We start from the raw sequence: 131,968 nt of genomic DNA on the forward strand, positions 1-131,968 counted from the left end.
GGTCTTCCACAAACCCATGCGCGAGTGTCTAGGATAACGGCTCCCTATTCCATCTGAGCTCCTATTTTCATCTCATCCCTTCACCTAATTACTATGAACATGAATAATATCTCACAACGTACCTGAACCAAACTTTAGAATGTTCTAAAATAATTATTCAAGCTATTGTCACACTTTCTCATTGGAAGAAATGGTGTTAAATTCTTCGGTGATCGTTTTTTTCCATTTAAAACAAACTCACTTTTCAATTTAGGACACATTTTCGTCTCAAGATTAACAGTTCGTCATGTTTCTGAATATCTACTAAGCGATTCGTATCAAAACATGATCACTGTTTCGCACAATTACACTACTATTGAATTCTGGATGACTTCATAATTAGTAATGTTCACTTGCCACTTGTTCAATTAACGATTAAAAACTTCAAAAATTACCCGACATGCAATAAAAGTCTTCAAGAATATGAGATGAAAGTTCCTCACTTAGTTCACTTGATTGCGCTTTGCTTTCATCTCATTTAATTGCGCAATGTTGCCAAGTTTTCTCATAATATTACAAAAAAAATTGTTTTACTTCTTAAAATTATCATCAACAAGTATTTTTTTGGTATCCGTGACATTAGTTTATTTATATTGTTGATATTTATATTTCAATAAATCTGTTTCGGGTTCGAATATTACCAGAAAAAGCGTGTTAAATACTAATGAAATTACCATTGTGCCAAATCTAGTTGCCCTGGTTTCTTTCCGCTATACGTCACCATAACACTGTTAAGTGTGTGTGTGTACCATCGACTGTGCACAGAGATGACAATTTTTTTAAACACACACACACACACACACACACCATGCAATGAAATGCAATTATGACTCGAAATTGCTCCGATAATATATATCGTTACATTATTTTGGATAAAAAAAATTATTTCAGACCTAAGATGTTCGTTCAAAATTTCTCAATTTTTTTCATTCTGAATTTAAAATTTAATTAAAATAACCTGCATATGGTTATGGTCAGACTATATTGGCATGATTTTTATCTACTTAGCTTTAAACCTGGGGCATCGGAAAGTCATCCGCATATGTGAACACTAGTTTCAACAATTTAGTTTTATTGTCATTGACAAAGAATGCGAAATTCAACCGAAAAATATTGAAAATGACGAACTACGATTTTTATTAGACGGAAATTATACGATGCCCAATTTTGGCAAACTCTCTCTAACACATCGGCCGGTATTTCACGAATAATGCCTCCGGCCCATAATCTACATCAAACAGTGACTTTTTTGGGATGCATTGGTAGCTCTTACTATGCTTCTGGCTGGTCTTCACTCTAGATGCGACAATTTTGCTTGTTGACGTATCCATTTAACCAGAAATGAGCCTTGTCGCTGAACACAATTTTTCGATAAAAAAGTGCATTTTCCTCTAACTTTTCCAGCGTCCATTCCTGATTAAATTATAGACCAAATTACGATTCATGATTAAATTGTGGATCAAACTGAACAAGTTTGACAATGACATAAGACACGATTCACTCGTGATCTGCCAAAAACAGTGTTTCCAAAAAGATACCAGCAAAAATAACCCCTTATAACTGTTAAAAACAGTTTTGGGTCTAATAAACTGCGAAAACCAAGAAAAAAAACCGAAATATTGGAACTGTACGAGTGCGAAGCATTGTCTGAATGTTCGTTCTTTATATCATTGAATTCAATGTAGAATTTCAAAAGGTCCCCCCAAAAATAAAAACAACAGCATGCTCAGATTATATTTTATAACAATTTTGTTGCACACCCTGGCTAGTTCTGAACTTTAAAAAAGTCTTCCAATCACGTACTTTTTCAGACACCTTCAAAATAAAGATATCTCTGGTGAAGTATTTCGCTGTGTCTAACGAGCGCATTTCAGAAGACATCGACTCACCGCGAGGAATTGCCCTGATTGACAACACATCACGTTATCCTTCCAGGTAGTGTTTTTTTTTGCGCCAATAAATTGATCTTACGGTACAGTTTTTCCTCGTACCAACAATTGTACTCACCGGGGAATCTTTTTTCTTAACTATCTTGTAGGTGAATCTGGCTAGGCCGGTACTAATCAATAAAAGCATGTGCCATTATGGGGAACGATAAAAGTGGTTTCAAATCTGTAATGTAAATAATCAACGCGTAAGTGCTTCTCAGCACTGTAGTTACCACTGGAACAGTTCTGCTATCATTCGGTTGAAATTTGAATTTCATGGGCTCTCGTATCAAATACTCTTCGAATTCGACTTATTGTCTGTTTGCACATGGTTGGTGAAAAAGAGAGAACAACCACTTGTAGATTCCGAACGGGTACGCACACCCCATCTATCTATCGTGTATGTATAGCTGAATCCAGACGTTCATCCATGCATCCCCCTCTAATCTTCTGAAAGGACAGACAATATGGGTTCCACATAAAAAGGAGAAAAGAAGGAGCTTGGACATGCTTAACGATACATAGCATTAGAATCAGCACCATGAAACATAAGCACATAAATTTTCATCACATTTCTCCAATTACGGTAAGCGATAGAACCTATATGTATGTACACATGGCAGAAGGAAGCACGTCTATGACAATGACTGAATGACTAGCTAAAGTGATCTTGGAGCCAACAAGTTGTTAATGATAATGGAGTCGACAATGTGGCAACCAGTCCATGCAGGAATGCGGTGAACAATTGGGGTCCACTCATTTTATGATGTTAAGAAATACTGTTGAAATCGTATCGCGTGCTTGCAATAAACAAATTGCCAATTTTAACATACGTTACTATTTATTATTGAAAAAACAGATACGCATCAGATTATGTTCCAAACGATGGAATATGTTCATGAACAATAAATCAGTCGCTGCGTAAGCAATTATACAACATTTTCGAGCGCTTTCGTGTTCACTTGGAAGTTGTATGTCCTGGAAACGGAAAATAGAAAATAGATACGCATTAAGTATTTTTTCCACCAAAATTACATTTTCAATGATTTCGTTTGTTCCCACAGTCGTGCTAACACTTGGAAGGTTTATCGATATTCAATTATTTTGTGTCATTATAGCGTGATTTCGCCGAACAGAGTTTTCGTTCAGAAAGTATCGTTTAATTTTCAAATATGATAAAACGACTGTAAATGCGATGTAGTATTCCATTCGAGTCTAGTGGTTTCCTTAATTAGAACGACTGTTTTACTACGCTTTGGTTACTAATTTTGTTTTTTTTTTAATTTTACCTTTTTTTTGAAACTATTAATTCAATATATTTTCATTTACAATTCATATGAAAGTTTTAACATAAAGTGGCATTGAATGAAATTAGTGGTGTTTGTGATGTGTTTTTTAAAATAATATTGTGTGTTTGGTGTATTTATCTGTCTATCGAACTTGCTTTTCCGAACTTTTTTCGATTATTCCTGATTTCAAGCGAAATGATATGAAGCGCTCCATATTCTTCATTCTAATCTCCTCGCAATGGAACATGTGTTTTGGTAATATTTCCACTATGTTCAATATTGTGTTATAGTTGCGAGAAATAATTTCCATCACCATGTAATAACTGAAAAGAGCTTTCGTTACAAAATGAAAATGAATGTGAATTTTGTGGCCTTCGATTTTGCAACTATAGTCATTGCGGTATCCTTTGCTTTGTCCCGAGTTGGCGGTTCATTGCATAGGGCACTGGTCTTACAAACCAGTTGTCGTATGTTCGAGCCCCGACCTGGAAGGATTCGTAGTGTCGTGTACACTCTGAATCGTCTGCGAAGTCTGTTGAAACAGAAGGTCAAATTCCACTACAGGAATGTAATACCAAGGCTTTGGTATCCTTTGCTGTAATACGCATACGTCTCCACATAACTCGGTCGATGGCTGCTTTTCGCCAGCCGTATGCTTTGTAGATCTCCCTGCACTTGATCGATCCATCTTGCTCTTTGCGCTACTCTTCTTCTTGTCTCAGCCGGATTAGATTCAAATATCATTTTTACCAAACTGTCATCCGACATCCTAATGACATGCGTACGATAGGTGGTTCCTCTAGTAGCTGTTGCAATTCGTGGTTAATACGCCGTCTCCACATTCCATCTTCCGTCTGCACTCCACCATAAATTAGATAGTCCGCAGCACCTTTCAGCGCGTTGGTCCTCTGCCTACATAGTACAGGTTTCGTGGCCATAGAGAACAACCGATCCATTGAGCGTTTTGAAGATGATCAATTTCGTGCGGTGGCGTACTTTACTCGATTAAAGGGTTTTTTTTTAGTTCAAAGTACGCACGATTTCCTCCCAAAATCGCCAGTGAGCCCGAATACACGAACTCGTCAACCATTGTCACCGTCTATCAATATTCGTGGTGGGAGGCGTAGTGTGTCTTCTTCAGAGCCTCTCATGTATTTTGTTTTCTACACATTTATAACTAGTCCGATACACCTAGCTTCAGCTTTCAGTCGGATCTATGTTCCAGTCATCTTCTCAAGGTTACGTGTCACAATATCAACATCGTCAGCGAAGCTGAAAAGCTCTACGGACTTTTGCAAGATTATACCATTCGTGTCGATCGTCGCTCTTCGAATACACCTTTCAAAACAACATTAAACAAGAGACAAGAGAGACCACCACCTTGCCGTAACTCTCTCAGGGATTCGAAGAGACTCGAGAGCGCCTCAAATACTCGGACGTAACACATCACTCTGATCATTGTTACTTTGACCAATTGCGTCAATTTATCCAGAAAATCGCATTTGTACATAATCTGCCATAGCTGTTCGCAATCGATTGCGTCGTATGTCGTTTTGAAGTAAATGATTAGGTGATGTGTTGGTACGTTGTATTCACGACACTTCTGGAGTACTTGTCGCGAATATGTGATCCGTAGTGGGGCAGGTCACAGTGAATCCCGTTTGCTGTGGCCTTAGCTATTGGTGATAGACGTTGGAAAATGATTTGCTAGAGTACCTTGTAGACGGCGTTCAGCAATGTGATTGTGCAGTTGTTGCAACAGTCAAGCTTATCACCTTAGCTGGGACAGACCACATACCTTACATCCATTCCTGCAGTAGAATCTTAGAAATCATCCAGTGCCTCTTCTCCATATTTGAGCAGCTTGCCTGGCAGTTGGTCATTGCCCGCGGTTTAGTTGTTCCTCAGCTTACTGATCTCCTCACTTATCTCCGATAGATCAGGTGCTGGAAATCTGTCGTCAGCTGATTCCTGTGTCTTTCTCTGTATCTTGCACTGTTTAGATGCTCGCCTAAATACTGCTTTCATCCGTCGATCTCCTCACATTCGTTCGTGAGAAGTTTACCACTGGTATATTTGCACATTCCGGCCTGTGACGTGTGGCCTCTACGTGAGCGGTTCACCTTCTCATAGAATTTCCATGTATCATATACGTGGTACAGCTGTTCCATCGACTCGCGATCTTGGTCTTCCTGGTGGCGATTTTTCCTTTGAAAATCCGAGTTGTGTTGTTCCGTGCCTGTCTGGCATTCGCCGTCAAACCAGTAATTCCTTTGATTCGATAACCTCGTACCTAGTACGGTTGCGGCAGTGCGACTTATGACCCTCATAATCATGGTTACGGACGAGTCTGATGAGTCGTCTCCCTTCCGTAAAGCAGATGAAGTATCAAGCTGTTGAGATGTAGCCAAGAGATTCTTCTCTTAAACCAAACAATAATCACATTCTCAAATTGAATGGCTTGGAATTGACATGGTCTGATCAAGCAAAATACTTAGGTTTAACGTATAACAAAAACCACACTTTCAAGGATCACATTGAAGGAATCCAGGCAAAGTGTAATAAATATATTAAATGTTTATATCCTCTTATAAACAGAAATTCTAAGCTCTGTCTAAAAAACAAATTATTAATTTATAAACAAATTTTCAGACCAGCCATGCTTTATGCAGTACCAATTTGGTCAAGTTGTTGTTCCACCAGGAAGAAAACGCTTCAAAGGATTCAGAATAAAATTCTGAAAATGATTTTGAAGCGTCCTCCCTGGTTTAGTACAAATGAGTTACACAGACTCACAAATATAGAACCATTAGGTTTAGAATTTTCCCTACACAAAAATCACAGAATTGCGGAAGCAAATGATGTCTTCATGGTAATAACCAAATCATGTATATAATAGGGCTGAAAAGTCACCACTTGTGGCTGAACACCCAATTTAAATCTTAATAATTTAATTTTAACTCATATTCCAATGAATAGTTATTAAAAAAAGCTGTTGAGATGTTCAATATGAGTTGGTATGAAAACAGTTTTCAATGCAATTTCTTATGCAATTCGCTAAGACCATAGCCTCGACACGCAAAGCAACAAATAATTTGTTCTAAAATATTTTGATACTGATAAACTTGTAGTGTAGCTGGAAATCTCTTTTGGATTTCTTACGATCAATTGACCCTGGGCGCTAAAAATCAATAGCGAAGTGTGATCCAAACCCACAGATAAAACTATTTTGTGAATTTACATATTTTTCATGGTTTAACATTGCAGATGGTTTTCAATTGAATTTTCGATTCAACAGAAGTCTATTTCATAGTACTATTGATTTACAAGTCGTGTAAAGTTCATTATTTATTTCTGTGCAGAAGGTCCTAAACGGAAGTTATCACCAAGAGTTTTTTTGGATACCAACTAACCAGCTTTACAAATTCGAGAAATTTATGAACCAATTTCAAGGAATTCCCTCCTCTTTACACTATCCCTTAAGATGAAGCAATCTTGAAATTGAAAATTTTACTCTACTCATACTGTAACAGATCGGCTGAAAAGTTCGTATCGTTTCTATGAGTGGGCGCCACTAGAATTAAATCCATACCATTTTCAGTTAGTACCAACCTTCAAAAGATACGTGTATAAATTTGACAGCTGTCTGATTATTAGTTTGTGCGATATTGCATTTTGAGTGAAGCTACTTTTGTTATTGTGAAAAAAATGGAATTTCGTGTGTTGATGAAACACTACTTTTTGATGAAAAAAAGTGTCGCCGATACCAAAAAATGGCTTGATGAGTGTTATCCAGACTCTGCACCGGGCGAAGCAACAATTCGTTAGTGGTTTGCAAAATTTCGTACTGGTCATATGAGCACCGAAGACGATGAACGCAGTGGACGTCCAAAAGAGGCTGTTACCGATGAAAACGTGAAAAAAATCCACAAAATGATTTTCAATGACCGTAAAGTGAAGTTGATCGAGATTGCTGACACCCTAAAGATATCAAAGAAACGTGTTGGACATATTATTCACGAATATTTGGATATGAGAAAGCTTTGTGCAAAATGGGTGCCGCGTGAGCTCACAATCGATCAAAAACAACAACGAAAAACCATGCTGAAATTGAACTAATTGGGCTTCGAATTGCTCCCTCATCCACTGTATTCTCCAGATTTGGCCCCCAGTGACTTTTTCCTGTTCTCAGACCTCAAGAGAATGTTCGCTGGTAAAAAATTTAGAAGCAATGAAGAGGTAATCGCTGAAACTGAGGCCTATTTTGAGGCAAAGGACAAATCGTACTATAAAAATGGTATCGAAAAGTTGGAAGATCGCTATAATCGCTGTATCGCCTCTGATGGCAATTATGTTGAATAATAAAAACGAATTTTGGCAAAAAAATGTGTGTTTCTATTAAACGATACGAACTTTTAAGCCGAACTGTTAGTCTCTAAACCGGAAGTTGGATTCCAAAAAAAAATCATTATTTCAAAATCAAACTTTTTACACTTGGAAGTATATATATTAAACTACTTAAATTTTTTGCCTTTCTCATATAGAATGGTTACGCAGATGGTGGTGAGCTCACTTCGTCCGCGTCCCTTGTCGTTATATTTTTCAAATAGCGATTCGTCTGCAATGCTATCATTTTTTTCATCAGTTCCTGTATCATTGCCAATTTAAATTGTGTTGTAATTTGATTATCAGGTGCATAATGTATGTCGTATGGACGTGAAAGGTATGACATTGTAAGGGAGCATCTTTTATTCCCCGGAATACGAGTAAGTGACACTGCTTACATATCCGCCTAATCTTTTCTGTTCGCTTTTCGGTAACAGCTATAGTTAGGTGACGAATGGATGAATCATATCGGGGCTACTGTAAGTCTACCCGCATCCACTGGCAAGTCCTCGAACTGATGGTGGCTTCACTTCACATCACACTCATATAGAGGTTATCCAATCACTTTACAAAAACCGACTAGTAAAAATTGGCTCGGAGCGCCAACTGTTATATACCATTCGACTCAGTTCATCGAACTAAGCAATGTCAATGTTAGGCGGTTTTTACGCGGATTTTTTAAGTTACGCGGTTTTTACGCTAATTTTTCTCGAATTGGTAGCAATTATCAGTAGGAAGCCAAACATCAAACAGTATCACACTCTGTATCGAATTGGTTTTATTTGTTTATTTGTATAAAAAGCATCATCTGACATATTAAACTATAACATATAACTTAAAGCTAATTATTCACAATGTGGAATCGGTTAAGCTGTCGCTGGCGAAACACAAAAGGTGACACATTAAAATCAAAAAGATGAAAAAAATCGTTGAACTGCATGCAGACTATTCGAAAAGGTTCGTGCTGTCCATATACTCTGTTCCTTGGATCTAGGAACAGAATGCTCCGCTAGCGAAGTGTTCTTTCAGGTGTGTAGATATTGAGTTGCATAAGTAAAGTGGGGCTATCAATGTCCCTTAAAAGTAGTTTAGCAGCGAAAGTTGCTTGAGCGGTTATACGTCGTAACTCCAACGGCTCGATATTCAAGAGGCGGCACCGATCTTCGTATGGCGGTAAATTAATAGGGACTCGCCACGGTAGCAAACGCAGAGCGTACCGAACAAATCTTCTTTGAACAGCCTCAATCCTGGCGATCCAGTGAGCATGGTACTAAACCATACTAAAGCGTTTGACTCTAATATTGAACGTACAAGTGAACAATTTAGATATTATCTTAGAGATAACGGGTCCCGAAACTCTTTGGCAACCTAAATGATAAAACCAAGTTGACGGTTAGCTTTGGCTAAAATATTGTCATAGTGCAGTCTAAAGGTAATTTCACGATCCAATGTGACATTTCTCGATACTCAAGCACAAGAAATTTTTTTAACATCAACGAATTTTTCTATCATTTGTTGTAGTTCAAAGCAGTCCTCGTGATTCTTGATGACTTTCTGACTTTTTGCATCATCTGCATAAAACAATCTGCAATCCGGTGGTAACACCAGGGAAAGGTCGTTTATGAAGATCAAAAACAGTAACGGACCAAGATTGCTTCCTTGCGGAACTCCAGACTGATTCGAGAATATATCTGAAGTTGAAGATCCAATTTTTACTCGAACTGAACGGTTTGTCAAGTACGATTTGAACCAGTCTACGCTCGTCGAAGAGATACCCTGTCGTTTCGGTTCAGACAGAAGTATTCCGTGATCCACTCGATCGAATGCAGTCTTAAGATCCATATACGCTGCATCGATTTGCAAACCAGAGGCCATGTTCTGAACACACTTTGAGATGAATAACATAAGGTTCGATGATACCGAGCGTTTTGTGTAAAAACCATGCTGCTCGTAATCTATATAGCCTTTACAGCTAGCAAATAGTAGATCATTCACGATTATTTCAAATAGCTTAGAGAAAGCACACAAAGACGTAATTCCACGGTAGTTAGAAATATTGCATTTATCGTCTTTTTTGTAAATTGGGAATAAATAAGAAAATTTCCATCGTAAAGGAAACTCACTTCGCAGAGTAGAAAAGTTAAATAGGCTAGCTTACGGTGCTACAATGAAACATTTCTACCAAGGAGGGCTTACAAGTCAGTTGTCGTATGTTCGAGCCTCGACCTGGAAGGATTCTTAGTGTCAATAGGATCGTAGTACCAGTCACGCAATGGTTATGTAAACTATGAGTCTGTTCCACGAAAAGAATGGAATAAAAAAGGCTTGGCTTATAGACCATAGAGAGGTGTCTAAAGAATAAAACGCCGTGTGGTTCATGTTGATAAGTGAATTCGTCATCTAACACTCGATGTGGATAGACGAATAACCTACTACGATTTTGTTTTATCTTTGATTTTGTTTTATCTTTTATTCGCAGCTGTCTACCTACCCAAGCTATGGGTAAAACGCACCATAGATCCGAGAAGGATCTCAAGGATGCTAAGCGTCTGAAGCCAAGTGATGTACAAATAAACGACCGTTTGCTGAGTAACAACCAATACGCTGATCTGCCAGTTGATGTCGAAGAGGAACTGTAGAAAAAGGAAAAATGCTGATCTGCCAGTTGATGTCGAAGAGGAACTGTAGAAGAAGGAAAAAAGGGCTTCCCACCAAGTCTTCGCTCGGATTTCAACACGCTGATCAGCAAAAGACTGCAGGCAGCAATCCGTTTATGTACTGAAGGCTACAAAATAACTGTTCCGGCTTTGAACCACTACAAAGCAGTGGAATTGTACCTGAAGCAGACAAAAGCGGAATACTTCACACATGATATTGCCGCCAACAAACCTATGATGGTTGTACTTCGAGGACTACCCGACATGATGGAAGCCGAACTAAAGCAGGCACTGTCGGATGCTGGACTAAAGCCTGTGATGGTGTTTAAAACACAATACGGACAAAAAGTATCGAGATCAACTGTACCTGGTTCATCTGGATAGGGGGTCCATCACCATGAGTCAACTAAAAACGATAAAATCCTTATTCCATATAATCATCGAATGGCAAAAGTATAAACCGGTACATCGGGATGTCACACAGTGCACGAACTGTTTGAACTACGGCCATGGAGCGAGGAATTGCCACATGAAAAGTCGGTGCGAGAAATGTGCCGAATCACATAATACCAACGATTGCCTACTAGATGACATCGCTGTAAAATGTGTGAACTGTGATGTCGAGCATCCATATACTAGCAAATCGTGTCCCAAACGTGCTGAGTTCACAAAAATTCGACAACAGGCAACTAGTATTCCACAGAAGAATGAAAATAATTTCCCGCGGCTCCCACCAAATTTGTCGCCACTTCCTCACAGCAATCCAAAAGATTTAGCCGCTAGATCACAAAAAGATTCTTCCTCCAAAATCCCTCCTGGGTGGGCAATAATCAACCACAAGCAAAGGATGACTCTGGTGACTTATTCTCAGTTGAACAACTGATCGTCATTTTTGAAACAATGACAACAAAACTACGAAACTGCAGAACGCGGTTGGATCAAATCAACGCCTTAGGCAAATTCACCATCGAATATGCAATATAATGAGTTGGTTGTAGTAAATTGGAATGTTTGCTCACTCAGGAGTAAAACTGCTGAATTATCCGACTTTCTTCAAGAGAAGAATGCCGATATTGCTATTTTACTGAAACTCATCTTAAACCTGAAATTTCTATTTTTATTTCCAATTACAGGATTCACAGGTTCGACAGTACAACTACCAGAGGAGGGGGAGTTGCCATTGCCATTAAACGATCCATTCAGCACAGACTTCTGTCAGCCTTTAAATTGCAACTTATAGAAGCCATCGGAATTGAGATTACAACGACGATGGGACCCATCTTCATCATTGCAGCGTATTGCCCCAAACAATCCAATCTTCGAGATGGTACGTGTGCATCATTGAAGCGAGATCTGGCTATGCTCACTCGACGACAGAACAAATTCATCATTGCTGGGGACCTGAACGCACGGCATGAGCTGTGGGGAAACAAAAGACAGAATCGAAACGGATTCGTACTTGCCGAAGATTACGAAGCTGGACAGTACAACATGCTCGCTCCGGATCAACCAACGCGACTTTCCAGATCGGGAGTTCATTCCATTTTGGATATATTCATCAGCAACAGCGCCATTGACAGCTCTCCGGTTGTCTTCAACGAGCTCTCTTCTGACCACTTTCCAGTAATATTGACGTTGGGATCTTCACCAGAAACAGTGCCTATTCAACCTCGGAGGAACTATTATCGCACCGACTGGGTCCAATTTCAACAAATCGCCGACCAACTTATTAATATCGATTTGTCACTAGATTCCCCGATGGAAATCGATGCGGCCCTATCTTCCTTCCAGCATTCAATCACAGTCGCTCGTGATAGGACGGTTCCAGTACAACATATACCGAGTTTCTTTCAAATTGACAGTGTCACCAAGAAACTCATCCGACTTCGAAATATCTACCGGAGGCAGTATCAACGAACTGGCATCCTAGATAGGAAGACTTCTTATAACAACTTAACTAGGATAATCCAGAAAAAGATATCTGTGCTTCGCAACAGGAACCTCCAGCAAAAGCTTCAAGAAATTCTGCCACATTCTAAGTCCTTCTGGTCCATAACGAAGGTGCTTACGAAAAAACCGAAGCCTTTTCCTCCTCTGATGTCAGCCAAGGACGCAGCTGAAGGAATACCTTTAATCACACCAGTAGAGAAGGCAAATGCGTTAGGCCAGCAATTTCTGTGTTCTCACTATTTAGGACTCAACATTGTTAGTTCACATGAAAGAGCCGTTGCTGATAGCGTAGCTGAGGTTGACCAATCAGACTGCTTGATTCCTGAGGAAAGTAGAGTCACTGCGAATGAGCTGATGGCTATTGTGAAAAAATCCAAAAATATGAAGACCCCCGGTTTCGACAACACATTCAACATTGAGCTGAAACATTTGAGTATTCGCTCATTTGTTTTCTTAGCTAAAATTATTAACAGGTGCTGGGAGCTTGGTTACTTCCATTCAAAGTGGAAGTTAGCTAAAGTTATCCCAGTTTTGAAACCGGGGGAAGATCCTTCCTTTTCCAAAAGCTATCGGCCCATCAGCTTACTCTCTACTAGAGATGGTCGGGTATAGAAATTCTTATACCCGAACCCGACCCGTACCCGAGTGATCAGCAAAAAAATTACCCGGTCCCGACCCGTACCCGAGAAAAATTAAAAAAAATTACCCTTACCCGACCCGTACCCGATTAAAAATTACCTGTACCCGTACTCAACCCGAATGAGTAGTAAAAATTTTACCAAAATTCAGGATGGAAAAAATAAAATGTTTTAGATAGCGAGCCGTACCAGGCTTTAGTTGGTAAGTAAAATACATTAAAATGCTTGTTTACATTTAAACATATAAATACACTGTGAAGCATGAATAGATTTCCAATGTCTTTGGTACTTTATACTCATTTACTAATGTCGACAAAAGGGAGTAATATCTACTAAACTTTTTCGAAAAGCATATTTACCCAAAATGTCGTAATACCCGTTGTATTCAATTTTGGGTACGAGTGAACACGGTGAAAAATCACGCATTGAGATTTTCACTTGTGGTCCAGTGAAAAGAAACGAAAATTAACTGGCAATATTACCCAACTTGTTGTGCCATCAATCGGTTTCATTTCAAGTGAGATTACACCATCCAGAAGTGATGAATAAGAATAACTTCTATGCAGATTTTCTGAAATAAATGTTCATGTTTTTATGGTTAGAATCCTAATGATTTACATGAAAATTTTGAAAATCTCCAACAAATATTTAAAGTAACAGTTTTCTGGTATCTGAATGTATTTTAACATTTTATATATGAATCAAATAATTTTTACTGGATTGTGCATTAAACAGCTTTAAAATGGCAGTCCATTAAAACCTACGTGGAAAGGAGGGTCTGACCGTAACATCTTATACCGTTTTCGTTTATTGATCAGAGTCGCCCAAACAACGTTTGATATGTTTGTTTTAGCAACCTGAGGTTGCTCTAGATCGGACTTCAATCGCGTAGTTTCGCTCTGAAAATTTTCTCGGGTCGCACCAAGCATCCATGCAAGTTTGTTTATTTTTTCTTTTTTTTCATGAGTTGTTGTTTAGGGCGCGTACCACGTGTTCGTTTTACTCGGAGTCAGAGTCGAGTCGAGTCTTATTAAATATGTTATAAAAAAGTAGGGTGGAAAATAATTACATAACTTTTCACGTAACTATGATTGATCGTTTTTTTTAAATGAAGAAAAGAAATGTTTTTTTCTGGAAAAATATGCCAATTGTCAGGTCTGGTCCTAGGCGCGAATATCAAAACCCCTTGAATCAAATTGTTTATTTTTCGGAAGAACTGCTTTGCAATAAAAAATTCTCGTCAACATGTTAACATATTTATGTGAAATACAAATGGTCGGGTAATCGATCAGAAAAAAAATTTTACCCGTACCAGACCTATACCCGAATGAGCAGTAAATTTTTTTACCCGTCCCGACCCGTACCCGAGTGAGCAGCAAATTTTTTTACCCGAACCAGACATCCCACCTCTTCCGGGTGGTGGTGTTCTGTCACAATTTGCTGATGATACTGCCATTCTTTACAAAGGTCGTGTCATTAATGCTCTGAAGAATAAACTACAGACATGTCTGGACGCTCCAACTGAATATTTTACAAGCTGGAAAATTGTGATCACTCAGGTCATCTTGTTTCCACATTCAAGATCTCCAAAACTTGTTCCATCAGACGAATGCCGAATACGATTCGGTGATGAGGTCATTTAATGGTCCGACAAAGTTATCTATCTAGGACTCACCTTTGACAGACATCTGATATTCAGGTCACATGTTGACAAAATCGTTCAAAAATGCAGCATACTCATTAGATCTCTGTATCCGCTGATTTGTAGAACATCTAAACTGTGCCTGAAGAATCAGATGGCTGTCTATAAACAAATCATCTACCCCGCAATTGAATACGCAGTCCCTGTTTGGCGGGGCTGTGCACGAACACACAAACTTAGGCTTCAGCACATTCAAAGTAAGATCTTAAAGATGATTCTAAAACTATCCCCTTGGATAAGGACTAGTGAAGTACATGAAATGGCCTCCCTGGATATACTAGACCAAAAATTCGAACAATACTGCACGAAATTTGAAGAGAGGTGCTCAATCTCTGAAATACAAATAATTCAAAATTTGTACGTATTAGGTTAGGGATAGTTATAAGTAGGTAGATATTTTATAAATAATTAACATAAATATTATGATTAAACATTAGTATGTAAAACAAGAGTAACTAAAACACCTATTATTAATAACGAATCGTATGAACAACAAATATGAAAGGCCAAAGGATCAAACACTTGTACTGTGAAATGTTGATGTAATACACAAAAATAAGATTAATAAACAGATATTTATGCAAAAAAAATGTTGATAAGTGTAATAGTTTTGGAATACGAGTGACACCCAGTTCGAAAAAAACGTGATTTCGAAAGGGAGCCGCCAAGGCTCTCGAATGGCCGGATTTTCGGTGGCGCGGAACTAGTTCCATATCATGTCCAAGAGTATTTTCTTGCAATTTATGGGAACATAATTTTCCTTCAACTGGCCTGTTTTTGTCGTTAACTAAACATGGACCCGTTCTCATAATTTGCAAGCGGAGTTGAGAGTTTCATTACTTTTCGTCTATTTTGAGTCAATGAAAATGACTTTTATTAGCACACCTTAGTTTCTTGTCACAATTCACAACATTTCTATTTTCGGAATAAGCTCTGATAGAAGCGATCATTTGTTCGTCCGAAATTTGAGCATATATTCCATTGTGGAAAATTTTCTGAAGTATTTCGTTTACCTAGTAATGGTTTTTCATCATAACGAGTTCCGTGATTTTTTGACTTACGGGACAGATGTCACGAATCATTACCAAAAATAATCAAAGCCTTTTTCACTACGCACAAGACCGATTCATACCACGATTTAGCAATGAGTGATTATTATAATGATTATGACGATGATGGCGATGATGATGGTGATGATGATGATGATGATGATGATGTGGGAACATTAAATGGTATATAGCGACTGGATGGAGTTAAAAAACCGACGTGACAATGGAATTCTAGCTTGAGATCTAACATCACCACTTGTTGGAGTCGCATCCATTTTCCTCGCATTGCTTAGCACAATGATTCCTGCAATCTCTCTTCCTTAAAAGTTCGTATGAACCGATTGTACATTAAATGGATTCTGTTCGTAATCCGGAGCTACCGGAAGGTTGATGCCAGAACGATCTGTGAGTTCATCTGAAAAGAAACAAGATTTACTGTGGCGAGTCCAATCTCGGACATTGGAGTATTAGATGCCTTTAAACTTCATATACAACGAAACGGTGAATAATAAATGTGCGCTGTCCCATTTTCGGTATCGACACGGTTGTGTGGCTCATGAATTTTCGCGACTCCAGCTGCCGTCATCACGTGAAAGCGAATTCAGAATTTTCTTCTTCGGGACTCCTTCGTTGTCTGCTCGGCCACAGTTGAACGAACAGGAGCGAGATGACTATACATGCTCGAATGGGGTGAATTTTCTCTTGTTATCCCTAAAGAGGCTGGAATTTCCCGCTATGCCAGGAGTGTAGTTCAGTACGAGACCAGATCTCGTCGTGGTAGGCTGTTTGTCTAACAGCAGACTCTTGCGGAACCAAATTGGTATCTGGAAAAAGGCACTTCTTAGCCTTCTCCTGCATTGAGACTCGTGAGTGAGTGAAAGTGTGTGTGTGGGTGCGAGGTGGTTGTGGCTTTGGTTGTGTGTGGCTTTTAAGCGCAACAGTCGTTTCAGACAGGATTCTCGAGTGTCGTCTTCGAGTGGCCAAACGATTTTACATTTGCAGTAAAGGATCTGAAGTCAGTGCTTGCTAAGAAGTTGAAGTAGGCGGTCTAGTCCGAAACCTGCGGAGCAGGTTGCAGTGTTGGGCTAAAAGGTACCCTTAGTGAATTAGTGATTCTATTGATGTGGAACAGTGGAACTTTCAGCGTTGTAAAATTAGAACGTTAGTGAATTCTAGCTTGTGAAATCGAACAATGGTACCGCATAAGGCCGTCGGGTGATAAATTTGATGAATGTGCGGGAAAAGCCGCCGGGTCTGCTCTGGACGGAAAACGATTGATTCAAATGGGTCTCCCGATTCCCATTTCGGATCGGTTATCAGATGTTTAGTGGATTCAAAATTGCTTTTTCCATCCAAACACTTTGGCAGGCGTTCGGTTGGTGTGCGAAAATAACGCGGGGGTGTAATCTACTGTATATAACTAGCTATAACATTGCACAAACAGCGGTGGGGTTCTGATTTTGAGGCTGTGTGGTTTGTATTACTGGCAAACAGTGGCTATTTCCTTCACGGACTCTTGCTCGATGCACGTTTGTTCGTTGTTTTTTTCGTTTGTTTGTTTGGCAATATTTGTTTATTTTTCATCTTAGATTAATTTTTAAACGTCTTTTGATAGAACTGGAAGTCAGTGAAACTAAGTAGACTTTACTCATCAGTTGACCTTTCGCTATCGCGTTCCGAGCTTGATTATGACAATTTGATAAACAAACTCGGTAACTGCCAATAGAAAATATCAACTCACAATAAAACAATTTTCATTACCCGAAAAAGTATTTACCTAACCAGAATTCAATTTATTCAATCGCAGAAAATTTTTGGCTTCTTTAATTCTTTTCAAACGAAATTGATTGTTTTTTAATTGTTTCACACAGCGATTTTAAGATAGTTTGCGCCCAATTTCCATAATTACAGGTTGATGATTGTTTAAATTTTCAAACCGTCAAATAAGTTGCGAATTCTGATTCCGAAAGCACCGGAAATAATGGTCAGAAGACCTCAGAATGGAGTTCGAAGTTGCAAATAGCGATTCTTATATAGCTTTCGCTTGAGGAACCTCGAAGAAACCTGGAGAAGATTTTTTTAACAGTTTTGATGAAACTTAGCTGGGTTTTCACTGAACAGTGTGAGATTTAATTGCGTTTAACCTATGCAGGTCGTTGCTGACTTCAAGAAAACGGTTTGACAGAAATTCGTACTAAGTTCGGAATCAAACGGAAACAATATAAATATCACCTGTTGAATTCCGTTTTTCCAACGTAGATATATGAAAAGAGCTAACACAGTTTTAGATTTTCTTACAAATTGTTCTCTCAGATACTGTAAATGTAAAGGTTGAAATTAATAATTTTGAATGTGATCAGAAAAACTTAGTCTCGATTATTTTTACTAACAAAATACTGCAAAAACAGGAAATTAAATAAACGAACAGATTTTGGGTATCCTACATTATTTGAAAAATGATCAAATGGAATCAATGTTAGCAGTTCTTCATAAAATTTTATTCTAGAACATTATGTTGTATTCGCAAGCAAATGTTGCAATGTATATTCAAACTATTAACGTACTACAAACTCAATTGGGTTAGTTTTCATATTCTTTACTATTTTTAATTTTAATGCATAACTTCGGATGAAGTGAAATTAATTACTTTCTTGTACTCGGAGATTTTTTTCGTTCACAACAAGTTGTATATGAATATTTTTTTCAGCAACCCGACCAACCTTAACAAAGTCAAGATTTAACGAAGTTTGAGACGTTTATAGTTTTAAATATTATCAATTCATGTCTACATAACAATATTGCCATTCTGTGTGACAGGTGATGAAACTTAATATAAAACTCTTCTACATTTATTGGGTCTACAAGTATATTTTGAGGCTTATTTACGAAATTATGATTTCAGAATATTTCCAAATTGATTCGAAATATCCCCCAAATTATCTCAAAAAGCAGCAAAATTACTTAAAAAACCTTTCCGGGAAATCCTAAAACAAAAAAATTGACTTCAATTTGTTTCAAACTCGTTTCTGAAAAAAATATAACAAAATTTTTTCTCAATTATCTTAAAACCGTTTCGAAATGGCTTTGAAATAAATTGTTTATGAAGTGTTTCAAATGTTTTTTTTCTAAATTCCTAATTCAAAATATTTCAACATTTTCTTCAAACTGTCTTCAACCTATCCCACATTTTTATAATATTAACTCAAAACTCTCTGCAAATTTGTTTCAAAACTGTTTACATTAACTCTTAACTCTCTTCAAATTTGCTTCAAAACTGTTCAAGAATTATCTTCGATTCAAAAGAGTCTCGAAACTTAAAAGTAAAACGTTGTCACAATAATCTTTTAATTTTTTTTTGTTTCAGAAATTTCTCAAAATTGTCCCGAAGTTGTTTCAAAACTATTCAAACTAATTGTTACAAAATAGTGTCTTCCAAAATTATGTCAAAACGTCTTAAAATGAGTTATTTAAGTTATTTTTTCCAAAATTGATTCAAAGCTGTCTCAGCATTGCTTCAAATATAACTTTTTCGGAAAACTTTTTTTGCTCTAATTTGAAAAGAAACAACTAAAAGTTATTGAATGTTGTACAGAGCACATGAGAAATCACACAAATTTTTAGATTTAGAAGCTCGAAAACAGCAGTTTAGCAATGCAAATTGAAGAGCGTGAAAGAATATGGGGCTGTATCGCTGGTGTAGGTAAAACTTTGAAACGTTCGCAATGCGCGGTCGTGCATTATCGTTGAAAAAAATGTTTTTGTCGTGCTTATCGCTAGTTTCCTGTCGTTTCTGATGAAATACTAGGCTTAAAAGCAGTAAAGTGTATTGGGGGACATTTTTGAGATAGTTTTAAAATGGTTTTGAAACAATTTGGAGACATTTCCGAGACAATATTGTGGTTTTTTAAAAACTAATTTGGAACGGTTTTGAGAATGATAATTTTACTTAACTCAGTGATTGGGGAAATTGAATTTACCTCTGTTTTCAACCTTCCAGGTCTTTTGCCAGGGATTTTTGGGATAATGGAGTTGCGGATTTGTAACAATATTGAGATAATTGTGAAACATTTTTGAAACATGCTTCTTGAACCAATTTCGTGATAGATAGTTGTAATTTCATTTAATTCCAATTTTAACCTCCTTGGTCTTCCACTGAGGAATTTAGATGTCGATTAGAAACAGTTTGATATAAAAGAGAAACATTTTCTAAGTGATTTTGAAACTGTTATGAAACAGTTTGAAGACAATTTTAATGCAACTTACACAAATTTGGAATAACTTGAGATAATTGAAGGAAATTTTTGAAAGTCATTTTAGAACCATTTTGAAAATGATCCGGTAGAATATTATTGATGGCTTTTCGAGCCAAAATCGTCTTTTGAATCCAAGGGTAATGAACATATCTTTATTAGCTTTCTAATACCTTCGTTCCTGTACCCAAAAACGTTAAAATTATCGTAGGTACAAATATTTTAGATTATGACGAATTACTATGAATCCAACCGAACGCCAGCATATTAAATTTGTTTAGTTAGTTTGTATGAATTAATTTTCCATTCAGGAATAAAACTCAGTTTGAACAATTTTATAACAACTCAACCGGCTATAATGGAGTGACATAACATCAGTATTGTTCCGGTAGATAGAGATCGCCATTCCGTCACGAGAACAAAGTCGTGTAAGTATGACATAAATTACTACTACCAATTTCTTTTGAGTATTTGAAACAATACGAATATTTTTTCCAATTTTTTTATTATCCAAATATTATAAACTATAACTAATGCATGAGAGAGCAATCTTGACACCTTTCCACTTTTAACGCAGGTCGGTTGCTAGTCTGTCAGTTGTAGGTGGGGAAACTGATAGTAGCGAAAACAAGACAATTAAATAAAAACTCTAAAAACATCCTACCGACGATCGATGGGATAAGATAATGGATAGATAGCTGGTACGGTTGAAGTGTAAAGTAAAGAACATTCAAGAAGGAACATTGAATATATCTAATATGATTCTCGAACAGAAGATTGTTGGGAGAAAAATTTTCATAGCCGTTGTATCTTAACCCTTAGATGAATAAATTCATTGACAAAAACTGAACCCTTCTGAAAGTGTTCAGTGCGCGTAGGGTGGTTGATAAGTGTATCAAAGATAAGTGGTGATGTATTCGAGCTTTATTCGGTACTACCGTGGTGGTGTAGTAATATTATTAATAAAAGCAGCAAGTGCTGTGATTAATAATAGTTATAATGACAATAAAAACATTATTATTAATATCACAAAGCATGGTATGCAGCTGATTTAATAATATTAGTCAATTTAGCTTGACTAATGTACGCAGAAGTAACAGGAGCGCAGACTATCGCTACCGGAATTCGAACGCGCCATTCAAACGCTGCGCCTACTGTGTGCTCGAGACATGCAGACAATGCTGCGCTCCTGTTACTTCTATAAATCAAATTCATGTTAAATAGCGTTTTTTCGTTTTTATAATCTAAATAGTGCAGTGTAATCAACCAGCTGGTATTAAACCTAAGCCTTTTATCGCTATAATCACTGTTTGGTTTATGGTTATTGTAGTTCATATTGACCACCATACGTGCATCGAAAATATTGCAGTTATTATTTCTCAGTAGCGGATCAGTTGCGAATTCATTCAGCAGAGATTTTTTTTATTGATTAAAATGTAGTCATTAAATCTTGCGCGAATCACTTTGGTGTCGAACTGAAGCGTAGGAGAAATTCAGAATCGAAATATCAGCGGAGACTCCTCTCCCTTTGGATTATTTCTTTAGGGATATTTCTGTGGGTGAAAATTTGTTATCAGGATTCGCTGACACAAAAAATTACTTGTGAACTTCGAGGTTCAAAAATTCAACAATTTGGATGCACGTTTCATGAATTAAAATTTCGGACGTAAATTTTTCAGTCACTGAGTTTTTTAGAACATGTCTTGAACTGATTTTTTCACGAGTGATAATGAAATGAGCTTTTTCTAATCAGTTTTTTTTCTAAAGTTTTCAACGAGTGATAATGAAATGAACTATTTTTGATCACTCATCGTGATTTTCTCAACACTCTGGAGGAGGTTGTAACATAGGCTCGAGTCTTTTCTGTGGATACTAATTTTTTCGTAAATTTTCTTTTTTGTCTCATTCATCTAGTTCTTCTCTTTTGATAGCAATGATAAAATAGAATGATGATGTTGTGTTGATGACGACTTTTACGTCAAAACGCAAACGCAAAATGTATCATTAAAATTTCTTGTTTTCATATTGGTTTGCCAACTGATTACTAAAGATTTCAGGTAAATAATACCAATTAAAATCGTTTCGATACTTCTGGTCCTTTGATTCGATTGATCATAAGGTTTAAAATCGGCTGCAAAAAATCCAGTGTCGAATCTTCCAACTGGAGTGTTGGAAGCTTTGACAACTGACGGAATCCAGTCAGGATTCAGCCGGCCCCAGAATTGGTAGGCAAAGCGACGAACACTCATTGACAGCAGTACGCTTGCCAAACAAGATATTTTTAAGCATATTTGGTTCTACTACTTGGAATGAAAAGTCCCGGGCTTCTGACAGAAAAGACGTGAATAGTTTCGAACCGTGCATATTTTTGTTAAGCACAAGCCTCTAGATGGCCCAATACCAAATTTCATGACAATTACTAGTGTTTGAATAGCAGCTTATCGTGTCAGACAATTATTTTTTTGTTCCAATTATAGAGGCTTTACCATTAATGTCATTCGCCTCTTCGGGCCAGAAAAACTTTCTGACCTTATGTGCGGGGTTGGGAATCGAACCCAGACGAGCTGCGTGAAAGGAATCGACTTACCTATACCCGTCCCCACTGACTATTATCCATTTCCAAACCTGAAAAGGGAAAGAATTTTTCGTCGAATGCTGAGGTCAGCACAACACCGCTCTTGAAAGATACAGTGTGTTTTATAACTCTTTTTTTGTTCGTTTTACGATCCGAATAGAATTGAACATAATTTGATCCCAAACCAGGTTCAAATTGATTTACAGAAAAAAAATATTTTGGATTTTCATTGATAACTTTGTACATGTATATCCCAACTTCTAGTAATCCCGCAACTTCTAGTAGAAAGTGTTTTATGAGGTCGAATCGCGTCTGCAACAGTTGATTTTACCAGTTGTAGAGATTTTGTAATGAGGGTTTACCTTTTAAAATCAGCACGCACTGAAATTGCTCAAAAATTTGATCGGTTGGGTAAAACAAATCTAAATTTTGCGTAGACATAGTTAAATGTGTATTGTTTACACTCTGAGAGTTGATTTCATGAGGTGCATAAGGATTTTGAAAATTGCAACGAGAGAACAGTGCATGCGCGAAAAAAATTTGCACGGGTATTTTGAGAAATAGAACCTGTCACATGGCGCCATCGAAAAATAGTTGGAAATCGCGAACTCCACATTATCTGGAATCATAAAATGATTCGAAGAACGTCTAAATGTAGATCAGAAGCGATGATTCGAAAAAAATCTGTTAGATCAACCTTAGAACGATCTCAAACGCGAGGTTGGGGCTATTAACCGAACGTCTCTCTTTAAGATGTAGTTGGAAAATTACCTGCAAGCAAGATTCAAAATTCCATAACTTGAGCTGGACTACGTACGTTTGAGGTTCAAAAGTCCCCAAGCTAACGATGAGGAACAGGTTACGGTTGAGGGTTTACGACCTGAAGTTGACGAATCCACACTGCTGCGTAATGAATGACGTGACATATTTGAAGGCGGACTCCAGTAAACCTGTATGTAATTGCCAAAGATACGAGTGATGTTTCCGAGAGCCTCCGGACATAGAAGATGTCGAAGTTCTCAATTAGCATGCGATTTGTGCTCACGGAAAGCGGGATATATATCGGGTACAGGAAAAATATGTTTGTCAGGTTTGGGTAGGGTACGGGTGCCGATTTTTTCATTTTCAACGGGTACGGTTTGGGTTCGGGTTAAAAAATTTGGCAGGGTTTCAAGACATTTTTGGGTATGGGTAAAAATTTGTATTTTATTATCGGGTATGAGTCGGGTTCGGGTTGAGAAGGAAAATTAATCGGGGGTACGGGTAAAAGTTTTTTCATTTTCGATCGGATACGGGTCGGGCTCGAGTTTGAAAAAAATGCTTTCCCGACCATCGCTAATGGACAGGTGTATTCGGAAGAGTGTCTTCAAAAGCGGCGTCTCTCTTTCATGAAGGCTCGCGACGATTCGATGTTAGTTTGGACGAATTTGGTATCATGCCACTACACGAACGACTTGCTAGAGCGGTATAAGGCGAATGATGTCGATTTCGTGTTGAAAGATCTGAACCCACAAACACTCCCGTACTGGGTCATTACCCAAATAGCAATTTAAACTTGTCAAAAAAAATGTCACGGTCATTTTTAATGGATTTTTGAAATAAATGTAAAAATCATTCATACTTGCCCGTTGAACCAACTCAAAAATCGGAAAGGATTGAGTTCTACATAGGTTTTTAACTGACTGTTCATATGAGCTGTTCAATTTCCGGTTTCCACTTAACCAATATTACTGCTGTGAAACATACAAACAAGAAACTTGTTGCACTTCATACAAGCAAAGTTCGCCTTTTCAATCGTACATTCATTGCGAAAAGTGTTAGAAATACAATACTACCTCGATCGAAAAATTCCCGGAATCACCACCGTGTGGCGCTCTCAGTAACCCGATCCGATTTTTTTAGGTTGCCACATCTGTCATTTATATTCTATCAAATTTTCAGCTTGATACCTAAACATTTGTAAAGGTGGATTTTCTGCAAACGAATTTAGATGAAACTAGAGTTACAAGTTAGAAAAAAATTGATAATAAAATTCGTTTGTGTGTCTGTTCTGTGTCTCAATTTGTTATCTGAAGTTGATTGTGTTTTTTTTACCTAAAAACTTAAACAAAAAATTTTACCTCTCGATCACACTCGAATGTCCCACTGTGATTGGGTTCATCTATAAGACATTCTACGAAATTTTAGCTACTGAGTGAATTAATTCTGTCCCGTTCAAAAAGAAAAAGATCGAACAATATGGATAGCCAAACATATTGGGATTAAACATAAATTCTGTGATTAAGCTTATCACTCAAAACCAACAATTTACTATTGATTGTTTCCCTGTTATTACAGACCGAAAAACACACTCTCACACAGATACTGTTTTTATTTTTCAAGTTGGATATGTTGATATATTAGCCTTTAGGGCCTTCGGAATGTATCTTGAAAGATAGAATTTAAACCTTGCGTATCTTAGAAAGGCAAACCCAACCTGCATCGTCTGGAGTACCTTTTTTGTGTACTCAGCGGTCGAATTCCATCTCGGTGTCCATATTCTTGCAATTTCATCAAGTAAACGTGTTTAAATATCTTCTGAAAAATGTTTACTCATCACTCCTGGGTCACATTTTCGCTCACGGATGACCTCGACTCGACCAAAGGCTGTTGACCAAACCCACCTTCTCGTTTCCACGTGACTGAGTTTATCGTCTGTTGCTTTGTTCTAACAGCGCTTCAATTGGTTAGACAACCGGTTACCGAAGAAAGTAAAGAATATCAGATCATCTTTTGGTGAAACCGGTTATGAGTTCTGGGCCCCAGACAGCGTCCCGTTTACGTGTTGGAAAACACGTCCATCAACCGTTCGCGCCAGGTTGCAAACCTTCAACATTTTAAAACAGACAGTGCAAGTTAAAACTGTGAATCCTTGTTATCAGGTGATTGAATGAATGTAACTCAATGAAAATGTTGAAATTTGCGAGAAGCCTATTGTTCCCAAATGTGGAATGAACGTCTACGCGATTTGATTAGATACTTGCACTAGGCTTATGTTGGATACATTGATTAAGTTGTATACAGCTTTTTTCTTTCCAGCATGCGAAAAGAATCTTTCTATGTAATAATGCGTGCAACTATGCATCGCCTCCGATTCTATGTGATAATCGGAACGATGAGAGATGGAGGTGTAATAACCTTGTCAATGACTTTGCGGCCTCTGCCCATTTGTAGTTGCAACATCAGCTGTTTCATTGCCAACTAACCGGTGGAAATTGTAATTGGCAGCTAGTATGTTTTCATCGGCACATTTTTTTTAACTTCAATCATCAATATTGTTTTTCCTCAACAACATTTGTTTTAGCAGTAAGGATGTAATTTGACATTGTCAAAACAAAGTCGATAGAATAGATAGTGCCGACAGATACCTTGTCAGGTTTCTAGCATAACAAACATTATTCGTTATTGGCAAGCTTGTTCGTATTAATCGAGATTATGCATTTAGCCTTTGTAAATCATCGGCTAGTTTTTCGTTATCAGTTATGCATTATAGAGGACAGGCGTTCACAGATGGACAACATAAAGGCACTTATTCATTTCTTCGATTTTCAATACTTTCAACCTTCCGGTCGGTCGCGTACTAGAAGTAACGAGGCTTCACGTCTGCCTACGATCGAAGGGTAGTTGGTTCACTGTTAGCATCTGTTAGAGTCCATCACTTGAAAATCCGTTTAGAAAAGGCTGTAATCATAAAACAACACGGGAAAGGCTGTGTTCGCAAAACAACTAAAATATAAGTTGTTTTTCTGAATTTGGTTGGTTAAAATTTGGTACAACTGTTCGAATATTGTTTTTTTTCTAAACTTTCATTTACAAAGCGAGCAATGACATATCCCACAAATGGGTAATGAAACGATATAATTGAGTAATGACATACACCCCAACCGGAAAAAGAAACGTTTCAATGGGGTATCATTGCTACAACTGAGCACTCCAGCAAAAATGTCTCAGTTGTTTTAACCAACCTTTCACTTATTCGAACTCAAAGGCCTGTTGCCATAAATAATTTTTTGATGTGTCCCTCTTTTAAATATGTCGCGATGGAATTGAATACAATTTTCATGTGGGTGACTAGAATTTGAAGTTACTGCTGGATTTTTCAGAAAGTGTTGTTGAACCAAGATTTTTGTTTTCTCTAATTTAACACCGAAACAATTTTCAAAAAATCGAAAAAAATCCGTTAAATAGCTAGAAAATACTTTTAGCAAAGTTATAGAATTAGTTCCGAGGATACACGCTACCTAGAAGTTGGGAGATAAAAATGGGGAGAGGGTGCGCGCCCTGGCCCGATTAGTCGCGAATTAAAAATTTATTCGTTTTTTTCTCGAAACCACGTTTTTTTTTTCAACGTATTCCGAAACTATTGCACGTGTCATCATGTACCAAATGACATTTTACTCGATAGATGCTTCTCCACGGTCAGAACTACAACCAAAAATATTCATTATTATTAAAAACGTTATTAACAATTAAAACTGCAAAAAATGGATCGAAGATGGGAAAATGGCCGCCATTTTGTTTTTTTTCGATGAAGATTTTCCATTCTAGTTTCCTGCCCATACTCGCATATCTGTCCCATATCGTTTTTCCTCAATTTTGAGTTAGCTTGAGAAATGAAATCTAACCTCAATATACTATCAGAAATTGCAATAAAAGTTGAGGGTTTGTTCAGTAAAATGTGGAAAAAATATCAATTTATGTCTGTAGTCGACACACACACTCACCAACAAATGGAGTGAGTTTGAGCAGCTGTTTTCAGAGCTGTTATTTTGGAAAAATAAAAAGAATAAAATATTTTTATGAGGCCTAATATATGTACTTTTATCTGTGTAAGGTATACTTTTGAAATATTCTTTGAACAACAAGTGGAATTTAAAAAAAAACACTTTTTTAAAAAAAAACACTTTTTTTTAAAAAAAAAACCTGGCTTTAAATGGTAGTGAAATACACCGTTTGAGCAATGTAGTTTTGCTTGTGAAACTGCTTATAGTTTTAACATTTATCTCACGGATGATATAGAAATGCAACGTTAGATTCTTTTTCCCGAGCTGAAATTATTCAGTAAAATTTCTACATTTTCTTCTTGTCCATCAACCGCAAAATGATTCGCTGAAAGAGCTTATCTAATTTGCTATATCAACTATAATACCGACAAACCCAATGTTGGAGATACACTTTCAAGAAAATTCAAATACTATCAATATTTTTAATTGTATTGACATGAACTGCCCAACGCCGTTCTCGCAAATGAAATCAAAAATTTATATTGCAGACATATTAATTTCAATTTAAATTCTCAAATTTTTTTGGGTTCCGAAATTACAGGGTGAATAGTGTTTAAAATACTATACCGTCTCTTAAAGTGGTAAAACAAAACACGTATGTTCATTTTAAAACTGATCTCAAAGCTGTTCCAACCGGTAGTAATAGTCTGTAGACGTCCATATAAACCGATTCTGTCAATACTGGTCAGTGCTGTAAAACTTCATTCAATTCAATTGAAATCGAATGTGTGCACACACTGACGATCACTCTACTGCAGTAAACTTCACATTCTAACATACAACCTTCGCTGTCGCACCGAATATGCATGATCCCGTCCTCAATTCGTTTCTTTTTCTAGCGAAGCTCAATTTAAGCACCGTCGGTTTATCTCTTGAAGTAACAAAATATCTCCTACAATTGAATGCAAGAGCGGCCTTCGAGTGAAGTTCATGTAAACATTCGAATAGAATTCAAGATAATGAATGGAAAATAAACCAGTAGTGATAACTGAAATATAAATTACAAAATAAACATATATTAATTGTTCATGCTATCAGTTTTCATTTTTAATATTTCGAAACACATCTCAATACATTTCAAAATTATGAATTTTTAGTCGAAATTATGAATTTTTACTGACTGGTGATAATTGAAAACTCAGATGAGAACCGCCACCCTCTATTTATCATTATGGTCGGAGAGAGTTTTGGTTATCGAGTTGATGTTTATGACTATTCATTCGCACTTGCTCACTGCCCACAGTGAAGACAATGAAACAGGTAAACTACTACTACAAAATGAGCAAGCAGAACTTCAAGTGACTAGGTACTGTTATAAAATTCTGGGAGCTTCGGCAACAAAAGTAAAATGACTAAGAAGGGATATGCTGACAGTCAACGGTCATTAAATTCATTTTCATCTAATAATATTCGATTGAAATAAAGTTTTGCCGCATTGACACTGGCATCCGGTTTCCGATCCCGGAAACACCGGAAATAGTGGTCACGTACTTCAAAACGGAACTTTCTAACTTTTCTCAGAGATGGCATTACCGAGTTTTTTATAAACCTAGGTTCAAATGAAAGATCTCACGGTTGCATATGAAATTCGCGATATTCGTCCTGATCCGACTTCCGGTTCCGGATTTACGTGATGATAAGTGTTTAAAATTTCAAGCCGTCGTTAATCGCGGGATGATGGCAAATATGGGAAAATTCTTTTAAATCGGGATCAAAACTGATCCTAATTGTAGGCCAAGTAATACCGTTTTCGTTTATTGATCAGAGCAGCCCGAAAGTATAGTCATATGAACCGACTTCGGTTACACCATTTGGTAGTTCTTATTTTCGGAAGTACCGGAAATAGTGGTCGAACACTACAAAAAGTACCGGACTTCGTTTTCTCAAAAATGACTGAACCAAAGTTCACAAACTTAGCCAAAATTGTAGGTATTGTAGCCTGTTGAATTTTATATGAATCCGACTATTGGTTCCGGAACTACAAGTGATGTTCCAACTTCACTGTTTCTGTTCAATGAACAGTTTTTTTTAACGAATCCCACAGTACTATTTATGATAATAATGAGTATTTTTGTCACATCTTCCGATAGGGATAACTGTCATTCTGTTCATCCAACTGTCAAAGTCAATTGTGATGGTGTGTTCAGTAATCTTTGACAATTCTTAATGGATAGATTTACAGCAGAATAACCCTTCCACAGTGTAGATAATAATTTCGAGAACACTAGTTCAATTCGTGAAACGCACAGAAAATTGCGTAACGTTTTGGCGTTTATGGACGAAACACCGAACGAACTATCAGTCGAGAGATGGATATATTTCGAACGGATTATAACTTACTGAACCTTGAGCAATCGTCTGGTGCTTTTCACAATTGAACCTCTGTCCGTCGATAACATGAAAAATTGTGCGAAAATACCTTGGTCTACATCCAGACAAGATCCAGTTGGTTCAGGAAATGGAACCACTTGACCATCATAAGAGTCGAACACTCGCTCGGTGGATATTGGATGAGGTGATCGAAGATTCGCTGTTTATCGCAAAATTGTGTTCACTATCGAGACGCATTTTGGGCTTCATGGAATGGCGAACAACAAGCAAAGTTCACGAGACACCATTGTACCCATAAAAGTGTATTGTTTGGTGCAAAATTCACGTTGGTGGCTTCGTCGGTCCTCATTCTTTAAAAAAATGAGATGGTGAATGACAATATCTTTCAAATAACACCAAATTTTGGGCCAAAATTTACATGTTTGGGGGTTTTATTTAGAAAAAAGTTGTGACACTCTAAAGAACACCCTTTATAAGTAATATTAGAAAGCCGGAATTACACAATTGATACAGCAGATGTTTTTTTGCAATAGTTCCATTGATTAAATATAAATTTATACTGCTTTTCAAACTTGTTATTACATTTGAAGTTAATATAAATAGTAGAGTTGGTCAAGAAGGCTTTTTACAAACCAAACGTGCAACAGGATATATTTATAGATTCGGTTGATTCTAATGTTTCCAGTTTTGACTTATTTTTTCACTATTTAAACAATGTTTTCGTGATAAACGTGGTATTAACAACAATCTTACATCTTTTTCCTTTCGTTTCGTGAAAGTCCTACGTCCTACGTCAAAACTTAGCCGGTTCTTCCAATACACCAACCGCTACTACCCGCTCGGCCTTTTGGCTACCTGGGCAGCCAGCGTTTAGTCAGCCGTCTGGCAGCCATGCCCATGCGGGTATGGGAACGTAGCATGGATCAGGCTACCCGTAAAAAACTAGCAAGCCATGCCCCGTCCACAGCGGTAGTTGGTGAACAGTTTGAATTCAAAAACCGGATAAAAACATTTGTTTTTGGAAGAACCGGTTAGGGTTTTGTCCGGTTATTGCTTTCAAAGTTGTTTTTGTCCGGGGTTTACAAAAAAAAAAAGAAAATTTCAAACGATTTTTGCATTGCAAAATCCGAAATTTCCTACTTAAGTTGCATTTACCCGATTTTGGATTCCAACCGTTCAAATCATATTAAACTTTGCATTTTAATGCACAATCGCAATGATTTAGTATCTGCAGCTTCAGTTTTTGTAAAAAATTGTTTTTAGGTTAATTAAGTTAAGGAACTAGATAGGGGATAGTGTTCGGTTACCTTCTGACTAAGTGCACATTATGCGGACAAATATACATAAATGGAAAGCTAAAGTCTCTAGCTAACTACTGATTAAGAAACTATGTTGATTCATTTGATCGAAAAAACTTTATTATCAATTTAGTGAAGTGATAAATTTTGGGTTACCGGTATCCCAAAAAATTTCGCTGAAAATGGAAGAATATAATTAAAAACTGCCAATATTCAAAGAAAAAAAACTGAATGCTTTCTTTTCGGAAGCGTTTTGGGCAAAAGTCTTCATTATCTGATGGTGATTTCGCTTTGGCTCAGGCCGATGATTTGGATGCTGGCGTCTTTGGTGTTGATTTGGTCGGTCTTCCACCGGCTTCGCGGGATTAAATACGTTATTGCAATCGAATTCATTGGCTTCTTATCGACTAAGCAACGTTTAATGGCATTAATCAGCGCATCAGCGCTTGACTTGGACGGTTTGTTTGGAGTCGTCATGGCTAACAGAATCAGAGAGCCAAAGTTTTTACCTAACATATATAACAGATGTATCGAAGCTGTGTGCCAGGTTATAAAATAAGTTTAGATAGAAAAACAAAAAAGTTCGCGTCAATTTTCAAAAGTCAGTTATTTCTGACGAATGTCTGCTAAAAATCGAAATTTCAAAAGTATGTAAAAAGTCTTTAGAAGAAAAATGGTTTGCAGGTTAACTAAGAAATTTGATAATTTACAGACAAATTTGCAGACTTGGCATCTCTGCATATCTCTTGTCTTTTTCACGATTTGTCGAAAAAAATGGGGTTCCGGTAACCGAAATCGGTAGACAGACTTTGGTTGCAAAAAATTTCATAGCATCCGGTTTAAATCACGAAATAAATCGATTTCACCTCATAAATATTCAATCCACTCACCTTTTCGATTGATGTTCTTCAATTTATGATACTATAAAAAATCAGAAAAAACTTTTGTGCTGATTTTCACGCAATTAAAATTTATTTTGAGCGCAGCAAAAATATAAGAATCTGTTCGCTTTGGTATTCGGCACCAAAAGAACGTGCTGCTATTACTATTATTTATGTCAAAAGTTACGGTGGGGTGCCAGCAACCGAACACCTTACCCTAGACTCATGTTTCACTCATGGAACATATGCACTAACGTTGAACTCAAATGATTGCATTGCTGTAAGTTTCTGATTCATAAACTAACAATCAGCTTTCGGAATATGGAAATCTACCTGTACCCACCGACCCACCGTGATGCCATAATGCCGTTAGTGCGATACCTGCTCGAATGTTTCGAGAACGAGAGAGTAAATGATAAGAGTCAAAAGACGGAAACAGATTGGCAGGAGTAAAACGATACTAACAACGAAATAGCTAGAAATAAAGAAACATCCGAAAGATAAACACCATGCGGTTGATGTTGAACGAGATGAGCTCCGGTCAGTCTACGGTTGTGATTAGGAAGGTAAACATCTGATTTCGTTACCCGGCTCGGTGATCTCGCGTGTCAGGTCTAAAAACTGATTCAGAAAGTCGCGTTCGCGGAAATACGGGATTTTTTTTGATTCACTAGTGTTTGGTTTGAATAGATAATTTGTTTATGTGCTGAGATCGAATACTATTTGACAAAAGATTACTTGAAACAGGTTAGGCTTCTGATTCGAAATTGATACATTTTGGACTGTGGTGTAATTTTAAAGTTGCTGTAAATGTTTTTGTCAATAAAAAATATATTTGTGCTTATATTGCTGTTGAGTGAATTAAAAAAATATTTTAAAGTTATCATAAATATTCAAAAGCTGCTATGACCGTTGATATTGGATTGGATTTCTTAGTGCGCTTCTTCTAAGAGATAATCTTAGCGCATGCAATTATCTCTGAATAGTGCTGCTCATCAGGAAAACATGCTTTCCGGAGAATTGTACATGAATTAGCTCCTCATTTGCAAGACAGGCAATTTATCTGACTTAACTGGAAAAGTGATTTAGAGCACGATATCATCAAAGCTATTATCGTGTTGAGCAAACATGTACAAGAAAATAGATGAATATTGTTATGTAGTTACGAATCAGTATTTATGAAATATGATTGAAATCCTTGTGCTATTTGACTGCAGTGCTGAATTTTCAGCAATTCCAAATAAATGTTTCAAGCAGAAAATTCAAGATCTCGTCTTGAAAACTTATAGGAGCATTCGGGGAAGAAAAAAATCTATTTCATTTTTTGACAGCCGTCAATGCATTACCTAAAAGGGTAATTGATAATAAGTACGTCCGTGTACAACTGCAGTCGTCTTTTTGACGAAGATTCCACATTTTTCAAGACCATTTGTACAGTGATATTTTATCTTAAACTATAAATGACCTATTTCTATAAAAATCGTGAATAATCAAATTATTTAGTTCTGGTACTCCAACTAATAATGTAATGTAGATAAATTCGTCTTGCCTTCAGAAACTGGATTGCATTTGATTTCGTGTTTTATGAAATTGTACTGTTCATGGTGTAATAGTATTGTAATAGTGCAATAGTATGCTATACGGAAACCCAATGCGACCTTGCAATATCAAAATCTTTTTATTGAATATGGGAAGACCTATGATGAAAAGTATCTTGATCTTGATGGTAGCTAGATAGCAAAGCGTTTGAGGTTTGCTTTGACATATATCACTTTCATTTTCTGTCCTTCTGAAACATCGTTCCGTTTCTCTTTACAACCGGTTAGCTAAAGATGCTCCGGCTAACCAAGTTCTGATTAAAACCAGGAAATATTTTCCGACCGTCAGAATGGAACCGGTTTCACATTAATCAGTTTTCGATTTCATCGTTGAATTTGTACCACGTGTTTTACACAGCAGTCTGTCAACCATAGTAGTTTGCGCCAAAAAAATGCTCTCGTAGGTTGTGGATCATGTGTTATGATTTGAAAAACTGCAATATTTTTACAATTGTTGGGTTGGAAAACTGTTTTGCACAAAAGTGCACATATTCTTGAAACAGGAAACGATTGATGATAAATTTAAAGAAATTGAACTTTTGTGTCATGTAAAGTTGCACTATTATTCGTCGCCCCTGTGAACGACCATCGTAGGTTAAAGCCGGGGTTGAATAAGCATTCTAATAATAATGCAATATTTTAAAACCAAGATAATGTTATGCCACATTCATATATATATATATATATATATATATATATATATATATATATATATATATATATATATATATATATATATATATATATATATATATATATATATATATATATATATATATATATATATATATATATATATATATATATATATATATATATATATATATATATATTATATCATATTCATATTTTTTTTGCAAATTTTTTTTTATTCACCAACATAATCACCTTTTAGGGTGATAAAATGGTTTCAACGTTTTTCCAATTTTTCAATACCATGTCTTTCGCTTCAAAATAAGCTTCAGTTTCAGCGATGACCTCCTCAAATCTTTTTCCCTGGAGCATTTTTTTAAGATCAGCAAAGAGCCAGTAGTCACTGGGGCCTAAATTTGGCGAGTATGGGGGGTGGGGAAGCAGATCAAAGCCCAATTCGTTCAATTTCGCCATTTTTTTCATCGATTTGTGGCAGGGTGCATTGTCTTGATGAAAAAGGATTTTTTTTCTCTGCATGAGCGGTCGTTTTTTGCGATTTCCTCCTTCAAACGCACCAGTAAGTCAATATAATAATCACTGTTGATCGATTTACCTTTTTCGAGGTAGTCAATGAAAATCACGCCATGCGTATTTCAAAAAAACTGACGCCATGACTTTGCCAGCTGACTGCTGCGTTTTCGGACGCTTCGGACGGCTTTCGCCAGCTGTGCGCCACTCAGATGATTGCCGCTTCGACTCTGGAGTGTAGTGATGTATCCATGTTTCGTCTATGGTCACGTAACGACTCAAGAAATCTTTTTTGTTGCGAGTAAATAGCGATAAACTGCTTTCTGAATCATCAACTCGTTGCTGTTTTTGTTCCATCGAAAGCAATCGCGGCACCCACTTGGAAAAAACCTTTTTCATGCTCAATTTTTCATGAAGGATAGTAAATACACTTCCATATGATATCTGTGTCATCTCAGCAATCTCACGGAGCTTCACTTTACGATCTTTCATTATAATTTTTGTCACTTCACTACATTTTCCGGTGTAACGGCTTCCACAGGTCTACCCGAGCGTTCCGCGTCACTTGTGTCGGTACGACCACGTTTAAACTCGGCGAACCACCGACAAATCGTTGCTTTTTGATGGACAAGAGTCCGGATAACATTTTTCAATCCATTGTTTCGCTTGCACGGTGTTTCCACCCATTAAAAAACAATGTATTATCAAAACACGAAACTCGGTTTTTTCCATTTTTTTATACAAACTACAAAACGACTCTACTCCAACCTCGATAACTAAGCTGTTTCTGGTCGGATCGATTTAAAATTTTGACCCGTTTCAAGCAAAGATTAGTACTCTAGAAAGACGTGGTTACTGGTTTACTACGAGCGCCATCTCTGCTTTAGTCTCGGGACTTATTGATCCATGTGTTAGAAGTAATGGTTCTTACCTCATATTATTCATATGCTCACTGTAGATTTCATCAAAACAGTTTACTTTGATTCTGAAAAGACCTACAAATAAAAATAGTTTGGGAATTAGTATCGATGAATGTTTACATTTTTGTATACGACAAAGAGACCATTCATTAGAATCAAAGTTTATGAAAATCGATTAAGTCATCTATGCGAAAAAAGTGAGTTCTATATTAAAGATGTTGACCGTATTTTACGGTACTTCCGGAGCCGGGTAATGAAAATCGATAGAACGAAACTTGGTTCGTTCAGCCATCGACAAACATATACTAAAAATTGGAACGAATCTAGAATTTTCTATAGAATCATAAAATTTTCCATTTCATTCTAAGCTAGTGGAAATCGGTTGAGCATTCCTTATGGTATCAAAGTCAGTTCAATTTTAGAGTTTTTGGTAAAAAGTTCCGGAAATTTGATATCAATTTTTTTTAAAATATTTCATGTGTTATTAAAATGCTTTACACCGCACCTTGGGCCAGAAAATTTCTCTAGCCCAAAAAAGCAAATGATCTCAGGGTTAGTCGATATGAAAAAACCTGTTTTAATCCACCTAGTGGTGTAATGATTTAATGGGTAATATAATATTTGGTTATGTATTATTTGGACAAATGTTATCTGTTGATACAAAAGATCTCAGCTCCAGCGGGCTTTTCCCTTGCACCTAAATAAATAAATAAATAAATGATGCCTTTCTCATATTACTCATAATACCATAAATTTTTCTGTGAAATTCGTAAAAACAACTGTTCATTGAATGGAAATATCAAAGTTTGTTCGGACTTAATCTAATAAAATTTACAATTACTGTTTACCCTGTAGTTCTGGAACCAAAAGTCGTATCCCCAACAAATTTAGGAATCCCGTTTGAAACTTTAAGGCTGTTACTTTGAACCTGTAAGTTTGTGAAACTCGATTTGGCCATCTTAAAGAAAAATGAGTGAGGACCTGTGAGTGACTGAGATGACCAGAATAGCCGAAGTTGGTTTGTTTTCCAGCAACAAATATTACCATAGCATGAATCAGCAGCATAAAACATGTAGTAGGATTATTATTATTACTGTTATAATTGACATAACTACACCACCGGCACTGCACTACCGGCTGTAAAAATTTCATTTATTTCGAAGCTTGAATTGCTGATATATGTGATTTTTGTCAAATGTATTTCAATTCATTAACATTCTTTTATTTTTTCGGTCGCACTTATTATGAAATAACTAGAATTTTGATCAACCTCAGCACCGTCTTTTTTTTATAGCGTGCATCGTTTATTTTGTGATTTCTTCTTCCACCTTTCCACCACGTACCTGTGTTGTACAAATTGTCATTCTATATGGCGGTTTGAAAACTTTGACACTCATCGCCTTGTAACTCCGGAACCGGATGAAATTTCACAGTAGATTTAAAGACAATATGAACTTAAATTTAAATCAAACTTTGTGAACATAGATTCAAGCATCACTGGGAAATCGAAGCGAGTTCTATTTTTTGAGTTTTTTTTCACTATTTTCGGTGCTTCCGGAACAGGAAAATAGGGGACTAGTAGTGCCGAGTTAAGTTTTTATGGTCACAAACTAAAAAGTTCTGCAAAGTAGAAGAATTTATCAGTCATTTTTATGGGATTTATACCTGACCATCGTTCATGAAGAAATACTCACTACAATACCGGAAGTCGGATCCGAATAAAATGTTCTAGAAACCGTCTTAAAAAAGAATGGTAGGTTCCTTTGGATTCCACTATGAAAAAAACTATTTCGTTATGATATTAACGTAATAGTGAACGACCATATACCGGTATTTCAAAACGCTTGCCTTGGTCGTGATTCAATGACGAACTTGGATTGTTTTTGTATATATTTCTAAACTTTCCGCAACGTCTAATTTCCATGGGTTGGAAAATTGTCTTGAAATTTTTATGTCATTTGTAGAAATTTCATGATCATCGATAAATACATGTTCTGTTACCTTCGATTTGCAATGTTATGGTAAACCCTTCCTGAGTTCTTTAGAAGCTTTCGCCATTTGAACGATGTGCTATTTAAACCGAGTTTGCAAAGTCCTTTTCGTGTGTCCAATATATTTTTTCTCGCAATGAGAACACGAGGTTAGATATATTTCGGATTTTCTCAAATTTTCTGTATGATCTTTTGTCGATCCTAATATAGTTTTCAATTGATAGTTCTAACTATTGAAAACCAAATCCAAACCAAACTTTTCCAGTTTGGGTTTGAGCGGATGTGCAATATCTGGGTTGAAATCTACTGAAATTCTCTTTAAAATTTTTTGTTGGTTTGGTCATTGTCGTAAGTGATTGTTTTTTCAATAATCTTAATTTTTCATCGACGATTGTTGGAATTGATCGCTCTGGATAACCATTGAGCTTTCCAATATCGAAGATGATTTTTTTCTCTTTAATTGCAGCATCCTGTCTGAGGGGCAAGGTGAGCATTATATGAATCATATGATGGAAAAAAGGTGTTCTAGAAATTCTAAGGAAACTATAAGACCTTTCATTTGAATCTTAGTTTGTGAAAATCGGTTGAGATGTTTTCGATAAAATTGAGTTCGCATTTTTTCTCCATTTTTCACATATTACCTTGGAACTCCGGCACCGGAAGTCGAATCCAAATGAATTCAATAGCAGACTATGGCACCATAAGACCTTTTATTTGAATCTAAGTTTGTGAAAATCGAAGTCGGACCCAGCGGAAATTCAGGAACTTTTTATAAAACCATAAGATCCTTCATTTGAATTTAAGTTTGTGAAAACCTTTTGGAAAATTGAGTCGAATGGTAAATGACACTGAGTCCTCTTGGTGTCGATTCAAAATTCGATTTTCACAATGATTGAAAGAGAAAGGCAAAAATATGTTCATTCTAAATAAAACTCGTGATACGACACTTTTTGCGAAGGTCTCCCAATTCTTTTTGTAAAAATTTGTCACAATATTTAAAACCGTCTGCCCCCTTAAAGCGTAACATATTTTGTGCAGTACATCGAAAAAAAAACATCTTCAAACAGTCGGTATGCTCGACTAATTGGAACATTTTTCAAAGCAACTCAATTTTGGGAAGCGTTTCAAGAGCATCGAATAAGCTCTGATAAAAATGCGGAATAGCAGTGAAAAAGTACGTATTGAAAATTTCATTGGGACAATATTGCAGTTCTTTTATTTGCAGAAACTTTCTTCTTAAAGTAACAAACTCATGATATCTGAAACGTGGAACCGCCCCTTCTGCCGATGATAGTTTGCCTTAACCCCCAGTCATCATCACTTATCTAATTTACATCTATTTCATCAATTTCCAATCGGTTTCATGTTGATAATGATATGTTTTGAAATTCCACGCAATGTGTTTCGATGACAAAACATTTTGAATGAACAATTAACGTACATAATTTCAACTGCCTTCAAACTTCTGCTAATGGGACCGAATTCCATTGTTTATCTATCTTTCATTAAAAACGCAACTTCCATGAGCAGTAGGTAAGTGCATCGTTTTTAATTAGTAGCTTGCCCACAATGTAATAATTATCTCATTCCGCATCGTTTATCGTACAGTATCACAACACGATCGAAATTTCTTTCATTGGTTCGCATACTCCGTCCATTCCGTTCTCGTATTTACCGCACATCTGAGAATATCTCTGAAGTAACCATGATCTTGAGGTTTTGTGCTCTATGATGTCGGGTGAAGTGGGGACATCATCATCATTATCTAGACATGTGAGCACAAAGCTTACATCTTTGCGTGGATTCTATCTATTAAACTGAACTACTCTCAATGATCATTCATTAATAGATTGTGTAATAAATCAAGTGAATTAATTAATTTAAAAGATAAGCTGGATGTAAAAATCGAGTACTGAAATATTGGCTACCGTTAATCCTTAACTTCAACACCATCGAACCACGTTCAACTGTCCCGTCATGCTTTGTTCATCAAGAATTTTCAAACAAATGAATTTACCCAATGTTGATCAAGACAATTTTGTCCTCATTCCCCTATGTGTCTGTACTGAACACTGCAGGCATTTTCCGCTGCTAGTGTGCACGTTTATCATACTTGACGATGTACGAGAGAGCATATGCGGTTTAGCTCAGAGTAAGCGGTTGCATCTAGTGTATTAGTCAAGTTCATTATCACTAGTTTATCGTTCGTTAGTAAACGCATATTCAATTAAAATTTGAGTGAGCCGCACGGTTGAACATCTTATTAGTAAATATTTTACCTTACGACCGAAGTCATCATCTTACAGCACATGCATTGGTCATTTTGTGTACGACACTCGGCGTTCTTGCTGTCGATAAGGTAATGGATTAATTTTTGCACGTTCTCAAAGGCATTTTGGGAATTTTCATCCAAGCAAACGTGCTCGCTGGAGTAAAATGAATCGATATCGATCGCATTTTCATTTCATTATCAATGATCTTTAACGTGACACTAGTGAGTTTAAATACTACTAGAAGAAACTTTCTCATGAGTTTTAAACTCGAATTCGTCTGTTCGTTCGGTTTTGTATTATTAATGATTGAGAGTGCAGCGAATGTTGTGACTGAGTGTTAAAGTTTAAAACTGACCTAACGAATAACAATTCAAAATGTAAATCAAGTGGTTTTGTGTGATAATGTTACAGATTTTGATAAAATAACTGCATTGGTAATTCCTTCGTAGTGTTCTCTTTTGTAATGTGATTAAATCAGAAGCCTAGTGGAAGGTATTAATTAAGAATAAATTCATATACAAACCTATCCCTAACATGAGAACTTGATTGTTACGTGCAATAATGAGATCGTGTCTAATTATATAAGTAAGTGAATATGTATTAATTTGAAAACATTTGCGTATGTTCATCAATTATACTGAACAGAGTGATTACATGAAAAACAATTTTATACCGAGAATATATCATTCAAGAAGTATACCTACCACTTCTGTAAAATTACTAACATTGTAATATGATATTGAACGGTAGATGCCTGAACATTTATTTTAAGGCGCCTAATAATTGAAATTATTTAATTTTACGTGCACTGTTCATGCTTTCTTTCAATTCCATGTTACTGTACATCATTCATGACACGATTATAGAAACATATATCGAATACTACTTATAATATTTTTGTTTCGAATTGAACATTCTAGCAGAGATGGTTTTCTGAAATGTAAAAGAATTCATTTCTCATCATTTTATTCAGATTTCAGATTTCTCATCATTTTATTCAGATTTTGGCAACACTAACGTCAGCAACTTACTTATCACGCTTGAATTCCAATTATTCTATTCCTGATTTTAGATACACAGATCGCGTGCTTAGGTATAGCGTTTTTCTTAATTTTATACATAGATTTTACCTAGTTCATTTTCATAGTTATTTTCAATTGCTAATCACTAGTAACTAGTGTAGAAACCAACGAATCGGTATCAATGTTTTCATTGTGGTCTAATATTTCCAGTAGTTTTAAGAACTACACGGATAAAAATTTATTGCCGGTACTACAATGAAAACCGGTTTGATTTCAACTAGTGGTGTAATGATGCCTTTCTAATATTACTTATACTTCAAAAACATCACTAGAAGATTCTGTCAAGATTTTTTTTCCAATGAAAAACTTTCTTTGGTATAAACTACCATCACCTTTTAAATGTTTAAACAGTTATGTCAAGTTAATATAGATTTAAATATGGCAACCCTGCACGCTATACAAAATTGAACAAAGCACGCTGTGTGCTAGACGGTGGCGTTTTCGCCTGCTTCCGCACCAGCACTTACCGATGCGTAGCGATTATGCATCGTTTTGTATGACAGTTTGAAAGTTTGGATACTCATTGCCCTATAATTTCGGAACCGGAAGTCGGATCTGAATGAAATTTCTTGAATGAATGGATTTCATGACAAATGTTGCTCATGTTGCTCATTAAATCATTAATAGTAGGCATAATCTTATGAGAAAACATGTCTCAATGTTTATTAGTGGTGGTAGTGGTAAACATTACCAGGAGCTCACAATGAGATGTGCACTAATATGTACTGGGCACTATTACCCACCTTTCCCCTAACAATCGAAAAATAATAAATGCTACAAAAATGTGTTTTACTAGTTGTTAGTGCAACATTAAAATATTCATTTGAATTTTAGTTTGAAATTAATTTTTTGAAGTTGAATTTGTTGAACCTATTGTCAAACCTGGATTATAATACACTACTTACCCTAATCAATTTGAAAGCAATCTAAAATTTGTAAAACCTAATGAGCTAGAATAGTACGGCAATTTTATCACATGTGTAAGCGAGCTACAATGAGTTGTTATCACACCAAGGCCAGTATATAGGTACTTTTCAGAACCATAGGCCGATAAAAGAACTGTAGAATCCTACATTCGAACTAGTAATAAACCAGATTGAAACGATCGTCTTTTCGTCGCGGGGAAAAAAATTGCTAGTCTAGTAGTTTGATTCGGTAAATCGGACATCCGAACATTCATTGGGACTTAGGACATTTCCGGAGTGTTGCATCATTCGAATGGTTTCCCTGCACTTCTCAGACATAATGTGGGGAAGCAAAATGCATTAGTGCACATAATCCAGCCGCTCTTGTGATACAGAGGTGCGTTGTAATCGTGGTGACATCCGAATTTGGTTTGAGGCTAAAGGCCGTTAAGTAAACCTTCGTATACCGTAATCTCAAGCCGCTTCAACATCTGGTCCTTCGAGCCGGATTCGAAGGATAATCCATAGGACAAAGAGTTCTTGTGACCACGCTGTCACGAAGAAATCGGTGTATTGTTGGAAGTAGCCATTTTGCGCGCTTACTCAAGCCAAGCCAACAAGTGTGATTCGCTATTGTTTTATGCGCATTGTTGGCGCTGTAAAACGAATAAGATTATTTCGGTTTTCTTTGTGTGTGCAATCAAAGCTAAGGTTACGCTATTCTGCTGTTACTGGGCGTAAGATTGTGACAAATTTCGTGATATTGATCGTATCCATCTCGTTAGTGACATACTGCTGCTATCAAAATAAAATACAGTGGACATCTAAAATCTAACTTTTGAGAGTGTTTAGATCTTCGGTGGTCGATACGTCCTCGTTGGGAAGGAGTTTACGTGCGCGAATCGCATATCGTTGATTGTCGAGAGAATACCATGGCCATCAAGAAGCTTAGAGACAAAAAACTTAAGGACAAATTTACTGTCCGGAATTCACTCATTTCATCCCTTGACACAGTTGAAACATTTGTAAAAAATTATGAGGAAGACCGCGATGGTTGGACTTAATAGACCAAGTGTACCGCGATTTCGGAAAAATTCAAACGGACATTGAAAAATTGATAGCGGAGAAGCTTCTTTTAATGAAAAATTTACAAGAAAGGAGAGAATTGGAATCTCGATACTATGCAACAAAGGGATGGTTGATGAATATGAGACTAATGGATTTGAATTCTACTATGAATGCTTTTCACGCCAATGTACCGCAACGGTCCAGTTTTCATTTGCGACTGCCGAAAATAGATTTGCTAAAATTCGATGGTGATTATTTTCGGTGGTTAGGATTTCGGGACACCTTCAAGTCTATGGTCAATGATGTAGCTGAAATTCCATTTGTAGCCAAAATACAGTTTCTACTACAGTCGTTAGAAAGTGAGGCTTGCTAACCTTATGAAACAGTTGACTTTGAATCGTCGAATTACCATCACCACCTGGGAAACACTCCTGAAGCATTGTGATAACAAGCGCTTTCTCAAGCAGCAATTGTTCCGGACATGGCATCGCACCAATTCGAAATGAATCTTCTCAAGATCAACACAATCTAGTAGACAATTTTTAACGTCACGTGAAGGTTCTAGCTAAACTCGACGAAGCAGTGGAAACTTGGGACATATCTCTAGTGTGTATGCTGTCAGATATTCAGGTGAATTGCAATTTTTAACTCTCCCGAAACCGACAGCTGAGCTTTTATCAACTAATGTCGATACATCTAAACCGTCTTAAAAAAGAGTAGTAGGTTCCTTTTGGATTCCACTATGAGAAAAACTACTTCGTTATAATACTAACGTAATAGAGACCTAGAAAATGGCGACCTTTCATCATATGATTCATAGAATGCTCATCTTTCCCTCAGACAGGATGCTGCAAATAAAGAGAAAAATTCATCTTCGATATTGGAAAGCTCGATGGTTATCCAGAGCGATCAATTCAAACAATCTTTGATAAAAAATTAAAATTATTGAAAAAAACAATCACTTACGACATTAACCAAATCAACAGAAATTTTAAAGAGAATTTCAATAGATTTCAACCCAGATATTGCACATCCGCTCAAACCCAAATTGAAAGAAGTTTTTTTGGATTTGGTTTTCAAAAGTTAGAGCTATCAGTTGAAAACTGTATTAGGATCGACAAAAGATCATACAGAAAATTCAAGAAAATCCGAAATATATAAATTCTCGTCGTTCCTTGCGAGAAAAAATATATTGGACGGACGAAAAGGACTTTAGAAATTCGGTTTAAAGAGCACATCGCAGAAATAGCGAAAGGTTCTAAAGTATTTGAAAAGAGTTTACCATACCATTCCAAATAAAAAGTACCAGCACATGTATTTATCGATGATCATGAAATTTCTACAAATGATATTGTTTTTTTTCAAGACAAATTTCCAACCCATGGAAATTAGACGTTGCGGAAAGTTTAGAATCTCCAAGTTCGTTATTGAATCACGACCAAAGCAACAAATATTCCTGGTTCTTCAAGTTGATACCTACACATAGAAAACAAACAAGCAGTTGCTACCTACACATAAAAAAACAAACAAACATAGAAAGTACGTAAACAGTTACTACCTGAACAGTACCGTAGAAAATTTGGTGCCCGTTGCAAAATAAGATTTGCCGCTCCCATCGTTGGTTAAGTGAGCAAAAACTGCGTAACTCCATCTCCGGAATCATGACTTTGACGAATGATTCCGGAGCACAGCAAATTTTTTTCAACATACTTATAAGACACTGATGAAGAACACAAACTGCGTTCGAAATAGCGGTATCTGGTTGTTCACTATTACGTTAGTATCAAAACGAAATAGTTGTTTTTAAAGGTTTATAAAGAGATAGCTTATGAAAAACATATTTTTGAAATTGACATTTTTATACTAAGCACCCTACCTCCGGAACCAGGGGCTTGGAAATTGACATATTCTTATGACTTCTTAAAACCTTCCATCTCCGAGATAAGTGAGTAACGTTATTTTACATTTTTTATTGGTATCACCCTGTAATTCTGAAACCGGAAGTCGGATCCAAATGAAATTCCGGAACTTTATATAGGACTATGAGACCTTTCATTTTAATCTAAGTTAAATATGTGTCAATTCATTAGTTCAGATTCATGTTTCTCTCATTGGTCCTTTCTTATGAAATACAGGGTGATTTTTTAAGAGCTTGAGAACTTTTTTAAACAATAAAACGCATAAAATTTGCAAAATCTCATCGGTTCTTTATTTTAAACGTTAGATTGGTACATGACATTTACTTTTTGAAGATAATTTCATTTAAATGTTGACCGCGGCTGCGTCTTAGGTGGTCCATTCGGAAAGTCCAATTTTGGGCAACTTTTTCGAGCATTTCGGCCGGAATAGCCCGAATTTCTTCGGAAATGTTGTCTTCCAAAGCTGGAATAGTTACTGGCTTATTTCTGTAGACTTTAGACTTGACGTAGCCCCACAAAAAATAGTCTAAAGGCGTCAAATCGCATGATCTTGGTGGCCAACTTACCGGTCCATTTCTTGAGATGAATTGTTCTCCGAAGTTTTCCCTCAAAATGGCCATAGAATCGCGAGCTGTGTGGCATGTAGCGCCATCTTGTTGAAACCACATGTCAACCAAGTTCAGTTCTTCCATTTTTGGCAACAAAAAGTTTGTTAGCATCGAACGATAGCGATCGCCATTCACTGTAACGTTGCGTCCAACAGCATCTTTGAAAAAATACGGTCCAATGATTCCACCAGCGTACAAACCACACCAAACAGTGCATTTTTCGGGATGCATGGGCAGTTCTTGAACGGCTTCTGGTTGCTCTTCACTCCAAATGCGGCAATTTTGCTTATTTACGTAGCCATTCAACCAGAAATGAGCCTCATCGCTGAACAAAATTTGTCGATAAAAAAGCGGATTTTCCGAATGGACCACCTAAGACGCAGCCGCGGTCAACATTTAAATGAAATTATCTTCAAAAAGTAAATGTCATGTACCAATCTAACGTTTAAAATAAAGAACCGATGAGATTTTGCAAATTTTATGCGTTTTATTGTTTAAAAAAGTTCTCAAGCTCTTAAAAAATCACCCTGTACAACCGTCCACTTACAACATGTTCACTAATGCGTTCAAACGAACCGTTTCCCTACATCATTACTAGCTAAATCGAGACATACGTACGAGCGTGTGTAAATAATTTTAGGAATGGAATTCTTTCTTAAGCCCTGAACTCAAGTTATAGATGTAAACGCATTGTGTTTAGTTCTAAGGGCATGCGATATATGATTTTAGAACTAAATACCATGCGTCTCCATTGGATGATGATAATTTGATGGAGACGCGTGGTTTTTCGAATGATTTATTTTTTAAATATGATATTATACCCGTTCACCCTTTTTAAAAATCTAAAAAAAAATACAGCGTAAAATCTAAAGTGGTACCAAAATTGTAAGTGTGAATGAAAAAAAATCGAAAATTTTTCACAATTTTTTTCACATAAAATACATTTTGAAAAATTCTGAAAAAAAGAAAGGTTACCCATAATTCCTAATATATTCTTAATTTTTTTTATATTTTTGATATAGAAGTTTTTGAAAAATTTAAATAAAATGATAATCAAAAGAACCACCATAATTCCATCAATATGGCAGTTAACGGGTTATAATTTTGGGAAAATCATCTCCAATATAAACCCTTCCAAACAGCGTATATCAATTTTTTTTCTGTTTGGGGGCAGTTTTTATATGCAAACCCGGCTACAACGAAATAAAAATTTAGCGAGAGTGAATGTTGCGCCCAAAATTGTATCTGATGTGAGAGCGGCACCCAAATCGTGTCGATCGTGGTGACACCTCGTGTCGATCGTGGTTACACCTCGTGTCGATCGTGGTGACATCTTCAAGTAATCGCCACGCTAAATGAGCAAATTTTACACACAGTTAATATGTGAGCCTGTATATTTGTTTTCTGTGGCCTTTCTATATGAGAAAGGCAAAAAAATTGTGAAAAAAGTTTAGCCCTTCTCAAAAGACAGTCTGGATCAATTTTGGAAGAAGCTAAGTAAGTAAAAAGGTATTTTGTGACAAAGTCTACATGCCCAGAAAGTTTCATCAAAGCTCCAAGTCCGAGAACGATTTCAATTTTCACGAAGAACGCCTAAATGGTCGAATTTTTTGAAAGTTCCATAGTTCCGTAGCCTGCTATTTTATCCGCATCTCACTTCTGGTGTCGAAGTAATGATATAAAATGTGCCACAAAAAATGAAAAGTGCACTCGCTTTTCTCAGAGACCGCTCGATCAATTTCCAATAGCTTCCGATTACGGAATTACAGAGTGATGAGCATTGGAAATTTCAATTTCAAGAACGTGTTCGGAACATAACATAGGAAAAACAAGCAAAATATGTTTAACTAATGTCGTTTTCGCTTGAGAAAACTGAAACTGACCCAGGATAGTTTCATCAAACAAACACTTTTCGCGAAACTGTGTTGACTTGGCACTTAGAAACGGGGGTTTGAGCAAACCTGATATAACAACCCGGTTCGAAACTGACTCGATTTTCAATTCAACGACGATAAAACTACGTTCGAAACTAGCTTCAAACAAACGGTTTGACATCAATTAGGGTGGAAACTGGGTTAGGTTTGGCATCAAGCGAAAATGACATGATAATATAATTCTTCAGTTCGGCAGTTAGTTGAAGACTAACTAATTGTTGCTCATGATATTCAACATTTTTATCAGGAGGTCATGAAACGTATTCATGCTAACGTAAGAAGCAGATGCGCTTTGTTCCCCTAATTGGTGGAGGTTTGCCGGTTTAAGTCCTAACTCTGGGGAATATACTTTCGCTCTTTCATTCATTACTGTTTTTCGTTGGGGGTGTTGACAAGAAGATACGAATAACCTTATTTACCCTGAAATGTGATTTGTTTGCTGGTGACATTACAGTGACGAACTGATTCATGAACTTTCAGTCAAAATCAACCTTCAGGCGGAGAGATCAAGATTCACATAGAAATGTAGCACCTTGACTTTACTTTCATAAATACACAGATTGTGATTCAAACACAAAAGCAACATACAAGTAGCAGACTACAAAGGCATCTGTCTTGACTTCGAGGAATGATAGTAGAATTAAAGGGAAAGATTTTTTCATATTTTTGGTTTACAAAGCATTCTTCAAAGATGCTCAACCAAATTAACTATAGCAGATTGAAATAGGCTTTAAGATTAAGGATCAGAAAAGTTACAGAAGTTACGCAATCCGCGAACGTTCATTATTATAACGCTATATGATGAAAGATGGTGATACGAGTCTAAATATTTTCGATGAAAGAACCTTTCTCTATATGAGACAGGAATCAAACGCAGGTGTGTTGTGTACAAGGCAATAGGTGTTTCTCTTCTTCCGCGTCAGTTGACTTTTCCTTCACAGTTTATTTCTTCAGAAGACAGATGTTCGTATAACGGGAATGGCATTCCAAAATCCAAACTACCACTCAAGCATGTGTTTTGCATGATTTAAATTGTTACATATTCACTTGACGTCGCCCCGGAAAATAATTTGACTATTCGTCTTCCAGAGAAGTAAACTAAATCCATCCCAAGGGAGAAATCTTGTCCAGTCATTTACCTTGGGAAATCATGAAATATGAAGCAGCATATTTCAACTGTTTTATTGCTTTGTATCAGGTGCTTCCTAGTCTACATTTCACGTTCTACTTTATTTATTGGCTCCCAGCATCACTGTCGGGGCCGGTCTACGATGCCGTGAAATGTGCCATCAAAGATAATAGCATATACCCTCTCAGGACGAATGAAAATAATCCTCTTTTGATTTCAATCTCTTTACATGCTTCTGCCACCGATTTTGGTCGGGAAAAATCTCTACCGTTCGTAATCCCACTGGAACCACATAGTCAACGGGGCTCTCAGTGAGTTGCAATGCAAACAACCGACCCGGGGGGAAACGGCCAGGGACCCACTGCTGCGACGAACAACAGCTACAACAATACCACGTCGTCATCGACTTTACCGCCAAAACCGCCACCACCGTTGCCCCCGGCGTCGGGATCATGGGCATCGCTAAAGGCTGGCATCCTGCGATGGCGCGGTTCGAGACGCCTGGTACTCGTCATCGTTGCCATTGCACTGCTGCTCGACAATATGCTGCTGACCGTCGTTGGTAAGTAAAACAATCATCAAATTTTCCACATCTGAGAACCAATTTACTAATCGTCAAATGTAGTAATCACACCCCTCAGTGATGATCAGAATGTGCTATAACTACTTCCAACTGTATGATTAATAATACAATTTATGATTGGCCAAGTCGCCCGTTTCGCTTCCGTCAAACCATTTCCGAAGCACTCCCGCTCCAGCTAAAGGAAGGTAGTGGAAAAGGATGCGAGCGCAACAAGTGGCAGAAACAACCGAGCGTTGCAACGGCAAATTTCCTCCTTTTGTTGCTTTCATCTCTTATTTCCCCATTCAGAACATGCTTTCCCATTTCCCATTCCTTCGTAGTCGTCGCCTTTCGGATTCTCCATGAGTTCACAATGCAATAATGGATTCCGGCACCGGCACTGTTACCCCTGATCGCTTCTATTCATGTATTTCAAAATGGGGATTATAATCCGGTTCGTCCTTGATGTCTGTGGTTCCCGGAGGAAGCAGTGAATGCAGTGAACTTCTAGATCAAGAAGCTACTAGTGCTCGAGCGGAAGGTTAAATATACATCTCGATGCACTCGGGTATTCATACTCACACGCACACAGTAATATCATTTTTCGCATCGGCACCATCGACATGCAAAAATACCAGTGTAAAATCACTTTGAATCTAACGATGAAGCAGAGAAACTGTTGGGATGAGAAGGAGTCAAGCTACGGCGAAAAAGAAACGTGTAATATATAGAGAAGTCGTGATCCAACTGTTGAATTTCTTTTTATAATCCCACCTTCAGTTGCTTTCCTTACTATCTGTATTCTGAAAGTGGGGTGACATTCAACAAGTCATTCTACGCTATCCGAAGAGGGACATATGCAACAGTTGGTTTTGGTGTTGTATCTAACGGAAGAATTATAGTCTGTTTAAACAATGAATGGGAGGTTTTGCGATAAAACGTATTTATTTATTCTTCGTATACAAGTGATGTGTACTGTAATCAGAACTTAATCCACCTAGTTGTGAAATGGGACCTTAAGTCCTTTAATTTGAAAGCTTTGAGAAACGATTCGATACTAGAACCGGAATTCTAAAATCGGTGTAGCCGAAATCAGTTAAATCCACCCCAGAAGCTGAATAGTTTACATTTGATTCGAACTGTTTGAAAATCAGTGTAGACATCTTTGAGAAATTGTAGTGCGAATTAAAATTTGGGAGTACATTCCGAATCCAAAAACGAATACCGCTTAAATTGAAATAAATTTATTTGGTAATCGACTATCCAAATCTGCAAACCCGATAATCCTGATTAATTTATATGAAATGGACATTTTTATACTAATCACCCTGTATCTCCTAAACCAGAAGTCGGATCTGACTAAAAAGTAAGATGTTTTATAAGATTTTAAAACCTTTCATTTGAATCATAGATGATTCTTAGATTTCGTTTGAATCTTAGATCGGTTCAGTCATCTACGAGAAAAATGAATTGCATTATTTTAATTTCGTTTCACATATCATCCTGTGGTTCCGCAATCAGAAGTCGGATCCAAACGTAATTCAGGAACCTTGTTTGGGAGTATAGGACTTTTCATATGAATCTGAGTTTGTAGGAAACGGTTTAACCATCTCCGAGAAAATTGAGTGAAATTATTTCGTCACACACGCATTTGCTGATCTCGACGAACTGATTCGAATGGTATATGGAAGTTATGTTCCTCCAGCATTTATTGCTGTAAGTAATTTAAATCAATATAATTATGGAATTACTTTCAACTCGAAAATGCTGATACCATCTGGTTTACATATGCCATATTCGAACGATTATGTTGCCAAAAACGAACCGTGCTAAAAACGGTCCGAGGCAAATTGTCATGAAAAAGGATGCTGTACACAGTCTTTTTGGTACTTAGAAACAATTGTATGTAACAGTATAAAAAATCGTGTTTCACGTTGCTCCCAAGCATTGCTTTGTCATACAGCGCTCAAAACTCCTACTGCTGGAATAAGGGGAAAAGTCGCTTATACAAAAATGTCGATATCTCCGTTGAAAATGGACGGATTTTAACAATCTATGGCTTGTTGGATAGCTATTACCGTGTGCAATCTAAGTATAGAAACATATTCTGTTTTCAAGGTCAAGTGTGACAGATACAGTCAAAAAACTAAAAATTTTGACATAAAACTTCGTATAATTCAAAAAGTAAACATCCGATCTCAAAACCATTCAATAGCGTTTTGTGTGACGGGGAGACCTTCCATTTGCGACTAGTTTGATCAAAATCGGTCCAGCCATCTCTGAGATCTCGACCTCTTAGTTGACAACACACATACAGACACACACACATACACACACACACACACACACACACACACACACCGGACATTTGCTCGCTTCGTCGAGCTGAATCGATTGGTATATGACATTCAGCCCTCCGGGCTTCGGAAAATTTTTCTAAAGTTTGAGCGAATTCTATACCTATTTTTTAAATTTATAAAAAAAGGTAAAATGATATCTTATTCAAACTAAACAATGATCCTTTATTGTACAAGATTGAATTTGAGCATAATGAAAACCGGATGAAAGTTAAGTTGATCCTTCACGAATTTTCGAACTTTTGATCGAACGCTCTTCATCAAGTACCGGACAAGTGTTGCTTCGCATTTTTTGGACACTTGAGCCCAAATTTTTTTGAACTCCTGCATGTTCCCAGCTGCCTTAGCAGTCTTCTTTAAGACCCTCTTCACGATTGCCCAGTAACATTCGATGGGTCGAAGCTGAGGGCAGTTTGGTGGATTGATATTTTTCTCAACGAAATTTATACCCTTTTCCGCAAGCCAATAGAGAGTGGTTTTGGCATAGTGAGCCGACGCTAAATCCGGCCAAAACAGTGGAGGTGTACTATGCTTCTTATAAAAAGGCAGCAATTCCTTCTGGAGACACTCAGATCGATAGATTTCTGCATTTATAGCTCTGGTAGAGTATAAAATGGTTGACTTCAAATCACAGGAATATATTGTTTGCCATACCAGTACCTTTCTACCGAATTCCCCCACTTGAATCGACCTGTCCGCATCGCTTACATCCTCCTCAACGACGACAGTAAAGTATTGTGGACCTGGAAGGGTTTTTGAGTCCTCCTTTACATAAGTCTCACCGTCCATCAAAACGCATGCATTCGGACACTGCAAAAGACGCGAATTCAATTTCCGAGCGTTTGTTGCTGCTCGCTCTCTTCTGTTCTACATTTTGTTTCGAGATTTTCTGCTTCTTGTAGGTCTTCAGGTGATTTCGCCTTTTGATATGCTGGATCATTCCGACACTCGTTCCTGTTTTTTTGGCCAAATCACAAATATCCAAAGAATAGTGTTCCCCAAACTTATTAATGATGGTTTTAACACTGGAATGATAAATTCCAAACCGCTTCGCCAATTTTCGTATAGTAATACTCTTCCAAATATCCAGAACCTTAATTTTCACTTCCTTTTCAACACGCGACATTTTGAAAACGCAGAATTTCAACCGCACAAACAAGTAAACAAACGAAAGCTAACAGCCAAACGCACAGCATTCTGTGATCTGAGCATAAAAACCATCACAAATACATACGTGCAACACAAATGTTTTATTTTATTTATTTGTCGTCAATCAAAAGTAGACCATAAGGATAATTACAATAATCGTCTTAAATTAGTAAACTATTCTAAATAGATCACTAAATAATGTATAATTTATTATGAGTTCAATAATTATAATTGGCTTACCGAATAGAACTGAAATATTGCTTTAGTTTGTTTTTTGACATAGTGAAATCGACTGCTTCTGAATGCTTGTTGTATACAGCCATCAATTGATTTATTGGCCCATTTTTTGCATAGTTTGTTCGCTGGTGGTTTGTAATAAAAATATTTCGATTTCTTAAAGGCCGAGATGGTATGTAAAAATTTAGTTTGGACAGGAGTTGACTGGAATCTACGCGATTCGAGACAATGTCATTTACAAATGAGACCATTGAAAATTCTCTGCGTTCTTTTAATGTTTGAATACTGATCAGCATACAGCGAGCTTTATAGGATGGAAGAGGAAGTCTTGTCCAACCTAATTTACGAAGTGCAAATAACAAAAATTGTTTTTGAACTGATTCAATTCGATCTTCCCATGTGATTAAGCAAGGTGACCAAACTAAGCTACAGTATTCTAGTACTGACCGAACATAGGCAATGTATAATGTTTTAATTGTATACGGATCGTGAAAACAGTAACAAAATCGTTTTATGAATCCTAGCATGTTATTGGCTCTGTTTATGATTGTATTATAATGGTCAACAAAAGTCATTTTAGAATCTAGTATTATTCCTAAGTCCCTAATTCTTTCGCATTTTTGAACTGTTTGACTTCCAAGAGTAAGTATCAAGTCAGGTGTATTTCGTTTTTTACTGAATGTTATTCTACTGCATTTTTTCACATTTAGTTGAAGAAGACTTTTGTTACACCATGTATAAAAAGAAAGAATTTCTTCTTGATAAACCTTGGCATCCTCACTTTTCTCTATTTCTAAAAATAGTTTTATATCGTCTGCGTATATTAGAATTTTTATTTTTTTTAAAAGAAAGGAAATGTCGTTTACAAACAAGATAAATAAAAGAGGACCTAAATGAGATCCCTGGGGGACCCCAGAACTGACGTGAATGGGGCTCGACTTTTTACCCTTAAATTTTACAATTTGTTGACGATTTGTTAGATAAGATTCCAACCATTTAAGAAGACCTGGTAAGATTCCCAATTTCTGTAATTTGAACATAAGCATGGGTATGTCAACACGATCGAATGCTTTGCTGAAATCTGTATAAAGAGCTTCAATGTAATTTCCCTTGTCCATAGCGGTCAGGGTATAGTGGACGAATTCAAGCAAATTAGTAGTAGTGGAACGTCCTTTGAAAAATCCATGTTGCATGTGAGTAATTCTATTTTTTATTTGACTAAACAGTTTGTCATTAACGATCGCTTCAAAGAGCTTCGGAATGCAAGAAAGAATAGCAATCCCGCGATAGTTGCATATGTCTGCTTTTTTCCCATTTTTGAAAATTGGTATAAGGAAAGAGTTTTTCCACGTATCTGGAAAAACTCCAGACTGAAGCGAATTATTAAAAAGCCAGCACAAAGGGGTTGCAAGATCTAATGGTAATTTTTTCATAAATATGGGTGGAATCCCATCAGGTCCGGCACTTTTAGAGACATCCAATTTGTTAAGGGCATCTATTATGTCTAGCACTTCGATTTGATTTACATTAATATCTTCAGTAAACTCTGGAAAGAAATTAAAATATTCACGATCGCGGTCATCTTCAGAAAACTTCATATAGATTTGTTGAAAAAATTTAGCGAAAAGATTACAAATTTCTTGTGAGTTATTACCAATGTTTTCCTGTAAATACATTCTTGACGGAAAGTTTTCTGATTTCAATTTGTTTCTAACATAACTAAAGAATTTTTTTGGGCAAGACTTTATTTCCTGTTCAGTTCTTGAGTTATACTCTTTGAATGCAGTATCAATTGCTAAACTTAGTTGGTCACAGATGTGTATGTAATTCGATAAATTGTCACTATTATTTTCTCTTTTGTACTTTTTATGAGATTTTTGTTTTCGATTTCTTAAATTTCTAATATGCTCGTTATACCAAACAGGATACTTTGAATTATTTTGTCGCCTAATTTTCTTTAATGGGACATGTTCATTTATTATGTCGTACAGCCGTGCGTAGAAAATATCGAGTGAAATTTCGACATTTCCTTCGTTTCTAAGGAGTTCTTGCCAATCTATTTCTCGTAACTTACGACTAATACTAAAGGGTGATTTTTTAAGAGCTTGAGAACTTTTTTAAACAATAAAACGCATAAAATTTGCAAAATCTCATCGGTTCTTTATTTTAAACGTTAGATTGGTACATGACATTTACTTTTTGAAGATAATTTCATTTAAATGTTGACCGCGGCTGCGTCTTAGGTGGTCCATTCGGAAAGTCCAATTTTGGGCAACTTTTTCGAGCATTTCGGCCGGAATAGCCCGAATTTCTTCGGAAATGTTGTCTTCCAAAGCTGGAATAGTTACTGGCTTATTTCTGTAGACTTTAGACTTGACGTAGCCCCACAAAAAATAGTCTAAAGGCGTCAAATCGCATGATCTTGGTGGCCAACTTACCGGTCCATTTCTTGAGATGAATTGTTCTCCGAAGTTTTCCCTCAAAATGGCCATAGAATCGCGAGCTGTGTGGCATGTAGCGCCATCTTGTTGAAACCACATGTCAACCGAGTTTAGTTCTTCCATTTTTGGCAACAAAACGTTTGTTAGCATCGAACGATAGCGATCGCCATTCACTGTAACGTTGCGTCCAACAGCATCTTTGAAAAAATACGGTCCAATGATTCCACCAGCGTACAAACCACACCAAACAGTGCATTTTTCGGGATGCATGGGCAGTTCTTGAACGGCTTCTGGTTGCTCTTCACTCCAAATGCGGCAATTTTGCTTATTTACGTAGCCATTCAACCAGAAATGAGCCTCATCGCTGAACAAAATTTGTCGATAAAAAAGCGGATTTTCCGAATGGACCACCTAAGACGCAGCCGCGGTCAACATTTAAATGAAATTATCTTCAAAAAGTAAATGTCATGTACCAATCTAACGTTTAAAATAAAGAACCGATGAGATTTTGCAAATTTTATGCGTTTTATTGTTTAAAAAAGTTCTCAAGCTCTTAAAAAATCACCCTTTATCATAATTTGCTGAGTGGTAATCGAAAATCTCCTCATACTCGTAGTCGTCGGGTCTATTAATCTGATGTATAAATATTGAGAATTCGATTGCTGTATGAAAAACTTCATTTTTCCACAATGGAGTTGGTGATTCTATTACACAAAAATCATCGTGAATATTAGTAAATAAAAAATCTAAATAACAGTTTTGCTGATTTTTTACATGATTAATTTGATTAAGACCTAAACCAGATATTTTGTCGAATAAGTAATGAAGTGTTTCATTCTCCCCAACGAGAGGTAGTAAAATGCTATCATTTTCAGCGTCTTGAATAAAGTCGATATTGCGCTGATTAAAGTCTCCATATATATGAACTTTAACTTCCGATGGAAGCTTAGTAATTATTTCATCAGCAACATGCAAAAACTTTTCATATGTGGCTTTTTGGGCATTGTTAGGAGGAAAATATACTGAAACAAAAATATGTGTTTCACCTGCTAAATGAATTCTTACCCATACGTGTTCAAATTCTTTAAATTTCGTAGTGGTTATCATCTCGGCGTCAAATTCTGCTAAAACAGCAATGAGAACACCTCCCCCCGATTTTTTATCAGATGTATGGAGCTCACGATCGTTTCTAAAAACGTTGTAAATGTTTCCGAAGACTTCCGTGCTGTTAACGCTATCATCCCAACTAGTTTCGGTTGCTAGAATAATTCCATACGAACACCCTAAAATATTTTTATGGATTTCATTAATCTTAAGTGCGCTCTTCATACGGTTAAAATTTTGACAATATACTACGATTTCTGTCGACGACGCTAGATGAGGAGATCTTATTGAACATGATTGTTGACTTGTGATAATATGGTCATTATTCTCTTCTTCTGGGTAATGCGTCAAAATTGTCGAAAACACGAATGTTGAGCACGACACGCCACGCACGTATCAGTTGACGAACATTCAGCAGTCATTTGATTCGGCATCGTTAGTTGCAGGTTGTGCTCTCGATAAGGATTAATCGTCGGTCCTCTTTGAAAATTATTTGTAGGTCTGTAATTTGTTGGTGGTCCCGAAAATCGATCCTTAGCTGCAGCAAGAAGTATTCTATCAGGTGGAAGATTATTTCGGCTGTTGTTGTAGTTGTTGTTATTATTGTTATTGCTATTATTATTCATGTTGTGACTAATAATGTTATTACAATATCGTTTTGTAGATGAATGATGCGTTGAAAGAATATTGGATCTGTTATTGTAATTTTTTCTTGAATTTCGCTTTTTGCGCCTTCTTGACTTGTCAGCCTCATTTTGCTGACGTCGGAACCTAGATTGGCGTGCGTCGTACTCACTCCAATCTGCTTTCCATACTTTTTTGCTGCCTAATAAACGCCATCCAGAATAGTCGGGTTTTTTACAGTTCAATTCGTCATCCAAACTGGGGCATGAGTCAGGTGTCGATGATGATGATACAGCAATTTGGATTCCAGCAATATTTGTTGATAAAGACTTCAACTCCTCTAGAATGTCCAACTCGACCATAGAATTCGGATTGTTAGGTAAACAGGTTGCTGTGTCAAGTGATAGCTGGCTGAGTTGACTTATTTCGTTACTCAGGTCTCGCAAATTTGTAGAAAATTCTGACGTCACGGTTTGCAGTGTCGAGAACACACTTTCCTTTGTCGACTTTAAAGCTGTATCTAGCAGTGCAGTCATGTGATTTTTAATACTTGTCACACTTCCCGGCAAACTGCTATTTTTATTTAGTGCGATCAACTCATTTTTTATGGTAGTGAGTAAGACTTCTAGTCCGTCAATCGCCTCATGTATTACAGTGTATGTGGATAGCTTATTATTAAAATTCTGTATTTCGGAGTTTAACAAGTGCTACTGTCGGCGTTTACAAAACCGGAAATCGAGAACCGATCAAATTAAAAATTCTAATTGGTTTGAAGATTCAATCCCTATCTTGAACGGTTTAGAATTTTTCAAACATTCATTAACCAATAATATAGTAACCGAAGCCGCATTCGAAAAACGTGTAACTTCGGAATTTTGTTTTATGTGAAATATGCTAGAAATGCATGAAACGTCCTGATCTTTAAAAAAAAAATAAAAAGTCGACCTCGAGACTTTTGAAATTTTGAAATTTTCGAAATCGAAAATGTTTTATGCCAAATGTCTTAGAAATGGATGAAACGACGAGATCTGGTGTAATCTCATAAAATATTTTACAAAAAAACGACGTTGGGACTGAGACCGCGGAATGTAGAAAAAATTGCAAAACTAAAGAAATTTTGGTATTAACAATGCTTTACTCGTCGCTATAGCATACTATTGAAAAATTGATTTGAAACGACCGAAGTTTTCAATAACCAATCACAGCAGGGCAAATGATGTCATTCTATTGACTTTTCGTGCACCGCCGACGGTTTCGATCGTGGGTCTGCATCTAGAATTTTATATAATAGCAGATCTGCTTCGATCGGTATAAGGAGTATTTACGTCATGCAAGAAAAAGTAGCGTTCCCTTTAATGTGATGCAGAAATGTTCGCACAAAAGGGAATCTATAAATACAGGGTCCGCCATGTAACTTTTTTTTTTAAACATACAATAAAACACAAAGGGTTCATACGATCTCAAAATTTATTTTTTCATATTAAAGTACAATCCTTCCGGTTAATTGTGGAATATGTTTTCAATCAAATGGCTGCCTCGGCTGGCCTTGCAGTACGCCATACGGTCGGTCCAGTTTTTTAGTACATTTTCGATTGTATGCAGCTTTATTTCAACTATGGCTGCTCGAATGTTGTCCTTCAAGGCTTGAATTGTCTCTGGCTTGTCCACATAACACTTATCTTTGGCAGCCTCCCCAAAGATAATAGTCTAATGGCGTCAAATCACAGCTCCGAGGCGGCCAAACGACATCCGAATTTCGACTGATAATTCGATCTTCGAAGACTGTGCGCAGAAGATCGATCGTAGCGTTGGCTATGTGGCACGGAGCGCCGTCTTGTTGGAACCAAATGGTGTCCAAGTCTTCCTTTTCAAGTAACGGGAAGAACCAATCGCTAATCATGGCGCGGTAGCGCTCGGAATTGACCATGGCGGCGGCTCCTGCCTCATTTTCGAAGAAAAATGGCCAATGATACCGCCAGACCAAAATCCGCACCAAACCGTCACTCTCTGAGGATGCATCGGCTTCTTCATGATAACGTGCGGGTTTTCCGTCCTCCAGATGCGACAATTTTGCTTATTAACATACCCGCCGAGATGAAAATGTGCGTCATCCGAGAAGATGATTTTTTGGCAAAAATCGGCGTCTTCTTCAAAGTAAAACTGCACTATTTTCACGCGTTCCTCAAGCATTTTCGTTCAGCGGAAGGATAAAACTAAGTTTCTGTCAAATCAGAAGTGACATTAAGGTTACGAATGTCGAAATAACCGCTAGTTAAAAAAAAGTTAGATGGCGGACCCTGTATATGCCATTTCCCAATTTAAAAATTCAGCCGCAAACGAAACAGGTCTTCGCTGAATGCTTGCTTTGTGTGGTGTGTGGATGTTATTTTATTCCATCTGCTGCACACCATGTTCGCTTGAGTATATTGAATCTACGGGAACTAGCAAGCCAATTCAGAACCTTCGGCGATAGATTTTTTAGCCCTACTTTGAAGCGCTTGTATCTCGGTAATTTGTGATGCAGTGCGGGGCTGTATGCCAAATACGTGTGCATTTGTGTGGGTGCACACTGCATTGCAATTTGCTAGTATATTTTAGTTATTATAATAAATAATTTTTTGACACGTGGAATCGCGTCTGTTTCCTATTTTTCTAGGATATGAACGAAAACAATATTTCAGTTTTTCTAAAAAAAAGGCAGGTGAGTAATAACTGGACGATGTGAATTCGAGTAAAACTGACAAGATTTTTCCACTCTTCCAAATATCGATTATCGAACGTACTAGTTATTGTAAGAATTTTACAAACTTTCAATACTTCTTTTGCAGAATTGAAATGGTGCAAATGTAAGGCGGAATACACGATAGCAAAAAAGGCGGGTGGGTTATGTCAGAGTGGGTTGCCTTCGGAATATCGATAATTGATCGTATTAGTTGATTGATGTGTGAATTTTGAAACTTTTTCTCCAATCCATGAATTTAGTTGTAGAATTCTGAAATTTAACTAATTTTCCGAGTCCAGGATCCAATTTTAGTTTTAGAACTGAATTCTAAACTTGAATTTTGAACCTGAATCAAGGAACAATTTTCAGTTTAAAAATCTAGTTTCAGAATTCAAGTTCTACATTAAGTTCCAGCAGCAGATTCTGAATTTTGAAACTGAATTTAGGAAGTAAATTATGAAACTGAGTTCAGGCATTAAATTCTGGCCAAAACTTAGGTTCGAAGTCCAATTCTAAAATTTAGTTCCAGAATCCAGATCAAAAATTCATATCTCAAATTTTGTTCCAAAATTCTGAAATTGACTTCCTGAATCAGAATTCTGGATTCGAATTCCGAACATAAACGAAGCAACTAAATGCAGAAATGCAGTTTCAGAATCCTGAGTTAGAATTCAATTCTACAGTCTTAGTTTTAAATTCTGAATTTGAGAATTCTGCAATTAATTCCAAACCTGAAATAAAGTTCAGATAAATAAGATTAGATGAATATCCAGATTCTGAATTCAGTTCCAGAATCTCATCCAAAATTTAGTACCCGAATCCAAACTCCGAAATCCAAAGCTGAATGCGATTACTGATTATATTACTAAGTGCGACTTGAAGGTTTTTACACTTCGCAGAAGGTCTGTTGTTGCTGCTGTTGGTGGAAGGTTCTCACTATGAAGTCCAGTTCCGTCTAGCGCACAAGAAGAAATGGCCGATTTTTGACCACGACTTACCTTTTTTACTCATCCAGTTGAACATCGAAACTGATATATACCCGACTACTTTTAAACCGTCCGTCGAGTGCGAAAAATGCAATGAACTGTGATAAATTTTTCTCGCTGTCTCCAAAAGTTTGAGATAACTTAATTTCTTAGTTATTCATGGTTATCTCACATGGCTGAAAATTTAATAATAAACTGCCAGGATCCCTCGATGAGCTCGGTTCAATGTCAGTTTCAGTCTTTTGGAGCAAAACAACAAGCGTCTGATCGTTAGATGCGTCGTAACTACACGGATAAAAATCTATTCCCGGAACCATGATTAAAAATCATGAAATCATGACTACCATGATTAATAAATATGATTCCATGTTAAAAACGATTGATATCATGAACAATAACACATCTTTCATGAAAATTTTCATGACATCAATCATTTTGCTCATGAAATTTCATGAGAAGCCATGGTCCATAATTCCATGATTAAAACATCATGGTACCGAGATTTTTACTTGTGTATGACAATGATTGTTTATGTTTGGAAAAATATAAAGTTACAGTATGAACGATATTGAGCAATTTTGCCCTATATCCAGTGATTTTAACAATAAGAAAGTAAAAACTATTCAAATGATACACAAGAAATCGCAGACTACTCCATCTTGAGTTTATCTTTGCCGTAACTATGATGATGTTTGTTTGAGTATTAGAAACATATCGTGTTCAAATATGCATGATATCGAACAATCATAATAATTATATTCAACTAACCTAATATTTAATTGTTGTAAGACGGTTTAATTCACTTTAGAAACAATCATATCAAAACATCTTTTACGCAAATCTTGCAAACTTTTGTTTATTTTCTTTCGGTATTGTAGCGTAACCATGGTATTTCTGCGACGCTTTGCTATGTTTATCGACGCTTTTAACAAGGGGCTTATAAAAGTATAATATTAAAGAGTTCACGGGTACACAGTTTTATTCGTTAAGTAATATGGGACTTAGTAATCTTGAGTTTATCTTTGATCGAAGTACTTCAAATTATTTATTTATTACTTAAAAACTCAGAGTTGTGGGAAATGTGAAAAAGTATGTTTCAGATTTTTTCTAGTGCAATTTGATTTTGATAATTTCAGAAGCAAGAAAAACATGTTCAAAAATTTTGAAAAAAATAATTCCCGACAATGCCTAAAACATTCCTGATATTTTCCAAATTTTTCGGATTCTTCAAAAATTTAAAAAAAATCAATAGAATCACCCTAGCTCTTTCAATATGGCTGTTTGGGAGCAGATTTCGCATCCTTACCCTGCTATGGCCCTTTTTAATCTGGTTTAGAAGATTTCATCTCAGTTTAAACAGATGGGTAAAGAATTGTAAATCAAAGTTTATTGATTATGTTAGAAAATATTTCATAATATTTTCCTAGAATATTCCAATGCCAAACGATGTTCATTCAGCTCAATTTGTGAGGTTATGTCATTTGGCAATTAGGTTGTGCACAATATCGACCCAAATTAACTGTCGGTGAATCAAATTAATCTTTGATAGCTACCGGTGGTTTTTTATATAGTTTATTTATACCCGACTTTAACCTAATTGTGGTTGTTCACCGGTTTGTTTTTACTGGAATAACAAGGAACATAATGGAATGATACAAGAATAACAAGAGACAGAATGGAATGAGATACGGAATGAAACCACTGATAGCTGTCAAACGATGCTCATCCGACTCATTTTTCGAGGTTATGACAATTTTGTTTAAAACCTAATAAAAATTGCGCCTTGTGATGTCTTTAAATTGCTTCATATTAATGGAATAGAGTAAAGTTTTCCGGAAAATATTGTTATTTTATTGTTACAAAGTTGATCAGGTTCGATTATTTTAGGAAACAGTGTTCTATCTGATAATGAATTCGGAATATATATTTTTTTAAATACTCAATTCCACAACTTCTAAACCCTTTTTCACCTAGTGGTGTGATAATGCCTCTTTCTTGCCATTTAAATAGTATCATTAGAACATTTATAAGATCCTATCCCTGGCCATTCAAATATACTAAAAGCAGCTTTCAAACCTGCAATTCTTTCGAAATCGATTCGAGTATCTCCGAGTTTGGCGCATCAAAACTATGACTGCAGCATTCCATTATGCTGCAAATTCAATAGACCACACTGTTGCTAATGAGACACACTATCTAAAAGCAAAATGCAAATAAAATCTTCTTGGGACATGCCATAAGTAAGCCTGACGGTAACTGAAAAGCGTATTAATTGACTAATGATCCATTTTCCATTACCTTTCTTTCATTTAGAACGAAAAAAATACCTAAGTGAAGGCACTTAAACCAATCTGCAGCTTTGTTGTTTTTTGTTCGAGGTGATGCTCATTATGCTAAATATGTGCAGCTTTTGTCGATCGATTGTTATTTAAATTTGTTCCCATACAATAGTTTCAATCAACCGAATAATTTTTTTGCGATTTAAATAAAAAAAACCAAGGTCATATCTAAATCAACAAGCAGCTGAAATACTCGTTGATTTGTACTCAAAACTCCCGATAGTCTAATGATCAAATGATTAAAATTATTTTACTTATTATCATTTATTTTGTCCCAGTAACATTTAGTCCGTTCGTCGTGAGCTATAATATAACATATTTCTATAACTTGCTTCGTTTGTGCCTAAAATAATGAAACTTTCTTATACTTGTAGTGATTAGAGAAATATTTTTTGATTTTCTTGAGCTATACCGAATGTTTGGCTAATTTATACCGAACCAAAAATAGTTAACAAATTGTTCAATACTACTTTTATAGTGACGCGAGATCTCGAAGCGAATACACCTAGTTTATTATATCGAACAAGGACAGCACTACTGGAGATGAAAAATCTGGTAAAAATTTGTGGAGTGCAAAAATATATCGCACAAAAAGTCCCTTTTGAACAGATTTATCATCTGATAAGTGATTCATCTGTTACCATATGTGTTGATATAACTCCACAAAAGGTAACTGTAGAGAAAAAAGCGAAGGTAAATCGTTAATGAATTTATATTTACATCAATATTGCACACAGATTATCACTTTTGAGGGTCAATTGAGTAAAGGATGAGATTTAAATGCATGTAAAATAATGTTTTCCGTTTGAGTTTCAGTTGCGGAAGTGACGCTGCACTGCATCCGAAGAGTCATTATTTGTAGAATACATTTTCATGCATTCAATTTTTCTCTCGAGTGCTACATAATAATGTCAAACTGCTTCTCAAACAACTTTATTTTATATTGTTGACCCACACATTATTTTGTTCAGAAGATGCAAGCATTTAGCTAGCTAGTTAGTTAGTTTGTATTGCAAAACAACTTACAAAGCTTACCAAATATGATCACTGTCGATGTTCGTGAAAGAATACTGTGAAGTATTGCCTCTACTAGAGTGTGATATTCGTTGTTTTTGAACATGTTTTTATTTCAAAATTTACTATTTGACTATATTTCTACTTAAACCTTGCCCACGGTTACGCTAACCAGTTTACCATAACGTGTAAGATGTATCATTTGGATAAATGCATTCTGTTGGTACAAAAGATGAGAAGGTTTTATGCCTGTTGCAGAAAAAGAAATAAAACCTAAGCTCCACCTGGCTTTTCCCGCCGTCGCGAAAACCATAAGAAATGCCGAACAATCCGTTGCATACAAATTGTTTGGCAGAATTTGTTAACGAAAGAACAATTGTTACGGTAAATCTGAATAGTTGTCGAGTATGGCAAAAAATGCGTTATGAAATAATCGAATATGAATTAAGTGTCCTATGGCGCTTTGTAAATGAAAATAGTATTTTTTTTCAATATTGTAGTTACGGAAAGTAGATACATATTTTACGAAAATTTTCACCAAGTATTATCTACCATATCATGGTCAATTTGTCATGTCATAATATGTTTTACTATCGCTTGAATATCCTGGATATGGGTCTGGATTATAGAAAATTTCAACTCTTCTAAACATTTTATTGACTGAATTTTTTAATAATGTTTCGGGAAAAATATCTCTATATATATTAAATACCTTACAAATTTTCGATCATATATCATATATGCTATAAATAAATAAAGAAAAATTTCAAAACAGTCACGAGTATGGCAAACTTTCTAGAAACCAAAATTTCTTCATAATAAATTTCTTTATCCACAAATCAATGTTTTCGTACTTTCCTAATTCCCAGCTTCAGGAATACGTAGTGCGTAATCAGACTTTACGTTATTTGATTGGGATGAAACTTTCCACACGTTTCCAGTATGGCAAACGATATTTTTGCACGGATGGAGAGACCAATTCTACTCATGACTGTTTATTTTATAGTAAGATGGATGCCTTTCTTTCGTGCACTTTGTTCTGCCTGGTTTAGTTTGGAAACTGTAAATTGCATTTTTGTTACGTTTTGTCTTCGACTCGCGTAACATAAGAGTTTATGTTAAATTGGTCATCAGGTCATCTAGTAGTTGGATATAAATCGCTAAGAAGACATAAGCTAAAAGTCTATTTGAATTTCAACTTTATTAAAATACCATATTATGTCCAAGAATTCGCAAGAAATCGATCCTGTTCTTGATGGAAACTATTCATTTATACACTGGAATATGATTCTGAAGATAAAAACCTGCTTAATCTACCTAGCAGTGAAATGATACCTTTTTTAATCAATCAGCATGTGTTTTTCGCGTGAATCTCCTTCATTGTGTTTAGTTTTCATGAATATATTTTAATGCCCGTCGTGTTAAATTAATTGTAATTAAAATTTGGGAACTGCACGACGAATCGAAGATAGAAACTGTACGAAACCTTAAAATTATTCCTTTCTATCTAAACGTGTGACAATCGATTAAGCGTTCCATGAGATGTACAGTCGGTTCTTTTTAAAGTCATTATTTATAATAACCCAAAATAACCCATTTTTAAAAACTCATCACCCTATAATTCCAAAATTAGTATTCGAAATCGGTTAATTTTCACAAATTTTGTATGGAACCATAAATTTATTTTCATTTGAATTTTTGTTTATTAGATTCGTTTTGGCCTTCTTTTAGCTTCTCTATTCCCGAAAATTTCGGAAATGGAATTCGGAAATCAGTGTAGCCGAAGTCAGGTAAATTCGCCTAATGGATTGTTAACCATATTATAAGATTAAAAATTTTAAAAAAATCAGAAATCGTAGTGCGTTCCAGATAAAATTTCTGGGTACCTTCCGAGATCGAAAACCGAATACCGGTAAAAATGAAATAAGTTTATTTGGTCATCGACTCTCAAAATCTGTAAACCCGATAAACCCGATAAATTTTCGTGAAATCTTTACACTAATCACCCTGTATCTCCTGAACCGGAAGTCGGATCTGATTAAAATACAAGCAGTTATTATGGGATCTCAAGTCATTTTATTTGAATGTTAGATGGACGAAATCGGTTTAGCCACCGATGAGTGATATTATTTTAATTTCATTACATATATAATCCTGTAGTCCCGGAACCAGAAGTCGGATCCAAATGAAATTCAGAAACCTTATATGGGAGCATATAACTGTTCACTAGAATCCAAGTTTGTAGAAATCAGTTAAGCCATCTCCGAGAAAAATTAATGAAATTATTTTTTACCCACAAATTTGCTTATCTCGATGAACTTCTACGAAGGATATCAGGGTGTAAGAAGTTGTGTTCTTCCTACAGCTATTGTTGCAAGCAGTATAAATCAACAAAAATATTGTTCTGAATTTGAAAATACTACCATCTTTTTAATACATATATCATTTTCGAAGGATTGTGTTGCCAAAAACGAATCGTGCTAAAATCGAAATGTCATAAAAAAGGGTGCTTTTAGGTACTAAGAAACAATTGCATGAAACAGTATTGAAAATCGTGTTTCACTTTGCTCCAAAACATCGTTTTATCATTGAGCGCGTAAAATGCCTACTACTGGAATTTGGCGAAAAGTCGCTTACACGAAAATATCGATATCTCCGTCAAAAATGGACGGAATTTTTCAATCTATAGCTTGTTGGATTAATAGCGAAATCTAAGTCCAGAAACATATTTTGTTTTCAAGGTCAATTGTGACATATATTGTCAAAAAACTGAAAATTTAAAACCTCGTATAACTCAAAACCAGGAGTGACGGGGAGACCTTTGATTTGCGACTAGTTTGATTAAAATCGGTTCAGTCATCTCTGAGATCTCGACCTCTTTGTTGACAACACACATACAGACACACACACATACACACACGGACATTTGCTCAGTTCGTCGAGCTGAATCGATTGGTATATGAAACTCGGTCCTCCGGGCCTCAGAAAATTTTTCTAAAGTAAGTTTGAGCGAATTCTATACCTATTTTTTATATTTATAAAAAAAGATAAAAGAGATTTTTTACACTTTTTTCTAGAAATTTTTTTCACATTTTTCTAGAAATAATCTTTCTCGAGTAATTTAGACAAAAAAGAACTTTTAACTTTTAGCAAGTCAAACGTAATGCAAAACATACAAGGTCAGTTGTTCTAAATGAAAACTATTATAATTAATAGACTATGAAAACTACACAAATCAACGATAATTAAGTTTTTTGAATTCGATATCTAAAATATCTTGAAAACTAATACTTCTAGGAGAACGATTGCTGTGAATAAATTCATGAAATTCAATGTAAACAATCATATTCGATTGTTTAAATGACTATTTCCGTCAAGAGCTTAAAGTATTGGTTTTGATAACCAGAAAAGGTTGGCAAAAAATTGAAGATACTTTTTTTAATTCTATTTTTCCGGTTAATAGTAGATACGGTTTGTTAGGTTTATTTGTGTAAAATATCGAATCTATTTTCTACAACTTCTTCTTAGACACAATTTTTGTACAATTAAAAATTTCGAGTTTCAACGATTTGATGAAAAACGGCACACTTCAACAAACCTGTTTTAATCCACCTAGTGGTGTAATGATGCCTTTCTCATGTATATAATATTCAAAATTTTTCTCTTCGATTTTCGAAAGAAACCAAGAGATTGTTTATGCATAACATACAGAATAAAACAGTGCTTTGATTGCGTAGGTCATCCTTAAGAAAACGAAGTGGGTTCACTATTATATGGACTTCCGGCACCGGAACCCGAGAACCGGTATAATCAAAGTCGGTTCGTACGGCCACCAACTAACATGACATACAAACTCTACTAGTACGCACTCTAAATTACGATTTAAATGTTTGTTGCATCCGAAATCATTTGAATCTAAGTTTGTGGAAATCGGTCAAACCATCGCTGAGAAAAGTGAGTGAGATCCATTTTGGTATATATGACCACTATTTCCGGTACTTCCAGAACCGGATACCGGGAGCCAGGATAGCCGGAATCGGTTTGGTTTGTTGCCTACTGATAATGACTATCGATTTGTGTAGTTTTGAGATCAGCTTAGAATTTTTTTTACGTTTTTTGTTTCGCCGGTTTAAGTGACGGTGTACAATATGTAACACACTTTACCCTATAACTCCGGAACCGGAAGTTGGATCCGGATGAAATTCAGGAATTCCGTATGGGACCACGAGACCTTTCATTTGAATCTAAGTTTGTCAAAATCGGTTCAGCCATCTTCGAGAAAACCTAGTGAGATTATTTGACACATACACACACATACACAAATACACACACACACACACACACACACACACACACACACACACACACACACACACACACACACACACACACACACATACGCACACACAGATATTGCTCAGCTCGATGAGCTGAGTCGAATGGTATATGACACTTGGCCCTCCGGGCCAATTTTCACTACTCGGTTTTTCTAGTGATTGCATAACCTTTCTATATGAGAAAGGCAAAAACCAGAGTACTTTTAATTTTAAGTCTAAATATCCCGAGAACGGCTACTTCTAGAATAAAAGGTCAGTTAGGGTCAATTTGTTTTTGGTTTTGATCCAAAGAAAAGCTACTCGATCTCGATTTTTTGTTGTTGATTTTTGAGTTCACTCATTACTCACTGCGGTTACGAATGTCAAAAACGATATATTCTATCAATGATTCAGCACATTGCTGTTGATTTTTGCTATATGTTCAAGTACTGTCAAATGTAATGGTTTGTGAATCATGTGCTGGTTATGTTTGCCACGTAATTTTTAACTAAAATACTATATTTAAATAATTGAAGCGTTATCGAACTTTGTCAACAATGCGTGAAACTATAAAAAAGTTAATACTACATGGAATGATAAGTTCCGGGAAAAAAGACGTGAATAATTTCGAACCGTGTATATTTTTATTGAGAACAAGCCTCTAGATGGCCCAATACCAAATTTCATGACTATCTATCCTCTAGTGTTTCGATAACAGCTGATCGTGTAAGACGAGTTCTAGTTTTCATCAAGCTATGAAAAAAGACGCACCAGAGCATATATACATAGAAGCAACGGTGAAATTGAATAATTTGGGATTACGTTACGGATTGGGCCATCATCCCTCGTATTATCCAGACCTGGCCCTCAGCGACTATTATATATTTCCAAATGTGAGAAGGTATCTTCATGAAAAGAAATTTACATCGAATGCTGAGCTCACAGAAGCCTATTTTGAAGGACCGATGGCTCAAGTGTATTACTGTGTGATGTGATGTGATGTGAAGTGAAGCCACCATCAGTTCAAGGACTTGCCAGTGGATGTGGGTAGACTTACAGTAGCTCTGATATGACTCATCCATTCACCTTCTTACTATAGCTGTTACCGAAAAGCGAACAAAAAGGGTTGGGCGGATATGTAAGTAGAGTCACTTACTCGTATTCCGCGGGAATAAAAGATGCTCTTCCAACCATAATATCCAGTGCATGGATGAAACATATCGCTATACATGCTTGAACCCGCCTGATGGTTTGTTTGAGAAGGGCGCGTCAGACTCATTTCAAACCTTCAGAAGGAAACAAGTTTCCTTCAAGTGACTTGGGCTGGCTATCCACTATCCCTCGTCCTGTCATCAATTCGTCCGATGCCCTGATGCTCCCTCCCTGAAATTAATATAATATAAAATTATATAACAGATTACAAAATAATATAATTTAACATAATATAATATAATATAATACAATGTCATACAATATAATATAATATATAATAAAACAATATACAAAATAACAGTTAATGTAGAGTGTCAGTTATGCTCTTCTATCTTCGCAATACTGCAGGAAGTAGAATAATAATCTTCTAATAACAATGATAATATCCACATCTATAAAAATAATATATGTTATTATTATTGATGACAAATTAATAATAATAACAATAAATATAATAATGAAAATAATAATAAAAACCCAGCTTAATCCACCTAGTGGTGTGATAATGCCTTTCTCTTCTTTCATAACAGTCGCATGAAAATATGTTTCATACTCTTATTAAATAATTTTGGATATTAACTTTGAAACCAATTGATTCAGATTGATTCGAGTAGTTCACAAAAGCATGCTTCAGTGTTTATGTCAGACAGTCAGCATCATTTTTCCAAACCAGTGCTTGACATTTGCGTTGCCTATTTGTAATCAGTTATGCTAATCTAAAAAAACCCTTCTTAGTCCACTTAGTGGAATTTTCATATATCTTGAAAAATCACCATAGCGGGGAGTACATGAAATTTTCGAAATCGAAAAAAAAATTTTGATGCCAAAAGGCTTAGAATTGCATGAAACGTCGAGATTTAGTGTCATCTCGAAAAAAATTTTTTTTTGAAAAAGTCGACTTTTTGGGACTTTTCTAAAATATGAAAATTTTTCTAAGTCACAGAAAGTTGATTTTTTCAAAAAAAATTTTTTTTGAGATGACACTAAATTTCGATGTTTCATGCAGTTTTAAGAGCTTCGGCATCAAAAAAAATTTCGATTTTGGAAATTTCATGTACTCCCCCCTATGGTGCTTTTTCCAGGTCGAAAATTGTCAAACCTTTACCACCGGGCAGCACCCCTTACGCATGTCCGATTTAGGTCAAATTTTGCATGAAGGCTTTTTTCGAGGTGCTTAAACTTTTGAGCACTAGAACTTAACGAAAATAGAGGTGATCCTAAAATTTTGGCACCCATATATATATAAGAGCGGTAAAAATCAATGTGTTTTGTCGGTTACGTCACTTATACCATCATATATCTGGAACCAAAAGTCACAACCATTTTATCTTCGAACTTGATCAATGGTTCGACAATAGCTTTCAAACGAGCCCAAGTTTGTTAAAATCGGTTCAGTTATCTCTGAGAAAATTGAGCGCGTTCAAATACAACGATTTTTGTCGGTTACGTCACTTATACAATCATATCTCCGGAACCAAAAGTCACAGCCATTTGATCTTCGAACTTGATCAATGGCCCGATAGTACCTTTCAAACGAGCCCAAGTTTGTTCAAATCGGTTCAGCCATCTCTGAGAAAATTGAGCGCGTTCAAATTCAACGCCTTTTGTCGGTTACGTCACTTATACAATCATATCTCCGGAACCAAAAGTCACAGCCATTTGATCTTCGAACTTGATCAATGGCCCGACAGTAGCTTTCAAACGAGCCCAAGTTTGTTCAAATCGGTTCAGCCATCTCTGAGAAAATTGAGCGCGTTCAAATATCTTCGAAAAGTGCACACACATACACACATACACACACATACACATACACACAGACATTTTCCGATCTCGACGAACTGAGTCGAATGGTATATAACACTATGGGTCTCCGAGGCTCCGTTCGAAAGTCGGTTTTCCAGCAATTCTAATACCTTTCTATAGAGAAAGGCAAAAAGCCTTCTTAGTCCACTTAGTGAAATTTTCATATATCTTGAAAAATCACCATAGGGGGGAGTACATGAAATTTTCGAAATCGAAGAAAAATTTTTGATGCCAAAAGGCTTAGAATTGCATGAAACGTCGAGATTTAGTGTCATCTCGAAAAAAATTTTTTTGAAAAAATCGACTTTTTGGGACTTTCTAAATTCCCAGAAAGTTGATTTTTTCAAAAAAAAATTTTTTTGAGATGACACTAAATTTCGATGTTTTATGCAGTTTTAAGAGTTTTGGCATCAAAAAAAATGTTCGATTTTGGAAATTTCATGTACTCCCCCCTATGGTGCTTTTTCAAGATCGAAAATTGTCAAACCTTTACCACCGGGCAGCACCCCTTAAGCATGTCCGATTTAGGTCAAATTTTGCATGAAGGCTTTTTTCGAGGTGCTTAAACTTTTGAGCACTAGAACTTAACGAAAATAGAGGTGATCCTAAAATTTTGGCACCCTTATATATATAAGAGCGGTAAAAATCAACGTGTTTTGTCGGTTACGTCGGGTATGGCTGCTCGGCCATCCATGGAAGTTGACCATCAATGTCAATTTCCCTCTCTGAGCAGCCTAGATAGCCGTGTAGTGTCGGTAGCGGTTTCCCAAATGGCTAAGAATAACGCTACGGTCCACCTGTACCGGTGGTATAAGTCCACCAAACAGGTAAGCCGTGTGGCATCCGGCGGAATTATTTTTTACCAAGAATTGATCCACTGGTTTCCTGTTCCATGTCGTAAAAGGCCACAAAAATAGGAACTCCTAAGTCAAGGTGTATTTCCGTGCCGATGGCTGAATGGCTGCAGGAGGTTAAACAATGCAGTCGTGAACGGAATATCTTGGGATTTTCCCTTACTGTGTTAAGCGAAGCTCTGGCACAGTGGACGACTTCTTTCTTCGCAACTCGTGGGATTTAAATGATTAAAACATTTAAAAAAATCCTTACATGGTTCGCTATAGGCGATTATAAGCCAATATATTTGGTTTCTTGTAGTTGTTGTACGGTAAGTGCTGGAGGTGGAGTGTTCCTTACTTTAATTGATAATGGTTAGAGTAGCACAAATCAATCTCCAGCATAAACGTACAGCAACTATGAATCTATCCAGACTTCTGCAAGAAGGTAAAGCTTCTTTAGCTTTGGTTCAAGAACCATATTTCCAAAAGGGAAACTTCTACGTTGGAAAATTGTTAAACCCAGTCTTTGTTGCCTTTAACAAGACCGGAATGACTAATCCACGTGAAATGCCTCGAGCATGCATACTTGCAAATAGTGCTCTCGATGTCTCTCTCATATCGGAGCTCACAACTCGGGATATTTGTGCTGTCACAGTTGGTATGACTACTGATGGCATAGACAGGAAATATGTCTATTGTTCGGCATATTTGCCGCATAACCAACCTTCGCCAAGCGATGACTTCAAAAAGGTTGTATCATACTGCTGCAAAAGTGATTTACCGCTTGTAATCGGCAGTGACATAAATGCTCACCATATCATTTGGGGCAGCACAGATATTAATTCGAGAGGCTCTGATATGATGGAATTTGTGAGCAGTACAAACCTGCACATAGTCAATGCAGGAAACCGTCCAACTTTTGCGAGATCTGGCAGAGAGGAGGTTTTGGACGTAACTCTCTGCTCTGATAGAATTGCGCATGAGTTGGTGAATTGGCTCGTCTCCGATGAGCTCGAACCTTCGTTGTCTGATCATAAGTACATATTCTTTGATCATTCAAACGTTAAATTTGATATTATCACATATCGTAATCCCAAATCTACAAACTGGGACCTCTATGAAGAGGGCTTGGCGACTAGATTTTACTGGTACCAACCAACAATTGAAACCCCAATTGATTTGGAAAATGTTGTCGACGAGACAAACTCACTCATAGTTGCAGCATATGAAGAGGCTTGTCCACTTCGGATTGTGCGAGCTACTAGAGGAACTCCTTGGTGGAATGCTGAACTTGCTAGACTAAGGAAACTATGCAGAAGAGCTTGGAACCACCGTCGCAGAAATGGGTCGGAGGCATTCGTGTTGGCTCGAAGGGCTTACAAAAATGCTCTTCGATCGTCTGAGCGAAGTGGTTGGAAAAGCCTCTGCACAAATGTCTCTAGTCTCAACGAGGCTAGCAGATTAAATAAGTTACTTTCGAAGTCTAAGGACTTTAATGTCAGTTTCTTAAGAACTTCAGATGGTGAACACTTGTCTGATGAAGGTGATGTACTTCACTATCTTTTTAACACTCACTTTCCAGGATGTATGGATCCATCACCGACAGCTCTTCCCGAGACTTTTTCAGGTAGTTACGATTCTTGGGCCCTCGCTCGAAGCGTTGTGACGATTGAATCGGTCAAATGGGCAGTTGAGAGTTTTGCTTCGTACAAGTCTCCTGGAAAGGATGGAGTTTTCCCAGTGTTACTGCAGAAAGGGTATGAACATTTCAAACATGTTTTGAAGAAAATACTTACTTTTAGTCTTGCGACAGGATATATTCCAAGAGCCTGGCAGGAAATAATTGTCAAATTTATTCCCAAAGGCGGTCGCGACACTTATGAGGAAGCGAAGAGTTTCAGGCCTATCAGTCTAAGCTCATTTCTTCTTAAAACAGTGGAACGCATAGTCGATCACTATATCAGAAATGTTAGTTTGGGCCTGCATCCGCTACATGGAATGCAACATGCTTACCAGCGTGGAAAGTCCACTACAACCCTGTTACATGATGTTGTGTACAACATTGAAAAAGCTTTCTCACAAAAGCAATCTTGCTTGGGAGTTTTCCTAGATATTGAAGGTGCCTTTGATAACGTGTCTTTCAATTCAATTCTGGAAGCAGCCCGTGGTCACGGCATACCTTCAAGTATCACAAATTGGATACACGCAATGCTTAGCAATCGACTTCTTTGTTCATCGCTTCGGCAAGCAGAGATTAGAAAGCTAAGTGTCTGTGGGTGTCCTCAAGGTGGTGTACTATCCCCACTTTTATGGAACCTTGTCGCTGATGGTTTGTTAAGGAAACTTAATAACCTTGGATTTCCGACTTATGGTTTTGCCGACGATTATCATATATTGATGACCGGTATAAGCATTAACACTCTCTTTGATTTAATGCAGCAAGCCCTGCGATCTGTTGAACAATGGTGTTGTCAGGTTGGATTATCTGTAAATCCGGGCAAAACATCAATGGTGCTTTTCACTCATCGTAGGATAATCACAGGAGCTCGTCCGTTGCAGTTCTTTGGTTCAGAGGTCACTGTGGTCGAACAAGTTAAATACGTCGGGGTTATTCTTGACTCAAAACTGAATTGGTCTGCTCACATTGACTTCAGAATTAAAAGAGCTTGCATGGCTTTCGGCCAATGTAGACGAGCTTTTGGAAAATCATGGGGACTCAAACCCAGATATATTCGTTGGATCTACACAACTATTGTTAGACCAATTTTAGCATATGGATGTCTTGTATGGTGGCAGAAAGGAGAAGTCGCGACAGTTCAGTCAAAGCTAAATCATCTCCAAAGGATGGTCCTAATGGCGATGACAGGAGCATTCACGACAACTCCTACTGCTGCTCTAGAGGCGCTACTGTGCATTAAACCACTACATGTGTTCCTAAAACAAGAAGCATTATCTTGTGCATATCGTCTTAAGGTTACAGGGCTTTGGAACAGTAACCCATTAGATTATGCTACCAGCCACACTCGCTTGTGGTCTCAAATGGTTACGTGGGATGAGTATTTACTCGCTCCTAGTGACCTAACTCTCACATGCAGTTTTCCTTTCAAAACATTCAATGTGAGCTATCCTTTTCGTGAGGAATGGTTGTCTGGTTGTCTGGAACGACAACTTGATGAACACATAGTTTGTTATACGGACGGTTCTCTGTTGAATGGTCGTGCTGGTGCTGGTGTCTACTGTCGTGAAATGAGGCTGGAGCAGTCTCATTCACTTGGTAGATACTGTACTGTGTTTCAAGCAGAAATCTACGCGATTCTGTGTGGAGTACAATCGGCACTTCAGCAGAGGATCTGTGGTAAGCGAATTTATTTTTGTTCCGACAGTCAGGCAGCCTTAAAAGCACTCAGTTCGAATGACTCACGGTCGAATCTAGTGATCGCATGTCGAACTCAAATTGAAGACCTCAGCATTTCAAATGCTGTTTACTTCTTATGGGTACCCGGCCATTCTGGTATTACTGGAAATGAATGGGCTGATGAGTTGGCTAGAGCTGGTGCAACGAATGATTTCGTTGGTCCTGAACCAGCTTTACCACTTTCTACTAGTTGGATAAAGCACAAGATTCGTTCTTGGGCTGTATCCAAACATGCCAGCTACTGGCGCAGCTTGCAAACTTGCGCTCAGACAAAAGCATTTCTACCAGATTTAAATCTGAAAATGTCAAAGTGTCTACTGCATTTCTCCAAGCATCATTGCAGTATTCTGGTCAGAGCTCTGACTGGACATTGCAAACTCAATTATCACATGGCTACTATTCAACGTGCTGAGTATTATTCGTGTGTTTTGTGTGAATGCGATTATGGTACTTCATATCATCTGATATGTAACTGTCCCGCATTGACGCAGCTACGTATCCGGGTTTTTGGTTCTCCATACATGGTTGAGTCTGTGTATGCGGAGCTAAAATTGAAGGATATTCTCTCGTTTCTTACCCAATGTGGTAAAGAGCTATAGTCAGAAGGGTTCATCGTTCTTCCTGGAGTGAATGAATCCCTTCTGTATTTACCTTAAATAGGGTTTAGCAGATTGTTTGGCATCTTTTAGGGGGTGCCGAATTTACTTCTGCTCGTACATACTGCGAATCGTTCTGCATTCTTCCGGGAGTGCAGAATGGTGTCGCTTTTGTAAGATCTTCAAATCCTCTCGGGGGTTGGAGGTTTTATTAACAGCGGACTGTTCGGGACCTCGTAGAGGTTCAGAATTTACTTCTGCTTCCACTAAATGTGATCCTCAGCAGATTGTTCGGCATCCCTTAGGGGTGCAGAATTTACTTCTGCTTTTATGTGTTTTTGTGTCGTCAATTTTTCCCATCCTCTTAGTCCAACCCTTACCATTTCCTTTCAATCCTTCCCTCTTATATATCGGGAAAATGATGCTAAAAACATATTGATGGCAAGGCACAAATCTCCAAATATCAAGGGGAACGTGCCATTTGAGCCAATTTGTTCTGATTCCTGATTCCTGATTTCCAGCAATTCTAATACCTTTCTATAGAGAAAGGCAAAAAGCCTTCTTAGTCCACTTAGTGAAATTTTCATATATCTTGAAAAATCACCATAGGGGGGAGTACATGAAATTTTCGAAATCGAAGAAAAATTTTTGATGCCAAAAGGCTTAGAATTGCATGAAACGTCGAGATTTAGTGTCATCTCGAAAAAAATTTTTTTGAAAAAATCGACTTTTTGGGACTTTCTAAATTCCCAGAAAGTTGATTTTTTCAAAAAAAAATTTTTTTGAGATGACACTAAATTTCGATGTTTTATGCAGTTTTAAGAGTTTTGGCATCAAAAAAAATGTTCGATTTTGGAAATTTCATGTACTCCCCCCTATGGTGCTTTTTCAAGATCGAAAATTGTCAAACCTTTACCACCGGGCAGCACCCCTTAAGCATGTCCGATTTAGGTCAAATTTTGCATGAAGGCTTTTTTCGAGGTGCTTAAACTTTTGAGCACTAGAACTTAACGAAAATAGAGGTGATCCTAAAATTTTGGCACCCTTATATATATAAGAGCGGTAAAAATCAACGTGTTTTGTCGGTTACGTCACTTATACAATTATATATCTGGAACCAAAAGTCACAACCATTTGATCTTCGAACTTGATCAATGGCACGACAGTAGCTTTCAAACGAGCCCAAGTTTGTTAAAATCGGATCAGCCATCTCTGAGAAAATTGAGCGCGTTCAAATATCTTCGAAAAGTGCACACACATACACACATACACACACACACACACACACACACACACACACACACACACACACACACACACACACACACACACACAGACATTTTCCGATCTCGACGAACTGAGTCGAATGGTATATAACACTATGGGTCTCCGAGGCTCCGTTCGAAAGTCGGTTTTTCCAGCAATTCTAATACCTTTCTATAGAGAAAGGCAAAACAATATAATATAGTACAATGAAATATATTATAAATAATATCATGAATAAAATGATATGTTGCGATATGCTTAGTATTATATTACATGAATTTATATGTCATTTCTCATCCTCTCATTCTGCCATCAACGCATTCCATCGACCAATTGTCTCCACAGACACACGTGTAAGCATGAAACAGGAACCAGTGAGGACCAAGCTCACCTTTTGACGACCTTGATATTTAGTTAAAAGATTACTTTAAAAATGATAACTTATTGGGAAAACAAATTTATATTTTGCGCAGAGGTACGTAGTACTACTCATAATAAACCCTATAATATAATATAATATAATATAATACAATATAATATGATATAATGCAATGCAGTATAATATCATACAACATATTATATAATAACATAAAAGACAAAAAAACATGTAAGACGATAATATATGAAATAATATGCTATAATATAATATAACAGTTAATGTGGCAGTGTAAGTTACGCTCTTCTAATAATAATAATAATAATAATAATAATAATAATAACACATGATGTAATAAACAACAGAATTATATGTTGTAATATACTATGATAAACATTGCATTTTAGGATGGGCTTTAACTTATGAGTCGATTCGCACCCTCTCATTCTGCTACTAACGCAAAAGGCGATAGCACCCAGTCGACGCCGTTCTATTGACCAAATGTCATCATAGACACACGGGGAGGCATGAGATAGGAACTTGTGAGGACTTAGTTATCTCACCATTTGACGACCCGATGGCTCAAGTGTATTACTTTAGAGATACTCCAATACGAATAAGAACGTTTTCACGGTAAAAAATTGACTTTTTCTTCTTTAGGCCTGGGAATTTCCATTCCATGTAGTATTTGACGAACTCTAAAACATGAAGCAAAGTCTTGGCATCACATTCCTTTTGTGGAATTTGGCCTTTCTGTTTCAACAGACTTAACGTACAGATTCATTGCATGGCTAGTACTACGATCCTACTGACACTATGAATCTTTTCAGGTCGGGACTCGGACATATGACAACTGGCTTGTAAGACCAGCGCCGTATGCATTGAACCGCCAACCCGAGCTCTAAAACACTCTTTTGTTAAATTGGTCGCATTATTTTACTATGGATTACTCGATTTCCAATCAACGAATTATGATAAAATCAGGTTCAAAATCTTCGCTTCGGCTCTAAGATGCAATATTACAGAAAAATAAGTTCGACAAATATGCTCCTGTGGCGACGCGAAAATTCGATGCCAATGTACTAATTTACATTTTATCTTTTGATCCAATACATTGAACAAGGTTAGCAGATCTCACTCTAATCAATGATTTTAGTATACAAAATAAATGGTGCTGCTGAGATGAATGAGGATACCGTCAACCTATATCACGATAGTTTTGTGAAGAGTTACGGATCTTTCGAAGCAAAGCGAATTCTTTGTCAACTCTTTCCGAAGATATCATCAAACGATTTTTTACCGCGACGAGTTAATAACAATCTAAAAATTGTATATTCTCATTTTAGCGGAAATTGCGAAAATGTCTCTATTTAGATAAATTATCAATTCTATATGATTACTACCTTCTCGCCTAGAATTTTTATTGACTATTAATCTCGCTTATCTAATCAGTTTTTGCCTTTCTCATATAGAAAGGTTATGCAATCACTTGCCGGAGGGCCAAGTGTCATATACCATTCGACTCAGTTCATCGAGCTGAGCAATGTCTGTGTGTGTGTGTATGTGTGTGTGTGTGTGTGTGTGTGTGTGTGTGTGTATGTGTGTGTGTGTATGTGTCAAATAATCTCACTAGGTTTTCTCGGAGATGGCTGAACCGATCTTGACAAACTAGGATTCAAATGAAAGGTCTCGTGGACCCATACGGAATTCCTGAATTTCATCCGGATCCGACTTCCGGTTCCGGAATTATAGGGTAAAGAGTGTTCAATATTGTACACCGTCACATAAAGCGGCGAAACAAAAAACGTGAAAATTTTTCTAAACTGGTCACAAAACTACACAAATCGATAGTCGTTATCAGTAGGCAACTAAACAAACCGATTCCGGCTATCCTGGTTCCCGGTATCCGGTTCCGGAAGTACCGGAAATAGTGGTCATATATACCAAAATGGATGTCACTCACTTTTCTCAGCGATGGTTTGACCGATTTCCACAAACTTAGATTCAAATGAAAGGTCTCCCGGTCCAATACGGAATTCCTGAATTTCATCCGGATCCGACTTCCGAATCCGGAGTTATAGAGTGCGTACTAGAAGAGTTTGTGTATCATGTTAGTTGGTGGCCGTACGAACCGACTTTGACTATACCGGTTCTCGGGTTCCGGTGCCGGAAGTGCATATAATAGTGAACCCTTTTCGTTCTCTTAAGGATGGCTTACGCAATCAAAGCACTGTTTTATTCTGTATGTTATGCATAAACAATCACTTGGTTTCTTTCAAAAATCGAAAAGAAAATTTTTGAATAGAATACCGCAATATTATATGTACATGAGAAAGGCATCATTACACCACTAGGTGGATTAAAACAGGTTTTTTTTTAATATGATCTATATATAATGACAGCTTCCAGGTAGTAGCAATTATAACTGAATTAACCAAGTTAAATCGACGCTTGATCTTATAACCATTTGTGTATGATAAATTATAGTATTATTCAAATGATAGGGTAACAGAGGTATTTTGGCCACTTCATATATTTTGGCCCACCTAACAAACTTTATCGATTTTATCGAATTTAATTGATGTGAAGTAACTCATGTTACATAAATTTGAAGGTAAACACATTAAATTACCTATTGCGGAAGGGCTTTTAAAGATATTACAACATTTGATGGATATTTATTCAACGTGGGCCAAAATAAAATCAATCCTAAAGTGGGCCAAAATACCTCTGTTACCCTATACTATGGTTAACATTACTAAGCATGTTTAATTTTCCTAATACGCGAATACAAAACCCAGTTCTCATGTAATATGAACACTTAAATTTACGACAAGCTAGTGCATGTTTAATCTTTAATATCTCCTGTATATGAATAATAGAACTGAAATTGAACCGAGCTGTTTCAGTTTTATTTATTCGAATAGGTCTAATGTCGCTACCGTTCATTTTGCCATTATTTGGAACGCGAGCGAAACGCTGCACGCTGCACGCTGGGGTTGCAAGTTTTTTTAGTAATAAATTCCAGATTCAAATTCAATAACTGTCATAGATTGTGATTTTAAACTGGACCACTACATTAGCTGTAGTCATATTAGTGAAAATAGATAACAGAGTATTGAAAAAGACCTATTGAAACAGGTTCCCGATCATTTGTGGAAAAGTTTTTTTGTTTCCAATACGTTTATGATGAAATAATATAAACTAGTTTTTCGCTATGTAGCTCATAGCTATAAAGCTTTACGAAAAAGAATTTAAAAAACTGCATTGTCCAATATTGGATAGCTCGTGGTTATCCATGAAACGTATAATAAATCACATCATTTATTTTTCAGTATACATTTTCATACTGGACCGTATTGCTTTTCGCTAAAGAAATGGTCTGAATTGGTCGCACACACCCACAAACATCAAGCGCCACAGCCTCTTCTATTATTTCCAACTGGGTGAGCTTCTGTAACCATTTCCTTTCGACGCTGACACAATATCAGAGTCTTTTTCCCGTTTAATGTTTCCTAATCGGAAAATTATGTTCCTTTTGCTTTCATCGTAAGTAAGAAGAAATGATTTTCGTGGACAGAATAGTGCGGCAAACGATCCGACGCTATTCTACCCAGTATAACGGTTCGTCCTTTAATTTCCACTCTATATTGTGATGGAAAACTTGGTACCATCATTCGGAGAAAGAAACCCATGGGTTTGTATCATGAAAGGGCTGACCGCAAACCCAAACTAACCGCACGATGTTAAATACGGCAATCGATTTTTTTCTAAATGGCAGGTTTTCCTTAATAACAAATTTACTGTTTGAACTCTTTTTTACAGTGAAAAGTTCAGTTTGCTGAAATAATGCTGGGAATGCAGGTAACAGCATAATTATATCTTCAAATAACTAAGGAAAGCTCCTGAGAATCGTAAAGTAAAAATTTTTGTGGTCAACGTTTTCATCTCACCAACCCCTCTTGGGGCAACTTTTGATGGCTTATTATCTTCCCTCAGGCTCAGTATCGCCAGTACATTTCCTACAATAACTCGACAGAGTGCGGGAAAACGTAAAAAGGGATTTGTTACCGTGGTTACATTGGGGGTTTTCACTTCCTCCTAAGCGAATTTTTCTTTTCACAATTGTCGCACTCAAAGTACATCGGTTTTCCGGTATGATAAGGAATCACAGTAGAGTGAAAATCGAAATAAGGAAAATATCCACATAAACTAACCAACACTATGCAATACAGTAGTCACCATAGCGAATTATTGCTTTGGTCCGTGTACTAGATGTTATTTTCTTTCTGCTTCATACGGATTTCCATGCATAAAGTGAAATACCCAGGTAACCAGTAAGCACTAATAATGGCAGTAAAATAGGCCTTCATAAGCACTTAAAATTTTGATAGCTTTATATCTGTAATTTGAAAGCTCATCTGTTGTAAATCAATCAGACTTCCGATTTCAGAATGCACACTAGTCTTAAATAAGCATTTTCGATCAATAACCGTATATTTGTCGAAGTCGGCCTCAAGAGCGACCAAAATGCCAATTAGTGATATTTGTTATCATAATGCGTTATAATTAGTATGCCATGGGTTAATATTTTTCCTACGAACTCGATATTATTACCCATCATCACAAAGTGGATTTGACGTACCGTGTCGAAGCTAAATTTATCCAGAAGAGAGTTGGTAGTTGGTGCCATCTATACAATGGTATATTATATGGTTTCATCCATATAATGAAAATCTGTGACGTTTTGGATATAAAGAGTGTCTTAGATATGATAAATCGAAGTAATTACTCCCTAGAACCTGTTTGGAAACCAAAGTTGCTATAGATTCGACCCTCAACAGGTAAAAATCATTGTGAATCGTTTTTTGTTATTATCGATTCTCGAAGCTTCGGTTGAATATCGGCACTGCACAGTATACGATTTACACTGAAAACATGACTGAAACATCAAACAACACTGAAACATGACTGAAAGAAATGAATTTCGAAACTACTGTTACGCTTATGTCGTGGACTGGATCTTGTTCTCATAATTTGCAAGCGGAGCTGAAAGTGACCTTCATTCCTCGTCATTTTTGTCTATTTGGAGCCAATGAAAATGACTTTTATTAGCTCTAGTTGGTACATACTTGAAACTTAATTTTGATCTCGTCGATATACCTAAAAAGCTCGGTAAAATGTTATTTAACTGAAATACCGATAATAATAGTTTTGTTTGAAATTCCATATCAATTTTTTTTGGTAATTGAAAATGTTATACAGATGTACTGTTTCATGAATTACTTATTGAAGATATCAATTTGTCTAAATCTCGGCAAACACCTTTTAGACAACTGAAGTCAGGTACATCATCAAAGTAGTCATTTGCTTCAGTACAAAAATGTGTTACTGCATCAATAAGCGCTGTGACTGTGACCAGGGACTCATCTGTGGAATTACACACATAAATTTTATTGCTGAATCTCGGTGAAAAATGTCGAGATTTGCATAGCCGATTGCTCAGTAATCAACTTGAAAAAATGTATAATTACTGAGAATCTCGGCAATCCAAATTTTGGTAGCGGTAAATCATTGCCGGACTTGTCAACAACAATTTTGCTCAACGATTTGTTTTGGTCTTGTTAAGACGTAGAGAGCCGTCTTGAGCTAGTTTTGTTTTTTTTTCAGTATCTAACGGAAAAACATACTGTAAATATGACATGTGAATGAAACTATGTAAACCGCGAAAATGTTGCCGCAAAGACGGGACTCGAACCTGTAGCTGGCTCCTAACCGAGGAAATCATTCTGCCAACTAAACTACCCCGCATATGTAGTATGCTCATTAAAAGCGTTTAGGATTGAATCTTGAATTTCCGAGTCTTCAGTAATAATAATCAAGCGTAAAAAAGAGTTGGCTTTATTATTGTATGAAATAATTATCACTGAATCTAAGGTTTGAGAAAGGGGGTGTTTTTTGTGCTCACTCAAATTCGAAACTAAAAAAAGAAAAGCTCACATAAAGAAATCGTCACGGCTAAAGTGTTTGCTACTACTACTATTCAACGTCTCTACCTGGAAATATGCAGGTATTTCAAAGTATATACGAAAAGAGAATTGTTTCTTATTTCACTGGTGCAATGCAAAATTGACATTTAACCAAAGATAAACACAAGATACAGTGGTCTGCGATTTCTCATGCAGCATTTAAATAGGATCCCTCGATGAGTTCGGTTCACTGTCAGTTTCAGTCTTTTGAAACAAAACAACAAGCGTTTGATCGCTACATGCGTCGTAACCATGACAATGTATCATTCCACGAAGCATTAATGTCAATTGAAGCAATAAATCATTATGTGCTGAAGGTAAACATATTTTTGCCATTTTCTAACTTTTATTGTTTCCATGGCATTTAGCCGGAGCTAGTCGACGCTTATTGCTTATTCACGAAGGGTCAATAAAATTACAATATTACTGAGCCTACTGGTTCACGATTACTGACCTACCTTTTTTCAATGGATCGTATGAGACATTGTAATTTTGAGTTTAGCTTGCCTAATTTCAGTAACAACTAATACACTGTTCGAAATCTCGACAAACGGATTTCCAAACATCGGTATATTTATTGTTTACTGACTAATTAGGCAATATATTATGCCAAACTTCGGCACAAAATACGCTTTACTGAGATATCGGAATATTTCTTCAACGAATTTATGAAAAGATCATGTGAATTACTGAATGATCAGTAATCTTTCTTGTCGCCGATCTACACATTTAGAAAGAAACCTATGAAATTCCATTGAATTTTCTGTAACAAAAAGGATCTATCATGTAGAACAGAATTTTACGTGCGATTTTAAAATTACGTGACTAGAAATTGAATTAAATAAAAAACAAAATGATTGGTAACGACTGGGATTCGAACCAAAAATCATTAGATCACAAAGATCATCCGTGATTCAATTGAGTCACAGAAGCACCTATCTGTTGGTCAGGAAAATGGTACATATCAATTCATATAGTCATGCTAGTTAGCCGTGTGAAAGCGGTAAGTGAAAATTACGTGCTAAACAAGTAATTTTCATTCAGTTCTGACGTAGAATACAATTGATAGACAGAAAAACAAATGTTATATAATTTGAAGTTTACGCTGCATAGAAAATTGATTAGAAACATACGTAATATTAATATGTGAATACATTTTCGGACATTTATGTTACATTTAATAGAAAATTATGACTAATAAAGATTTCCGTCTTCACTGTTTAAGTCAGCATTGAGATTCCGTTATATTTAATATTCAGTTCAGAATTAGTTTTGCGTGCGTAGAATCAACCTGAAATTGCGTTCGAATAGAGAGTGTCAAAATATGAATAAACTTAATTTTTTGTGATGTCATTCGCGATAAGAATCTCATCAGAAAGTCTTTACAGAACAAAAATCCCCGTAAAGCTAAGCTGCTGCATGGAAGTATGGTTTTTATTTTAGTACCTCTATGTCCTCAAATATTCATTGTTTATTTGGACTTTAATTTATATGGTAACCGAATTCTGATTTCCACCGTAGAAAACTGCGTAAATGTTTTATACAACTTTTTACTCTTTCTTTTTTGACGACTAAGTCAATATTTCTTTTTTCTTTTTATGTGATATTCACCTAACCAGAGACCATTTTTTAGAAACAGCAAATGAAAATTATAGATTGATAGTACTCAAGAGAGAGCAAGGATGTGAATATATAGAACGGAAAAGGAGAGACGTGACAGAGGGTCATTTAAGCAAGCAGAAATCTTTTAGTAACTTAACTTTCACCTTCTACCAGAGGAGTCAGGCTTAGGCATCTGAAAAATGCGAATCGCCCAAGTCTCTGGTATGTCGGAAAGTAGTGATAAAGGTCTTTTACCATTTACTATCTGAACCGGAACAACTGAATATCGATAATCTCGATCCAAAAACAACGAAGATTTCCATAAAAAAACAACGAGAATCGTGGTAATGTAAATTGTTAACACTTTCATGCCTGGGTTGGCGGATCAATGTTATAGGGCGCTGGTCTTACAAGTCAGTTGCCGGTACCGTAGAGCTCGTATCTGTCTAGTGCGGGATAACCTTTAGGTTCGGATTGGGGTGGTAGAAACCAGGGGTTTCGTCCATTTCGTGATAAATTCGTAAAGGATTCACTATTCACCAGTCTATTTTAGGATCCATTTCAAACGTTTTGTAAACTGATTATAGACAATGTCCTTTCAGTGTTAAAAATGTGCAGAATCTTCTTTTTAGTCTCAAATTTAATTTGTGACGTTTTGAAAATGAACGAACAAAGCAGAAATTGATAAGTCCTGTAGAGGCTCAAAGACGCAAACTTTAACAATGGCCAAGTGTAGAATAAGGGCGCTGGCTGCTACTGTGACACTCACTAAAATAATAATCATTTTTACATGTAATCGAATTAAATGGCGCTTACACGTTAAAAAAATACACACTAATTAGTGAGTAGCAACACATCTAATGTTTGCATTTCTTAGGAACATCTTGTATACTGGAAATATAATATTTTGAAGTTTTACCCATTTCAACACTAAATAGACCGAAGACAGTTCTGTATAGTTAAACTCATTCGAAAAGCTCACATAAAAACATTCTTTTTGTGACTAGTGTGGATGCTTTAGCGTTAGCGAAAGGATGCAGCCAGCAGACTATAAGATCAAACAGTTGCTATTGGCAACAACGTTTTCCGATGCTTGCTGACGCAGTCTTTAACCATACCAATTTAAATATACGAGCAATATCCTTGCCTTCAGTTGCTATGATACCTTGCTAGATGATTAGTGGAAGTGGAGTATAACTAACCATTTTTGCCATGAAAAATTTAGGCCAAAGCGATTATAGTGGTTGTGTTTATAAATCCCGAAACGAGTAGAATTTTAGAGATCAAATTTGATGAAATTCTGGTTAGAAACAGAGTTTCTAACTAGGTTAGCATTTCATTAAAATTCGTTATTGTTAATAAACTTTTGAAACTATGATCTAAAATAGTTACAAAATATATATTTGAAAAAAAAAAGATTAAAATTATTAGTAGTAGTAAAGGTACATAAGGGCTGTACCATAACATAGAGTTAATTGACGTACTCTTCTAACTTACAGCTAAGTGATGCCCGTGGTTGTCCACGAGAGTAGAATGCTGTTTAATTTTCCAACTAATTTCACTTCTCCATTTGAATAAATTAATGTTGTTATCACACCCCGGCAATCTACACTTGATATAGTCATTTCCTTCCGTGCGGGTACGGTCGATGATAGCCAGGCGATAATCTCCTCGCTGCTGTAAGCAAACTTTCAATGTTCAGTCATCGTTTAGTTTGGTTTTCAATTAGTACGACGTGAAGGGTGCAAGGCTGAAAGTTCAGTAGTATTTTTTTCAATTGAAGGTTTCAACGTAGAGGGTGGAGACATTTTAGCAATAATTGAAAGGTGTAATAGTTTAACACTAAGTTTTTTTGTGCAAGCCAGTTCTCTGATGTTCGATTCTTGACATGGAAGGATATTTAGTATCAGTAGGATCGTAGCACTAGCCAGGACAATTGTTCTGTACTCAACGAATCGGTTGTGTGGCTTGTTGAAACAGAATTGTACAAATTCCACAAAAAATGCAATACCAATACTTTGCATTTTAATCTCAAGAAATGATTTTCTTATTTCCACCTAACTCGACTTTGTATGGATGTTAATTATGTTCAGTTCAGGGGAGAATTTTACAAACAATGTGAGTTGTTACTGGTAAATTTGGAAGAAAATTCAATGAAACTGTATTCGTCACCAAATCGCTGGTGGAGATTCGTCGATGATATCTTCTGCCTCGTCATACGTAGTAACTGTTGTAGAAATTGTTTTTTCTTGGAGATCATAATCAATATCCACAAAAACATGAAATTCACGTTTGAAAAGAGAACGGACAATAGTTGAACCTTCCTAGATCTTTTTTGTCATTAGGAATCTTCAATTTTGTCCTTACAAATATACAAGTATACAGAAAAAAACCATTGCTACTTGTCATGACTGAAATTTATACTAACTTATCCTTAGCGATATCCATCGAATATTTGTTGAAAAAATAAGCTAAACAGAGTGAGAGTAAGATAGAACATCCAGATTTCAAACATTGGAAAAAACCCTGATAACTGAATATAAAAAAAGAGAAACGCTTGTAAGTGTGTAATTTTACGACATGGAAGCAGGAACTCAGTGGACTTAGTTTTTTTGACGCCGCATTCCACATAGCCTCAAAGTTAGTCATTTTCGAAAAAAACATAGCAGGTTCACTCAATGTACCAATGAATCCCTGCATATTTTGCTGATTTAAGTTTTTTTGGCAAAAAAAATCTGGACACCCCTAAATACGTATATCGCTGGAAATATAAATGCGTGAAATATTTCGCAGATCGGTGAACGTTCGTCTGATCATTGAGTAAAATAATTTCTTAGTAATACTATGAGCTTTTAAATCAATAATGGTGTCGAAAGAAGAACAAATGCGAAAAGCAATTGTGTTCGGTTGCAATGATCTCTCAGTAAGAAAACTTGCCAAAAAGCTTGGTTTTTCTGAGAGCACTGTCCATAACTTTCTTAAATTTTTCGATACACATTTAACAACGAAAAGCTTCCTTTTCATTCAGTAAAAACCATTCAAGCGAAGAGGTTGTGTTTCGATTATACTGGCTCGTGAGTTAACGGCTGCTACTCTAGGGTGCAGGTAGTTAAACTTCTAGTGCAAGTGCTATTCGGGGCGTTTCCCGACTGGAAAGCTAGCAACGAACGCCATCCCGTTCATACGCACAGAACTGTTGAGACACAGAGGTGCGAACGCATATAAGTTACGAGTCACAGAGGTGCCATCGCATAAAGGTGCGAAGGCGAAGGGGTGCAAAAGCACAGAGGTGTTAAGGTAACCCAGTGCTGATCTACCAGATACCAGAATTTGTACGCTGCTTGGGATCGAAAGAGACGTTACATATCGCGTGGTGCTACACTGATAGCATCACATTTGATCGTCACCAAGAGCAATAGCACTGTATCTGGGGCCAGGTACAGGCAGCACACCAAGCTCAGTGGTGACACAACGACGGCAGAGCAACTGAGATAGCAGAAAACGATACCAAAAGACTGCCAATTGGAAATCGTCGGGTGAACTTCACGTCGTTATTTACGACAGAGGAACAGAGACAACAGAAACCAGGTAGATTTCATATAATTTAGTTCTTTTATTTCTCTTATAACTGAGATTTGACTATACATAAGTTTCAATTTTTAACAAAATTATTAATTTACAAAAAAACAGTTAATGTAAGGGATGATTACATGGAAGATCAGCCGAATCCGATTCCGGGTACTTGTAAATTTTAAATTAAATTTGATGCAAATTACAAAGGATTTGACATTACATTTCTCTGAAGCTGTAGAAATCTCTAAAGTTAATAGAGATAAAATTCGAGTTGTTGTTAACGATTTAAAACAGGCAAACGAAACTGTAACCTGTAAATTCTACGTTATTGAATATCGAGTTTACATTCCAACGAAGGAGGGGGAAATTGACGGTGTTGTAACTGAATCAAGTCTGACAGCCGATAATTTACTTAAAAAAGGAGTTGGTCGTTTCAGAAACTCCATGCTTGAGGGAATTAAGATACTCGAGTGCAAGCAATTGTACTCAGCATCTATTGTTAATAATGCCAACAAAGAATAAATTTTCTTCGAACAATAACAGGTGGGGTCTTGGTGGGGTGCTCATCCGGAAGATCAAATAAAATTGTATCAGACAACGATACTTTCAGTGATGGAATATTGCTTTCGTTTCGCTGCACACTCTCATATTATCAAACTGGAGCGAATTCAGTATCGTTGTTTGGGAATTGCTTTAGGCTATATGCATTCGACACATACAATGAGTCTTGAAGTTCTGGCGGAGTTCTTCCATTAAAAGATCGCTTTAGGGAGCTTTAATCACGACTGCTAATAAGATGTGAGCTACTGAATCCCCTGGTTATTAATAACTTCGAAAGACTAGTCTTGGTTATTAATAACTTCGAAAGACGAGCTTCAATCTCAAACAAGATTCGTGACGGTATATTTTAACCATATGTCACAGGAAATCAACCCTTTAAGATATATTCCTATCCGTGAAGGCCTTTTAAATGTTCCTGACTCAACGTAATTTTTCGACACAAACACGAAATACGTGGAATCCAGGAACACCCACGCTCGATGGAAATCCTAAGAATATTTACAAGTAAGTTCAGGCATATTGACTCTGAGAAAATGTTTTACACGGACGGATAACAAATTAAAGAGCCTACTGGGTTTGGTATATTTAACAATAATGTTATGGATTCATTTAGGCTTCAAGAACCTGCATCTGTTTATATAGCAGAATTAGCAGCAGTTCATTATAGCTTGAGTGTAATCGTTACATTATCTCCAAACCATTATTTTCTCTTCACAGATAGTCTGAGTGCAATTGGAGCCATTCGCTCAAACGCTGCTGGCAAAACTGAACCGTTTTTCTTGGGAAAAATAAACCAATATCTGAACGACATATTGAATAATAATTATCAAGTCACTATAGTCTGGGTCCCAACTTAACTCAATTCCAGCCAATGAGAGAGCCGATACTTAAGCCAAACGTGGTGCTATTGAGGGTGAAATTTATGAGAGACCGATTGCTTTCAACGAATTCTATAGCGCGTCTCGCCAAAGAACACTTGCCAGCTGACAAGCATCTTGGGATAAAGATAATCTGGGTCGGTGGATGCACTCAATTGTTCCTAAAATATCAACAAAGGCGAGGTTCAGGGGACTGGATGTGAGTGGGGACTTCATTCGTGTGATGTCCAGACTCATGCCCAATCACTACACGTTAGATGCACAGCTCCTTCGAATTGAATTTTTCGAGACTAATCATTGTGCTTGAATAAAAGTGATGAACTAATACAAACAAACCTAAAATAGTTATAAGATCATGTACAAAATAAATGTATTTTATTTAATCTAATTTATAATAGCAAATCGCTTGACAAAAACAGTGTTTATATTACCTAATGAATACCAACATACTAATATGATATTTGAAATGCATTAGATTTAAAGTACTATGTATTATGGATGTCACGGCGAAGAAAAACTTATGTATAGTGCTTATGAAATAATCGTATTTATGGAAAAAAGTACCGACCATTTACGAAATCATTCTAGGTGAAAACTGTACCGAACCGTAATGATAAACAGAATGTGACGGCTAAAACCCGGGCTAGCAAGTTGTATTGCGAATATTTGACAAAGTTTGAGAAGACTTCAAGCAGCTTCCCGGAATATCTTTTTATACTGCCATGCAATGGAACGGCGTGAAGAAGTATTTTAGGACGAAGAGGCCACATTTTTTTTGGTTTGGCAGGCAATACGCAGCTGTGGTCAAGGAAGTCAAAGGTCCGTCACTACCGAAACGGGAAACAAATCGTGAAGAATACCTAAAGAAGCGATTGTTACAATTCCTACGCAGCCATGACGCTTTCTCGCTGTTCTGGTATGCTTTGTCATCTTGTCACTACGCCAAAGATGTTTTGAAATGGTAAAACGCGAATAGAGTCCAGATTTTACCGAAAATAGCGAATCCACCTGATAGAATAAAAATTTTTTACGCCACCTAACTGTCCGGAGTTGCGACCTATCGAGCGGTATTGGACTCTTGTGAAGAGAAAGCTGTTTCAATATAAACAACAACAAGCTTCAACTATAGAACAATTTCTAAAATAGCTGAAATTAATTTAAAAGTCTGTAGTTTGTTATTAAGTAAGTGGAATTAATTTCAAGATTACTGATAATGACCAATTAAATGAATAAAAATGCAACTCGGATTGAACTAACAGCCAACTTAATATCGTTTCTGAAGGCTGTTGTTAGAAAGGTTGAACGCTATTTATCTAAAGAATTTAAGCTCATCAATAAATGCACTCTCTAAATAAACAATGATCAAATAACACCTTCTCCAGTTTGACACGATGAAAACTCACATCTTGATACTTTAAATAGGGCAACGGCTCCCTATTTCATCTGAGCTCCTATTTCCATCTCATCCCTTCACCTCATAACTTTGAACATGAATAATATTTTACAACCTACCGGAAGCAAACTGTGGAATGTTTTAAAATGATTTGAAAAGCTATTGTCACACTTTCCTATTGAAAGAAATGTTTTTAAATTCTTCGGTGATCGTTTTTTTTTTCATATAAAATAAACTCACTTTTCAATTTAGGACACACTTTCGTCTCAAGATTTACAGTTCGTCATGTTTCTGAATATCTACTAATCGATTCGTCTCAAAACATGATCACTATTTCGCACAATTACACTACCATTGAATGCTGGATGACTTCATAATTAGTTATGTTCACTTGCCACTTGTTTAGTTAACGATTAAAAACTTCAAAATTTACCCGTCAAGCAATAAAAGTCTTCAAAACTATGAGATGAAAGTTTTTCACTTCGTTCACTTGATTGCGCTTTGTTTTCATCTCATTTGGTTTCGCAAAGTTGCCAAGTTATCTCATAATGTTACAAAACAAAAATTGTTTATCTTCTTCAAATTATCATCAAAAAGTATGTTTTTGGTATCCGTGACATTAGTTTAATTAAATTATTGATATTAATCTATATATATAAAAATGCAGAGATCATTCTTTGTAATCGCATCACGTAAGAACGGATGGACGGATTGAGATGCTTTTTTTTTTGTTTGATCAGTTTTTACCCCCACCGGGTTCGTACATCAAAAAAATTAGGAAAACTTACCGGAAATGTGGGAAAAACCAATAAAGTTATTTTGTATGGACAATGGAATTTTCCACTGAAAAAGTCGCCAATGATTGCTAGATCTACAATTGATGTTTGGCGCGCAAGGAGATGTTCAGTATTTCGCCGTTGAAGAAAAGAATACTAGATTTTTGGAAAATCGTTTGGCGCGCAACGAGTAGATTTGGGTGGAGATTTTACATGCATGATTGATTCGTCATTTGGAAACACGTGCTTAATAGGGTATCAAAATCATTACTTGCCAAATGACTGTTTTAGCTATACCGTAAACAGAAACACAAGTTCTAATGTCATTTACCAGTAGATGTAGTTAGATGAATTATGTTGGCCATCGTGGGCGTGAGTTGAACAAATTAAATTATGTAACGATTTTTTTTACGTATGAATGTTAGGATTCTGCTGTTGAAATAATGAGTACAGATGAAAATATTTTTCTGGCATTTAGCATGCTGAAGTTTGTTCAGCCAATTCGGGTAAGTTTTCAAGAGTGGTTTACTTCAAAACGGTCTGCTTAGGATGCTATTCATGACATTTGTAAGCTGCTTAAGCCAAATCATTTCATTTTCCGAACTTTGGATTACTTGACGAATTACCATATGCGAATCGTGAATATCATATCTGAAGGAGAAATCGTGGCATGTAAGAACCATTAGTTGTGAGATCTGCTGTTTTATACATTGGCTTAACGATAAGAAGAATACTGGTATAATCACTCCTCATGTTCACTCCGCTAGAACAGAATATTGATTCTCAGGACTGCATATTAAGCAAACCGATGTGGTGGCTCGACGAATGAGAGGCCTTTTGACACAATTCTTGAACGAACATAGCGTTCATGTCAAAGTTAATGGACACAATATTTAATAAAAGGGTAATTTGAAATTTCGAATGTCCAAGTATTTTTCATTTTATCGCTAATTCGTTAATCGAAAATTGATCCTGTCATTATCCTGCTACGAACATTCATCAAACACGACTAAGTAATATCACTAGCGGTGAAGTAGGTTATGGACAACCGTTCAAAATTAGTTTATTACTTTCGATAATCCCTAAGGATTTGCTATTAAATTTTAAACGTCTTCAGTACAAATAAGTCTTAATATTCAATGATAAACAACAATCCCCGAGGACTGCTTTTGGAAATTTGTGGGGTCAATTTAAAGTATTTATCTTGGTCATTTCTTTTTAATCCATCTGTTAATTTATTTATTTGTTTATTTAGGAGCAAGGGAAAAGCCTGCTGGAGCTGAGATTTTGGTTCTCCTTCTCCAGCAAGCATAAAACCTTCTCATCTTTTGTATCAACATTTGACCAAATGATACATAACGAAATCTTAAATTACCCTTATTTAAACTACAAAGTTAACTAACAACTATTCATATTGACTAATTATCCTAATAAAACTAGCGGGAAAATTTTGGAGAAAACGGGTTTTAATGGCGTTACGAGATAAATTGAAATTAAATCCATCAGAGCAAGTATTGAATACGCGACATATGCTCGAAAACGGTTCAATCCCATAGTTAGTTCTAGCACGAGGAATTCTGAGAAAGGGATTAAACCGCAAATTACGCCGAAGAATGTCAAAACTTAGCTGTTGTAGGAGATCTGCACTATCAATTCGAGATTGGATGAGGTCCGCGACGAAAACAGCTTTTTGTGTATCACGGCGGACAGATAGCAAATCGAAGTGTATGTCTACAACGATTTTGGTAGCTTGGAAGATTAAATGGATCTCTCCAGGGCAGGCGACGCAAAGCAAAACGAATGAACTTGCACTGAACAGTATCAATGCGTAGCTTATCTGTTTGATAATATGGTGCCCAAACAACAACAGCATACTCGCGAACTAGAGCGCAATATAACGATTTCAGGCAGTATATGTTATTGAAATTTTTTGAGATGCGAAAGATGAATCCTAGCATCTTTAATGCTTTAGAGAGGGTATATTCTATGTGATCTTTGAAACTAAGTTTTGAATCCAATAGCACTACTAGATTCCTAATTGATGTCTCCCGTTTTAGTACAGCTTGCGAACTAGTGTAATCATACATGATCGTGGTTCGTTTACGAGAGAAGGAGATAACGAAGCATTTGAAGGCGTTAATAACCATTCTGTTGACGTTGCACCAGTTAGAAAATACATCCAACTGTGACTGCAAGAAGTTTGAGTCTTTCAGATATTTGATGAGATGAAACAGTTTGAAATCGTCGGCGAATGATAGCTTCATGCATTGCAATGCGAAATTCAGATCATTTAGATATAGCAGAAATATGAATGGTCCTAGATGGCTTCCCTGAGGAACACCAGAGCTCACGATGAATGATGGAGTAACGCAGTCGCCAATTCTCACGGTCATACTACGACCAGTCAGATATGATTCAATCCAATCCATCATCCCACATGTCAAATCTTTAGTTTGAGAGAGATCTACAATCTCTGTTTAATACACTGACTCGAAGGATGAGATGGCAATCGGTGCATTTGTTTAGTTTTTTGCGTAACAAAAGCATTGAACATATCCACAATAATTCTTGATGTTGGATATGAATTTGTCGTAATTCGTTTATTGTAAGCCAAGTAATCAGTAAAATAATGGAAAGAAACATTAACGTTTGACAACTCTACTGTCCGAAAACATAAATTAAAAAAAATAATTTCAGGCGAGACGAAGTTCGACGGGTCAGCTAGTATTTCAATAAAACTGTTTCTGTTTCGAATATTACCAGAAGGAACGTGTTAAATACTAATGAAATAACCATTGTGGCAAATCTAGTAGCACTGGTTTCATTCCGCTATACGCCAACATAACGCTGTGAAGTGTGTGTGTGTGTTTCATCGGCTGTGCACAGAGATGCCAGGTATTTTCATAGAAAATATGTATTACTTTGCATAGAAAGTCTATATCTGTTCTATCTGTTTTCACTAATAAAATGATGTTAAAAGATAGTTCTTTAGATCTCCGTAAGTCATTGCCCCATTAATTAGATAATTCAACGAGTAAATTTTTTACCAATAATAATAATGTGGAAAAATCCTGGTGGGTACGGTTGTATCGTTTGAGTTGTATATGTGGCAGCGGTAAGGCAGTCGGTCACCAGAATGTCTGCAAGCCATATTTTTCCAGCTGACAGCGTTTAGTCAGCCATCTGGCAGCCATGCGTATGCGGGTAAGAGTGTAATAGTGGAATATTTTGTTTTGATTGCTGTCGCCATTGCTAATTTATAGGATGAATAAAAGATCAACGATAGTGAAAACATCATTAGTGTTTTTAGCTGTTTTATAAATATTAGTTGAATTTTCAAGGAATGTGAATCAATTTTCAACGTGGAGCAAGGCGAATGAAGCAGTAATATGAAATAGTTACAGTGATTTTAGAGGCTAAATCGGGGTTTGAAGGCTACGTCCTTACAAATGAGATGAAATAGGGAGCCCTTACCCTACTAGATTTAAATATATCATTAGAAAGACCTGACAAACGTTTCAGATTTAAGAAATCGTAGAAAAATCACCGAGAATTCAACGAAAAACGTGTTTTTTCAACAAATAACATTTTGAGAACACCAAATTTTTCTGTTATAATTTTCTACCCATATCAAACCACACTGAGTGACAGCGGTTTGCGGAAAAAAGTTAATCTTAATAACTTTGCTCCTAGACAACTCAATCGAAATTGGATTGGCTATTTCATATACAGAGCGAATGGTATGTTCTAAGTTCATAATTTCATTGACCAGCACGGCTTGAATTCAATGGTTACATAAAATGGATTCAATCATCAGAGAAAAACTTTCGGGTGGTAAGTGATGGACGCTTGATATTGCCATTTCTCATATGATATATTATCTAGTGTCTTCTGAATTCTTCAAGAATTAAATTTTAAAAATACTTGTTGGAATTCGCATGCATCTTTTATGAGTTATAAAAAGAATTCTTCGTGTTTCGCCTTCTGCTCATCAGTGCTTAAAGTCACTCATTTGAACTCCATCCCCACCTAGCACTGATGATCAGAAAGCGAAATGTGAGGAGATCGAAACGAATTATGTAGTTATTGTTAACCCAAAAAACCATCAAATGTTTGATAAAATACAATACAAATGGTTCTAATGAAACCAAATTAATAACTTAACGAATAGATTCTAACATCATTAAAACAGTATTACCACACAAACCAATTTTCACCCTCTCATTCTGTTACTAACGGAGATCCAGTAGACGCCGTTCGATTGATCAGAGACATTCCAGACTCACGGGGAGACATTGATGAGAACTTGCGAACACTTAGTTAAAATAATAAATAATGAGTTCGAAATCTACGAAGAAATCCTTTGGTATAAAAGATTTTAATTCCAAATTATTTGAATTATGTTCGTAAGGACTGCAAATGTCTCAAAGACATTTTTCCATACTTAGGAATGTTTGTATCTGCCATTTTTCGCATGTCTACATTTTATACCAGACATCGGCCCGCTGAAAATTCTCCCACAAGTTTGGAGCTCGATAAACTGTTCACGAATAAATATTTTGGCATATTTAACAGACATGTCAAGGTGCAGTATCACTACGTTTCCATCAACCTTTGTTAACCAGTCTCAGGGTAGCAAATGGAGTGAAGATCATTCCTGAATGCCGCATGAAACAGAAAACATGCTGGGTTGCCCTGTTTGGTTCCCTCAATGTCTTTTTCTTCTACATCTTCGCTTTCCAGCTGGTGATGTAAAGTCAATCAAAATATACATGCATAGTTTGAATCCCGACGACGACATGGCGATAGGACCGATTGTTGCTATTGCTATTACAGGGCAATATTGGCAAGCGTGATAGAAGGTGACAAAATGAAGCAAATAAGGCTGATGGCAACATAAAAGCAAGCAATTTGTGATCTAATAAATTTCACAGTGATTCAATTATGTATCACTTATTGCCCGGATGGGTTTTCAGAATAGAAGAAATTTTCCGATGCGACGAAGTAATGTCATATCCGGCATTGATGAATGTTAACGAGTCCTATTGCAAATCGGTTGTCACTGGGAATGCAAATAGGAGAAAAGTTCAGCTGATTAAGTTGTTCGAAATTCGATAGAAATATCTTTCAGTAGGCTTTTATTTCTGTTTATTTTTATTTCATAAAGTTAGGAGAACTCTCGGTTCAAAAAACACTCTGCATTGAAAAACGACCAGACTAACATAAATTTGCCAAAACGAAAATCAGTCACTTCATCACAATTGTAACACCAACTAGCAATATAGTTTCAGATAAAGAAGCTAAAGCTATCCGGATCAAGAGTACTCACCGCCCGATTAAATTAAAAGCTAACAGGTTTATGTTATAATAAACAAGAAATTAATAAGTTGTTTCATTCACACTTCCTCGCCGAATCAATCCTGTGCCGATGCTAGGATCGTTCTCAGCCAGTCATCCAACCAACGCCGAATGCAGCTGTTGAAAACTGACTTAATACAATTAGTACTCTGGAAAAACTTTCGAGACCTGAAACTCGGGCTTGTGCACCAGCAAGTGCAAGATGCCCTCGGCTCATGTTGATGGGTAAATTTCAATTCTCATTTAAAACAACATAATTCAATTCTAGGCTACAGAGATGGAATACTTGTTGCTTTGCTCGTTGCGACTGGAAGCGGAAGTCCTTACTTAGTTTTCCAACTTCACGCTTACCGCAGGAAATTCAGTGCCACAAACAGGCAATAGGGCGGTGTTGATATCCCAATTTTCCGCCTCACTGTTCGAACTCATTTCCGACACGGGAGAACGGCTTGAGTCATGTTTTTTCTTCTCTCAAATACCATCACTATTCTATCATCCCCATCAAAACTGATCGGTATTTTCCTTTTCGATTACAGTGCCAATTATCCCCGAGTTCCTGTATGACATAAGGCACCCGGATGCACCGCTAGCTAGCTTCCCGAAAACGCCCCCTACGACGTTATCTCCCTGTGAAAAGGAGTCTACCACACCGTACAATGGGATTGACATCACCACTCCTGGTTATGGTGAGTAAACAAATCTGTTGATCTGTCAACAAAAAAAAACATGAATGAGATTATTTTTCCAGATAACGCCAGTTGGTATGCAGAACGGGAGGAACGTCACAAGGAACTGGTGGAGGAAACAGTTGAAGTTGGTCTCATGTTTGCGTCGAAAGCCTTCGTCCAGCTGCTGGCTAATCCAATAGTGGGGCCATTAACGTATAAGTAAGTTTGTGCTAATGCCTTCGCTTCTCATCTTTACCATTAGCGTAAAATTTAGCACTGGCGGGTTTTAATTGGTCTCTCACTTTCGCTTCAGGATAGGATACAGCATTCCCATGTTCGCTGGGTTCGTTATTATGTTCATTTCCACGTTGAGTAAGTATTTCCTCGATATTCTTATATACAGTGATCATTACAGTCGATGGAGTGAAAATGATTCTGAAGCGTCCTCCCTGGTTTAGTACAAATGAGTTACACAGACTCACAAATATAGAACCATTAGATGTAATGTCACATAATATTATAAGCAAATTCCGACAAAAATCGATGCAATCTTCAATTGAATCGATTCGCTCTCTGTATTAGTTAGTAAGTTAGTATATAAGTTCCTTTTCCCCATTACACAATACAAGTAGGTTTAGAATTTTCCCTACACAAAAATCTCAGAATTGCGGAAGCAAATGATGTCTTCATGGTAATAACCAAATCATATATATATATATATATATATATATATATATATATATATATATATATATATATATATATATATATATATATATATATATATATATATATATATATATATATATATATATATATATATATATATATATAACAGGGCTGAAAAGTCACCACTTGTGGCTGAACACCCAATTTAAATCTTAATAATTTAATTTTAACTCATATTCCAATAAATAGTTATTTTAAAAAAAAAAAAAAAAACAGTCGATGGAGCATTCTAAGCATTTTATGACACAAGTTGGGGCATGCTAAAAATAGCCTGGTATCGTAAGATACCGGCTCGATGATTAATGATAGCTGATTTGATGGGGGATCGAAGGCAAAAATAGATCCTTGCTCGCCAAACGCCATCGATCGGTAATGTTTATATGCGTGATTTTCGCTTAAAGGAATTATGAATTATTTCAGGCTTCACTTGAAATTAAAGTTCAACTTCATGCAACTTTATATCACTAAAAGAGATTTCCTTTTTGAGAGTTTTGATCACTTCCGGAACCGGGAATTGAGATGCGATATAACGTTTGACTGGCAAAAGAAACGTTCTTTGCAACGTTGCTTTAAATGACGGTTTGAAATTTTAAACACTTTTCACCGTGTAACTGTGGAACCGAAAATCGGATCAGGATAAAATTCAATAGCAGTCTATGCGAGCATACGACTTATCATGTGAACTAAAGTTCGTGAAACTCGGTGAATTTATCTTCGAGAAAACGAAGCGAGTTTTTTACTACTAATATTGAGATCCGGTATAACCGAAATCAAACATATGCACACTTAAATCTAATTCTCGAGCTCGGTAAAGTCAAAACAGATCGGCAACACACAATTTTGCTAATTGCTCAGTAATCAATATTATATTTTCCGAGATTCGTTCAGTAGATTTACTGATTTTTCGGCAAAGTGTAACTTTTTACGAAGATTTGGCAAAATCTGGTGCTGAACGCATCGGTAATTAACAACTATCCCGAAATCAGCAAATGCGTTTGCCGAAATCTAAACATATGTGACATTACGAAGTTATTTTCTGACGAAATTTTTCGGAGAAAATTTCCGGAACTAGTCCAAAAAACGTGAGAATCTGCGATCTATTCAGTAAGTATAGTAACTAAAAATTATTGTTGATTATTTATAGGAAGCACCCTCCAGATCCTGTTTTCACTGTCGGGATGTCATTATGTTTACAATTAAAAAAGACGGAAGGGTAATGTCAGAGACATAACTGGATGACGTGAATACGAACAACACTTACATGCTTTTTCCACACATCCGAATATCGATAATCGCACGTACGTGTAGGATGATTGTGTGAATTTGGCAAACTTCCAATGGGTGCCGCAAAAATTACGGGGTTGTGTAGGGGACAAGATCGATTAAATCAAAGAGGTAATGTTTAAACTCAGTCATAAATTAAAAATTCACAACAAATTGTTTTAAGCCATCTAGGATTTCTGAATTTAAGTTGAAAATGACATTAATTTTTATAACTTACTTGTCAAATCCGTCTCAAAAATACAAACTGTATCGAGAGATTTCTTCAAAAGTCCAAAAAAAATGGTAAAATATTGTTCACTTATATACTGATGTGATATGCACTTTACAAACTAGATATTTTTAGTGAACATCTTACTAGCCCGTTGGAATTCCATAGAAAACAGGTCTTGTTTGAATATTCTTCATATCTTTTATAAATTGATGCATAGTTGGAATCAGTTAGGTGAAGTTTTGTCATCATGCCAAAGGTTTTGATTTGTAGCAATGATTAATTTCACGAGAAAATCAATTATACAGTCTGTTACAGAAGAGCGTGGTCACTGTTCTGAGAAAATGAAAAGACTCGACAAGAAAATACTTTTGAATATTAGATTAAAAACTTAAAGTCCAATCCCCTTCAGCGTTTATAATGGCTTGACATCTTCGAGGCATACTTCGAGCGAGATTTTGCGCGTATTCTTCTGAAAACGACCTCCAAATTTTGTTAATTCGACGAACAAGCTGCTTCAAATTGTTTGGTCGGTTCTTCCCAAGCTTTATCTCCATTTGAGCCCAAACGTTTTTAATTGAATTGGCATCGTGCGACTGAGAGGGCCAATCCAACTTCACGACACCATTCAAGACGTTTTTGCACATGTTTTTCACTCAACATCGGTTTTTGCAATACACCGACAGAACCGCGATTTGGAAAGTCGTCGACATTTTTCAGCTCTTTAAAACGATTCACCCACTTACTCACAAACTGATTCAACTTTTGCATGTATCTCGCCGTGACAGCTTGGGTCATTTTTCGGACCTTTCGGGTGCGAGCACAAAAAACTGCTTCGAAACGCGAATCACCACCCTGCTATGGAAGCTGGTTCCTGAAACCGACGCATTTCGTTTTGGTGGCGTTGTTGTCAACAATACGTTAAGCTACGTTCATACCATACAATCAAACCACACTGGTGTCAAAAGTTAATTTCTTCAAACCCAATTATAATATAACTCTAGTCTAGTATTCTATATAAAACAAGTAATTTGACCTCTTTTTTAATAAGAAAAAGAAATTGTGGTTTATTATAGTTTGATTATATTCCATCGAAATCGTTTCCGTATGTTGGTGCAACCGCATGGAAAAAAATGTGAACGTGTGAACACTGCTTAAACATAGTATTTGACAGCGAACTAGAACCAAAGAACCAAAATTTTCGGCTTCAAGCCAAGCTTCGCATTACATCAAGGACATTGCTGCCCTCAATTTTAAAAAAATATCACACCATTCCACTTTACCGATCGCGAGTAATCGTGACCACGCTCTTATGTAACAGACTGTAAGAGCATTTTGGTTATAAATTGAACTAGCTTTGTCTGTTTTACTAACGAACAAAAATATAAACCCACCACACTCAACCACTGAAATATTCCGTATTTCTGTGTCGGTTTTGCGCACAACGCTTTGTGCGATTATACGTTCAATTTATGCTTGATCATATCCAACATTTGAGAAAACTACAATTTTGAGTTATTTGTGGTTATCTCATACTACTGAAAATATTATCATAAATTGCTGACCATATTTCTGTTGATATAGACAAAAATTTTTGTTGTTGAGATGAATACAACAAGAGATATTCGCGATAAAGTTCTTCCCATTCTTGTAAAGGGTAAATTTTGAAAAGGCACCCCATAGTAAAGTAAGTCGTTTTTACGACAAAAACGAATTCTTTGTTTACCTTTAATTGCTGAAGGCTCAGTAATTCATAAATTTCACGTCTTTACTTTTGCCCAATATTCAGTAAAGGTTATGCCGAACAGACAGTAAACTTTTGCTGACAAATTCGGTAATAAAAGACGTTTGTCAAATTTAAGATTGCCGATACTCCGCAATTATATCTTTTGTCGAGATAATTATCGATTATTCGGCGGTTCAAATCTCGGTAATGATTTTCGTTCAGCGAAAAAAAAAGTGTGTGGGATCGAAATCATGTCATTCCTTGCTCATGCTCTTGGACACGGACGAGAATCGATAAATAATAATAACAAGTATCGTTAATAGAGTTGCATAATTTTCATTTTTTTCTTCATTTAAGTCTTCTCTTTACACACACTTTTTCAAAATCTCAAGGCCGACTCTAAAAAAAATTATTACCAACAGTGTTGGTGATTGCCGAAAATTTGACAGAAGCTGCTCGATATTCATCAATATTGTATACAACATTTTCAATCCGGTAGAAGATGCTACAAGAACTCGAGTCTCTCAATGCATGAACCACGAGAGAATTTTTCTACATTTTTTCGCTCCACTTCATACTCTGAGTATTCACAGCTCTTTAAAAACTGTCACTTGTTTATACGCCCTTTTGAAAAATTAACCGAGAATTATACTCTCTTTTTGTTTCAATGAGAAACGAGAATGCTTTGTCTCTCTTCGTTTGTTCTGGTGTCCGTTATTTACGAATGAGCCAGTAAAATATTGAAAATGAGGCTGTTGGATGGGATTCTTTCATTGAGAATGCGTGACAATTTTAAGCTCTGCTCTAAACTGTTGCTATTTAAAAGTTACCTGTGTTAGTTGCAGGCCAAACTACCCCAGTTCTCGGTTGCGGAGCTTAGTTTCAAATGAAAGGTCTTATGGCTCTATATACTGCAGTTGAATTCCATCCGGGTGCTACTTTCGGTTCCGGAACTACAGGGTGAAATGAGTTCAAAATTCCAATTCATCATTTAGAGCGACAAGGAACAAATGAGGAGCAATTATTCTAACTTATGTTGTTCAAAACTGATTCAATTTATAGGATATGATAGTTTATTCGCGATCAAACTTTCTTATTTTCATTCAAGATTCAAAGGATTATTTTAAATACTATAGTAATAGTAATAATAGTATGAGTAAAATGAGAAAGGCATCGTCACACCACTAGGTGGATTAAAGCAGATTTTTATCTTATTGAAGTGTTTACAGTAGGTTGGTTCGACATTGCTACCGATTGTAGGGGATAGACCCAACACCACCATATTTTTACTCAAAACGTCAATTCTTACGAGCAAAACCACCAAACTATCTAGAAGCTTCACACAATTCTATAAACGCGTGGATTTGAAAGAGTTTATACAACTCTGGGAAAAATCCATTTTCAAAAACCGAGCTCAAAAATAGTTCAGAACAATTCTGTTTTGACAGATTGAAAAGAGCATCTATTACTTACGTTTTCTTTGTCGTGACGACACTCACGCATATACTCAAAAGTGCGGTACTGATGCGGCGTCTAACCGGGATTTATCTTATCACAATTTTAAAATAACTGTTTTTAATATTCATTTCACTGTAATTCCGAAATTGGGAGTCCGATGCTAATAGAATTCAATAGAAAATGGTGAGATTATAAAACCTTTCATTTGTATTTAGGTTTAAGAAAATCGGTTCAGCCATCCATGGGAATTTTTTTTTGTTTCATTAACTCCTAAACCAGCAATTGAACTAACTCCTAAACCAGCAATTGAATTCAAATAAAATTGAATAGCAAGCTATGGCATCAAAAGACCTTCCATTAGAATCTAAGTTTGTGATTGATTCCAAGGATCTCTAAGAAAAGCATGTGTCCTTTGTTTACATAATTTATTCCGTTACTTCAGAACTGAAAGTTGAATACGGATAAAATTCAATGACAATCTATACTAAAAACTAGAATGGTGTTCATTTTTTGGACATTTCACCTCGTTACCCCCGAATTCGAATAAAATTTAATAGCACCTTGTGAACATCAGATAAGTGGTCCAGAAATCGAATCGAGATGAAATTCAACAGAAAGCTATGGGATTATAAGACATCTCATTTGAAATAGAACTATCGGTGGATATCGGTTCAGTGGGCCGCTAAGAGCGAGAGTTAAAATATTTTGCCCATATTTTCTCGTCATTGGTTTCGACGAACAGAGTCCAATGGAATATGACACTAGATTGCAAAGTCGACTATCACAATGATTTCATAACCCTGTCTGTATGAGAGAGGCAAAAATATAGTCGTAATTTCAATTGTACATTGTTCGGAGTAATATTCTTGTCATCTTATGTTTTCAATTTCAGTTTTTGCATTCGGTAGAACGTATTCCGTTCTCTTCTTAGCTAGAGCATTGCAGGGTATTGGCTCGTCCTGTTCGTCCGTGTCTGGCATGGGAATGCTGGCCGATCGATACACTGACGACAAGGAGCGTGGAAACGCCATGGGTATAGCATTAGGTGGATTAGCTTTAGGTGTACTTATAGGACCCCCCTTCGGCGGTATCATGTATGAGTTTGTCGGAAAATCGGCACCTTTTCTGATCCTGTCGGCTCTGGCACTAGGCGATGGTCTGCTTCAGTTAGTGATGCTGCAACCATCGGTGACAATTGAGGAATCTAATCCACCATCGCTGAAAGAACTGGTGATGGACCCGTACATCATAATCGCAGCTGGAGCCATCACATTCGCTAACATGGGTATCGCTATGCTGGAGCCATCGTTACCAATCTGGATGATGGACAACATGGGTGCCAGTCGATGGGAGCAGGGTGTAACCTTCTTACCTGCCTCGATCAGTTATCTCATCGGAACGAATCTCTTTGGACCACTAGGGCATCGAATTGGACGATGGCTGGCAGCACTTCTCGGTCTAATCATCATCGGACTTTGCTTACTTTGTGTAAGATTTTTTTTCTCATTGCACCAGTACTGCGCGCAATAACAGTAACCATTTCGTTTTTTTTTTTCAGATCCCCATGGCAACATCAATTCATCACTTGATTCTACCCAACGCAGGACTAGGATTTGCTATTGGCATGGTAGATTCGTGTATGATGCCGGAATTGGGTTATTTGGTCGACATCCGACACAGTGCTGTATACGGTAGTGTTTATGCTATCGGAGATGTAGCCTTCTGTTTGGGTTTCGCTATTGGACCCGCTCTAAGGTAAGAGGGAAACTTATTCAACTTTCATCACACCCTCTCTAACACATCAATCAAAGACCAAACAACCGTCTTGTGCAAACATAGTATCAAATGGTAACATAATAGAATATGTATGTTTTACGGTTTGACACAAAACCCAAATTAAAAAGATACACTCCTAGCACAAACGTTGTAGTGATCGATGTGATTATGTGAAGATTTCCGCCTTGAGAAACTGTTAAATCAGGAATCTTAACCCACCATTTTCGATACACCATAAATATTCTTTTGTGCCGTATCGCACATTCGATTCGTCGTCATCCGACCCATTATCGTCAACATCTCTTCATCAAAAACTCAATCTAACCCTTGGCTCTATTTGATTATCTCTTCTCTTTTCACCCATTATTACGTGTAGTGGCACCTTAGTAAACTCCATCGGTTTCGAGTGGATGTTGGTGGGAATTGCAATTCTGTGCTTCATATATGCACCGTTGCTGACACTGCTGCGGGCTCCGCCCACCAAGGAGGAAAAGAAGGTAAGCGGCATTGAAAACGGCGGTCTAGCGCTGGACAACGATTCAACTGTTGTAGCCCCGGTGGCGGTACTCATGGATGCCCCGGAAAGACAAATCTCTGATTCCGTTAATCATAATAGTGCAGCGACTCGTCCTGCGACGCCTATCAAGGCGGATCAGGAGAACTATACGACGAAACTGTAACGTTTCTGCTGTTGTGTGTTTTTATTTTTAAGTTTATTTTATGGGACACAGGGATAAGATTGCTGTACATTATTATGCAACATTATTATACATATGTGCCTTATGAAATGATTATTTCACCAGGAGTCTAGGAATAATTTCATTTTTCTTATACAGTACCTTGATTATTATTTTAAGTGATTTCAATTTTATGAATAAATGTTTTATATAAAATGTGTTTTGATTTATTTTATTTTCAATTTCTTGTATATTTTATATCAGTTCATAAAAGCCTAATTTTGAAATCTTTAAAATAAGTTTAATATTTCTTTTTTTTAAGTAGATACAGGCTGTTTACACAAAAATACGTATAGGGGAAACTGGGGCTGGTTAGCCTAAGGGACAGGTTGACCGAGTGCCTTTTATGGAGCGCAGTGGTGACATCTATAATGGTTTTGGCGAGGTATTAGGTCACCCATGTACCGACGTAATTTCAGATGTTTTTGTATTGTCGTTTGAACAGGAGCACGTTTGTTCTTTTTTGGTACTGCAGAGTAAATTTTTATTTTCGTAACTCGCCCATCAATATGGAATCTAGCCTTTCTGGAGACGTCAGGCCTCTCCCCAAAACGAGTGCACGGAGCGCCAACGTCATAAACGACGATTTATCAAAATTTTGACCGATTTTCATAAAAGCAGCATTAGAAGAGGAGAAAAATTAAAACAAACGTAAGCGTGTAAACCGGACAAATTAAAGGTAGCAACGAGAGCTGTAAAAATTTCACCTATGTTGCCGAAACAAAGTCTGAAAGTTAAACTAGTTAAAAATACTAAACAGTGTGAAGTTTTTGTGTTCCCACTTAATGCAAAATGGTACACGCTAACTTTTTTTCACTAATAAACGTGTTCCATTGATGCATTTCACATGTTTCATATATTTTATCATGTGAGGTTGGTTGGCCGATTTTTTTCTCCGCATTTGATTGTTTCCCTGAATGTAATGAAAAAAATCACATAAAGTCACTTCAAGACAGAGCAAAAAGTAGTATCTTCAAGACATCACTCAAAAGTAGTATCTTCATGACAGAGCAAACCGTTTATCAAAAAATCTAACCAAAAAGAGTACAAAAATTCCGAAATTAAAACTCGGCCAACAAACCTCTATAATTTACATTTATGCATATGTATGATTGGAGGAAAATTATTACACCAGCTCAGTCTGATGAAGGTTGCCGTTAAATCGTAGCTTTTAAATCTGTTTTGTTTATTGAAAACGTTACTATGATCTGGAACATGGATTTAATTTACTTGTTAAGAAATATTGATAAAATGAATCGTTTTTTGGGAATCACTTTTTCGATGATTTATTTTGGATTTTGTGTTTGTGCGGTTTTGGACTGGTTTTTCACTATTTCTAACTACACTCAAGAAACTGACTGAAAAAGATGATAGATCAATGTTATTGTGAAAATTTGAGAACAAAATTGCTCGAACCTGGGTACACTTAAATCTCCAAATAACTAGGGGAACGTGTCACTTGAGCCAATTAGTTCTGATCCTGATACTGCTCGAATCTGTAATTTTCTGAATGTTTGTTACCTAACTGGAATATGTGGAAATACATTCCAGAAAGTAAACCGATTGAGTAATGCGAAGCGCGTGCATGAGACTTTGTACGATCCGGGTAAAGTTCGTACTGTATCGTTGCTTGCTGGCAGATATCATATCCAAAATCTCACACTGACTCATTCAAACATCCATCTTCTTTTACCACTTGCTGGGTTTCCCGGTTCTGTTCATTTCTCTGACGATTCTTCTTCGCAAATTTTTTATGTGAATTCATCTTAATTTGCCCTCTGGGAGAATTTTTTATCGTGAATATTTCTTGCTTTATTCAACGTATCAACATTTTTTTTTATCCACGTCATCGGAGCTATGATCACCAATTTGCGATAGAATTTTCACTACTATGAGGTAATCACAAATAACTCGAAATTAAAGTTCTCTAAAATATTTGATTAGAAAAGAAGGTAAAAATTTGAGATTTTATTCATTCTAGCCTCGTTCAGTTCAGACCTTAATCCAGGTCCAGAATCCAATTCTAGAGTCTAATTCTGAAATTAGTTATCAGAATCCAAGACCAGATTTTCATTCTAGAATATAGATCTAAAATTCACTTCCTAGTGAAGAATCAAGGGGCGAGTTTTGGAACTCTGGAACTTTATCCAAATCTGGGAAGTTGATTCCAAGCCTGGATTTTGTAACCGATATCTGGAACTGAGATCAGTATCTTGATTCTTGGTCTGGACTCTGAATTCTGGAACTAAATTCGGAAATAAACAGGAAATGGAGATTCTGACCAGAATTCCGTTTCAATGATCCTATCCGGAATTCAGACTTAGGATTCAGGTTCATAATTCGAAAAATGAGTTTTGAGTCAGTTTTGGAACGTCAGACCGAAATCCTGGACCAGAATGCAGATCCAAAACTCAGTTGTGTTTCCAAAATTCAGTTCTAATATGCTTTCCTGAAACCAGGTTCAAAATTCAGCTCCAGAATGCAGGTCTAGAATTTTTTTCACAATTTTGAAAGGTAACTGAATTCGGGAATTAGATTGCGAGGATTTTTGAACTAAATTCCGGATCTGGATTACAGAATCCTGTTTCGAAACTGAAATCTACAACCGCATTTGAAAACTGAATCCTAGATCGGCATTTTGTAACTAATATTCAGAATTCAACTCCTAGTCAGAACCCTGGTCTCAAATTCAATTCCAAAGCATATGCTCAGTAATCAGTTCAACAATCCAAATCTAGAATTCAGTTCTAGAACTCAGTTGCATAATTCAGTTCAAAAATCTAGCATCAAAGTGAGTTTCAGAATTCAGTTCTAGTATTCGACTTCAAAATTCGAGTCCTGAATTCGGATTCTTTAGCATCGAAGAAGCTGAACCATCGATTTTATTCGAATTCACGTCATTCGGTTATGTCTCTGACATTATCCATCCGCCTTTATGCAGTTATTTTCATTTTCATTTGCAACATACACATCAACGTGATGAATCAAATTTAATACTTCGGGAATATTCTGGAATCAAAAATGAATTGGTCTGCCCACATTAACCTCAGGATGAAGAGATCTTGTATGGTTTTAGGCCAATGCACACGAGTTTTTGTAAAAACATGGTGCCTCGAACCCAGTTACATTTACAGGATCTATACAACTATTGTTAGACCAAATTAGGCTTATGGATGCCTTGTATGTTTGCAGAAAGAAAACGTTGCGACAGTTCAGTCAAAGCTAAATCAGCTCCTATTGATCGTCCTAATGACGATGACAGGAGCATTCACGACAACTCCTACTCCATGTGGTTCTGAAACTAAATATTTTTCTTTTTTAAGAGCTTGCTGATTTAAAATTCAATTAAAACATACCAAATTATTATTATTATTATTATTTGGTAGATAATTTTTTGGCATTTAATAATTAAATATGATTTAGGGCATGTGATCGCCACGACTTTTTTCACAATCGTTGCTGGTTTATCCACATAAACCAATGACTTCACGTATCTCCACAAAAATAATCGAGTGGCTTCAAATCACACAAACGCGGATATCAAATCACCGGTACATTTCTCGAAATAATGTTGTCGTTGAAATATTCTTACAATAAGTCAATTGTTTCGGCCGCAGTATGATAAGTGGCTCCATCCTATTGAAACCACATTTCGTCCACATCCATAGCTTTCCATTTCCATTCAATTTCCATTCAACGTAACACGTCGTTCTTCCTCTTTTTTAAAGAAATAAGCGTGAATGTAGACCGGAATTTGGTCAGACGGACGATAATGTGCACCATTAAATTCACAAAGTTTTAATTGAACACTGATTTTGAAAATAAATTTCCACAATTTGGAAACGTTGTTCTGGAGTTAAACTAATTATGATGATTTGCCAAACAATACTGTATAGAAACGTCACTTTACACTGTTGAAACAACTTTTAGACAATAGAGTTACCTCTATTTAAAAAACAAACCTCCTAAAAAACATCTGTTTCAAGCATTATCTTGTGCATATCGTTTTAAGGCCACCATACACAATCAGTTTTGTATTAATCTATGTCGAAACGCAGATGTACACATTAAAATCGTCCGAAGTTTGATAAGAAATTCATCACGATTTCTAACTGGAATGCAATAACCGACTATGACTAGAAATCGGTTGTCACACTTGAATCGAAATCCAGTTAAAAGTCGTAATGAATTTTTGATCAAATTTTGGGACGATTCAATCGGGCACAATTCCGTTTGGACTCAGATGAACGAAAAACTGTCCGTAAAAACAAATGCGAATGGAGGCTTTTTGGAACAGTTACCTTATAGACTTCTAGCCATACTCGCTTGGCGTCTCAAATAGTTACTTGTAATGAGTTTTACTTTACTTGCTAAGATTAACCTAACTCTCACATGCAGTTTTCCTTTCACGACATTCAGTGTGAGATATCCGCTTCGTGAAGAGTGGTTGTCTGGTTATTTGGATCGACAACCTGATGAACACATAGTTTGTTATACGTAAGGTTCTCTGTTGGATGGGCGAGCTGGTACAAGTGTCTACTATCGTGGAATGAGACCAGAGTAATCTTATTCACTTGGTAGATACTGTAGCAGCCAAGCAGCTTTAAAGGCTCTCATCAAACAGCTTTGAAGGCTCTCATCGCGAATGATTCACATTCGAACCTAGTGATGATTTGTCGAACCCAAATCAAAGAACTCAACATTTCAAATGTTGTTTATAATTCGGGTATCCATAAGAAGACCCGGCTATTTTAAAAATGAATGGGTTGATGAGCTGGTGCAACGAATGATTTCGTTGGTCCCAGTCACGTACCTAGAGGGGCGAGGGGCTCTGGCCCCTCCCGAAATAAAAACAAAACATATAATTATTTAAAATATCTCAGACATGTATTACAGAAATAACAAGACAGTAAACGTAATTAAATGTAATATAATATCAGTTCCAGTGGAAAAGTTTGAAGTGTATGTTAAAACAGCCGTAAAAGGCACACCGAGAATTAGATACATGAGCAATCTTCAGTAACATTATTTTTTAATCTTTGGGCCTTTCCCGAAATAAAATCCTGGGTACGGGTCTGGTTGGTCCTGAACCAGCTTTATCTTTGTCAACAAATTGATTGAAAGCAATATTCGTTCTCGGGATGCATCCAAACATGCCAGCTACTGGTGAAGATTGAAACCTTCAGCTCAGCCAAAAATATTTTTACCAGATTTGAATCTGAAAATTTCGAAATGTCTACTGCATTTTTACAAGCAGCTTTGTAGTATATTGGCCAGAGCTCTAACAGGACATTGCAAACTCAAATACCATATGGCAAATATTCAGCGTGCTGAATATTATACGAGGGATTTCTGTAAATATTTTGTAACTATCTTGCATTGGTGCAACTACGTATACGGATTTTTGGTTCTCTATACATGGTTGAATCTGTGTATGGAAAGCAAAAATTGATGGATATTCTATCGTTTCTCACCCATTGTCGTAAGGAACTATGGTCAAAGGGGTTAATCGTTTTTCCGGCAGTATTTGAATTAATTTTTTTTCATAAATACGTCGCTTTCATAGGCAATATACATAAGTTTTTCTTCGCCGTGGCATCCACAATACATAGTACTTTAAACCTAATACATTTCGAATATCATATTAGTATGTTGGTATTCATTAGTTAATCTAAACACTGTTTTTATCAAGCGAGTTGCTATTATAAATTACATTAAATGAAATACATTTATTTTTTACATGATCTTATAACTATTTCAGGTTTGTTTGTATCAGTTCATCACTTTTATTTAATATAATGTCGTTTTCGCTTGATGCCAAACCTAACCCAGTTTCCAACCTAACTGCTGTCAAACCGTTTGTTTGAAGCTAGCTTCGAACCTAGTTTCAACGTTGTTGAACTGAAAATCGAGCCAGTTTCGAACCTGGTTTTTATAACAGGTTTGTTCAAACCCCCGTTGCTAAGTGCGAAACCATCACAGTTTCGTGAAAAGTGTTTGCTTGATGAAACTACCTTGGATCAGTTTTAGTTTTCTCAAGCGAAAACGACATAAGATAGCTGGCTATTGGTTGAACTCATGAAAGAGAAAACAGTCTAACATAAAATGAAATTTAAATTGGAACTCCAATGGACTTCACGTCACGACAAGCAAGAATGTCGCGAACTGGGACATTGGATAGTCTACCTTGGGTACGCAAGTAATTTATTAGTTGAGATCTGACATCACAATACTCCACGCATGTCCAAACAACATGGTCAATATCGCGGTAACCTTCGCCACAAGCACAATGATTAGTCAAGGAAAGTCCAATTCGAAGGAAATGTGCATGTGTGTAGTGATTGGACATGAGTCTGGACATCACACGAATGAAATCTCTACTCACATCCAGTCCCCTGAACCATGCCTTTGTCGATATTTTAGGAATAATTGAGTGCATCCATCGACCCAGATCATCTTCATCCCAAGAAGCTTGCCAGCTGGCAAGTGTTCTTTGACGAGACGCGCTATAGAATTCGTTGAAAGCAATCGGTCTCTCATAAATTTCACCCTCAATAGCTCCACGTTTGGTTAAAATATCGGCTCTTTCATTGCCTGGAATGAAGTAATGAGCCGGGACCCAAACTATTGTGATGTGATAATTATTGTTTAATATGACGTTCAGGCACTGTTTTATTTTGCACAAGAAAAAAGGTTCATTTTTGCCAGCAGTGTTTGAGCGAATGGCTTCAATTGCACTCAGACTATCTGTGAAAAGAAAATAATGGTTTGGAGATAATGTGACGATTACACTCAAACTATAATGAACTGCTGCTAATTCTGCTATATAAACAGATGCAGGTTCTTGAAGCCTAAATAAGACCGAAACATTATTGTTGAATATACCAAACCCAGTAGCCTCTTCAATTCGTGATCCGTCCGTGTAAAATATTTTCTCAGAGTCAATATGCCTGAACTTACTTGTAAACCTCACATCTTATTAGCATTCGCGATGAAAGCTCCCAAAAACGATCTTTCAATGGAAGGACTCCCTCCAGAACTTCAAGACTCATTGTATGTGTCGAATGCATGCAGCCTAAAGCAATTCGCAAACAACGATATTGAATTCGCTCTAATTTGATAATATGAGAGTTTGCAGCGGAACGAAAGCAAACGCATCCATATTCCATCACTGAAAGTATCGTTGTCTGATACAATTTTATTAGATCTTCCGGATGAGCACCCCACCAAAATCCTGTTATTGTTCGAAGAAAATTTACTCTTTGTTGGCATTTTGTTATCAGAAACCTAATGTGTCCTCCCCACGTGCATTTGGAATCAAACCACTCTCCAAGGTATTTGAAAGTCAAAACCTGTTGGATCATTCTTCCCATCATATGAAGCTAAAGCTGCGCGGGATCATGCTTTCTTGAGAAGACGACCAGCTCTGTTTTCTCCGCAGAGAATTCGATACCCAGATGAACAGCCCAAACGGACAAATTATCTAAGGTATCTTGCAATGGTTTTTGCAGATCAATAGCTTTGGGTCCAGTAACTGAAACTACGCCATCATCTGCCAATTGTCTTAGTGTACATGGGGATACTAAGACAGCTATCAATGTCATTCACGTAAAATGTGTTTGAATTCTTGCTGTATTGACATTAACAGGTGCAACGATTTGTGTTTTAGTCTTTGTTAAGACTTAGAGCCGTCTTGAGCTGGTTTTATATATGACCAGTATTCAACGAGAAAAGCAGATTGGAAAATTTACATGTGAATGCAATTATGTAATGAAAGCCGCGAAAACTGTTACCGCAGAGACGGAACTCGAACCCGTGGTTAACTCCTAACAGGGGAAATTATTTTGCTAAATAAACTATCCTGAATATGAAAACACAGTTCACTAGAAGAAACCAAGCATGCCGACCAAATTATCTTGTCCGAACCCGACCTTTACCAGTTGAACATGAAAAAATCCCGAACAAACTTTTTTTTGTATTGGATTGCGTTAGAAAATGATTTTGGACTCTGTTTTCGAATCACCTCTTCCGGCAAAGCAATTCTATTGCAGAAAAATTTAAAAGGAATGCTGTAATCAAGGCCAAAGGAATGTTGTAATTTTTGAAAAAAATGTGCCATAAACGATATTAATTGTTTTCAAAATCAATTATCATTGATCGAGAAGCAGAAAGTTTCAACTCATACGAGTTTCTATTACAATCCTTAACTAGAGAGTCTTTCTAATGATTTTTCGAAATTTTGCAGCTTTTTATATTCTAACACTCGTGGAATAAACCGAAAACAGACCCAAGTACAAATTCTCAAATCGGAAATTGAAAATAATTCAGCAAAATGCCACTAGTTACCAGAACAAATAACAAAATGATCGTTCAGTGGCTAAGGCACCAGTTTGAGGGATTTTCCCTTTGCATGACTCTTGAATATCATGGACTGTAATGGAGACGACGTCGATGTCTTCTACACCAAATAGCTTACTACGCGATCTCTTTGTTGGGTTAAAAGTACTTCATATTAAGTTAGTTGTTGACACAGAGTACCTTTCATTTGAATACTAATTATAAAGAAAAGACTAAAAAAACTTGCAAAATTAAAAATTAAATGAAATTGTGAAACTCAACTCTGAAAACAACCCAATTAAACAGAACTACCGGACATGTTCATGCTCCAAACAGCCACTATGAAGATAAATTATCAGTCACTCTGATTCCAATTTACCTGATGTCGTTAGTAAAAAGATTTCTTAAAATAGGAGAAAGTTGTGGATTCGAATTCTGTCTCTGTAATTTTTTTTAACAAATTTGAATTTCTGTTATTTAATTCTTCAGTCTTTTCTAGTCTGTTCTCTCGTTGGGTACTGATACAAAACTAATTTAAGTTCAGATGATCAAGATAAATAAAGCCTAGAAAAACAAATTATTTGAATCTTTTTTTATCTTTTTTTCCAGTCTCTGATTGTTGGCGAGCGATCATCGGTAAGGTATGTTACGTACCAGAATGAAGATGACGACGAGTAAAACTGATTAGCCAAATGGAGTTTTGAAATGCTGCACACTGTACGTATACTCAAAACAGCTTCACGGAAGAAATGAATGTTTTCAAAGGTTTGATAGTAAGTAGCAAGAGCAGAACCTAACAATGTGGCCAAGGTACATTTTAGAAACATTTTTAAAACTAACAGTTTGAAAGGTTTTAAATTACAGAAAAAATAAAGGAATATTTATTACTGGGAAACTACACTTGTTTAAAAGAGCACAGAAGAAAAAAAACTACTTGAAGAACAATGAATCGTATAAATAAATACAAATGTACACGCTAGGCGAAAAAAAACACTACCCAAGTACACTTTGAAAACTAAAACTATAAGTACCAGCGCGTATTTCCATCTGAATGAAAACCGAATGGTACGCAAAACAAAACTTTTAGCTCATAATTAGGATTACTCCCTGCGAACTTTCAAAGTCAATCGGTTTCCGGGGTGATTTCGGTTCCTGTTTCGATGAATTTATTTGAAGGCTCTTTTTAAGTCACATTCAGCGAAAGCATTGTTTGTATCTGTTACACGCGCAATCAACCAATGACATCTACCGAAATCACAACCGAAACCGAATAGCACCATAGCAACCAGCAGATCAATCAATCACATGACACTTGAAACCGAATGAAGTTGTTTTTGGGAAAATAATAATTTGTTGTGCTCATTCAAACAATTCATCTGTCATGTAATATGCGAAATATAATAATTCAACATGGATTTCTTGTCATATTGATATTTTAATACAATGACAATATATTTACTTATATAATTAATACTGTGTTGGCTCTATCAATAACCTAAATAAATTTAGTTTGCTATATGCTATTCAAAATATTATTCTTCCAAAAACATTTCGTTTTTAATAATATAGCTTTTTCAAAACAGTACAATATGGCCCTACAGTCATGTAAACAATTAATCTGCATATTTACAGGCTCGAAAAGCATGTTAATCAGAGATTTGATTATTTATGCGCAGTAGGCTCATAATTGAAACTGTATGAGTTAAATGTGAATATTTCTTGAAAATTCCACAATTTTTGAAACTCTACTGAAGTATCAAAATCATTTACTGGATTAGAGTTTCAGGAAATACAGGAATAAACTAAGATTCGATCATGTCTGGTCTTTGCATCGTGGTTATAAAATGCGATAGAGAAAAATACTAACTGTCGTAGTTCTAACGATATATACATACATAAAAGTTTATTTAATCTTCCGAATCTGTTAATAATTTCTAGTAGTTCGTTCTGACACAGGATGGGAATAATTTACTAATTTTTAACAAAAAAAAACGAAGGATGATCATACCTTTCTGTACAAATCGGATCATCTTGTTATGGCTATCTTATAAACAATTCAGTTGTTTACTTTAGCAATCATATATCCAACTAAAACTATCTGAAGAGAAACATAACCTATAAAAATATACAAATTACCTAAACAAAAGAACTATTTTGTGCAGAAAACCACTGGCAACTGATTCGGGTGTTTCGTTGTCCATCAAATGTCCTAATTAGTATAGTGCATGTTTTAAATGAGATGTATAAATAAGAATCAAAAAAATACGGATGATATCCATGCAAAATTTGAATGGCTGCGGATTTTGCTGTATATCGTCCCGTTACAGGAACAACGGAAATATGTTTTATTTAACAATTTCTAGATGAAGTAAACAAGTATCCATAGCAATACGAGTAAAGCTACACGTTTCACCAATAGAAGCTAAAATAGATATTGAGTTTATACAAAAATATGAATTATCATAACTCACAATCAAATAGAGACGTTGTTGCAATATGCTTAATTCATAACAGTGCAATGGAGACTAGCACCAAAAGGTCCAGTTAGATATCTGTACCTAATACATTGGAAGTGTTTGGAAAAATCGTTAGATTTTTCATAATTTACTAAAATTTATATATGTATATCTGTGAAGTGCGTGGTATAAATCGGGCTCTGAATATATTTAATGAAATAATTGGGTTCCAATCAGAAAGGATTGATAGTGTTAAGAGGATCATTGTGCTAGCCCAGCAGTGGTTCTGTACGCTATGAATCGGCCGCGAAATTGGACATAAAGGAATGTAAAGTCCCTACCAATACCATAGCTTTTGTATCCACGACCACGATCTTCATCCAACTATTCATTGTTTGACGACATGAAAAACAAGGATGAAGTGTGATGTATCATGTGGTTTTTACTGCTAGTGATATAGGATGAAACATATACTACCGATTCTTAATGTCATACATGTGGGCTTTCTTAAAAAAACATAACACATCTACTAATAAAAAAAACTTACCACATTATTTTCAATCTGTCATCACACACTATACAATCATGAATTGCTGACTCAATCAAAATGCGTTGTACAGGTACACTACTCATAGTATTTACTCTTAATTTGATGTATACTAATTTTAGCAAAAGTTACAATTATCTTCAATTCAATGGTATAATCCAACTTAAATGTATCGATGTTCTCCGAAATGCTTAATATATATCAAACTAATAACTACTACCTATACGCAAAGAATGTAGAAAAATTCGGACCTACTTGCGCCGTGTTATTGTGAATTAGACAATAACTACTAACGTCTTTTGGAAATGTAACTACAGCAAAACAGTTCAACATATTTTGCGAGAACCAAGCAAACTACATTGGAATGTGGCAAATGAAAAATATTTCTCATGTGAAATTCTATCTAAGTCATTGTATAAGAGCGTTTTTCATTTATAAACGATGTTTTCAATTGTACTTACTTATAGGCTGGTATGGGGTCACACATCAAGGAATCATTAGAACACTTAGGCAACTTATGTAACATTTAAATCGGTACACACAAATCTATTCAACACATGAAAACAAATACTCATACTCATACTCATAACACCTACACACAATAGGTAACGTATCGTGAATACGATTGAGCATTATCACTACTAACAATCAACCAAACTTAACTAAGTATAGCCCACACAAATTAAGGTTCATATACCAATATGATAGGTTTGCTAAACTAATTGTATATCGATGAGATCAAATCACATAGCTAATAAAAAGAAATAAGAGCCCACACACATAGAGCGAAAATTTTCCAATATAAATGAACAAACGATTGTAAACCCGTACACGATGATATTTGGGGTATGATAGAGAACCTTTAACCGAAGCTTTACATTGTAAAATACACCAGACAGGTGCAAGTAAAGGGTGCGTTCCAACACGTATGCCTGAGAGTCATCACCAATATATTAATACGATATTTTTAAAGTAAGTAGTTGAATCATGACCAAAATATTTACATATGAGATCTACACAAGGAATAAAAAACAGATAGAGAATCTATTACAATAATCAAGATACAATAATTGTATACACGTTGTAACAAATTTTACAGAGGAAACTTATACGATAAAATACAACTTACTAAACGAAGTGATAGGTGTACGAACAAGTGTATTGAAATTTAAGCAAACCAAAGCTGGCTATAAAATGTTGAACTATAATTACAATCAAAATAAGACTACAAACATGTATGTACAATCTGCAAGCAAAAAAGGGGAACACTAATAAAGTTGTTGGTGAAATTTATTTATGGTTGGTTTGTTCAATTATTGCGACTAGTTATGACAGCTCCTTCTGGGTACCAACTCTGCGGAATTGATTTTGTTTCTTTTGATATGAATATGTCTTACTTTACTATAGTGTGTCATTTCCAAATTTGCCATGTGGAAGAGTGATAATTTGCGACGATCGATGATCACGGTTTTCTCGAGCTGTACTTAAGGGGCGGGTAGAGTCTAACACTCTTGAAAAATCATTTATGTTTTTCTTTGTATTTTCTTATAGTAAAACATTTCAAGAATATTCTGTGAAATTTTCATACCCATTAAAACAAAACTCAGCAAGTTATGGGCCTTTATCTTTGCTTATCTCATACTGCGAAGAAGTAAGAGCTCGACGCACAGGCCCAAGATTTCTGCTTCGATGTACTTAAAAACTTGACAAAACATTCGTGAAATGTTTCATTTTAACAAAAGAAAAATATGATTTTTTGAAAATTTTAGACCTCACGGGCTCACTACAATAATAAATTGTTTCGTTTGATTTTATAGACAAAAAACTTTAACCTGCCACTCGTGTATTAAAACTGTATCGCAAATTTAACTACCCTCCAGTAACTGGTAATGTCAAATCGAAAACGCCAGCAAAAATATTTAAACTGGCAGCACAAGTTAATGTATTATTGATTTTGAATAACAGTCACCATAACCTTGGTAACTGCATATCAGCGCTGCCAACTATACCGATTTCTCGGTATTTATACCGATTTCTCGGTATTTATACCGATTTTTGGACTCGATACAGGAATACAGATATGCTTTCTCAAAATACCGACATTTCAGTTTTCATACAGATAAATACCGATTTTCAGTTTTTGTGTTGGATTTATTTATTTATTTATTTATTTATTTATTTATTTATTTATTATTAAATTTATTCATCTGACAATAAAATGGTCTTAATGAATATGTTTAGTCAAGTCATAAAATTGTAGATCGCTGTACTTTCTGCACGAATTTGTGTGATGGTTCATCAAATTCAAAAAGGTGTTCAACGGTGCTAAATGTCCTTAAGCATGATGTTATCGGTTCGTAATACCCGAACGTCGTTCGATGAAATCTCGGCTGAAATAAACTGGTAGAGCGCAGTGATCGTTGTGAAGCACGGAAATCGAGTTGAGACAAAATTATCGGTGAGTCGATATCCCCGTTGATCAGTTTTGCCACGAAAGTAGTTTGCTGAATTTTCCTGCGTCGTTCCAATGAGTCGAGTCCGATCAGTCGACAGCGATTGTGGTATGGTGGAAGATCAAGCGGATTCTGCCAGGGAAGGTTTCTTAGAGCAAGACGAACAAATCGTTTCTGAACGCGCTCAATCCGTAAGTTCCATGTAAGTTGATAAGGACTCCAAATTACGCTAGCATTTTCCAGTATTGGACGAACCAAAGAGCAATATAACGCCTTCAAACAATACGGATCTTTGAAGTCCCGCCCAATCTTTGCAATAAAACCTAGTTGCCGTGTCGCTTTTGATATTATAGATGAACGATGCAGATTGAAGGTAAGTTTGGCATCTAACAAAACACCAAGGTCATTAACATGGTCAACTCTCTGGAGCGTTTGTCCATCAATTGCATAGTCGAATCGAATTGGGTTCAGTATTCGGTGAAACGTTATGACCTGGCATTTTGAAATGCTGACAATCAACCAGTTTCTACGACACCAGGCGACAAATGTATCTAGAAGTTTTTGAAGCCGGATGCAGTCGTCAATAGAGCGAACTTCAAGATATAATTTCAAATCATCGGCATATACTAATCTGCAGCCAACTCTGAGCACCGAAACAGCATCGTTGAAGAACAGCAAAAACAAAAGTGGACCCATATTGCTACCTTGAGGAACTCCTGATAAATTTGAGAACGAAGATGATACACAAGAGCCGAGCTTAATTCGCAGGACTCTACCACATAAGTAAGAGCGTAGCCAGTCAGTAAACTTTTGTGTGGCGCCCAGCCGCAACATCTTGCACAAGAGTATTCGGTGGTCAATTCGGTCGAAAGCTGCTTTCAGATCACTGTATACTGCATCAATTTGTACTTTATTCTCCAAACTCGAAAAACAACTGGAAGTGAAATCTAAAAGATTCGTGCTGACTGAACGACCAGGCATAAATCCATGCTGATCAATAGAGATGTAATTTTTAGTACGAAAAAGTACCTCAGTGCTCACAAATATTTCGAACAGTTTAGATGCAGCTGATAAATTGGTTATGCCTCGATAATTTCTAACATTTGTACGATCACCGCTCTTGTATACAGGAAACATGAAAGACTGCTTCCAAGTCATCGGAAAAATACCTTGCTCAAATGATTTGTTAAATATAGTGCACAAAGGATCAGCTAAAGCAGAAGCGCAATGACTGTACACCGCTGCAGGTATGCCATCTGGTCCGGCCGAGAACGATCGTTTCAACTTCTTCGCTGCGGCAACAATCATATCGGGAGTAACCAAAAATGTGTCAATGTGCACTAAATTCTCAGGAACATCCACCGCGGCGGTCTCCGCATCGATACCGGAGGCTGTTTTTTCTGCAAACACCGAAGCAAAGAACTTTGCAAACAGATCACATGACTCCAAGGATGACCTGGATTCAACACCATCGAGACAAACTTTTGAAGGAATTGATGAGCATTTACGTTTCGAGTTTACAAAAGTCCAGAAATGTTTGGGATTTCGACGAAGATCAGCTTGAACCCGCATAACGTAGGATTTGTACAACCCCGCGTTTAATTTGCGATGGTTTTCACTGGAACTTTTGAACATTCGTTTTTTTTCAGCGCTCTTCCAGCGACGATGTTTGCGCTGCCAAGCATTTCGAATTCGTTTCAATTTACGAAGCAAAGCTGTGCTCCAAGGAGGACTTATTGGCCCTTTTACAAAAGGCAAATTTGAACTTAACCACTGAGTTATTTTGTTACAGAAAAAAGATGCCATTTCATTTGCGTTGTCGATATCTTGCAAAGCACTCCAGTTAACGTTTTGCAAGAATTCAAGTAAAGCACCAAAATCAATTTTTCTATAATTTAGTGGCCTTGATTCATTCGTGGAGTCCATGTTGCGGGAATTGTTTTCGCAGTCAGCAGCCAACGAGACAACTAAAGGCGGATGATGCGGGTCGACAGGTAGCAGTGGAGTAACACTACAATCAACTATTAATTGATGCTCCGAAGAACAAAAGACCAAATCGAGCAATCGCCCAAGATGATTTCTGCACTGGTTTGCTTGATGTAGATTTAAAAAATCCATACCATCGATCAGCGCTGCACCAGCAGAGGATGGCAACAAAGAACAAGCGGGTTGTGTTTCTTCATGCCGTTGATTCCACACAATGCGGGGCTGGTTGAAATCACCACACACCAGAACAATATCATTCGCAGAACCTTTACTGCACAGTTCCGAAACAGTTGAAATGTGCGCATCGATCACATCAACGTTTTGGCTTTTATCAGGGGGAATGTACACACCGCATAGCAGTAACTTTCTACCCCGCACTGTAGCACTTGCACACACTTGTTCAAGACACTGACCATTCACCATTTCAATGATAGAGCTGACGTGTTTGCGTGAAATGGCAATCAAAACTCCACCAAATGATGCTTTGTCACTATTAGCTGAGCTGCGGTCACAGCGAAAAACATTAAAGGAATTTCCAAACAACTGCTGAGAGTTTATTCGGCTATCCAGTCCGGTCTCGGTCAAAAAGATGACATCAAAGTTGCAGTCACTCGTCGTTAGAAAGATCTCGTCAATTTTTGTCCTCAATCCCCGAACATTCTGGTAGTACACCCAGATACCAACGTCATCTTGTTCGTCGTTCTGCGACACGGGATAAAACAAATCAGCGCTTGATAATCTGGAAGCTAACGAATACTTGCCAAGATGAGTAGTTTGGAAGACCCCTTCACCACACCTACCCGCTGGACCAGGACGGCTGATGAACGCTGGCAGCGGTGGCACGACTGGGGAAGGGGGGTCAGGGGCTTCCACAATATCAACTACGGTGCGTCCCAGTATACTGCATTGCATCACTCCTGAACTATTCCTACTTGCGTTGAAACAGGCGTTGGAGATAGGTCCACAGCAGCTGGTTTCCAAAATTTTTGGGATGATTTCTCCTCGAATTGACGAAAATAGATTCCTTGGGGCCAAGTTGATGATTCCAAGGCGATAGCTTGTAATGCAGGATCGAGGCCAACTTTAAATGATACAAAGGTCATGTTGCTAACATCGGTGCCTTTGGCGACCAGTTTAACAACTACTGGATCCTCATTCATTTCAAGATTGGCTCGCACCATAGCAGCAATCTCATCATTGGTGACGTCTGGACGTATACGAGACAAATATAGCCAAAATTTGTCGGGTTGCTGTTCACAAACTGGAACACAAACAACGTTTTCTCCAATTTGCTTCGATCCAGATTTGCATTCGGAAGCTTTTTGTTCCAAGTCAGGCCCACGAGGTCTTTTGGGTGGACGGCGACCCTCGATGAATGGCCAGCGCTTATTGAGCGGTGTGGGAGTCAGAGGAGCAGGTTTCGACAATGTTCGCAAAATCAGTTTCCGCACTAAATCGATGTTTGATTTTTCGAGAAAGATATTGTACAGATAGATTTTTCCGCCAAATACAGATTTTTGAAAAAAACAGTTCACAGCACTGCTGCATGTAGAAGGCTAAAATAAAGTTGTAAACAAAATAAACCGCAGATCGGTTATTTAATTACGGAAAATTTTAATGCATTTAACGACTGCCTTTAGTGGAAGTGTCCCGGGTTGGCGGTTCAATGCATAGGGCACTGGTCTAACAAACCAGTTATCGTATGTTCGAGCCTCGACCTGGAAGGATTCGTAGTGTCAGTAGGATCGTAGCACCAGCCATGCAATGGTTCTGTACACTCTGAATCGGCTGCGAAGTCTGTTGAAACAGAAGGTCAAATTCCACTACAGGAATGTAATACCAAGGCTTTGCTTTGCTTTGAGTGGAAGATCCTCTTCTCACGATAAGAAACTGAGAAGGATCCAGCCAGGGATTGAAATGCGAATGAAAACAGTTGTTTTAGGTTTTTACTATATCAGTATTGGAAGTCTTTCTACAGCGGTTTCTACTGTTTGCCAAAGAGAAGTCAGTTTTAATATATATTTTTTCCAATATATGCAATTCGTTTCGACCAGGTTCAACATTTGGACTGTAGCGGACATTGTGACACATAACCCACTGCTGAGTTAGAACCGTTGTGTGATTACAGCTCGGAGCAAACCGACGAAGAAGATATAGATATAGATATGACATACAACAAGTTGAGCGAGGCTAGGCGACTGCGGTCCATACATAATGTTCGGCAAAATAGTTTCTTTGTGGAAGGATTCCACCAGCAATTCTCGAGTAGTGACCGACCAGGTGAAACACTTTCTCCGTTACTACGCAATCAATCGTCACGAGACGATTCTGACACCGGCATATCACACCGAAGCCTAGCCCAGAAAATAATCGGTTCGATCATAGGGCTTCCCTGTACCGGGCTAACTTAAGCTAGTAATTCAAGTGTATAGATGAATAGCTGGAAGTAGTTAATTCGTCGGGAAACGATAAAACGACCGATCTGGTTCATCGGCCATAGGAAATTTCTGTCGTCCATTTCAATCGGGATGAATAAGTCCTCCCCTTACGATGAATTGAGTTGTATTCGGAATACCACCAGCGAGACTACTCTTATGGTAATTGTTTCAATACATACATCGGCCACGAGAGCGAGAAATACTGCACCTCTCCATTACCGGAGGAAATTTTTGTTTTTGGTTAGTAAACTAGTGAATTGTCTTCGATATCTATCTCCGCAATCTACAGAAAAATTCGTGTGTGCAGGGTTTTACACCGATACAGCCAATGAAAACATCATTGCTTCAGCAGCTCTCGAAAACGACAAGATGATAAAGCTACGGAAGGGGCAAGATGGGCACGTTAGTGACACAGCAAAGAAAAAAACTACGGAAGAGTGACAAATAATATTGGGTACAGGCGGTTGGGTGAGCATTGGCCATGAATCCAAACATCACACAATCTATCTGATTACTTTTGTTATATTATCAATTAATGCATATTTATGATGTTTCGTCGAATGTCTAAATCGAGTTTATTTGAATGCATCTCTGCGTCGTTATCAAAAAAATCCGTCGGTTGCACAAAATTTAACAGTAACGGAACGATTCCACCGCTTTCTCAAAGTGTTTGTTTATTTATTTTGGGGATCCTTGGTAACTTGTTCGTAGTAACTTAAACAGTGTTGCTCGAGAAGATTATTTTCATTATTAACAAGGGGTCACTATATTTGTGGTAACTGGCGGTAAATCGTTAACGGACAATTTTAATGCTGATTTTCCTTCGGAGTGCTTGGTCGTGTAAAATGTTATAAAAAATTATATCAAGCAGCTTTGCTGAAGACACCATTGTAGTATCTCTAACAGTTTTAGTGTTACAGCTATTTCAAGAGAGCAGCTTAGGGTGTTCCTGAAAAAAATCGGATCTTTTGCTCTAGCCTTTTAATTTTTCACTTTTCGAATTTGGTATCTTTGAACATCTTTTAGAGTTTGTTAAAAGCAATTTTTTGGTGACTGGCGCATTCAGGTAGAGTTTTTTGAACCGACGTTATGAGCAAAAATAGTTCGAAAACAAATTATTTTTAAAAAGGAATGGACAGGTTATTTGTAAGCAGGAATAAATTAAATGAAAAACATTACAGATATGAACCGGAAAAACTATGAAAATTTACAATTAAGAAACACTAAACAATTAAGGTAAGGTATATGAAATCAAATAAATATTAAAATTTAAATTCATCCAGCAAAAAAGAAACATCACCTTCCCTAACATCGAAGTCATCATAATCACTTTCATCCTCATAATCTGATTCCACAAAATAAGATGTTTCTTAATCTCATCTTGAAAGTTCTACTTGCAACCTTGGAAGAGCGCTGTTGCGAGGTACATAAGCAACTTTCTTTTCTACCGCTAGGTTATTCTGCCTGAAAAAACCATCGGTTTTTTTGAAGAAAAAATGCTAGATGAACTGCTTTTTTTCCTTTTGAACTTCCGCTTTGAGCAGTAAGTATAAACTTAGGTCCATTTTCATGCATCGTCCAATCTTGCCACACATTAATGAGCACATTACTGCGAAAGATACCGTCGCGAATGTCAGTTCGCCAACGCTTTTATTGAAGATTTTAGGTTTTTCTAATTGCATACATCCAAACATACGTTTACGAACACTTTTTTTACGTTATTCTTTTTACGAACTGAATTCCAAATAACGCGAACTCTTTTTACGAACCAAATCCCAAATAACGTAAACTTTTTTTACAAACTACCTCGATTTACGAAGCCCCGGTTAGTTTGTAAAAGGATGTTTCGGTGTAATACATACAACTAGCTTTTATACACATTTAGAAAATTTCGCAGAATTCGGTAATTTTTTACCTAATTTTCAACAGCTGAACCTTCGGTAATCAGTTCGGTAATCAAATTGATTACCGATCGTTCGGTAATTGCTGAACTGTCAAACAACTACCGTACACTGTAAACCAATTGGATCTAACTGATTGTTCGGTAATTTATTGTTTGTTTGTTTTCCTTTGGTTAAAATTCTGGGTTTTCGGATTTCAAAAAACACAAATTCACAAAAACGAATGAAGGAAATTCCAACCTGTTGTGGCTATAGTTTTATTCCACAAAAAAAGTCAAATGCTCCGGCTGACCGAAATTATGAACGCCTTCCAAAACACTACACAATCCGTCGACTCCACCAGAAATTACCCTCGAATTTGTGTAGGCAGCAAGTGGACAAGTGATACAAAATTATTTTCTGCCTATAAGTAAACAAAAAGCTTTTAGTGATTCAAATTTTTGCACCTGTACCTCAATCCATTCGATGAACTCTTCAAGATTGTTTTGTTTGGTTAATAAAAAGACACTTACTAAAAACTGTTTGACACTTAGTTTTATGACAATCAGTTCTCACAGAAGTTCGGTTATTGGAAGATAATTTCACCATACGGACAGTATGGTTTTTACCGTACTCGGCTACTATTCAGATTTACCGTATGAATTGTATATCTATTTACAAAATTATGTAATGAAAATTTACATAAGACTGATCGTCCAGTAAAAATTTGCATAATTATTGTAAAAGAAAACTCATGTACCGAAATATCGGTCATTTCTATAGATTACCGAAATTTCTCGTCAAAAATATCCAATCTACGCAATCCAGTTGAATGGAACAACTGGAAATTCGGCCTTATAGAAAGTGGTAACACGGAGGGAAAGCATTTTGGGTAAGGCTACAAAGCTGTTCGGAAACTTTCCTCCCTTTCGTCTAAAAAAAGTACAGGTGTGTAATGTCAGAGACATAACTGGATGTCGTGAATACGAATAAAACTGACACTGAATTTGAAACGATACACCTAAAATACAGTACAGATTAGTTACATTAAACATTCTGACACACAAATATTACGAATGCTTCTTCCGCTTGCGGTAACAAGCTTTGTATTTTGCTTGGAGATTCTTCGATCGCACCATAATTAACACGATGACAACGACAGCCAAATTCGAAATGAATGGCTTCTGAGTCGGTGCTATGCATTTTATATAGCAAATCTTCAGCAAGTTTACTACAAACTACAACTGGTTGAAAAATGGGCCGTATACAATATAGTGCAGTAAAATTTCGCATAATTCTTTGGGTATAAAATTATGGTTCTAAATGTCACCTTAGAGAATTTTGATGTCGATTATTTCATTTCGGATTTCAATATTTTAGTAAAAGATACTATCAAAATGCTGTACGGGATTAATTTTTGGCATTCCAGAAGAGCCAAATTGTATAATTTTCCAAGATAATAAAGACTGATTCGATATAAACGATTTTAAACACTGTTTTAGAACTGTGAAAATTGCAAAAACTGATCAAATTATCTTAGATTTGCACTACACTGATAATTTTAATTTTCGATTTACAAAGAAGCAATCTTTATAGTTCTTTAGGTAACATTTAGAGCCATTAGAAGGGCTGATTTGGCAGAATATTCCACATTGTTGTTCATATTCCGTTGTATTTTGCTCCAATGCAAACGACCACCAACAGGTGGCTCTGCGACCTGAGCGTTTGAGGTTTTGTACAACGCTAAAGGTCTGTTCTTATTACTAGCGACTGCTCCACCTGACGACCGAAGTCCAAATGAGAGCATTGACGACTGCTGCTCCCGACTATTGAAGTCCAAATGAAAGCACGACCTAAGCGTTTGAGGCCTTATAACACACATAAGGCCTGCTTTCATTGCTAACTGCTCCACCGGACGAATGGAGTCCAAATGAGAGTTGCGACCTGAGCGTTTTAGGTTTTTAACCACGCAGAAGGTGCACTCTGAAGCTGCTGGTTGATTAAATCATTCACACGACGTCTGCTTCCCTCCAACGCACAAGAAAAAATGATCGATTTTCGACCACGGTTCCCCTTTTATAAGCAGTCAGTTGAAGATATGTGCCTGACTACCTCAAAATCGTCGTCCTTGCGCGAAAAAGCCAAGCAAAAGTAAAGATTTTTCCGCGTTGTTTTCAAATTTTCAGAAAATTTAATTTTTGATTTGTTTGTGGTTATCTCACACTGGCCAAAATATTAGCCTAAATTCCTGATCATATTTATGATGAAATAGTGAAAGAATTATGTTACTGCCATTAATACAAGTCGAGATATTTACGATTAAGTTCTGCCCATTCTTCCATACGGCTAATTTTGAAAAGGCACCCCATAGTAAAGTAAGTCGTATTCACGACAAAAGGTTATATGAGGAAACTATAAACGTAATCATAACAGTTTGTTTTTTTATTTGGCTCCATTCGATGCCTTTTGCCTTGGGGGAGGTGCTGCCTCTTTACCGTCTAGTGAGGTTTGGGTTTTGCTAATCACGCCATCGTCCATTGATTCGTTGTCACCATTACTACTTGAGGTGTACACCATCAGTGTACCATCATGAAATTTACATAACGCACGTCTGTGCTGTCAGATAGGTCTGAGCTAAAATAAAGGCCGTCGGGGCGGCATTACTGATTGTATAGAGCTACGAACAAGAAGTGTTTTAATTTTCCTTAATTTCTGGTGGTGAGAAATATCTCCAAATCCTTCACAGGTGTTTGAGCGGTTTTCCATAGACTTTGGACTTATTCTGGATCTTTGTCTTTTACTGAGGTGAGTTCTAAAAGGATCTGTTGAATCCTTTCACAGTTGTTCTGTGTCGTGTCTTTAAACACAAAAACTGGCGACGAGGATTAAAAAAAAAAGTATTAACGACGCCGTTTGAACGGCAAATTTTCTTTCTTGGTTTCTTTTCCTTTCTGCTGATGAGTGAGCATTGTAATTTAGTGGAGAAATCATAAATTCATGGTGAGCGGATGCCATTCCAAGGTGACATCATAATTAATTGCAAACGATAAAAGTGTGGTGGATGATAAAATTCATGCTCAAGATAGCTCTGGCGTGGTTTGGTCACAAATTGTGGAGGTGCCATTTTGTTTTTTCCATTCAATTGTTTATTTATCGAGAGAGTTTGAGTAAGCGATAAGGTAAAACCGTCATTTTGTAAAAAAAAAAGAATTCAAAGAAAATTTTCTTTGTTGGAATATATCGGAATTAAAATCATTCTTAGGTTTAATCAATTACTACCATAAGTTTATACCGCATCTCTCATCAAAACTTTATTATTTATATAATCTTTTGAAAAATAACACGAAATTTGTTTGGGACGATAATTGCGACAAAGCATTTAGAGAAACCAAAGAAGAGCTGATAAATACAAACCTTTTGGAGTTTTACGATCCAAAAAAACCTATAGTCATTGTATCGGATGCATCAAATTACGGTCTTGGAGGGGTAATTGCTCACGTAATAAATGGTGTCGAGAAACCAATTTGTTTCACCTCCTTTTCGTTAAACTCTGCCCAAAAGAATTACCCAATTTTACATCTAGAGGCTTTGGCATTAATTTCTACAATAAAAAAATTCCATAAGTTTTTATACGGACAGCATTTTATGGTTTATACCGATCATAAACCCCTAGTGGGCATTTTTGGCAAGGAAGGCAAAAATGCCATTTCTGTTACTAGATTGCAACGTTATGGTTTAGAAATGTCTATTTATAATTTTGATATTCATTACCGACCATCTTCCAGAATGGGAAACGCCGATTTCTGCTCGCGATTTCCATTACGGGAAGAAGTTCCCAAATGTTTAGACGAAGAATTGATTAGGAATATAAATTTCGGAAGGGAATTCCCTATAGATTCAAAAAATATAGCCAAAGTAACTGAAACTGATGAATTCCTAAGGAAAATTATGGAATACATGAAAAATGGTTGGCCAAAAAAGATAGATAAACGATTTGTTGACGTTTATCTAATCAACATAATTTAGAAATAATAGATGACTGTTTATTATACCAAGACAGGGTTATAATTCCGAAGCTCATGCAAAGCAAGATCCTCAATTTACTACATTCCAACCATGTAGGAATTGTTAAGATGAAATTGTTAGCTAGACGATCCGTGTATTGGTTTGGTATAAATGCAGATATTGAAAATTTTGTAAGGCATTGTGATATTTGTATGAGTATGGCAATCGTCACAAGGCCAAAAGTAGAATCTAAATGGATGCCAACAACAAGACCTTTTAGCAGGATACACATAGATTTCTTTCATTTTGAGCATCGTACATTCCTGTTGGTGGTAGATAGTTTCTCCAAATGGATTGAGGTTGAATACATGAAAAACGGTACGGATACGGGAAAAGTCCTAAGAAAACTAGTGGCTATTTTTGCTAGATTCGGTTTACCAGATATTTTAGTTTCTGACGGTGGTCCTCCTTTCAATTCTTTTAGTTTTGTCAATTTTTTGGAAAAGCAAGGTATAAAGGTTCTTAAAAGCCCACCTTACAATCCTTCTAGTAATGGTCAAGCTGAGAGATTGGTGAGAACGGTGAAAGAGGTATTGAAAAAGTTCTTAATGGAACCAGATACTAAGGATTTGAATTGGGAGGATCAATTAAATCTATTTTTATTCAACTATAGAAATAGTTGTTTGACAAACGAGGGGGATTTCCCATCAGAAAGAATTTTTAAATATACACCAAAAAACTTATAGATTTGTTAAATCCCAAAAGACATTATAAAAAACAAATTTTGTCACCACACCCTCCTCCTAGTGATGAAAATCATCAAAATTCCTTGTCGATAATGATATTGATCCTTTTGACAATCTGATGGAAGGTGATGCGGTGTGGTATAAAAACCATAACCCTCACGACCACAGAAGATGGCTAAAAGCATTTTTTTTAAAACGTTTTTCTAAAAACACTTTCCAGATTACAATTGGAAACGTGCCGGCAATGGCACACCGATCCCAGATGCGAATTAGGAATAACTCGGAAGGAAGAAACTCATTGGTTTCGTGGGTGCCGTGCGACGGTAAAAGGAACGAAGGAAATAACACAAGTGATGAGGAGGATTTCAGGGGATTCCCTGAGCCATTCCAGGAAACGAAAGGAGCAAAAAGGAAATTCAATTCCGAGCCGGCGGAATTGTCGGTTCCGGAATTAAGAAGATCAAAACGTTTGCGAACAGCAAATTTCGATAATAATTTCGTGTATAAATAATCAATGATTAGTCGAATTAGATATCTTAGTTACAAATTGTAATTTCGAAATAGTTAATGAACTGAATTAGAGGAATTTGAAAATTCTGAAATGTAAATTTAAAAAAAATAGATT

At 36.6% G+C, this 131,968-nt stretch overlaps 1 protein-coding gene across 13 annotated transcripts; it reads left to right on the forward strand.

The window, feature by feature from the left end:
• Positions 1 to 16,404: 16,404 nt before the first annotated feature.
• Positions 16,405 to 119,128, forward strand: LOC131433082 (synaptic vesicular amine transporter). Of its 13 annotated transcripts, XR_009230020.1 has the most exons (11): positions 16,405 to 16,730; positions 20,200 to 20,316; positions 48,681 to 48,946; positions 98,446 to 98,595; positions 98,658 to 98,796; positions 98,891 to 98,949; positions 104,875 to 105,470; positions 105,541 to 105,737; positions 106,135 to 106,255; positions 115,442 to 115,642; positions 115,697 to 119,128. XR_009230020.1 is itself a non-coding variant. In XM_058599849.1 (10 exons), the coding sequence occupies exons 3-10, from the start codon at positions 48,706 to 48,708 to the stop codon at positions 115,508 to 115,510; spliced, it is 1,572 nt and encodes a 523-aa protein (XP_058455832.1). In that variant the 5' UTR covers positions 16,405 to 16,799; positions 20,200 to 20,316; positions 48,681 to 48,705; the 3' UTR covers positions 115,511 to 119,128. The 13 variants fall into 13 exon arrangements, 12 of the variants coding, with proteins under 12 accessions (XP_058455832.1, XP_058455830.1, XP_058455831.1 ...); XM_058599849.1 differs by having other exon boundaries at positions 16,405 to 16,799; positions 115,442 to 119,128; XM_058599847.1 differs by having other exon boundaries at positions 20,170 to 20,316; positions 115,442 to 119,128.
• The last annotated feature ends 12,840 nt before the right edge of the window (positions 119,129 to 131,968 follow it).

The sequence above is a fragment of the Malaya genurostris genome, chromosome 2 (assembly GCF_030247185.1).
Source record: "Malaya genurostris strain Urasoe2022 chromosome 2, Malgen_1.1, whole genome shotgun sequence".
Lineage (NCBI taxonomy): Eukaryota > Metazoa > Arthropoda > Insecta > Diptera > Culicidae > Malaya > Malaya genurostris.

Excerpts from the sequence above, each read along its gene's own strand:
- LOC131433082 (XM_058599849.1), top strand. The coding sequence starts at position 48,706 with ATGCAAACAACCGACCCGGGGGGAAACGGCCAGGGACCCACTGCTGCG. Across the intron at positions 48,947-98,445 it reads TATGCTGCTGACCGTCGTTG|TGCCAATTATCCCCGAGTTC; the intron begins GTAAGTAAAACA and ends TTTCGATTACAG. Across the intron at positions 106,256-115,441 it reads CCACCAAGGAGGAAAAGAAG|TCTCTGATTGTTGGCGAGCG; the intron begins GTAAGCGGCATT and ends CTTTTTTTCCAG.